The 134,383-nt window shown below is 38.1% G+C and overlaps 4 protein-coding genes, 1 non-coding gene and 3 pseudogenes across 5 annotated transcripts; 7 read left to right on the forward strand and 1 right to left on the reverse strand.

The window, feature by feature from the left end:
• The first annotated feature begins 4,507 nt into the window (after nucleotides 1–4,507).
• On the forward strand, nucleotides 4,508–6,750 carry LOC148726683 (ephrin type-B receptor 3-like; annotated as a pseudogene).
• A 13,628-nt stretch (nucleotides 6,751–20,378) lies between these two features.
• LOC148726684 (uncharacterized) lies at nucleotides 20,379–45,086 on the forward strand. The gene is made up of 16 exons (XM_088726355.1): nucleotides 20,379–20,454; nucleotides 23,621–23,694; nucleotides 33,100–33,754; nucleotides 34,412–34,555; nucleotides 35,594–35,697; nucleotides 35,940–35,962; nucleotides 37,967–38,006; nucleotides 40,675–40,969; nucleotides 42,129–42,239; nucleotides 42,339–42,529; nucleotides 42,651–42,773; nucleotides 42,979–43,049; nucleotides 43,353–43,393; nucleotides 43,591–43,687; nucleotides 44,102–44,201; nucleotides 44,785–45,086. Exons 1-16 carry the CDS (start codon nucleotides 20,379–20,381, stop codon nucleotides 44,857–44,859), a joined length of 2,220 nt encoding a protein of 739 aa, XP_088582481.1. The 3' UTR covers nucleotides 44,860–45,086.
• Nucleotides 29,294–30,216, forward strand: LOC148726685 (uncharacterized; annotated as a pseudogene).
• A 2,046-nt stretch (nucleotides 45,087–47,132) lies between the features above and the next one.
• On the forward strand, nucleotides 47,133–47,205 carry Trnan-auu (transfer RNA asparagine (anticodon AUU)). The gene has a single exon. It is a non-coding gene; the product is annotated as a tRNA-Asn (tRNA).
• A 6,056-nt stretch (nucleotides 47,206–53,261) lies between these two features.
• On the forward strand, nucleotides 53,262–77,812 carry LOC111347354 (ephrin type-B receptor 3-like). Its single transcript, XM_088726356.1, has 16 exons — nucleotides 53,262–53,331; nucleotides 54,259–54,332; nucleotides 63,801–64,455; nucleotides 65,112–65,255; nucleotides 68,076–68,195; nucleotides 70,162–70,174; nucleotides 70,556–70,673; nucleotides 73,335–73,629; nucleotides 74,793–74,903; nucleotides 75,003–75,193; nucleotides 75,315–75,437; nucleotides 75,644–75,714; nucleotides 76,022–76,062; nucleotides 76,259–76,355; nucleotides 76,750–76,849; nucleotides 77,422–77,812. Exons 1-16 carry the CDS (start codon nucleotides 53,262–53,264, stop codon nucleotides 77,485–77,487), a joined length of 2,289 nt encoding a protein of 762 aa, XP_088582482.1. The 3' UTR covers nucleotides 77,488–77,812.
• Nucleotides 59,986–60,917, forward strand: LOC148726687 (uncharacterized; annotated as a pseudogene).
• Nucleotides 77,813–80,572: 2,760 nt separating the features above from the next.
• LOC111347355 (uncharacterized) lies at nucleotides 80,573–96,461 on the forward strand. The gene is made up of 19 exons (XM_088726357.1): nucleotides 80,573–80,732; nucleotides 83,342–83,415; nucleotides 84,560–85,223; nucleotides 85,847–85,909; nucleotides 86,534–86,634; nucleotides 88,843–88,907; nucleotides 89,003–89,199; nucleotides 90,256–90,402; nucleotides 91,104–91,116; nucleotides 91,512–91,551; nucleotides 92,332–92,629; nucleotides 93,478–93,588; nucleotides 93,702–93,892; nucleotides 94,013–94,135; nucleotides 94,338–94,408; nucleotides 94,735–94,775; nucleotides 94,976–95,072; nucleotides 95,403–95,502; nucleotides 96,034–96,461. Exons 1-19 carry the CDS (start codon nucleotides 80,657–80,659, stop codon nucleotides 96,097–96,099), a joined length of 2,538 nt encoding a protein of 845 aa, XP_088582483.1. The 5' UTR covers nucleotides 80,573–80,656; the 3' UTR covers nucleotides 96,100–96,461.
• Nucleotides 96,462–104,136: 7,675 nt separating this feature from the next.
• On the reverse strand, nucleotides 104,137–127,329 carry LOC111322341 (ephrin type-B receptor 3-like). Its single transcript, XM_088728032.1, has 19 exons — nucleotides 127,208–127,329; nucleotides 120,973–121,043; nucleotides 117,191–117,908; nucleotides 116,409–116,552; nucleotides 115,687–115,790; nucleotides 115,263–115,327; nucleotides 114,971–115,167; nucleotides 112,287–112,412; nucleotides 110,831–110,843; nucleotides 110,380–110,419; nucleotides 108,617–108,911; nucleotides 107,748–107,858; nucleotides 107,458–107,648; nucleotides 107,217–107,339; nucleotides 106,942–107,012; nucleotides 106,603–106,643; nucleotides 106,329–106,425; nucleotides 105,729–105,828; nucleotides 104,137–105,159 (listed from the first exon to the last, which is right to left on the reverse strand). Exons 1-19 carry the CDS (start codon nucleotides 127,275–127,277, stop codon nucleotides 105,094–105,096), a joined length of 2,643 nt encoding a protein of 880 aa, XP_088584158.1. The 5' UTR covers nucleotides 127,278–127,329; the 3' UTR covers nucleotides 104,137–105,093.
• Nucleotides 127,330–134,383: the final 7,054 nt, after the last annotated feature.

Raw genomic sequence — 134,383 nt, forward strand, 5'->3', positions numbered from 1 at the left:
TCATAAATTGAGGAAGTACAGTTTCAAGACTAAGCCTGTATGTTATAGATGTAGACGCCGTGGCCATATCAAGTATTACTGCTTCTAAACCCAATCTAATGATTTCCACAGGGAGAGACAGGTTCTACATCGTACTAACCAATCAACTTACTGTCAACCAGAAGGAACTTCCAGAAACAGAGAAGAAAATCAATAGGAGACTTCATTGCAATTTGAAAGTCAGAAACACCCCACCAACAGCCTAAATCTATCACAGCAGATGTATTCGACACGAACAAGTGTCCAGGATAACGTGACATCGAGCAAACCTAACCAGAAGCCAAGAAAGTTACGAATGTCAAATCAGTGAATACGTGTCCAGTTATCTCTCGTAAATAAAGCAGACAAGTGCCCCAGCAACCTGACTACTACGGGTAAAATAGCAGGAAAATCCATTCATCTGATGGTGGACACTGGTGAACGCTTTTCAGCTATAAAAGAAGAAGTTCTAAAGGAAGTATACGGTGAAGTTCCTTATCCCGCAGTTCAAACTAGGAATTACGACGCACAGATAAGAAGAATTAACCTTAAGAAGAATCTATCTGCTATACGAATGCAACGTTCATTTGCCATTGTGATCCCTCCAGTCTCTCGTAGTTTTTCTCGACCCGGAGGTCTCTATTGAAGTTGCGAGGAATGTTACGGGAGAATTTAGTGACTTTTCCCTGTGGATGTTTAAACATATTTATTCGTTGGAAAAGATTGGTTCTCATGGTAGTTGGCAGCTGAGTTTATACTCGTAATTTAATTTCCATTTATACAATTGTTTCCACACCAACCTTGCATAGATAAGCAGAAACTTTCAAGTACTTTCCCATTCTTATTTCCTAAGTTGCGCTACTGCAATTAAGATAAGTACATTTTCCATACCAGAGCTGTGAATTCTCACATAAGTTTCCTATTTTTAATGGCCTCGAGTTTATTGCATCCGTCCTTTCAAACTAAAACTATTTTCGTTGTAGAAGCAGATGGGGATATTTAAGTCGTTTTCGTTTAACTTCAAAGAGATCTTCACCACTTCTTTTGTTTTCCTGTTTAAATATGGCTGATTTGGATAACAATAGCACTTTACACTATTTAGGCTACAAGCAGCCACCTTGTACAGTTTTAATGATTACATCCTCGATTACAAGCTTGTATACGCTAGAGGTCATGTCGCTTGTTGGCCTCACCTAGAATAAAGGTCACTGTGGAACCAAAAACTGTCTCATCCCTGACATCCGTATAAGCTCGCTCGAAGTAGATCTCCGTGAGCCAGAAAATCGTGACGAGTTTTTGTTCTCGCAAGCCGAGTGGTCTCTACCGAGTTCATTTCCTCCAGTTATTGTTGTGTCGTCCGCCAAGGTTCAGGTTCCCTAGTTTGGGCCGCGAAAACCTATCGTCACATCTCTCCTCATTCCGCTTGTAACGGCAGGCGAACATCAAGGTCGAATGTATTGCCGTGAAAATCGCGACCGGAGAAAAATGCCAGAACGGGTGGAACTTTACAGAGACCGAAGCGACATTCATATCACATTTATTAATTGATCTCGTAAACTGAAATAAACAATGAAGGACTAGCGTAAGGCAGTTGCACAAACAAACGTTACAAGGCACTAGCGATCGACAAATGAAAACCCTCAGGGGCAACAAAATAGAACTAAACAGGCTAAATGCAAACACCCAGAAACGAGCGAAACTATAGAACTAATATAAAGAAATCGACTCAGATATCCACGCGGCCACGAGGTCGCGGTACGTAAAATCACAATGATCACACATAAAATGAATAATATATTAATTGAACTGCGAACTGGGCTAACCACAAGCAATAAGGATAAATTACGATGAAACGAACTTACATATCTGTCCCGCGACACCGTAGGCCTTTATAATCTCTTTTTGTAGACCACAGCAAAAAATGTCTACTCCACACACACGCTCCGCACGTACTAAATCAATCACATCCAAAAATAGCTAAAGAACCTAACTGTAACGTAAAGCACTGTCACGCAAGTGACGCGTGTAACTGTAACTCAAAGCGCCGTCACGCAAATGACGCGCATCAACACCGCTCGCTCCATTTTCTTGACCAAATCTTGCATAGACTCTAAAAGAAAGGTCAACTCTAACTGGCTAGCCTCACCGATCATCTACTTTTAGACCGCAGATGATGATGCATCAACCCGAATAAAGAACAGTCGAACAGGTCAAACACAGTGTGTGTCGGGTATCGCAATAATTCATTAAGACAATCCATTCAGGAAGTTCAATACATGCATCAAGATCACAGCTAAGTAAATGCATGTCTGCGACGATTCTGAATTAAGTCTTTGAAAAAAATCGAGCCGTACATTCCGTGGTGCATGGTTGTGAGGCGAAGAAATCGTTGTTTACGATCAAACGTATGTAGACCGGAAATGCGATTAGCACAGCTGCTAACCGGGTGTACTTTTAAAATGCGATTTTCGCGCTTTTTGTTTGTTTATTTTTGTAACTTCAGATAAAGCGACATTGTCGCAGGGCATAGGGTAAGACGAGGACTGGACGGGACTATTTTTGGACGATTTTTTGGACTATTTTTTGGACGATTACACGACGATTTTTTGGACATTTTTTTGGACCATTTTATAAGGGAGGAGGCACATCTTTAGTACTCAGGGAGGGGTGGGTGCAGTCGAAAAGTACTGACGGAGGGGTGGGAGAAGAGTGTGTTTACTCAGGGAGGGGTGGTAGGTGGTTGTAATCGTAAACACTACTGGTTAATGGAGCTTTTTCTCGATCGTAATAATGATTTTAATCGGTTTTTCGACTGACTTCTCCTAAATCAACATTTTACATTGGGCCGCGGCGTTTCTGTATTTTTTTAGCCTTGCGAAAGCGAACCTGCTACGCAAACACTGGAATTTAATTCTTATTGAGAATATCGCGTTAACGATCCTCCACTGTCGAGTTACCAGTCTGGCGTAGGTTATGCGTGTGCCTTTTGAGTCTTCCCCACTTATAAAATGGTCAAAAAAAATCGTCCAAACAATCGTCCAAAAAGTAGTCCAAAAATTCGTCTAAAAAATCGTTCAAAAAATCGTCCAGAAAATAGTCCAGTCCAGTCCATATTTCACCCTTTGCCTTGTTGCAGTGGTATCGTCTGTACTTAAGATATTCTTGGTACAATATATCATTGATAGAGGGATGAATTGATGACTATTGATCCGATATTATTGCTCATTTGTGATGGTGAATAAAGTGGACAAAAGAAAAGCACTTCACTTATCGTTTTACGCAACCTGATAGTTGTCCACATAAGCCACCCATGTTTCCTGGGCTTGTCTGTTTATTTCATTCACTGCTTATTGGATATTAATGATGGCCTGTTTGTAAGATCCATCGCTGATCTGAGACATTAGCGTGCACATTAGAAGTTACGAAATGGAATTTCTGACCCACCTCTCCTCCAGAAATAGATAAGGTCTTCTCCAGGCCGATTAATTTTTACATTCTGTACCTAATACCTGCCCAAATTTGCCTTTCTTTCTGTTTTATTTATTCATTTATTTATCTAGTTGTTTGTTGGTTGTTGTTGTTGTCTGTCTGTTTGTTGCTGTTTTTTTATTGGTGGGTGAATGGGTGGCCGGAGGTAAATTTTAGGTAGGTTTTTATATCAATTTTGTATTTCATCAAATTCGTTGGTCAAACTTTTATTAACTAAATGTAGGTAACAGAAAAGATGATAAAAAAATGCTTTTGAAGCAGATTTTGTCTCTCTAAATCCGGAAAAATTACCAATTTTGCATTTTTTTGCAAATTTTCCCAGGTGTCTTCAGCACCCATAGCCAGAATATAATTTTCCCCAAATTGATTTTAGGATATTTGGTAACGTCAATATCTGTGTAATCTCTGCTGCTAATCTGGTTTATGCGGAAAGAGCACTCTCGCAGAAATTACGAATATGGTTGTGCTTGTTTTTCCTGCTTGTCTAAATGGTTGACAGGGAACATAGTAAGACGAGCATTTTCTTCTTGTTCATTGAACCCAAAATATTTTAACGGAAAATTTTATAAACTGGGAGAGTAACTCTACCGTCTGTATGAATTTTATTTGAGTTGGTTCACATACATCCGAGGACCAGACTCGTTTACTTTTACTTTTTAAGAATGGACTTTTTGCTCAAAACGCGGTCCTGAGGCCGACATCATCTTGCGCGGTTACCATGACAATGATACATCTGCCGATACCAAATATGGTCGTTTTTCTTTATTCCACCAGGTAACCTTCCTCCACAAAAAAATTGAAGGAGGGTTAAAAATTTTTATATTATACCTTCTCTTCACTTTTTCAGAGAATTGCTTTAAACAATGTCAGTATTCTTCTTCCCATACTCCAACAAACGAGAACTTCCAAAGATTTTACTTGGAAGCTTTGATCACGGATAGCCAATTCTGCTTCAGTGACAATCCAAGGTATTCATTATTTTAAAGAGGTCAGAGCGTACATGTATGAAACACTCATGTTTTTGGTAAATGCTCTATGAATAAGCCCGCATGCTGTGAAGTTGTGTCATCTGAATTTGGTTTTATTTGTGGGATAGTTAGATTTGGTAATTGTGAACACCCATTGAAAGTATCAGCCTATCTAATAATGCTTTATATTCGGTTAGTATAATGTGTAGAAAGTTTCGGTAAAGTGTACCTGCATGTGTATTGTGCACGCACCCATCACTTTTGGAGTGAGTATTTTTTAGCTCAATAATTTTATTCTTTTGTCTCTTGCAGTGGAATCATCCTTCCACTCAGTTACGATTCTACACAGTCTGATATTGCAAACAAAAATGAGGAATCAAAGAACTGGTTAAGAACAAAATATATTAATATCAAAGATGCTACACGACTCGATATTGAAGTCACCTACGTCTTTCGTAACTGCCCTTCGGCTAACGTGGGGCCATTCTGCAGAACAGACTTCACCCTTTGTTCTTATCATGCGGATTACAAATTACATCCTGATCCAGATCCAACAAACTTAAAGTTCCACAAAGGCACTGTTATAACTCCAAAAACTCTTCCAAGTAAACGCCTGTTACGTGCGCGAAGGACCAACAAATGTCCGCTAACAAAGCATATATGAAAATAGACTCCCGAGTACGATATATGGCACGCAACAAAAATGTAATAACAAGCAGTTACCCATTTTAACTATTATTTAATTAGTTTTACATTGTCTAATTGACTTAGGTTAAAGATTAAGTTAAGCAGTTCATAAAGCAAGCTTACAATCCTTTATGCTGTAGAAGTGTTCATCGTCTTGATCAACCTCCAATTCCAACTTCCGCCGACTGAAGACCACAGCGCTTGGCTTTCTTGATTCATGACTTTCTTTCTGTGTACACAAATTCTTCCGGAGGACTTCATAGTGAACTCTGTATTCTTTATCTTCTTCCCTTCTCAGCTATCTTCTTTTTCTTCTCTATCTTCTCTCCGGATATCGCAAAGTCAAAAGGTCATAGCCTCGTCATATCATAGCTTCCAAAAGTTCACTCAGCAAGCCACGAGGGTAAGCCCTCGGGAAAATCTCTTTTGTACTTTTCACAAGTCAGCTTTTATACATTTACTTTAGTTATCTAGAATGTTCTATTACTATTTATAGCGTATTACAAGTTATACTATTTTTGGAAACTGCTGAGTCACATGAAAGAAGTTTCTGGAATATTACAGACTATAGATAATTCTAGAAAAGTCTGGGATTGCGTGACAGCTTCAGTGAAAATAATTCGATCCTCGTAACAACGCCCAATAGTCACTTTTTATGGGTCAGTAGTAACAAAAACAAGGAGAATTTATTTGGCATTATTAGACCAAGGAGCCTGCTTGAAAATACAAAAGTTTGTTGTAAGGTATCGTTTCTGTTCTGAAACGGTCGCTCCTCTCGTTAGATTTCCAAGAACAGCTGCCCCAGCAAATGATATCAACTCAACCAAACATGAGGGAGAATGTACAGATCTTAACTCACTTAAAAAAAAAACGATCAAAAGATATACGGCGTGTGCCTTAGTAACGGGGAGTGGAACATAACAGATAACTCAGCCTGTCTTTGCAATTATGGGTATGAACTAGTCAATGGATCTTCAGACTCTTTTGTATGCAAAGGTCAGTGCTGCACTTAAAAGTTGGATTTGCCTCTGAAGATTAGGATCCAGGATGAATATTTAATCATTTAAATGGTTAAACATTGAAATGACCACCCTACTTGTTCATCGTTTGATAGAAAGGTTATAAAAGGTTTGATCTCTAATTGACATGGGTGTGTACTTCTGAGTTATACTTTAAATGTTCACATAGATTCTAACGGTGAATGAAGATAAATGGCCTGGGATGTAAGACCCGAGAACACACAGTACAAAGTTCAGTTTCGTTTCGCTTCTCCTCAGTTTTTTTTTGTTTTTTTGTTTTTTTGTTTGCTTGTTTGTTTGTTTGTTGCAGACAGATGCATTTACAACATCTATGTTTTTTTTTTTCGGGTCTGTTTTCATGCATTAGTTGTTTGGTCTGGGAACCCCAGCTTAAGTTAATGTACATATGTTGTTCAATGACCTAGGTGATTGTCATTATCAGAGTCATTAGGAGTGAAGACAAAAAGAGTTGTCTTGGTAACAACCAAATAGTAAACAGCTAAATAATAACCTTGACCGTTCGGTCGTCAAGGAAAAATCTCAAACCATGGCCTAGCCGTTTTGACTTCGCTATCAGGGAGTTTAAGCAAATCACTACGGCTGGCGCTGCTACGGCTACCGGAAGTAAAATTGTCCAGAAACGAGTCATTGCGCATGTCAGTGGTTCCCATCCAGCCGTAGCGGGAAATCCTTCTACGCGAGTGGGAAGGTTTCGGCGTAGTCTGTGGTACGTGAACTTATCTCGCTTCTTTCTTCGCTTTATACATTCTCCTGAGCAATTTTAACTATTGAAATACACTTCACATCTTTAAAAATAGCTTATCGGGAATATTTATCAAGCTTGCTGTCCCTTACCCAGTGAATCTGCCTTTATTTTTGCCGCCAGGTTTGTCGAAGGATCGAAGCAGTGTGCACATGGAGAACGCAGCGAACCCAAGGTGAAATGCGTAGGTAGAAAGTCTAACTTTTCCTTTTCAAACCTCAAAGACTACTTGAAATTCAAATAGCTGAAGCCGAGGAATGACGAGGGTTATGAGGGACCGTGTAGAAACTTTGCTCTGGTGTTTATAAGCTCCAAACTGGCAATTTTACAACACGTAAGCTTAAATATTTAAATTCACTCATTCACTGTGCACAGGATCGCTTACAATTTTTTTTCCAAACGTTGGAATCCCTCGTCCCTTTCAACGAAGTCATTTTGAGTTTTTAGACGTGCAAAAACTACCGCGAAGATGCTTAATTTATTGGTTTTAAACTTCTCAGCCGTACTAGGTTTGTAGTTCGCGTTGCTTAAAGTTGAATTTTAGCGGGCTAGGGCGACGTACTCTCCCCAAGCCTCGTCGACCACGATAGCCGTAGCAGCGTCAGCCGTAGTGATTTGCTTAAACTCCCTATCGCCTGGTCAATACGGCAAGGCCTCTGTAATTCTAAAATTGTATTGAAACATCTTAAAAAGAAAGTAAGGGTACAGCACTGGTGGAATACAAGTAATTCATTCCTCACACTTAGTTGGACTCTTCAAGCATCACTTGAATTCCAAAAATGTTAAGCCAACTGGTTTCATTATTTGTGGTGACGCGAAATTTACTTCGATCCAACCGCTTTTGATATGCTTTATCGAAATTCCGCACACCGCCTCTTTGTTCCTTTGTTTTAAAATTATACGAGCTCTACAGCAAACCTCAGAGAGAATATCATCCACGTCTGTACGGGGAGGGAATCTATGAAAAGTGGAAATCTCGTCGTTACCAGAGATTTCTCCGTGGCCAAATTTGTATTAATCCCAGGTAAACCAAGTGGGCGAGGAACTTGACATTTTCGCTTACAAACAATCCAACACTGATAAAGAAGGATCCAAAACGTAAATACAACCGAAATACGTGCCATTAAGGTAGCGTGTGTGCACAGGATATATCAATGTGAAAAAAATCTATTAAATCGAGCTCAAACTTACTTTGAAATGGACTGCCGAAGTTCCGAAAATTTTCAGAAACAAATTAGAGAAATGGGTGATGACGGAAAATTCAAGAAAAAACAATTAAATTCAACTTCGAAAAATAAAAACAAGGGTAAGCGAAAGTTTCCACATCAATTTTCAAGGTCAACGTTTGAGTCTAAAGAAGATATTGGTGGATATTGCGAAATAATCATAATAATAATCATCATAATAACCATAATTATAATAATAATAATAATAATAATAATAATTATATGAAGAAGAAGAAGAAGAAGAAGAAGAAGAAGGAGGAGGAGAAGAAGAAGAAGAAGAAGAAGAAGAAGAAGAAGAAGAAGAAGAAGAAGAAGAAAATGGATAATAAGAATATGCTAACAAATGGAAATCTAACTATGCACATTCCACTAGGTGGCTTATCTTGTCCATTGTTTGCAGATCGATTGGGAATTTGGAATGTTGGATTTTGAGGCAGGGAGGAAAACTGGACGACCCGGAGTAAAACCCTTCAGAGCAAGGACGAGAACCAGGAACAAACTCAAAAGAGGCATTTCTGCGTATAGAACCTTAGGAATTTCTCATATATTCTCTTTTAGCAAATTAACATCAATTACTGGGGTATTTATTTAAAAAAAAGTTTGAAGTTGTTTCTAGAATTAGGTTTTGAAGCTCTGAGCGTTACAAACATCGCTGGCACTTTTTGAGTGTCGCGAAACACGAAAGGGCAGAGTGATACATCACGCCTCTGAGCTGTTACCTTCCCCTTCCTTGGCACTTCATGATCAGCCCACCCCAGTCAATGTGAGCACCCTGGTTGCGTTGCTTTATGATTACGTTCTTCCCAATTTGGTGGTGAAAGTACCAGAAATCGGCAGATTTGTACCAAACATCTCTTCAAAAATAGGCCATTTATTTTACCTTTCACCACAAGCTATCACAACGAGACTTACATCGAATGTGTGGAAGAAATTTTTGTACCTATTTGTTATTAGACGTTTTATTGTGTAGTATCGCTGGGTATTTTTTTACGAGTTGTGCCGTATTTTAACGAGCCCGTAGGACGAGTCAAAGTACAAATAACGAGTAAAAATGCTCAGCCATACTACACAACAAAACGTCTTATGCGTTATTTATTATCCAGCACGCCAAAATGTTATTTTAGTGCGTGAATTTCGCGGATATTTATTTACTGGGAGTGCGTGACAGAAGTAGGGGAAGCGGGACGAAATCTGCGCGTTGTTGTGTTGCTGTTTCTATTTTTTTCAATAAATGAAGAAATTTCCTGGTCGTCTAGCTGTTTTTCTTCGTTCGCTTCATCTTATAAACTTGGATCTAAACTTGCCAGCCATTCTGACTTTTCGTCATCGGGAATATGAATCAAATTGTCTGCCTTTTATTCCCGTAACTACAATCTAATTCTTCGCTTGCGCGATGCGAGAAAACCTGTTTACCCGGTACTCTAGAGTACAAATACCGCGTGATATTTGCACTCGCCTATGGCTTTATTTATACTCTACAAAGTGTACTTGGATAATAAAACAAAGTATTGTCTTTTCTTGTATTGCAAGAGCCTTAAATGAATTAACTGTCTTCTAAAATTGATTTTCTTTATCCAGAAACTGTCTGAGTTATGGAACAAAGAACTTTTTCAAGGTGTACATGGAGGTGATAATGGTGGTAGCAAAGAACACAATGAGTATGATGATTGATCTCCCAAATTAGAAATGTCAGGGAAACATTATCTGAAGTATTTCGAGACAAACCTGTTTGTCAATTCCCAGTCAACACTAAGTCGTGAGGAGTACCCAAAGGCTTGCAGTTAGCCTGTGTACAGCTGTGCCCATCCAGTCATATAAAATGATCATGGAAGGGACATTCCCAAACTTGAACAACAACAGTACCACACAGATGTCCTTTTCCCAATCTATTACATAGGGGAGGAGCAGTTGTATGCAGGCCAGTTGTAGTCAATAAGCAATTCTCAGCTAGTTTCAGCAAAATGCATGTATAGAAAAACCCATTCAAAGAGTCATATCTAACAAAAAAAAATGAGAAGTGTTATGGATATTTTCCAACTTAAAACCAACGCATTTAAGCACTTGGCGACCTAAAGTTGATGACCACTGACCATTGTGACATCACCCAAATGTGTTTCTGTGGCATCATTCTTCATGCACGTGATCAATTCCTCGTCGTAAGAATGAAGTGATGTATCTCATCAAACAGCCGGAGTTAGTCTAATCAATTTTCTCCTAAACATTTTTGACAAACATGTTTGACTTGAAATACTTCAGATAACTCCCCCTCGTGACCTTTTTAATTTGGGAGGTTAATCATCATAATCATCATATTCTTTGCTACCACCATCATCCATGACCTCCATGAACACCCAACAAGAGTTTTTGTTTGATAACTCAGATAGCCTATGGATATAAGAAATGAAGTTTAGAAGACAGTTGATTCATTAAAGGCTGTTGCAATACAATAAAAGGCAATACAATGCTTCATTCATATAATCAATTCATTTTATAATGATTATTTTAGTTTACAGTACTTTTATTTGTTAAAAATTTGTTTTCTTCTAGTACCAAGATGGTAATGTTGCATTGTGAATCAGGGAACTAAATAAACCAGAGGTATTCTGTTAGCTCAGGACATTTTCAGTTGCAGGTAGCAGTAGGTTACTAAAGAAAGGAAATAAAAAGTAAAAGGAAGGAACTAAAATGAAATAATTAGAGAGGGAAAAGTACCACCAACGAGAAGACATGCTACAAACTATCTATAATTGTGCTGAGAAACAAATGCTTGTTGGGAAAGTAAATATAATTACTGCTCAGAAACACAACGACAAAAGTGGAGAGTGAAAACTTTATTTATTATCAATGGACATTTTGTACTTAAAAGAAACGTGGGTTTATTCTTCCTCTTTTTGAGGCCAATTCTTGTACTTTGGGGGCTTAAATCCTACGCATGTCACAGCACTGTGTCTCAGGTTTATAGATAGAACTGTTTTGGCCAACTTGATACAACATTCGGTAATAACGACTGGAGATGGATGGCCGTGCTACTTAGACGAGTACCCGTGTTTATTCTTCCTTTCGACGGATCTGATCAAAATGCTGATTTATATGGTTCAAGCCACTACTTCACAAACTTTGCAATGCAACGTCCTCGGATCACCACCTCAGTCATTCAAAAACCGTCTAATTTTTAGCCATAGTGTGTAAGCTCTTTTATAAACAAACCTTGGTTGTTACGGAGCCGCCAGCGAAAACAACAATTTCATATCGTGTGCAACTTCATTTCGGCTTTAGCACAATATATCATTTAGCACAAGAACTATCCAAAAGGTGAGCCGAATTTCAAAACCAAGTTTACAATATTCCTTCTGAGCTTTGCCTTTTTATGCTGTCGACTAAACTCACGGCAAAAACATTCTAAAATTTATCAGCATTTTACGGTTTTATTAAGGTGTCCTCTGACCAAAAAAATTCTGTATTAGGCCCTAAAAAACGTATTTCCGCGGTGAACTGAACCTTGAACTTGAACTCTATTTATTTCACACTATTAACAGAAGTTAATATACATTGAAAAGTAAGAGAAATAGGGAAGAATAATAGTAATATTTTGCTATAAAGATAAGTTTGATACGTGCACGGTGTCCAAAGTAGCAAAGGCTTTCTAGTTGGACACCGTAATGGTCATATAAATAGATAAATAGATAAATAGATAGCAGCCCATAATAAAAGTATATCAGCAGTAAAGTAAATAAATTGATTAGGTTTTGTTGAACAAAAATTGGAGTTTTTTTAAGTTTACATTTTTCCTTAAGAGTAGATCAGCAGCGAAGTAAAAGGATCAGGTTTGGTTGGGTAAAAGTTGATGTTTCCATTCTATTTTAAAATTATTGTAAGGCATATCTTTAAGATAAGTGGGTACAGTTTCCCATATCTTTGAAGCAGAGAATATAAAATATGATATTCCCATGTTGGTGGATACTCTTGGTCGATACTCTTAGATACTCAAAAGGCAGTCGATCGTTAAAAGTTGTTGGTAGGCCTGTGTGGCTCCTGCCATCCGCTAGATATCCCAAATAGGATATCTCTTAAGGACTCTCTTTTCCAATGTGGTAATAACGACTAATTTTAAGATGTCATCTTGCCATCTGTAGGCTCTTAAGGGCATGATGATTGGCAAAGCCAGATGAGATTACAAAAGACAATACAGTGGAATCCCTCAAAATCCGAACACCCTCGGGACCGGAGGAAATGTTCGGTTTAGAGGGGTATCCGCTGTACTAACCCATCAGGCAATTTTATGCAGCATAATGTATTACCTGACTGTAAGTACCAGTATACGGTTCTCGAGTACTAATAAAGCACATCAGTAAAGGAGCTAACAACATGAATAATAAGAAAGCTTTTCAACCTCATTTTATCTAATCTAAAGTCGGTAATGTCAAGTTCATTTGCAAATACGATGACTTTTTCTTGGATAATTGGACCTGAAATCGGTATGTTCTTGGCCTATGCGCGGCAAAACCACTGCCACACAAGTTCATTCAGTTTATAAAATTTGCGAGAATTTTTTAAAAGGCTTCGTGTTGGGGTTGCTATTTTTCCGTACTCGGCCATGTAGACTTCTGTTTCTTCTTTAAAATAACACGTATAGTTCATTTACCGATCCCAAAATTTACCGCTTAGAGCCTTCAATGTTTGTTTAGGCACTGATTCTCTACATTTGATGAACTAAATTCTCTTCTCTAACGATAACTTCATTCTTTGGCGCTTCGCTGGTCTCTCAGACATAGTGATGTTTGCTACTTCGTTTGTTTTCCCAAGTGATTTTGCCTGCAACACGACAGTCTCTTAACCTGACCCCTATTATTGGCATTCATTCAACACAACAAGAGCGGCACGATTGTCGACTTTTTTGCTTCAGTACCGACAGAACAATGAGTAATTAGGCAATGCGCGTTTCTCACTACAAGGTCAAAAATAGAGAAAATGTATTACAGCGATTTTGGGGCCGAACGAAAGGTCCGGTAAAGAGAGGATTCCGACCGTTCAAAGACTATATTTCATAAAACAACCTAAAACTACGGTTCAGTAGGGGTGGCTCCCAGGTACGGTAGACCTTCGCGGATGTCTTTCGCGGAAAAATTTTTCAACACGCATAATCGCCAGAAATGGAAAGGTTATGAAATGCATTATTCTTATCGCAAACCAAATGGAGTGCGACAATCCGAAATGGACAATGTTTCTTTGAGCGAATAATCACCATAAATAATCACCATAAATGGAAAGGTTCTGAAATGCATTACTCTTATCGCAAACCGGATGGGGTGCGAGAATCCGAAATGGACAATTGAGTAAATTTTATATTAATCGCATAACAACCCTGACCGCAGAAATAAAACTTCTGCACAACTTCCATCCTGAGGGGTTGGGCTTTAAAACAGTGAAGGAACTTTTTCATAGTCTTATTGATTGCTTTGCAATCTATCGGTCAAGTTCGCTGATCAAAATTGTACATCAAAGTACATTGGAACCACTCTAAACCGGACCCTCATTAAAACCGGAATCTTCTCTTTACCTGACCTTTGTTTCGGCCTAAAATCTCTCTCTTACATTTTCTCTATTTTTAACCTCAATAAACCCCTCAATTCTGAAAACTGGACAGTTTTTCAGTCCGTAATCACATCCTGACAAAGAAATTGACCTCGTTCAACCGAACGCGAACGTTTTAAGCTTGCCGCCAAAATCAATTTACGCGATTTTAAACGTAATTAAAATTAAAATTGTCATCATGCAGCTTTGAAATCCCAATTAGAAGTGAGAAACGTGCATTGGCTAATTACTCATTGTTCTATCGGTACTGAAGCAAAAACGTCGACTGTCGTGCCGCTGTTGTTGAGTTGAATGAATGACAACAATAGTGGTCAGGTTAAGGTTGCCGTGCACCTTCAGGGGTGTCTCGCGTGCAAGCGATGTAGCGCGTCCGGTTTAAACTGTAGATATCTAAACCCCTATATCAAATTAAAGCTTATAGGATTGACTATCAAATCATACCAAAAATTTTAAAAGAAAAATGAATTGTCCAGTTTTTCACTACTTCTAAATGCGAGCGGCCGAATCACCTTTTGAACGTTGCATGTCAAAGTGAATTTTGTTTTTCGCTTATTTAATGTGTTCCTCCGTTTCTGGGGCCAAAGCGCTGAGAAAAATTGTCTGCGAATTGCCATATTCAAATTCAGTGAAAAGTTACAGAACATTTTTGAGATAGGATTAAAAAATGGGGAGTGATCGTACAAAGTCGCTCTTGAAAAAAAAGTACTTAGAAAAAAAAAATTTCGGAGACATGTTTTTGTTGTTTATATGTAAAACTAGCTACTTTCAAAATTTGAGAGCAATAAGGTTTAATTTGATATCGGGGTTTGAATATCTACAGTTTAAACCGGACGCGCTACATCGCTTGCACGCGAGACACCTCTGAAGGTGCACGGTAACCTAAAAAGACTGTCGTGTTGCGGGTGAAATCACTTGCGCAAAGAAACAAAGTAGCAAACATCACTTTGTCTGAGAGACCAGCGAAACGTCAAAGCATAAAGTTATCGTTAGAGAAGAGAATTGAGTTGATCAAATGCGGGGAATCAATGCCTAAAGCAACACTGAAAGCTCTAAGCGGTAAATTTGGGATCGGTAAATCAACTATAGGTGTTATTTTAAAGAAGAAACAGAAGTTTACATGGCCGAGTACGGAAAAAAATAGCAACCCCAACAAGAAGCGTTCCGACAATTCTCGCAATTTTATAAACTAAATAAACTTGTGTGGCAGTGGTTTTGCCGTACACAGGCCAAGAACATACCGATTTCAGGTCTAATTATCCATGAAAAAGCCATCGTATTTGCAAAAGAACTTGACATTACCGACTTTAAATAGATAAAACGACGTTGAAAAGCTTCCTTATGATTCATGTTGTTAGTTCCTTTACTGATGTGCTTTATTAGTACTCGTGTACCGTGTGCTGGTACTTGCAGTCAGGCAAACATTATGCTGCATAAAATTGCGTTATGGGTAAAACCTTAGTACACTGGATATCCCTCTAAATCGGACATTTTCCTCCGGGTACAGAGGGTGTCCGGTTTTGAGGGGTTCCACTGTATTACGTCGGAGGCCATTGCAGGAAATCTGGCTATTCATTTTTAAAAACGGAATTCTCTCACACGTTTTTCAGGTTGGTATCTTGGGAGTCTTCGGACCAAATCTCAAGACAATCCGTTAAGTTTACATACACCATTAAATCGTTCTAAGAAGGCACATTTGCATAAAAGCGAAGTAGGTTTTATTTTTGCTTCCAAAATTTTCCCAACAATTCACGCCTTTATGTAACCACATGTCGAATTGTGTCATCACTCTGAAAAACTCGAAATGCCGACCGCTAATACGAACACAGAAGCGTCCTGCAGTATCTCAGCAATAACATATTTTGCAGATAACTATTTGTCGCTTATCCGTGACAGACCTTTAGTTCAATTCTTCTGAACGGCAATTTTGATGAAACTTATTTTTTTTTTTTGTTTCTTTCTTCTTCAACTCAGAACGGCTTAAGCCCGCCGCGGCAAAGTTCAATGGTTACTAATAAGTGCGATTAGCGAAGATAGCTTAGACCGCGATCGCAAGCCTTACTTAGCTAAGTTGGAAAATATGGAATGCTGGAATTCGGAACCGGAACCGGAATATTTGCCTGGAATATCCGAAATTCCCGAAAACTAATAAATTTAAAGGAAATAAAAGTAAATTAATAAATGAATAAGACTATTGATGATTAAAAAGTAATAGTAAACGAGGGTCCCAAAAGAAAAAAAAAACAAACAAACAAACAAACAACAACAAAAACAAAAACAAAACAAAAAACACTCACTGGCACTGTTCATGGAGATTCCCGTATTACAATTTAATAAAGTCTGCGTCAGGCCAGTAGCCCATACAGTCTAAGCGACTAAACATTTCTACTCTTCCTTCCTCCTGGATGGGATGCTAGTCCATTACATGATTACTCCCCATTTTAAGTCGCCTCCACCCATTTACCTGCGGGATGTCAGGGCGCCATGACCATTAAGCCGCCACGCTTTTTCAACCGGAACCATTGCAGAAGATTAAAAAAATGCAATATATCCAATAAATCAATAGTCGAATTGTAAAAAAGCTCCGAACTACTACAAATTAGGACCCTACCTTAAATAATTATTAACTCCACATTAGGCGCTATGAAAGCAGCTACCATTGCATTAAGACCAGCCGTGTACAGTTGAAATTGGGAGTTCGTCAGTTACTTGACGCCTTTTCGCGTTTATTATATATACCTTGAATATATATATTTGAATATAAACCTTGTTTACAAGAATCCATCCATTTCGATTCCAGTTCCGAATTCCGGTATTCCATATTTTCCAAACTACCCCTTTAAAAGACGAAATCCCGGAATTCGGAAGCTGGGTTTAATAATATTAGTTTGATTTATCGTCTACGGGTTTATATCGAATTAATTTGATGGCCTGCTCCCAGTTGGCTTGTTAGCTCAATTGGTAGAGCGCTGCACTAGTATCGCAGAGGTCAGTGGTTCGAATCCCGTACAGGCCTGAAATTTTTTTCAGGTCTGATTTTCACTATTGCTCAAATAGTGCTTTACTGCGAAGGATCGTGCTCATATACGTAAATATTAGTTTTGGTGAGATTCTTTCGCCATTCCGCGTCGAGTTTCTTGACAGAGTATTCGTGTCACTGCCCAGGCGAAAAGAAAGGCTTGTAAAGAAGCGCTACGCCTTCTATAAATAGAAGGCGTTCTATAAATGGAAGGCGTAGACCACGTGAAACTAAATAGGAAGCGCTACGCCTTGTATACTTACGGATTATAGTCTTTGAAATGTCGTAAATCGACCTTGTTGAAATTTTACAGAATGGTTTGGTGAGGGTCTACGTTTTCATCATTAAAATGATTAAATTTGACCTAAACTTGTACGGTGGAAAGAATCGGACCGGAGATAATTTGACAGATTACACATATATTGGTCGCAATTTGATTTTATATTTGATGGATTTGATTTTAGGAAGTCTTAGCTTTCGTAATCTCAAAAACTACGACGGTTGTTAGGTCTTAAATCTTGGCTTTCGAGGGTCTGTTTTTGTAACACCCATGCATTGAAAGATACCCTCTTTAAAGAAAAGCTTTGAACAATGTGAGACTAAAAGGGTCTATCGAATACGACCAGTAAAAATGCGGGTCAGAAAAAGACTAGTCATGAAAGGTAACGCAACGCCATAAAATTAGACGGGTAGAACTTCGCATAGGTGTATATGTAAGATACCAGATGAATGGAGATGAACGCGATCAAGTCACGCACAGAGCCTATTCTTTTCGAGGACAGTATGTTTATGATTATGATACAAGCCATAAAAGAAAAATCCGTGAGTGGGTTGGTATCCAGAACACGACAACTATCTACCAACAGACGCCTTTCTGAACTCTGCCGAAAAAGTGAAAACATTCACAAGGCGATGCGACGCATGAAGGCTTTTGCAAAGTGATAAGAAACAGCGATTTCAATAACAAAACTCTGTTCGAAAATGATAACCCGTTTACATAATATGCGTATGAAGTCACATACACAGTTATGAAACAGACGGGTCGGCTCGAGCGGTGATTGAAATGCAGTTTGTAGTCGTATAATATTTTAGTGCTGTCAGCTGAATAGTCTATGCTTTAGAGTAATTACTTGTCAACAATAGAAGAACACTAAGCTCGCCAATACATACTTATGAGACAGAAGCGTATGCTTATGGACCTTATGTGCGACCTATATCCACATCACAGTTTCTTGTTTAACGTACATGTGAGCGGAATATTTTATTATGGTTTGACGTTTATTTCGTGACGGAAATCCAGTGCTTCGTTTGTTTTGAAGCTAAAGAGGTAACAGGCTATACATATGTGGTTGTTAGAAAACGTTTACAACCATTGTTAGGATTTCGCCTGTTTTGTTATATTTTGCATGATTAGCGGCTCATTAAATGAGCTATTGTTTCCTTAATGCAGACCGGTAGAATGTAACAGGAAATGTTGTGACAGAAAATGCTTAAAACGATCGACAAACAGTGATGTAATTAATTAAATAGATAATTGCTAATAAACCCGCGTGTTAAGATTAACGCTAAGATTTGTTTCACAGGCCCATGCAAGAGGAATTAGCGGGATCAACAAAGTAGGAACTTAATAAACAACTTAAGAGCTATCTGACCAAACCGGGTGTGGATATCTGTATCCGATAAAAGTGGCATTTGTAATCTTAAGTTAGTTAGATCGTTGAGTGGAAAGTGATTGTTGTGAGCTGAAGAATAAAGCCAACTCAAAAGAAAGCATACAGTCCTCGTTTGTTTAACCAGTGTGTGCGGAGTGCAAATTCCACGAAAGTGGTCTATGTCCAGACATCTGATTCATAAGAATAAGAAAAAAGTAATGCTGGCTTAAAATAGGTCGATTACTTTGATTCCTCGACTCTATTGACCACAAAATTATCACGATAAAGCATTTTCGGGATTTTATGCCAGGAAAGGTTGAAGTATCAACCGAAACGCTCTTCCTAAAAGAGTTTTTTGCATCCTCAAGAGTACGCGAGTTAAAACCCCAGACTCAAGCGAGCTATTTAAAAAAAAAGCATCGGTTCACGTGCATGTTAATTAGAAATACTTCATGCCAAGTTTTAATCGCCGTAGAACTCAACATCGGCTTTCCTGTCAAACTCCCAATAGGATAAGGATCCATAATCCCTAACAGCTCAATACAAAATTTTTCACGGCTAGATGGACTAAACGGTACACTTACATGAACTATTTTCTCTCGGAAGGAAAAGATAGCAGTTACTCTACTTGCAAAGTAAGACCGCCATTGAAATAGAAAACTGTCAGCTTCTTACAATATTAAACGAATACAAATTGATGTGGAGGAAGTTCTCCGTCTCTTGGTTGTGGGTGTACACGTCAAAGGTCGATTTTAGAAAATAATAAGTATGATGCACGATCCTCCCAGTAGATAGCGGTATCAACTTAACGGCCTGCTCCCAGTTGGCTTGTTAGCTCAATTGGTAGAGCGCAGCAATAGTATCGCAGAAGTGAGTGGTTCGAATCCCGTACAGGCCTGATTTTTTTCAGGTCTGATTTTCGCTATTGCATAAATAGCGCTCTCTACTGCGAGGATCGTGCATCATACGTATCTAATGCCGCCGTTCAAAATATATGAACTTCATATATTCTTTGTATCTGATTTATCACCTTCACGGGTTTATTACGAATCAACTTAACGGTCTGCTCCCAGTTGGCTTGTTAGCTCAATTGGTAGAGCGCTGCAGTAGTATCGCAGAGGTCCGTGGTTCGAATCCCGTACAGGCCTGATTTTTTTCAGGTCTGATTCTCGCTATTGCATAAATAGCACTATCTACTGCGAGGATCGTGCATCATACGTATCTAATACAGCAGTTCAAAATATATGAACTTCATATATTCATTGTATCTGATTAGAAAATAATCTTGCGTGTAGGAATGTTTTTTTTTGTTTCTTGTTTCTTTGTTTTCGCTTTTGTTCGTGAGCGTGCGTGCCTGTGTGTTTTTTTTTTTTGTTTTGTTTTGTTTTGTTTTTTTTTTTTCTGACCCTGACATTCCTACAGCGTTCGGCTGCTAGTGTGACTTTCTGAATCTTGTTAGTTGCCTCTTAAGAATTCGAACTAATTCGCTGAGGGAGGAAAGGTCGTCAGTACTATTTTTAGCTTTCGAAGAAACGATAGTAGACAGTAAATCTCCATGTATTCACGCTATTCTCACCGCCACAAAACATATTCACTCAACTGCGACAGGATGTAAAGGACTTAATTTTATTTTACGGCCCTGTTGCAACGCCTTCAGAGGGCACACGCCACTTGACCCCATCCAGTTTCAGATCATCCTCATGCAGGGGAAAAAACAACCGGCAATCGAAGGAAAATTAAATTAGACCTTTTTTTTCCTTCCGCTTATGTGTGCCAATGATTTTACCTTTTTCGTTTGTGGGGCTTAGAAGTTTAGCATATTGGTCTTCCGGCCTTGCGCAGTTGTTATCTTTTGACATTATATAAGAAGCTGAAGAACAAGAGGGAACTGATGTGGATAGCAATATATATGTCTCATGAAGCTAGTTATCGGTTAAATCCTTTGATAATGAAACTGTTTCAAACAGCTCTAATTCTTTGTCTAGCCCAAGTCGCTATTTTACGCGGAGTTTCAGGAGAAGCAGGTAAGAGTTGACATTAGATGACTGGAAGCACAGCGTCTAAACTAAACTTTTGACACATTAACTATACTTTCACTTATGAAAGTTCAGTTAAAAGATATTTAAATATTTAAAATTTTAACCAGACCAGTCGCGCTACACGACTCTGGTACGTAAGCGATTTCAATTGCAACGTCGTGCCTCTGCCGAACCAAACAAACTATCTCAAGTATGATTTTGTATATTCCAGAATTGTGCTCCCGCGGGAAATTGTGAGAATAAATTGTTGCTTGAATTGGCCTCGATGCAACTCCAGTCTGACGTCGGAATCATAGTCTTGCTCCTGCAGTACTACATTTTATGAGCGTTAACTAAGCTCTAACTGTGTTAAATTGAAGAAGTGGAAATTTCTTTGATGGTGGTTAAATTTCTTCTCTCAGTTTATGAGCAAAAGACGAGGGTGGAAACCTTTCGTGGACCGATGCGATAAATTTTTTTTTTAATACCTCACTCGAGTCTGGGGTATTAAGATACGTTCTATTGAGAATGTTGCGAAAGACCTACGCTTCCACATAAACCTTTTTAGGAGAAGCGTTTCGCTTAATACTTCACGCTTTCTCTGTATAAAATCCAGAACATTTTTAATCGTAATAATTTTGAGCTTAATTAGGTCGAGGAACCAAGGTGAACGACCTATTTTAAGCCAGCATTATTTTTTTCTTATTCTTATAAATCATATGTCTCGATACAGACCACATATTTATAACCTGTTACGTCTTTAGCTTCAAAACAAATGCAGCACAGGATTTCCGGTCACATATAGCTTAAACAAAAAGCTGGGACGTATCAAGAAAAGCTGATCAAATTCAAAGACAATATCCTTTGTTTAGTGTCTCAAATATGGCCATGAAAGGATATTTTGAAAAAATAGCTTTAAAGCCAAACAATGACTTATTAATTCACGAGGGAAATTCAAACTCGCTACCGCTACAATAGCGAAATTCACAAGGTAAACTCGAACATAGCCGATTACTGCAGAAGCGCGAAATTTGAATATTTGGCGAAAGCGCGTTTATGTCAAATCTTACCCTGGGAAGGAGATGTTTAATGGGTTGAACTTCGCAGGATTTGTCACCCGTGTAGCCATATTGACGAAGTTTTTCATCCTTTGGGAAAAAGAACAAACAAACAAAAAACCAAAGGTCTTCTGGCCCTCAGACATTTTTTTCATCAACGTACTGTTAAGGAACCTAAATCTGAGACCCTACTTCGCTTAGCTGAACTAGTGCTCACACTTAATTGTTTTCATTCGGGGACAACTTTTTCAAACAAACCAACGGCATAGCCAAGGGTACCAAATTCGAGCCAGCTATGCCAATCTTTTTGTAGGTTTTGTTGAACAACAATTTTGTAGCGAATAAATTGGCCCCAAACCTGAACTCTAAGGTTGCTACATCGACGACTGTATCGGCGCCACCTCCTCTACGAGAGAGGAGCTGACTCAATTCATAGCCGCAGTCAGTTATTTTCACCCGTCTCTAAAATATACCTGGGAAATTTCCGACAATTCTTTATCCTTTTTAGATTTCAAAGTTTCAATTGAAGGCAACGGTTCCATTCACTCTCATGTTTCACCCTCACAGCTACACAGTTATATCCATTATTCTTAAAAACTTTACATTACTTAAAAACGATGCAGAGACCGTCACTATCTCTTCACAACCTCCACTTATTTCATTCAAACGCGACAAAAACATAGGCAATTTTTTGGTCAGCAGTTCATTCCAGACTAATGACCAACCCGGCACTTTTAAATGCGCTCGCGCACAACGCAAAACTTGTCCCTTCATTCACAACACTGAGAAAATATCGGGACCCAAGCTATCCATTAAGATCACCGATCACTTCACGTGCACCTCCGCCAACATAATCTATTGGATAACTTGCACTTATTGCAAAAAGTTATACATCGGCGAAACAGGAAGGCGACTAGGTGACCGATTCCGAGAACACTTTCGCGACGTAGAAAAGAATGACGAGGACGCATCGAAACCAGTCGCTAGACACTTGAATTTACCAATCATTCTAAACAACATATGGCAATCTGCGGTCATTCCTTACATTTAGGCAACACAGAAAGTCGCAAAACTCTTGAACAAAAGTTAATCTTTCAAATCGGCACTCTTAATTCCACAGGTATCAACGAACGCTTTTCATTCCAATAACTTATTCGTGTTTTTCTTGTTGCCATGTTCCCACCAATGGCGTACCTCCGCTTCTATATTTAAACCCACATACAATCCTCAATTCCTCCATCTGCTCTGACGAAGGGCTAACGCTCGAAACGTCAGCCTTTTTATTCGTTACGGTGGCCGATTTACAATTTCAACTGAGTTGATATATAATGGTAATTGAACTGAGTGGAGTGCAATTTGGGCTGAAATCATATGCGTTATTTCAAAATCGAATGAGCGCACAGCGCGAATTCGATTTGAAATCACAAGTATGATTTCACTCCAAAATTGCACGACACGAGGTTCGATTAACACTTTATTACATCCGTTTTGAAATCACCCAAATACAGGACTTGTCAATTCAAATATTTTACTGATGCAGTACTGAGCCGGTTTTTCAATAATAAGTGGAACCGGAAACGCTGTTATATCTTATTTTGCTGTTTCTTTTACCCCTCACTATAGGTAAATGTTATTTAATATATTCTGAATATGTAGAGGTATTTTCTTTGCGCTTTTGTCACGGATTCTGTTTGTTCTCTTTTATTAGTATGTCATTTCACTGACCTACTTTCAGGGGTAAAATTTGTTGTACATCTTAGTTTAAAGCCTTTCAAAGATCTGTATAACCACTTTGATCATTATTAAAGAGCCCTTAGCAAATGAGTGGCATCAAGTTTCAGTTACAAGCTTTAATCGCACAGAAAGGCGTCCTTCACGAACCACCAGCCTGTATTTACAACTGTTTTATATTTTGGTGAAACTGAGTTGTCTGTAAGCCTCACAAGCCGAGGGTTAATTCAAATTGTACCTACTCCCTTCTGGGAGGAGTACAAATACTCATTTTTGGCCCTTGAAAGAGAACCAATCATAACCAAAGTCTAGAAGCAGATTTAGCATTTACTTGTTTCAATAATTCATTTTGTAAGATTTCTAACGTTATCATTCCTCTGCAGAGACTCTTATGGAGGAACCTGGTTCAAGCCTTTGGTACTGGAAAACTTTTAGAGAAAGTAAAGGAGGAGCAGGGGTGAGTTGCCGGACTTTCGTAGCCCATGTTGTAAAAGCCTTTTTTTGCGTTTAATATCGAGCAAAAACTTTATCGGTATTAGCTATAGGTACACGTATACATATTTTGTAAGAGTTAACCTCACAGAAATCAAGATGAAAGTCAAAAGATGATTTGGAAAATGATGCAAATAATGGGTTGTTTAAAATCCAAGTAAATGTGGGAAGACATATTTGTGGGAGAAAAATATGAGCCCAGAAAAACAAGCACATGCACTGTTGATGTAAAGTAAGTAATCAGACATTAAATAAATTCTTTTTTCTTGTCACTGACTAAAAAACCTCATGTGAGGACGTTTCGGTTAAAATAATATAGAATCGCATAGCTTAAATTAAACACGCGCTCTGATTGGTCAAGACGTCAACCGGAAGAGAGGGTATTTAGCGTGGAATCGCACTAATGCATAAAGCGATATCGCTGACGTGAGTCGCGAGCAAAAATTATTGTTAAGAACGTAAAAACGTAAATACAGCTAGTGCTACGAAAATAAGAACAAATATGAACAAATTCATAGAAAACGAATGTCTTCCAAATTTTGAGTTGAAATTGAAATTTTTAGAAAATTGGAGGAAACCACTCACGCTCAAAAGTACGAGAAAACGCAAAGAAAAAAATCAAAATGCCAGAGACGAGGGAAGAAAGCCAAACGACAGTTCTCGCCGAGGAAAACCAAACAAGCGTTACGAAAGAAAACGAAAACAGGTGTCAATGATGAAAAAGGTCAAGCATCTTTTTCCGAAATCCAAACCATTGTAGCCTATACAGACGACGAACTGTCCTCTTTTAGATACAACATGGTTTCAAAAAATACTAGACGGCAAATTCACAAATTCGAGTAGTCGCAAGACAGTCATCCGAGCGCTCCGTGATGATTTCGACCCAGTGGAGATATCAGAGCTCACTGGCCACTCCTATCCGGAATCCATATCCAGCTACAGCCATAATCCTCTGGAAAAACAGCGGTGAATGTCGAATAAGCTCGCCGGTTTCAACCCACGCCAAGCACGACAACTACCAACGGCTATTCAAGTCATGCTTTACGGGAGATTGTTCTCAATAGCTCTGCCACGCCAAACAACACAGCAGCTACTAGTGACCTTGACAGCAATGCCAGTCGTTCTAGTTACCTGATGGCAGGAGCAGTTGGCGGAATGTTTACTGGAGTAACTTTTAATAGTTCTCCAGTAAATATTTCCATAAACTTTCAGTCCAGCATTGACACCAACGAGCGACTCCCCGCGATGAAAGAAAAACAGTTAAAATTGTGACTTTTAACTGAACTGTTTTTCGCCAGAGTTTACCGAGAAATTCCAGTCTTAATAATTATATTTTGAATACACTATTTTTTACAACTGTAAAGCACTTACCGGTTGTTTGTAGATATTGCTTTGATACTGGAACGCTTGAAATTTTCATTTCGCTTGAGGATTTGACCATTCAGTTGTTGATTTTCGGCGCCACATTTTGCCAAGTTGAGTGGTAGCAGGCAAATCTCTGTCTTAAATAACTCCGTATTGTGTACTTTTAGTTTTTTTGCTGAAGATTGTAAAATGTGAGGCATCGCTTTCTCCACGAGTTTGAAATAAAAGTGGTTTTCATTCTAAAAATATCTTGTTCCCTCTATTCGCTAGATATTGACACCTGACTTTGAAAGGGTTTCCATTGTTTGCGCACTGGCGTGGCGCACAAAAATACAAAGCATCTGGTTTCGCCCAGTGATTTGGTGGCTTTAGCTATGTGATTCAAGAAAAATTCACAAGGTACAATTAAAATTTTCGACGGTTCAAACGTGAGCGACTTACCTTGCTTTCCATACCCTTAACAATTAATGACAGTTCTGACAGTTGACTTTAAAATGGCTCTCTTAAGGGCGCGCGTACGGAATAAAAACAAACAATAACATTGCCGTTTTAATTTCTTGTTTTCTTATTTTTATTCAGTTATGCGATTCAAGAAAAATTCACTACCTGACTCGTGAATTCGACGTTAAATTTCACTTGAAAAATCGATATCGCACTCATCGCTTCGCGATTCGTGCGATATCAGTTTTTCGCGTGAAATTTAACGTGGAATTCACTCGTCAGGCAGTGAATATTTCTATAAAATAATATAACCGTAGCAATAAAATGGCTACGAAAGCAAATGAGTGCTTTAAAAAGAGCCGAAGAAACGTCAATTGGGATTGCCAAGGGCCTTGTAAATGTCCGGAATGTAAATGTGTTCGTTAATGGCATTCGGTTCACAAGTTGAATGCCACACTTCTAAAAATAATCTGACATCCCTGACATTTACAAGGCCCTTGGCAATCCCAAGTTACGTTTCTGCGCCTCTTTTTAAAGCAATCATTTGCTTTCATAGCCATTTTATCGCTGAAGAAGGCTATAGTATATTAACCGAAATGTCCTCACACAAAGTGTTTTAGTAAATGACAACAAAAAAAATTGAATTATCACGCCTGACTACAACTATTAACAAAGATTTAGTAATACATAGACAGGTAAAAACCAACGCTATAATATTCCGACGTTTCGGCGACTTCATGACGCCATTATCAAGGGTACAAATGAAAATAAAATTAACAAATGCGAGTTGAAGAGTTACGACTAATTTGCATAGGGGAGGTAGCTACACAAATACTTTAGCACGGATAGAACTGCACGTTCAAACTCGGTGTTAATTGTTTGATGTAAATCATATCGTTGACTAGACAATCGAATTTGTTCATGCACTTCTTGAGAACTTTGAAACAGCTAAGAAGGTCCTCATGGACAGCACCTGCGTGGTCGTTGTCGACCAAACGGGTTATATCCGTGCAAACGGATTATATCCGTGCTAAAGTATTTGTGTAGCTACCTCCCCTATGCAAATTAGTTGTAACTCTTGAACTCCCATTTGTTAAATTTATTTATTTGTACCCTTGATAATGGCGTCATGAAGTCGCCGAAACGTCTGGATATTATATCGTTGGTTTTTACCTGTCTATGACTACAATTATAGTATTTTTAATCAGGCATTCTTGTGTTCTAAACTCTCTACGAAACTTGAAGCAATCATTTCTCATGGATTCGGTCCAGATTTATTCTGTATTATTAGTTATGATAGCGCACATCTTATTTGCAAAGGAAGTGACGTGAAGGAAAACAAATTTTATAAACAACATGTTTCTTTATTTATCATGTTATCAAAGAGAAATGTTTTAGAAAAGAAATAGACAACTATTTACGCGTTTACATACTCTCATTTAAACACTCGATTTCCATTTTCAGATCTTTCGGGTTAGTAGTTTTCAGCAAACTATCACTTAAACTATTCTCACTAATTCTTTCTGATGAATCTGATTTCACTTAAATTTTAAACTGAGAATAATTACGTAAATTAGGTAACGAGTGTTTTTCCTCCTACGTCTTTAAGAGCAATTCTCCGAGAAAGTGAAGCAAAGTTGGAAATGAAATTTTTAACCCCCTTCCTTTTTTGTGTGGAGGTAGGTTACCTGAGGGGAGAATAACAAAATCAGCCATATTTGGATTGGTAGATGTGTCTTTGCCATGGTAACCGCACTTGATCGCGTTTGCCTAAGGTCCTTTTTTTTCACCACAAAATTCACTCTCAAAAAGTAAAAATATACGATTCTGATTCTGCATGTGAATCAATTGAAATGAAATTCATACAAATGGTAGAAGTACTCTCACAGTTTATAAAGTATTTTGGGCTTTATGATAAAGAAGACAATTCTCGCCCTTTTATACTACCTGTCAGCCATTTTGACAGGCAGGAAAAACAAGCACAACCATGTTCGGAATTTCCCCGAAAGTACTATTTCACACACACACATACACACACACACACACACACACACACACACGCACAAAAAAAGAAAACAAAAGACAAAAACAAAAAAACAAAACAAAACAAAACTAAAACACACACACACAAAAAAAAAATAGTAGCGGAGCTTACATAGATATTGAATTTTCTAAATATCATAGAATCTATTTGGGCAAAACCGTATATTGGCAGTGGTTGTTGAAGACATCCGAGGCAAGGTGCAAAAAATTGCAAAAAACTTTTAAGGGCTCCAGTATTAGACTTAAACAGGTTTTAAATATAGAATATCAGCTTCAAGAGTATTTTCTATCGTATTAACTGCTATCTACATTTGATTGATTAGGTCTTGGCCAACGGATTTGATGAAATATAAATTGAAACAAAGCCTACCTTGCAACTTGGGGAAATTTCTTGGGGATGCTTTTGTCGTATAGTATGGGTCTCTCCTCATTTCGCTCGCTCCATTTTCTTGACCAAATTTTGCAGACTCTAGCGGAAAGGTGAATTATGACTCGCCAGCTTCATCGAACATCTACTTTTAGACCCCAGACGATGATGTATAAACCCTAATAAAGAACAGTCAAACAGGTCAAACACAGTCGTGTGTCGAGTATCGAAAAAAATTATCAATACAATCCCTTCAGGAAGTTTAATAGATGCATCAACATCACAGCTAAGCAAATGCAGGTCTGTGACGATTCTGAATTAAATCTGGGACAAACTGGAGCCGTATATTCCTTGGCACATGGTTGAGAAGCGAAGAAATCGTTGTTTACCACCAAACATATGTAGACCGGAAATGCTATAAGCACAACTGCTGACCGGATGTACTTTTAAAATGCGATTTTCCTGGTTTTTGTTTGTTTTTTTTTTGTAGCTTCAGATAAAGCGATATTGTCGCAAGGGCATTGTCTCTTCTTAAGATATTCTTGTTAAGATATATCATTCATAGAGGGTTAAAAGGACGACTTTTGACTTAGTATTAGGACTGTTTTACAGTACGTGGCGAATAAAGTGGACAAAAGAAAAGCGTTTCACTGATCGTTGTACGCAATCTGATATTTGTCCATATAAGCCACCCATGTTTTCTGGGTTTGTTTGTCTGCTTGTTTTTTTTATTAATTGCTTATTGCATATTAATGATGGACTGCATGTAAGATACGTCACTAATCTAAGACATTAGCGTGCACATTAGAAGTTACAAAGTTGAAACTTTTGATCCACCTCTCCTCCAGGCCAAACATTTTTACATTCTGTACCTAATACTTTCCGAAAGTTTGCCATTCTTTCTGCTTGTTTATTAATTAAATGTTGTTGTTGCTGTTGTTGTTTGTTTGTCTGTTGCTTTTATTTATTGGTGGGGGAAGGGGTGACCGGAAGTAAATTTGTGCCTTCAGTCAAAAACACTGTAAGGAAAATTTGCATATCGTCGTGCGAAAGAAAACAGGGACCTTAAGCATCGACTACGAAATGGCACGACGACGACGGGCGAAAGTAAAATTTTCCCGCGCGTGCGTTCTGCACATGTGCGATGTTGTGAAAACGTCGTCCAGCCTTCGCCGACGACTGAATCTGAGCAGCGTTGACGTTCTGGTGAAAACGTAAGTAAAGAACTAAACTTTTACATGCTGATAATTATCTATTTCCCCCTTTTGATGTAATGATTGTTTGGTGCATTATTTGCGGACCAGCAGAAATCAAATGTTCAACAGCTTAGCGATTTATAACAACTAAAATGACTTTTCTTTCAGAAGCATCCAAAAGCACAGCTGGCCACATTGCTACAGCTGAGCAAGAACCAGTTCAAAAGAAATGTAGAATTTTCTTTATCTCTTAAGGATAATTTTGTATTTGAAATCATGTTCTTGTTATTTTAGACCTGCATATATTTGTGCTAATTTTATGTTGCTCTTCAAGTTATAAATCTTCAGTTTTGGTACTAAAAAAATATACTTTCGTGTTCTCTCGACAGCAAGTAAATCCAGGTATTTTGTTTGGACGGAAGACCATGAATTCGCGAAACTGTAACGAGCGAACCTTACAATTTTAAACTGAAAAGTAGCGAGAGAGGGAAAGTATAAGAAAGAATCGCAGCCTATTTGAATTCTCTGAAGAGTCCAGAGTTGAGGGTTACAGCGAGGAAGGAGAGAACGCATCTGGTGTCCCCGAGCCCATAGAACTCGAAACCTGATTGGAGAAGACTCGAGAACGAGAGAAGAGCGCAGAAGATAAGAGTGACCCCCTGAGAAACGGGAAGAAGGCAAAAGATGAAAAAGGAAAAGCTACAGCAAATGAGATCAGACAGGCGGCTCTTCAGACAATTGCAAAAAAAAGAGTGATGATAGTGGCGAGAAACCAAAGAAAGTTAAACGGAGGAGGAGCGCCTCTGATGCAATCGAATTTTTTGCCGAGAAGTCAGAGAAGGAGAGAGAATTGAAGGAAGAAGAATTAGCCATCAAAAAGAGAGAGCTTGATCTGGCAGAAGCCAGACAACAAGAGGCTGCTCAGCAGCAAGACACCATGTTCTTAGCGTTGATGAAACATATGCAGCAAAAGCAGCGGCTCCAACAGAAAATCCTTCAAATTTTGCTTAGCCAGAAACACAAGATATTTATGGCATTGCTGGACAATACCAAAAAGAATTATGCTCGATCCTAGGGAATGTGGAAGATCCCTGAACTTGTTCAGATGACTTTTGTTGTGACTTGAGTTATCTACCTATTTTCCTGTCACTTACCTGATTTAATAAAGGTCACCTTAGGAGTAGGTCATTAGTGACAGTGAATATGTCCATAGGAAATATTAATGCTTTGCTTGAGTGAGCACTGGGAAACTGGTGAGTTACTATTTCCCTGTTAATTTGTTGAATTAGGTTTATCTACAAACAACAAGTTAAGCTACGATAGCTTCTTGATATTGTTGATGGATGTAATTATATTTCTTTTGTGTAGACTTTTGTGATTTTTAAGAAGAATTTAAAAAAAATTGTTCTTGCTAATAGACAGTTATTTGTCTCTACAAAGGGACTGAATTGCCCAAATGTTCCCCTAATATAGAGTGATGGTTGTACAAAAAATTAGGGTGCAGTCACTAAATGCACAAAATAACTCTTAGAAATGGTGTTTATAGCTCGGTCTATTCTTTTCTATTTGGTTACTAGTGCTTTCATGTAACTCGTTCATAGTCTTTCCTACATTTAGTGATTGCACTCTAGAAATTGAGCCCATTTTGAGCATCATCAAGACAAAATCTCTACAGGAACATGGGTATCTCAACTCAGTCATTTTAGACAGGGGTAGCTTTCATCCAGGGTTAACTCTGAAAAAAAAATGCCATCAAATCACCAAGTAATTGTCCCTGGGTTAATGTCAGCCTAATCTCAAACAAACAGGTCCTCGGGCTCTTATATTTATAACTTGTGAATTGTAATATTAATTCCAAAAAAACGGCCTGACTCTGCAATGTCGTGCCTAAATTTATAATCATTAATTTTCTCTTTCTAAAAGTACAATGGTGTGGGAAATAGTATTTAACCTATCAGCATACAATTATCCACCATTGTTAACTGCATTTGTAATGTTTTGATACATACTTTATCAAAGTCAAAGTAAACCGGGAATTAGTGTGGTTTCCCAGCCAAAGTATGTGTCAAAAGTGGGTGGCCTATCGTCGAAAAAGTCTGAGGTCATGTTTCCATACAAGCATGTTATCACATTACGCAGTAAGACAGAAACAATATAGATCTTTCCAAGACTGCTGAGGAAAAGCCTCAGATCTTTTTTAAAGTCAATAAACTTAAACGAATTTATTACATCTCCGAATAGTCATTCAACGGAACTTTTAAGAGCACTCACCCTTGCATTGTCTGCTCCATATGTGGTGTCAATTCACCATATCTAAAGGGACCTTGTATCTGCAATCTAAGTGGATAGGCAGAGTCACCATAAACACAGACAGGCTGGCCAGCTGCTTTGTAGGCAAACCGATGAAGGTCATGTAGTAACTGTGAATCAACAAGCATTTCTCAGTGCATCATGTTTTTTCCTTCTAAAAATTGGTAGGTGATGTTATTAGGTGGCAGTGTAAGAGTAAATGCTGCTGATAATTGGGTTACATAAGTTGTTCATTATATGAGTAATTCAGAATTGTTTTTCTATTTTCATTATGAGTTGATTATAATTTTATTTCAAAAGAGTGAGGGGGAGGGGGGGGGAGGGACAGTCCTCTCTTCCCTCTGGCTATGCTTCTAATAAATTGCTGAATGGATCTCACCTTCGCAATCATCTGAGGGCCACTGGCTTATCAGCGCAGGCTGTTATGTGTATACCCTCTTTAAATAAAGTCGATTATTACTATTACTATTATTATTATTACTATTATTATCATTACTATTATAATTATTATTGTTATGAACAAGAAAATCAAATTTAGCGAAATTAGGTGGAGCAAGGGCCCGCGGGATACATCCTTAGAACATTTTTTTCGAATTTTCACCATATTAATATGTTCACATACACATTTAAGGAGAAATCGTGGCCGAGTGGCCAGTGCGTCGGACTCGTAATCCGCTGCTCCCGGGTTCAAGTCCCGCTCTGGCCACAACCTGGATTTGTTTCACGGTAGCTCCCGAATTCAAATCCTCGGCCACGCTTGTAAAAAGTCAACTGGTTTGCCTCCGGCCAGTTAGGATTCTTCACAATTTATGTTCAATTTGAATAATTTGTTTCTGTTGATTATTGTGGGCCTCCTGGAAAGTAGCTTGAAGCTAAGTGTTGTGCCACATTAAATAAGACTACTTGCTTTACTTTACTTTGCTCTACATGCACACCCTCTAGCTACAACTCAAACAAGGACATGGCTGTCCTATAGCCATACAAACCTGAAGATCAAACCTGAAGTTAACAAAAAATAACAGCATTATAACACTTTTCTAGCATTTTAGTTCACACCTTTAATTTCGTGTTTGTTGTCACGCTGTAATTAGTACCCGCTTTTGTATTACATCCTACTGTAAATATTTTATTCATCTACTTGCCTGTAATACAATTACTCACATTCAGTTACTCATTGATTGAAGATGGCATAATCATGCCGAAACATATCTCTAAAAGAGTTGTATACAATAATTTTAGTATTCCAATTCCCATCCTCCAACAAACGAGAAGTTTTAATGATTTTCCTTGGAAGTTTTGATAATGGGTAACCAATTCTGAGTCAGTAACAATCCTAGGTATTTATTATTTTAAAGAGGTCAGAGCGTAAATGTGTGAAACACTCATGCTTTTGGTAAATATTTTATGAATAAGCCCACACGCTGTAAAGTTGTGTCATCTGACTTTGGTTTTAATAATGTGATAGTTAGATTTGGTAATTTTGAACAACCATTGAAAGTATCAGCCTTTCTTGTAATGCTTCATCTTCGTTTAGTATATGTGCAGAAAGTTTCGGTAAAGTGTACCTGCATTTATATTGTGCACAGAGCCATCACTTTTGGAGTGAAGATTTATTAGCTAAATAATTTGATTCTCTTGTCTCTTGCAGTGGAATCATCCTTCGACTCAATCGCCAGTTTACTCAGTCTGTGATATTTCCAGCAAGAATGAGGAACCAAAGAATTGGTTAAGAACAAACTATGTTAACATCAAGGATGCTACACGACTCGATATTGAAGTCACCGTCTTTTGCAACTGCCCCTCAGCCAAAGTGGCGCCATTCTGCAGAACAAACTTCACCCTTTATTCCTATCATGCGGATTACAAATTACATCCTGATCCAGATCCAACAAACTTAAAGTTCCACAAAGAAACTGTTATAACTCCAAAAACTCTTCCAAGTGAACACCCAGTAGTCACATTTTATGGGTCAGTAGTAACAAAGGCAAGGGGAATTTATTTGGCATTATTAGACCAAGGAGCCTGCTTGGAAATACAAAAGTTTGTTGTAAGGTATCGTTTCTGCTATGAAACGTTCGCTCCTCTCGTTAGATTTCCAAGAACAGCTGCCCCAGCAAATGATATCAATTCAACCAAACATGAGGGAGAATGCACAGATCATAACTCACTTAAAAAAAGACACCAAAAGATATACGGCGTGTGCCTTAGTAATGGGGAGTGGAAGATAACAGATAACTCAGCCTGCCTGTGCAGTTATGGTTATGAGCTAATCAATGGATCTTCAGACTCTTTTGTATGCAAAGGTCAGTGCTGCACTTGAAAGTTGGATTTTCCTCTGAAGATTAGGATCCAGGATGAATATTTAATCTTTTAAATAGTTAAACATTTAAATGACCGCCCCATTTGTTCATCGCTTGATAGAGAGGTTATGAAAGGCTTGATATCTATTTGACATGGGCGTGTTCTTTTGATTTATACTTTAAATGTTCACATAGATTCTATCGGTGAACGAAGATAAAAGACCCAAGAACATAGAGTCCCTTTTTGCAAAGTACCTTTGTAAAGTTCAGTTTCGTTTCGCTTCTCCTTTTGTTTTTTTCCGCAGATAGATGCATTTATAACATTTAGGTTTTTTTTTTTTAATCGGGTCTGTTTTCTGTCTTAGTTTTTTGGTCTGGGAACCCCAGCTTAAGTTAATGTACGTATGTTGTTCAATGACCTAGGTGATTGTCATTATGAGAGTCATTAGGAAGGAAGACAAAAAGAGTTCTCCTGGTAACAAAGCCTCTGACAATAACTAATGCCAGTGTTACCTAATATGTCTAAGTTTCTGTTACAGACACTGGTCATTTGCATGGCAGGAATTTCTTTTTGTCTTGAAAAGCACATCTTAGGGTCATTGCATTAATGTGTTCTGAGGAAAAGGCATGTCGATGATATTGCACATTGTTTCTATTTAGGGTGTCAGAAAGGCTTTTACAAGGATTCTGTTGGTAATGAAAAATGTGTACCTTGTCCTTCAAATTCAGCATCTAATACTGACAGAACTGGTTGCATTTGTAATGAAGGTTACTTCCAATCATCTAATGTGGCAGATTGTGAAGGTATGTTAATTATAGATAATGGTGTCTAGCCAATCATTACCGAGTGATAAACGATCTAGCTAATGCCTTGAAGAGAATCATTTTGAGGTTTTCCTATAGAATTTCAAACTTTAAAAAAAAAGCTAACTCCTTCATGCTTAAGATGTCGATCACGATGAGCTATTAGGACAAAGCAACCTAAATGTATCATACATGTGAGTAGGAAAAAGAGACTAGACTCGTGTGTGCTGAAATCCGCAAACCAAATAGATTCGCACTTGTACTAGCGATTCGGTAAAGGCAAATGTACATAAGCGAGCTAAATATACAGAACAGCAAAGGAAAACGAAATAAAAATAAAACAGGCAAAATGACGGACAAAAATAACGAGACTTATAAGATTATGTGGCGACTACGACGACTAAAACATAATGACAACGGCGACAAGAAAATTACGGCAGAAGAAGCTATACAAAACAATAGAAACAATGCATAAAAAATAAACTCGAATATATGAAATGTGACGTAACCAAAAATGACTGGCGAACCTAATAAAATAACAAATATATATGGACAACTGAAAACGAAAAACAATGTACAAAAGGCGTGAAGGCAAACGAAGGTGAGACGCCGTGACTACGTGGTGTAGCTAAGTTAATGACCAACCCACCAGATTTGTAGCTTACTACTCGTAAAAATCTCATGAAGTACCCCTCTTGTTAGAAGATTTTTCCTAGATGAATCATGTAGAACGTCATATAGAGCTAGAAGAGTATGCTTCTCCTAAGGACTTGTAAAATCAAAGCCTATTTCATGCGATTCTCAAAATATTGAGATTATGATCAACTGAAATTGAATTTTCTTGGAAACTTTGTCAGATGTTTTAACCACCAAGTGAAAATGGTGGCCCACTGGTCCCTTTTGAAATGTCTTATGATGGTATTTCTGCTGTCATGCGGGAAATGAAAAGTAAAGCTTCATATGCTAAGAATCCATCAAAAAATCAAACAAGACTACCTTCATTTGTGTCTAATTTTGGTGTCTTACTTTAATGCACAGTCTTGGCCAGAAATATAATTAACATAACCATGGTCATCACCAGTAAAAGTTGTACTGATGGAAAATACGACCAATCCTCATTACTGACGAGGCTCCAAGAAGTGGTAATCACTTTAATTAGAAATTAATGAAGTCTGATAGTTTCAAAATAAACCGTTTGGGGCTGCGTCGGTGGGAGTAACGAAATAATTTGAATATATCAACAGAATTAAAATGGTAAATTGGCCACCGTTACGATTATAAAAGCTGACGTTTCGAGCGTTAGCCCTTCGTCGAAGGGCTAACGCTCGAATTTACCATTTCACGCTCCAATTTACCATTTCAACTTTGTTAATATATTTGGGAGGGAATTGAGGGTGGTGATAAGAGGTAAGCAAATTTATTAAACGGGGAACAAATAAGGAAACAGTGTGGGAACATAAGACACTTTTGGAAGGGAACAAGGGAACAAGGACCCACCCTGGGAGACCCTCAGAGCGTGTTTACGAGAAAACCGGTTAGGGAGTGATAATGCTCAAAGGACCTATTTGGCTCAATCTTGGCACGAATACAAAGTATATTGAGTAAACAAATGCGTTTAAATAGTATGTCAAAAGATTTAATTCCCTCCGGAAAAACCACACGTTTTCTGCATTTGTTTTTGTTTCGCTTTGTTTTGTCTTATTTTGTTTTGTTTTAGATTTTTTGCACGTTCAATTTTCTAACGTTGCATTGTTAACGTGAAAAACATGAAACCCATCAGCAAAGTCAATCAACTGTGTTATGTTCTGTATTCATCAGTGTTTCCTGGTTTTGACTAAGTCCAAAAATTAGGATATTTCATGACCGAATATCTCGGATGACCAATCAATTCCGATGAAAATTCCTACAGCGAAAAGCATCACTTGAATTCCAAAAAACTAATAAAAATGTTAAGCCAACTGGTTTCATTATCTGTGCTGACGCGAAATTTACTTCGATCCAACCGCTTTTGGTCTGCTTTATCGAAATTCCGTACACCACATCTTTGTTCCTTTAATTGCTTTAAATATACACGAGATCTACAGCAAACCTCAGAGAGAATATCATATAGGTCTATACGGGGAGAGAATCTTTGAAAAGTGAAAATCTCGTCGTTCCCAGGGAATTTCTCTATGGCCATCTTTGTATGGCCATATTAATCCCAGGTAAACCAAGTAGGCGAGGAACTTTAAATTCTCGTTTACAAAAAATCCAACACTGATAAAGAAGGATCCAAAACGTAAATACAATCAAAATACATGTCATTGAGGTAGCGTGTGTGCACACGATGTATCAATGTGAAAAAAAAGTCATGTTTAAATCAAATCGATCTCAAACTTTATTTGAAATAGACTGCCGAAGCTCCGAGAATTTTCAGAAACAAATTAGAGAATTGGGCGATGAAAGAAAATTCAAGAAAAAACAATTCAATTCAACTTCGAAAAACAAATACAAGGGTGAGCAAAAGTTTCCACGTCAATTTTCAAGGTCAACGTTTAAGTCTAAAGAAGAGATTGGCGGATACTGCGAGATCCCGTGAACCGCGTGTGGTTACCAAAGGATGTCGTTTAGGAAAATTTCAATAACAGTCATGTGGTACGCAAACCCGAGTCTCCAAGCTTCTGAGTCTAGCTGAGACTAGGTAATCACGGCAAATGTTTCCGTTTCGTTTATGAAATACCCTCAAATCGAAAAATTCACAACAGTGATTATCTGCTCTCACTTGATCGTGTCTCTATTATCTTATGATTTGAATTATTGCGCTAGCTTTGTTGCTCACCGCTTTCTACTTGAACTGTCCATGCATAAAATGAGATAACTTGAATCGTCCATTGCCTTTGAATTCCTGCCTTCTCGTGACAAGTTTTTCGTATTTTTTTTGTTTACATTTTGGAAACAGGAAGAAGAGAAAGGTAAGATTTTAAGAACTATAAATCATCGTCCAATATCATTTCTTGTTTATGTTACCAATTGCAAACTGTATGCAGCTGTGAATTTGTCTGTTAGTTTGTAATATGCATTATGATAGTTGCCGTTGGAGCAAGAGTTACACCGAAAGTCAATTTCCTCGTCCTTAACGTGATGATTTTCTTAAAAATTGAGTTATCCAGATAAAATTATATTTTTTTAGGGCTAGTCCGCTTAATGCTAGACACAGAGTGCTTAACCATAATATTTATGAAACCTGCCTCTATTTGAGCCAATATAGCAGCGCAAAAATGTGGCAGGCTTCCACTAATATTTTAATAACTTTGCTCATGGAGTGCTACGAGGTGTGCTTTTCTATTTTAATAAATTGTCCACCTGTTTCTTCCAAATGAATTCGAATTTGACCGGAAATATAATGTTCTTTTTTTTTTTTTTTACTTTTAGGACAAACGGAGAAACAAATGAAGAAATAGGACTTGTCGAAGTAAGTCGCTTTACGATTTTTTAACCTTTTTGTTGTACAATACAGTATATCCTCTTTTCCCCCAGGGGGGCATGGAAACAAATTCTAAAATCTCATTTGTTCTTGGTGCAGTCTAGATTTTTCTTTCTCTGCTCAAGAGTACAAAAACACTTTGTGAGTCGCAGAGTACATCCCCAGCTTCGTTGTAATTTTTCGTAAATATAAGTTGTTTTACTAGCAAGGCAGCGTTTCAACAAAGACTTCTGTAATAATTTCTAGCCGTAAATTAATAACTATCCGCTCCCTCTCTCTCAAATCAATTTCGTTGCCTACAAAAAGTTGGTCTTAAAATTAATATTTTGATAGCAAGTGTGTAATTGAATTAACACGCGCGTAAAACTAATGGTTTGAAACTTTCTACCTTGAGTTGTACAGCAGACACCGAAGGCACTTATTGCGTAGGCGCCACATAAAATTTATGGCGTGTCCACAATAAAACCTGACAGACCCTGGCAGGGAACTTGGCACAAATGCTCTGTATCACGAGTGAACAAATGTACGAAAATAATAGGTCAAAATATCTAATTCCCTGTGAGGTATAGTGTCCCTCCGGGAAAAACCCATTTCCTTTTTTCTTTTTTTTGCATAAATGATTAGCCACCATTGCCTCTGCAAATTTAAACAACTGTGTTGTGTTCTATATGTATCAGATCTCAAGAACATTGAGTTTTTTTGGAAATTTTCGTTGCATTTCTTTTCTTCCCTCCCTAATTTAAGACGACTTTTTCTGCTTCAGTCAAAGCCCAAAAGTGAGGGTATTTTAAGGCCAAATGCCTCCGATGACCAACCACTTCTGATCATTATTCCTACATGGGTTGTGAAAACCGTCCCTGGGCGTTTGAAATCATCAATAAAATTTTGGGGTAACTAGTTGTAGGATCTGTGCTGACGTGAAATTTACATCTATCTCCTGCTTTTTGGTCTATATCATCAAAATTCCGTTCACCACATCTTTGTTTTATTAACTTAATAACTCAAAAATTTACAAGATATTTACAAGAAATATGTACGAGGAGAGTGTTTTTGAATAACGCAAGGTGAGCCCTTTTTAAGAGCTTTTTTGCAGCCATATTTGAATTATTCTCGAGGAAACGCTGCAGTTGACGACAAAGATCAAGCGAGCATGTAGTCGAACTTTCTGACAAAAGAAATCCAGGAAGAAACGTGCTAGTACATACATGTCTCTGTGGTGCCTCAGTTGCACATTTTGGCTTGGTATCATTAGCTAGATAAGTAGCCATTATGTCTACAATGTGCCAGACTCGAAGTGCTTCGTTGCCTTGTTGAAACATTAGATGCGGCGAGAGCTCTCGAAAAGATTGTTCTACTGCGTGATACTTATCGACTTACATGATATGTGCTGGTGGTAAAAAGAGAGTTTGATGCCCTGAAAGCTGATGTAAATCAAAAGGACAATTCGCCTGCGATTTTGTTCAGAGGTCAACTCTGACATTCATTTGGTGTGGTGTGTTTCTAGTCTGCAAAGTTTAAAATGCAACAAAATTTACGGCTAATAAAATATCTGACTTGATATTTGTTAGGCTTAAGATAGTTGCTGATTCGCCGTAAAACAAATAAACGCCGGATATATATTGGTCACCTCTCAGCACAAGAAAAAGGAAAATGGTTAAAAAAACGGACGCGTACACAGAAAGCACTTGCATATTTTATCTGAGGCTTTCTGCTTACATTTGATATGTAATCTCTCGCTGTCTATTGTCATATCTGGTCTTGAAGTACATAATATATTCCGGCAGCCTGTTTGCCCCCCCCCCCCCCCCCACCATATTGTAAATGGTTATATGACATACACGCTTGATCACTGAATAATATTGCTCGCTCGGTAAACGACGGCGCGGAGCGTTGATCATGTAGAGAGAGAAACATGATGAACTAGTTTACGACAGGATTCAGTGATCCTTTAGCAACCTTCCAACATTGTATGTGTTTGGAAATCAGCAATATTTATTTTGAATCGAGGAGAATGATGCATCAATGTAACAAATGATTATGGGATCAGTTTGAAAGAAGACAAGTGTCAGACTTTAATGCTACAATGCTAGTCACACTACCATCGACTTTCTGTGATCGAAGATATAACTTATCCAAGACTTAAGGTTACTTCCCACCTTCGGGGTGGCCTTTGAAAAAAACTCGTACGCGCGCTACTTTCATTAAACCAAAGCAAACTGTACATCAGAAAAAATCCCAATAAATGCAAATTGCGATATAAATATACAATTAAAGTTAGTTTTCCTTTTAGGAAGTGTCAGAAGTCTGTAAGAGAAACATGTATAGACTTTGATTTATCACATTTCAGTAACAAGTACTGCCTCAAAGTGAAAAGGTTGCACCAAGAAGCAGCTAAACAACTTGAAAGTTTAATACGAACTAGCACATTATCTTTATTAACTCAACTCACTTTTCAGTAAAAAAAAATATCCCTAAAAACAGTAAAATGTAGTGTCATAAGTGGTTATGAATTTGTGCAACATGCAAAAGACACTGTAAATATTATGACGATGTAGACACATTCACATAAACATTGTATATGTGAAACACACAAGGATGAAAATGGAAGATTTGAAAGACTTTCCACTGTAGTCTTAGTAAATGATTCCGTTTACAGACTTGGCTTGAAATGGCGGAACCTTCTCAAAGCCAGCAAAGCATGGCATTGGATGAGCGAAATCGGTCACCTTCCATGACAGATGGAGAGCCGTCAAAATGTCCACAACCTTCCGAGGCGGTCGGTGATTACGCCTCTCTATATTCATCATCACGCTGTTGGGAGATTCCTGCAGAGCTCGTGACTATAAATAAGGTCGTTGGTAGAGGAGGTTTTGGTCAGGTTGCCAAGGCAAAAGTCAGAGGCCTGCAAGGGAGACCAACGACGACACTTGCGGCTGTTAAGATGTTGAAAGGTATCAAATACATAAAGAATGTGACATTCTGAATATAACCCCCTCTCCCTGGAAAAGCGTAACCTCCAGCTTGTAGCTTCGAAAGTTCTACTATCTTCTTAATCCAGAAAGAAGCAGGGCGAGCCCAATCCAGTCTCCCCTCATCCTCCCTCCCCTTTAAATGGGGAGAGGAAGGTTCAAACAGGGTAAGTTTCTAAAGAAACTGTGGTGCTGCGTCGGTGGGGGTAACAAGGTAATTTGGTAATATCAACTAAGTTGAAAATGTAAATTGGCCACCCTAAAGATTAAAGCTGACGTTTCGAGCGTTAACCCTTTGTCAGCCCTTTTGCTCTGACGAAGGGCTGACTCTCAAAGCGTTAGCTTTTTAACTCTTTACCGACGATGGCCAATTTACAATTTAAACTTAGTTGATATTACCAAATTACAGAGTAAGGCAGGATCCTTTCAGTAGTATACTTATTCTTCAATCGGTAGTCAACTAAACGTGACCTCAGTACGTTGATAATAAGATGCTTTGAGTCCAGGTATCAATGAAACTATGAATAATTTGACTAGACCTGCGTGATTGAGACATTACAAGCATCTCACGTGGCCTGAGCTCAAATCTGGAATGTTCTTCCCCCTTTGATAACGGAAGCCGTAAAATTTTCTTCCAAATTAACAGTAACTCTCCTACCTCCCACTTACATAAAAGTAGCAAACCCCAAAGATTGCTATTTCTGAATTCGAAATAACAAAATAATAACCCATTTAAACATCTAGCCTCAGTTGGATTAGAGAAAATGTCTCCGCCAAGCATATACCAGTCAGCAATTGTTTTGCGGAAATCTTATGGTAATTGGATTCAAAATCATTAAAGTATGGTCACACTGGTATATAGCAGTGGTATGAATAGTTTTATTATTGTATTTGTCGACAGAGAATTATGCTATGACGGCTACATCAGCATTCTCTGCCCAATTCAGTCGTTCTTCATTACGATAAACTCGAGTAGAACATTTCATAACCTCATTATAATTTCCTGACCACATGATTTTCAATAGGATGGTCCATCACTGACCAAAATAGAGCTGAGTCAGATAGGATATGTGCTTCTTATTTCGGTTGGGTTACTGCCATTGCTTACAAAGGTAACAGCTGTCGGGTGATCATCTTTCAGATAACGCTTCTGAATCGGACAGGAAGGATTTGTTGTCTGAACTTCAGTTGATGAAGGAACTCGATGCCCATCCTCATGTCATTAAACTTCTGGGATGTGTCACGAAATCTGGTAAATATGGAAAAGTATACTTTAACATACCAAACATGTATTTTCGAGAAAATCTCTTGCTCAATAGAGAGATATTTTCACGTATCTCATGCTTTTCAGGACCATTGATGGTGTTAATTGAATATGTTCCCTATGGAGATTTACTTGGATACATGAGAAAGAGCCGGGGATTAAATGACACTTACTTCCAAGACCCAGATATCAAACCAAAAACAAATCTGACCTCCGAGCAGCTGATGAAGTTTGCGTGGCAAGTTGCCGATGGAATGTCGTATTTGTCATCGATACCAGTAAGCAAGAACGCCATATTTAGTTAGTGAACTGTTACACTGATCATAGCTTTTTATTATTCTCGATCTATTCTTCAGGACTCCCTAAAGTGGTTTCGTAATTTGTGTTGATTTATCTTAGATTATCCATCGAGACCTCGCAGCTCGTAACGTGTTGGTCGGAGAAGAGGAAATGTGCAAAGTAACCGACTTTGGTATGGCCAGAGATGGTCAAGAGGACAAAATTTATCAAATGAGGTCAAAGGTACCAAACGTTGATGTCGAAATATGGAAAGTTGTATAATGGTCTGTATCAGGCTTTATTGGTTGCTCTTCAATGATATCATATCACCGCTAGAATTAGTCAACCAAGGTATAAATCTGTCACAGTCTACTACAAGAAAAGTTACGAGTTTTATTCTTACCTTTTCTTAACTTTTGCCAATCTATTCAATGTGTTTTTCATTTAGGGACGTATCCCTTTGAAATGGACTGCTCTTGAGGCATTGCTGTACGGAAAATATTCTACTAAAAGTGACGTGTGAGTACAAAGAACACACAATCATAATTGTTTATTGAAAATGGCATCCAATGAAATGTTGTCAGGTCTGGGAAAAGTTGTTGTATTTACTCTGTAATGTGGTCATTATGCTTTATTGATGTGACATCATCTCATTCAGAAGGAGTGCTAATACACTTTCTGGCTTTTAATTATAAGTACTGGCCCAGGATCTGCTTATGTGACTAGTATAGTGACCTTCTTTAAAGGGTTTACTGAAGATAATAATTTTCTTTCAAAGACAAGAGCGATTATTTCCCTCAATTTTTCCCATTTCTTTTACAGGTGGAGCTATGGAATTCTCCTCTATGAGATTTCTACGATCGGTAAGTCGCATAGCTGATAATGAGACCATTAATCTAAGCCTCAGATCTATTGTTAACACGCCTAGTAGTCGGCACGCTCAGCAGAGAAAAAATGAGCGATAGTGCAGGAATTATAGTATAAAATTACATTTTCAAAATTTCTAAATATAGAGTCAGATAGTTGTTAGAGAGTATCAAGAGTAGCTTTCCTATTTCAGGTGGCTCACCATATCCAAAGGTGAATGAAAGACAGATTTTAACGTTGCTTGAAGAGGGATACAGAATGCCTAAACCACAACACGTGGATGATAAGTTGTATGAAACAATTGTGTTGTTGTTTTTTTCTTTTTTTTTTGATTATGCTATTCTACGACCCCTTTTGTGTTGTAGCATTAGTGTGTGTGTGTGTGTGTGTGTGTGTGTGTGTGTGTGTGTGTGTGTGCGTGTGTGCGTGTGTGTGTGTGTGTGTGTGTGTGTGTGTGTGTGTCAAGATTCTAAGAATTTTTTGGTCCAGTAAAAATTAAACTCGCTTTACATCTTAGGCAGCCTACCTTCGGGAAACATTGACATAAGTCAATAAACTCGAGTTTGTCGCTTAGGATTAGAAAGGAAGAAACCAAGCATTGCTGCCAAACATTTAACAATAATCGCAGCATTTCAAACTAAATGACGCCATAACTTATGCCACCAATAATTTACTGAGATATTCCTGACGTCTTTTTGTTTTAGGTATGACATAATGACAAACTGTTGGAAAGATGATCCTGACTTGAGACCATCTTTTGAAAACTTGAAGGACGAACTGAAAGAAATGGAAGACCAGCACAAGGTAGAATTGTAAACTTTACAAAGAGATTATTTTTGAGCTTTGGCCGTTCTAAGTTTTATCTCGTGCAAACAAAGGTATACACGTGGAATATCGTAAATCTCAAGTTACCGTTGTTTTAAAGCTATTTTGAATAAATTCTAAGGAAAAAAATTACCGATCGGAATTCCACCCACTAATTATGAACAAGCTTGAAAGCCAGTTCTGAAGTTACGGAAAGAGGATTTACTTGCATTTCATGGAATTCTCTGAAACCATTAGCGAGAATCCGAAGTAAATACGATGTCGTAGTCAGGTAATAGTAGTTAACTCTAGTGGACGTTCAGGTTTAGTGTGTTAATAGGTACACTGTTACTGTCCTTATCTCTTTCTATGGAAATTGAATTTTTCAATTTACCCCTATAAAATGCACTTGATAATGGCGTCAACATGAAGGCACATATCTCTTTGATTTTACATCACTTAATTTCAAAATGTATTATCTCACTACGTGGTATTTAAGTCATTTAGAAAAAAGGGTCTATTGCAAGCTTAGAAGAGCATACAATACTTCATATAAACGATTGATTTTTGACCTTATTTTCAGGGCCTGATGAACTTGGACAATTACGAGGATCGACTCTACGTTAATGTTGACGATCTTGACGCATTAGTAATTTAATTCGGCTCACGGAGCAAAGGATGGAGTGATAAATCTTCAAGCCCTATGAGATAGTAAACTATTTTAGATTTGACGTTAAACCTTTCATTCTGTTTTAATTAAGCAAGTAAACAAAAAATGTCTAGCAGCGAAGAGAGGCAAATTATAACTTTCAAATAGTTTTAGGATTTTTTTCGAATTTTTTTGTTTTGAAAAGAAAAACGATTTCCTAAAGAAACATTTAAAGTAGCAACCCATAATTAGACTTGATATCGATTTTCGTGTAAAATGTGTTCAAAATTATTGCTGTTCCAATAAATAACCTGGATGGCGTTATAAATGTTGCAGCCATCCTACTGAACTTCGAATTTATTCTTCCCCATGTGAACTTGGTAAAGTTCTTCACCTATAAAAAGTTCATTGGTTGGAGAGAGAGACCGCTTTTAAAGATTCTCGCTTTTAAAGATTCCCTATTTTAAAGATGCCCCACTCCCCAATTCCCATTCCTCTTTTTCCCGTACCCTATTTTAAAGATAGTCACGGAATAATGTTCGTCCTATCTCAACAATGTCAGCCTTAACACAAATATTTGAAAAACTGGTTTACAAACAACTTATTTCCTATTTTGAGAAACTTGAGATTCTTTTTGAATGTCAATTCGGATTTTGTAAGGGTAGGGCCACCGCTCAAGCCATAACTGAAGTTATGGATACTTTAAGAAAACTAATGGGCAATGAATTTGTATACATACGGCATTTTCTTAGCTTTCTCGAAAGCTTTCCTCAAGGTCAATCATAGTATTCTCCCTAAAAAATTAGAATCATATGGAATAAGATGGTTACCGCTGGCCTCGTTTGAAAGTTATCTTACAAACAGGAAACAAGACGTTGCCTTGGCTGATACTGAGTCGTCCTATCAAACTATGGCCTGTGGTGTCCCTCAGGATAGTTCGTTAGGCCCTTTCCTATTCTTGATATAGATTCAAGACTCCCTAATTGCTCGGAGTTCCTTTCATTTAAGATTTTTGTGGACGATACTAGCTTGCTTGCTTCTGCAAAAGATGTACAATCATTAGAAATGCAAGAAAATTTAGAACTAAAAAAGGTCAAGGAATGGTGCGATATAAAGAAACTATCGATAGATTTAAAGAAAACCAGTTACATGATTGTAAAATTCCCAGGGAAAAGGAACATGAATGTTAATATAAAGATAACTAACCGAGATGGATCATGCCACTCCTGAGAACGGAAGGACCACATCAAATATTTTGGAGTAATGATCGATAGTGCTTTAACTTGGAAATATCACATCTTATATGTATGCGCTAAGCTTTCACGGAATGCCGGAGTAATCTCTAAGTTGAGGCATTATCTACCTCTCTAACAACTTACGCAAAACTATTATAATCTTATCTATCATTCCATTTCGTCCGCTATTGTGTTGCCTGATAGGCCTGTTGTTGTGTTCGGTGTATTGCGTTACATAGCGTTACCATTTTAAGGACATTTCGAATTACCTTAGTTATGTTGTAAATCTACTTCCTTAACTAAAAGTAAAATGGTTAATCACAAGTATTGCACGGTAAATATACTATCTTGAGCACTGAATGAAGGATGGTTGAGACAGATCAAAGAAAGGGGTCAATTTATCTATGAATACTTTGCATCGTGCAAGGCGACACGGGATGTGCGGCCGGAAAGCAAAAGGCAGTGTTGTTAAGCTCTCGCGAGTGGTGTTTTGAAGTGACATCTTCGCAGGTGTAGTTCTCAAGGTTAGGCAAAGCGTGATGAACTCGCTCTTAAGAGATGCAGCACTTCTCATGTAACGAATCCTTTAGTTACGCCTGCTAGATGAAGCGGATTGTTACGATCACTTTATTCAATTGTAATTTCGCCCGCAAAACAAGTCAGTTTTAAGTGTAAAGCAAATAAAGGAGTTGTTGTTACTTTGTTTTAGGTTTTTTATTCTTACCAGATTTAAAATTTGGGATTGTGAGTTCAAAGATGTTTTCGTTACTGACAGCCACTTTTATAATTTGTCAATCAACGCGAGCCTCAACCGTAGTCAGTACAAACATTTTGTTTTATTTGTGTTTTATTTTTCCTGATTGACCTTGAGAATTAGAAAAACTTCACCCGTCATCATATGAATGAAAATCATGCGCTTTGCGGACGTCTTATGAAAAGGAACAAATCATTACTTGTGATACGGGCACCAAATTACGTATGATGCACGATCCTCGCAGTAGAGAGCGCTATTTGTGCAATAGCGAAAATCAGACCTGAAAAAAAGTTGGCTTGTTAGCTCAATTGGTAGAGCGCTGCACTATTATTGCAGAGGTCAGTGGTTCGAATCCCGTACAGGCCGGATTTTACTGTATACATGTACACGTAATAGAGAAAAATAATTTATGATAATGGTCTGAAGTTTGATTAAGAATGCTATGAAAGATCCCATAGGTTATATTGATTAAATGAATATTTGAAAATTGAATCTCTTCATTGGTGCTGCTGCCAGTATCAAATTGTAAATCCGTAAAAAGGCACATTACTCCTATATACTCTTTGCCTCTTTCTATTCTACTTTCCTCTGTCAAAAGAACTTCATAATGGCGTTCTATTTAATTTCGCTTATTTCTGAATGTAATTCCATCACCAAAATTCTCTTTACGTAAGATTCCAAGTCATTTTAAAAGAGACTGTATTGCAAGCTCCACATAGTTGACACTTTTACCTGATTTATGCCCTTGTATTTTCAGGAAAAAAAATACTACGATCTACTCTATGTTAATGTTGACGATCTTGGCCAGTAAGCCAGTGAAGGATGGAATAACGAATATTGTAACACTATTAGATCCCTCCATATAATATTTTCTCAGTCTACTTGACGCTCGCCCCTCGTTCTGTGTTAATGAGCAAGTATGCAAAAGAAGCTGTTTAACAGCGAAGCGAGGCAAAGGAATATATTTTTGTTTTAGTAAAGTATATTTTTGTTTTAGCAAAGTTTTAGTATTGAAGAGACAAACGATTTTGTATAAAATAACATAAAGTAGTGTGAATGTCATTATATCAGCTTTAGAAACTAATTTTTATATCATTTTAGAGTAAAGATCTAATTCTGTTTTAAATGTGTCAGAAACATGATAACTTTTCCAATAGAACCTACAATACGTGAACCAAACATCGACCAAAATCCATGAAAAAGTTATCTTAACCTTATTAGAAAATATATCGGCATTATCCCTTTAGTTTCGGTAAATCTCGCCTGATTCCGTTTGTTTCATTTCGTTTCGCAAAAGAGTATGGGCCTTTTGACTTTGATATTCATAACCATTGGCTGCGAGAGTGACTTCCTGAATCTCGTCGGCAGTGTGTTAATGATAAATTCGTCACGGAGGAATGGCAGGAATCGCACAGGCTCGTCAACACTTTGTTTTAACTCTAGAAGAAACGGAAATAGAGAGTAAATCTATACTTACGTATAGCTTAGCGGCTACGATCATGCCAGGATGCAGGTGAGCCACATTCCTTTTACGACCGTAACAAAACCTTCAGAGAACGCACGCCGCATGGCAAATCCGTTCTTAAGGGGCGTGAGGCTTCACCTCTTGCAAATCCCGCCGTATGAACGCTTTGTGGAAAAAAAAACAAAAACAAAAAAAGGAATAGAAGGTATTTGTCTCTTTATTATGCGTTTGTATTACAAGGGTCAATTTCCTGTTAAATAACTCGCGCCCAGGAATGTGCACGGGGTTTCTGACTTTGATATTATTCATTCCGCCATCGGCGGTGTATTACCTGTTGCCTTATCTGTCGAGATTCTCAAGCAAGACTGCAGTCTCGAGTCTCTCCAAATCTCGTCAATTAGCTCCTAAGAAAGAATTTGTCACAAAAAATGACAGAAGTCGCGCAGGCCCGTCAAAACATTTTAATTCTCGAAGGAATGGCAACAGACTGAGAGCTCCCATTACATTCCACGGTCATCTATCTGCACAAGTGAAACTTCTGTGCAATTTCAATCATAAGGGATTGGTCTCTAAAACCGAGTGGGGCTTTCTCGATATTGATTGCTTTGCAATCTTTCTCTGTCAAGTTTGGTAGCCAAAATTTTACCGATACGCGTTAGGCTAGAGATCTTTGCTGGAGATCAATTTCGAAAAACGGAGAGGCCCGCACAGTTTTTTAGATTGGTATCTTGGGAATCCTCGGACCAAATTTTTAACTCAATCTGTAAAGGTTTCATACGCCATTGATTCGTCCAAAGAGGACACACTCGCTTACAAACGAAGTGGGGCTTTATCGCATCCAAATTTTTTCCAACTTTTCACGTCTTTAGGTGACCACATGTCAAGTTATGTCAACACTCTGAAAAACTCGAAATACCGACCGCCAATAAAAACACAGGCGCGGAGTCCAAGAAGACTCCCTACAAAAGCATGCTTCGCTTGAAACTATCCTGCAGTAGTGCGTGACAAAGCTTCGGAAAGGCGGCGAAGAGAGGAAATTCCAGGCATAGAAAAGTTTCAACTCTCACCACAGGCAGCCCAAGCTCCAGCTGTGAGATGATCATTCGTGTGCAATGACAGTCATGTCGGAATTATAAGAGTTTGTATGGGAGTATTTATGACCGTTCTAATGAATAAAAAATACGTAAAATTCTCAATAAAAATACCTCACTTTAGTTCCACAGGGTATCGCATGTTATCTGACCGCTTACTTTGATGAAACGAACCCATTTTAGCGAGTTGTCCATTTCGAGGATTTCGGCGGATCGGCCGTGCGGAAATGGTGTGTTCAGCCTTGGGCTTTTCTTACAGTTGAAACCCTCGAAAAGGACAACTCGTAAAAGTGAATTCTTTTCATCACAGTAAGCGGTCACTTGAACAAGCGATACACTGTGGAAGTAAGCTGCGGTACTTGTATTACGAATTTGACGTGTCTTTTCTATTCCCTAGAGCAGTCGCAAATATTCGTATACAAATTCTTCTAATTTCGCCATGACTGTTGTTGCACAAGATGATCATCTCACAGCTGGAGCTTGAGCCACTTGTGTTCTTACTGGCCACAAGGAAGCTGGGAGTCCGAGATGGGAGCCCTTGTCAGTCTCGGTGAGAGTTTTCTCGCCTTTCTTTATCGAGTTCCTTCAAGGTATGGCTCCTACGTCTAAGCTTCTTTCTAGCTTTAATTCAAAGGCTCTTTTCCTTTTTAACTCTATTCATTATTCCACGAACTGGTACAATAAACACGCGTAGCTGACATACGAAGATACTATGCGACTACTCCTGCCCGGGATTTTCTAAAGCGAAAAAACGAGTCTATCTTTTTGTCGAGGGTAGAGGGTCGAGGGCGACGGTAAAAATATCGAGGGTCGAGGGTACCTTTTATTAATTAATAAACAAAACATGAACCCAATTTAACTAAAATAATTTCAGATAAGTAAAGAAAAACTAGTTTTTTTTTAAAGATACGGATTGCACCTGGACATAGCGCTGAAAATATAGCAAGTAAGGGAGGGGTAAGGTAGTGAATAGCGAGTGGACATCCCAGCTCGTTTTTAAAAGCCTGATTAGTTTTCGAAGAATCAAATTAACAACCCACAGAAAGCTCATATTCGATCATAAATCTCGTTACATTTACTGTTTTACTGCAACATCACAAAGCGAAGAAATGTGACCAAAACAGCGAAGAAAGAGCGTTATGTCTTTATAAATGGTTTCACAACATCATGAGTGTAATCCAGCTGTCAAGGGAACTCTCCTGATAAGTCCAAGCTCCAGGCAATAAAATATCCCCCGGCAGAATCGGTCACATTTACTGACCTCTAAGTCTTACCGACTTAACGGTAAGCAAAAGTAGCCACCATAGTTCCACTTTGCAAGTTTCGTCGGTTTTTACGCAATAAGTGATTGGCAGCGGCCCGGGAAAATTGAGAAACAAACCAAGAGGAATCGCGAGAAACACTTTATAGCGATTTTCGGTATATAGACAGTAAATCTTAATTACATTCCACGCATTCAGGCTATCTCGCCGCTAAAAAAACATATTAGCTCAACTGCGATCATGCGACGGGATGCAAGTGACCCACTTTCCTTTTACGACCATAATAAAACACCTTTAGAGAGCGCACGCCGCGTGGCCTCTCTCAGTTCTATGTTTTACCGTTTCGGATCATCCGGCTGTGGAAAAAACAAAAACAAAAAGAAGCTGTAATTTATCAAAAATGCTATTTATTTAATTAATTCCTTTGTTTGCGAAACAGCTAAAAATGATGTTTCCGCTTTCCCATACTGCATGTACTGTAGTGTGTTTTTTTAACTTTGATATTCATGAAGCCATCGGCTGCGACTGTACGTGACTTCCTGAATCTCGTCAATTGCCTCTTAATGATAAATTCACCACGGAGGTATGACAGGAGTCGCACTAGCTCGTCAGCACTATTATTTTTCACTTAAAAAAGAAAAAAAAAAAAAAAACGGACATAGACAGTAAATCTTAATTACATTCCACGCATTCAGGCTATCTCGCCGCTAAAAAAACATATTAGCTCAACTGCGATCATGCGACAGGATGCAAGTGACCCACTTTCCTTTTACGACCATAATAAAACACCTTTAGAGAGCGCACGCCGCGTGGCCTCTCTCAGTTCTATGTTTTACCGTTACGGATCATCTGGCTGTGGAAAAAACAAAAACAAAAAGAAGCTGTAATTTATCAAAAATGCTATTTATAACTTGTTACCCTCCGTTGCGCCCGTGTGTGCCAACTTTATGAAGTATCCTCCCTAAAATTATCCAACTTCCCTGAGTTATTGTGTACCCAAACAACAGTGGAATATTCGCGAAAATAAATTCATGAATCTTTTTTAGAAATTTGTAGTATTGGATTTGTTTCAATGCCCTACATGACTGAAATATCTTGTTTATTCCAAGTAACTGAGTGCGGTCGCAATGATTTCAGTGACCTTCACTATGTGTGGTGCTTAGACTGGAGCATATTGGTTCCCACGGCCTTGGCCACGGCCTCGGCGCAATTGTCATCTTTTGACGTTCTGTGAGAAGCTGAGGAACAGTAGGGAAGCGTCTCATAAAGCAATTTATTGTTTAAACCCTTAGATAATAAAGATATTTCATACGACTTTAGTTCTTTGGCCAATCGCTATTTTACGCGGAGTTTCAGGCGTTGCAATTAAGAGTTCGCATTCAGAGCACTGGAAAATGGGAGTTCTCACATAGGGATAACCTCTTAATTTCCTTTTCTAGAATCATCTTTTTCCCTTTCATTTTTAGAGTATATATAGTCTGCTTCTAAAATAAATAAATAAAGTAAAGTATGAAATGTCCATTTCAGATGAAGCTCGGCTTCTGCCATGTCGAGTTTACGAAGGCTACCTTTAAAACAGGAAATGGAGAATGGGTAATGAGAAATGGAAAATGAGGAATGGGAGGAATGAGGGAATGGGGAATAGGGTAAGAGGGACTGGGAAATACTTAAAATGAGGAATCTCTAAAAGCGGGAATCTTTAAAATTTATCGTAACCTTATTGAGAAATATATGGACATTATCCTTTTAGTCTCGTTATTAAATATCGCGTGGTTTCGTTTCGTTTCGTTTCGTTTCGCAAAAGAGTATAGGCCTTCCGGCTTTGGTATTCATAAAGCCACCCGCTGCGAGTTTGACTTTCTACGGAACTTCCTCAGTTGTGCCTTAATAATAAATTCGTCACGGAGGAATGGCAGGAGTCGCACAGACTCGTAAAAACTATTGTTTAACTTTAGAAGAAACGGAAATAGACAGTAAATCTTAATTATATTCCACTTATTCACGCTCGTAGCCAAAAGACATAGTAGCTTAACGGCTGCGATCATGCAACAGGATGAATGTGACCCACATTCCTTTTACGACCGTATACGGATAAAACACCTTCAGAGAGCGCACGCCGCCTGGCCCCATCAAGTTCTATTATTATAACAGTTTCAGATCATCCGGCTGCAGGAAAGACAAAAACAAAAGAAGCTGCAATTGATAGAAAATGTTATTTATACTTTTTTTTACACTTTTTCCCCTCCGTCGCGCCCGTGTGTGCCAACTTTATGAAGTATCAACCATGAAATTATGCAACTTCTCTGAGTTATCTTGTACCCAAACAACAGCGAAATATTTGCGAAAATGATTTCGTAAATCTTTTTTGATAAATTTGTAGTATCGGAGTTGTTTTAATGCCCTACGTGACAGAATGCCTTGTTCATTCGAAGAAACTGAGTGTGGTCGTAATGATCTGACCTTTACCCTGTGTGGTGCTTAGATTGGGGTATACATTGGTTCCCACGGCCTCGACACAACTGTCATTTTTTGACGTTCTGTAAGAAGCTGAGGAACAAGAGGGAAGCGTCTCATAAATCAATTTATCGGTTATATCCTTAGATAATGAAGTTATTTCATACAACTTTAGTTGTTTGGTTGGTCGCAATTTTACCCAGAGTTTCAGGCGAGGCAGGTGAGAGTTCGTATTAGACTACTGGTGGATATTTCAGCCCATTTCAAATGAAAATCGACCTCTTGTATGTCAAATTCACAAAGCTCGAGAAAAGAATAGCAGAAGTACAGTATCTGAATTAAACCTTTGAATATTTAACGTGCTAAAAAATGTTTTAAAAGATATTAAATTTCACGTTCATCGTACTGTGAAGCCTTCAAAGATTTGGATGGCCACTTTCATCATTCTCCGAAAATTCTAACTAAACGATCTCCAACCCTCTCCAATGGCACTCGTGTTTTATGATTTTATTAGAACTCGGGCGCTGTGTGCCCACCGATTGTTCTGAGTTGTGGTAGCGTTGTTTTCAATACAGCGACGAGAGCTGCAGAAATCGGCAGACTTTGACTAAACTTTCCGAAAAAGTTAGGCTGTTTCTTTTACCCCTTACTATGGGTACATATTATTTAATATATTCTGAATATGTAGAGGTATTTTCTTTGCGCTTTTGTTACGGATTCTGTTTGTTCTCTTTTATTAGTATGTCATTTGACCGACCTACTTTCAGGAGTCAAATTTGTTGTACTTCTTAGTTTGAAGCCTTTCAAAGATCTGTATAACCACTTTGATCATTATTTAAGAGCCCTTAGCAAATGAGTGGCATCGACTTTCAGTTACAAGCTTTAATCGCACAGAAAGGCGTCCTTCACGAACCACTAGCCTGTTTTTACAACTGTTTTATATTTTGGTGGAACTGAATTGTCTGTAAGCCTCACAAGCCGGGGGTTAATTCAAAATGTACCTACTCCCTTCTGGGAGGAGTACAAATACTCATTTTTGGCTCTTGAAAGAGAACCAATCGTAACCAAAGTCTAGAAGCAGATTTAGCATTTACTTGTTTCAATAATTCATTTTGTAAGAGTTTCTAACGTTATCATTCCTCTGCAGAAACTCTTATGGAGGAACCTGGTTCGAGCCTATGGTACTGGAAAACTTTTAGAGAAAGTAAAGGAGGAGCAGGGGTGAGTTACCTGACTTTCGTAGCCCATGTTGAAAAAGCCTTTTTTTTTTGCGTTTACTATCGAGCAAAAACTTTATCGGTATTAGCTATAGGTACACGTATACATATTTTGTAAGAGTTAACCTCACAGAAATCAAGGTGAAAGTCAAAAGATGATTTGGAAAATGATGCAAATAATGGGTGGTTTAAAATCCAAGTAAATGTGGGAAGACATATTTGTGGGAGAAAAATATGAGCCCAGAAAAACAAGCACATGCACTGTTGATGTTAAGTAAGTAATCAGACATTAAATAAATTCTTTTTTTCTTGTCACTGACTAAAAAGCCTCACGTGAGGACGTTTCGGTTAAAATAATATAGAATCGCATAGCTTAAAGTAAACACGCGCTCTGATTGGTCAATACGTCAACCGGAAGAGAGGGTATTTAGCGTGGAATCGCACTAATGCATAAAGCGATATCGCTGACGTGAGTCGCGAGCAAAAATTATTGTTACGAACGTAAAAACGTAAATACAACTAGTGCTACGAAAATATGAACAAATATGAACAAATTCATAGAAAATGAATGTCTTCCAAATTTTGAGTTGAAATTGAAAGTTTTAGAAAATTGGAAGAAACCACTCACGCTCAAAAGTACGAGAAAACGCATAGAAAAAAAATCAAAATGCCAGAGACGAGGGAAGAAAGCCAAACGACAGTTCTCGCCGAGGAAAACCAAACAAGCGTTACGAAAGAAAACGAAAACAGGTGTCAATGACGAAAAAGGTCAAGCATCTTTTTCCGAAATCCAAACCATTGTAGCCTATACAAACGACAAACTGTCCTCTTTTAGATACAACATGGTTTCAAAAAAATTTAGACGGCAAATTCACAAATTCGAGTGGTCGCAAAACAGTCATCCGAGCGTTCCGTGATGATTTCGACCCAGTGGAGATATCAGAGCTCACTGGCCACTCCAATCCGGAATCCATATCCAGCTACAGCCATAATCCTCTGGAAAAACAGCGGCGAATGTCGAATAAGCTCGCCGGTTTCAACCCACGCCAAGCACGACAACTACCAACGGATATTCAAGTCATGCTTTACGGGAGATTGTTCTCAATAGCTCAGCCAAGCCAAACAACACAGCAGCTACTAGTGACCTTGACAGCAATGCCAGTCGTTCTAGTTACTTGATGGCAGGAGCAGTTGGCGCAATGTTTACTGGAGTAACTTTTAATAATTCTCCAGTAAATATTTCCATAAACTTTCAGTCCAGCATTGACACCGACGAGCGACTCCCCGCGATGAAAGAAAAACACTTAAAATTGTGACTTTTAACTGAACTGTTTTTCGCCAGAGTTTACCGAGAAATTCCAGTCTTAATAATTATATTTTGAATACACTTTTTTTTACAACTGTAAAGCACTTACCCGTTTTTTGTAGATATTGCTTTGATACTGGAACGCTTGAAATTTTCATTTCGCTTGAGGATTTGACCATTTAGTTGTTAATTTTCGGCGCCACATTTTGCCAAGTTGAGTGGTAGCAGGCAAATCTCTGTCTTCAATAACTCGGTATTGTGTACTTTTAGTTTTTTTGCTGAAGATTGTAAAATGTGAGGCACCGCTTTCTCCACGAGTTTGAAATAAAAGTGGTTTTCATTCTAAAAATATCTTGTTCCCTCTATTCGCTAGATATTGACACCTGACTTTGAAAGGGTTTCCATCGTTTGCGCTCTGGCGTGGCGCACAAAAATACAAAGCATCTGGTTTCGCCCAGTGATTTGGTGGCTTTAGCTATGTCATTCAAGAAAAATTCACGAGGTACAGTTAAAATTTTCGACGGTTCAAACGTGAGCGACTTACCTTGCTTTCCATTCCCTTAACAATGACAGTTCTGACAGTTGACTTTAAAATGGCTCTCTTAAGGGCGCGCGTACGGAATAAAAACAAACAATAACATTGCCGTTTTAATTTCTTGTTTTCTTATTTTTATTCAGTTGTGCGATTCAAGAAAAATTCACTACCTGACTCGTGAATTCCACGTTAAATTTCACTTGAAAAATCGATATCGCACTCATCGCTTCGCGATTCGTGCGATATCGGTTTTTCAAGTGAAATTTAACGTGGAATTCACGAGTCAGGCAGTGAATTTTTCTATAAAATAATATAACCGTAGCAATAAAATGGCTACGAAAGCAAATGAGTGCTTTAAAAAGAGCCGAAGAAACGTCAATTGGGATTGCCAAGGGCCTTGTAAATGTCCGGTATGTAAATGTGTTCGTTAATGGCATTCGGTTCACAAGTTGAATGCCACACTTCTAAAAATAATCTGACAACCCTGACATTTACAAGGCCCTTGGCAATCCCAAGTTACGTTTCTGCGCCTCTTTTTAAAGCAATCATTTGCTTTCATAGCCATTTTATCGCTGAAGAAGGCTATAGTATATTAACCGACACGTCCTCACACAAAGTTTTTTAGTAAGTGACAACAAAAAAATTTGATTTATTATCACGCCTGACTACAACTATTAACAAAGATTTAGTAATACATAGACAGGTAAAAACCAACGCTATAATATTCCGACGTTTCGGCGACTTCATGACGCCATTATCAAGGGTACAAATGAAAAAAATATTAACAATTGCGAGTCCAAGAGTTACGACTAATTTGCATTGGGGAGGTAGCTACACAAATACTTTAGCACGGATAGAATCCATTTGCACGTTCAAACTCGGTGTTAATTGTTTGATGTAAATCATCTCGTTGACAAGACAATCGAATTTGTTCATACACTTCTTGAGAACTTTGAAACAGCTAAGAAGGTCCTCATGGACAGCACCTGCGTGGTCGTTGTCGACCAAACGGGTTATATCCGTGCAAACGGATTATATCCGTGCTAAAGTATTTGTGTAGCTACCTCCCCTATGCAAATTAGTTGTAACTCTTGAACTCCCATTTGTTAAATTTATTTATTTGTACCCTTGATAATGGCGTCATGAAGTCGCCGAAACGTCGGGTTATTATATCGTTGATTTTTACCTTTCTATGACTACAATTATACTATTTTTAATCAGGCATTCTTGTGTTCTAAACTCTCTACGAAACTTGAAGCAATCATTTCTCATGGATTCGGTCCAGATTTATTCTGTATTATGATAGCGCACATCTTATTTGCAAAGAAAGTGACGTGAAGGAAAACAAATTTTATAAACAACATGTTCCTTTATTTATCATGTTATCAAAGAGAAATGTTTTAGAAAAGAAATAGACAACTATTTACGCGTTTACATACTCTCATTTAAACACTCGATTTCCATTTTCAGATCTTTCGTGTCAGTAGTTTTCAGCAACCTATCACTTAAACTGTTCTCACTAATTCTTTCTGATGAATCTGTTTTCACTCAAATTTTAAACTGAGAATAATTACGTAAATTAGGTAACGAGTGTTTTTCCTCTACGTCTTTAAGAGCAATTCTCCGAGAAAGTGAAGCAAAGTTGGAAATGAAATTTTTAACCCCCCTTCCTTTTTTGTGGGGAGGTAGGTTACCTGAGGGAGGAATAACAAAATCAGCCATATTTGGATTGGCAGATGTGTCTTTGCCATGGTAACCGCACTTGATCGCGTTTACCTAAGGTCCTTTTTTTTCACCACAAAATTCACTCTCAAAAAGTAAAAATATACGATTCTGACTCTGCATGTGAATCAATTGAAATGAAATTCATACAAATGGTAGAAGTACTCTCAGTTTAATAAATTCGCCGATAAAGTATTTTGGGCTTTATGATAAAGAAGACAATTCTCGCCCTTTTATACTCCCTGTCAGCCATTTTGACAGGCAGGTAAAACAAGCACAACCATGTTCGGAATTTCCCCGAAAGTACTATTTCACACACTCACACACACACACACACACACACACACACACACACACACACACACACACACACACACACGCACAAAAAAGAAAACAAAAGACAAAATACAAAAAAACAAAACAAAAAACAAAACAAAACAAAACTAAAACACACACAAAAAAAAAAAAAAAAAAGTAGCGGAACTTACATAGATATTGAATTTTCTAAATATCATAGAATCTATTTGGGCAAAACCGTATATTGGCAGTGGTTGTTGAGGACATCCGAGGCAAGTTGCAAAAAATTGCAAAAAACTTTTGAGGGCTCCAGTATTAGACTTAAACAGGTTTTAAATACAGAATATCAGCTTCAAGAGTATTTTCTATCATCTTAACTGCTATCTACATTTGATTGATTAGGTTTTGGCCAACGGATTTGATGAAATATAAATTGACACAAAGCCTACCTTGCAACTTGGGGAAATTTCTTGGGGATGCTTTTGTCGTATAGTATGGGTCTCTCCTCATTTCGCTCGCTCCAATTTCTTGACCAAATTTTGCACAGACTCTAGCGGAAAGGTGAATTATGACTCGCCAGCTTCATCGAACATCTACTTTTAGACCCCAGACGATGATGTATAAACCCTAATAAAGAACAGTCAACAGGTCAAACACAGTCTTGTGTCGAGTATCGAAAAAAGTTATCAATATAATCCCTTCAGGAAGTTTAATAGATGCATCAAGATCACAGCTAAGCAAATGCAGGTCTGTGACGATTTTGAATTAAATCTGTGACAAACTGGAGCCGTATATTCCTTGGCACATGGTTGAGAAGCGAAGAAATTGTTGTTTACCACCAAACATATGTAGACCGGAAATGCTATGAGCATAACTGCTGACCGGATGTACTTTTAAAATGCGATTTTCGTGGTTTTTGTTTGTTTTTTTTTTTGTAGCTTCAGATAAAGCGATATTGTCGCAAGGGCATTGTCTCTTCTTAAGATATTCTTGTTAAAATATATCTTTCATAGAGGGTTAAAAGGACGACTTTTGATCTAGTATTAAGACTGTTTTACAGTACGTGGTGAATAAAGTGGACAAAAGAAAAGCGTTTCACTGATCGTTGTACGCAATCTGATATTTGTCCATATAAGCCACCCATGTTTTCTGGGTTTGTTTGTCTGCTTGTTTCTTTTTATTAATTGCTTATTGCATATTAATGATGGACTGCATGGAAGATACGTCACTAATCCAAGACATTAGCGTGCACATTAGAAGTTACAAAGTTGAAACTTTTGATCCACCTCTCCTCCAAGCCAAACATTTTTACATTCCGTACCTAATACTTGCCCAAAGTTTGCCATTCTTTCTGTTTGTTTATTAATTAAATGTTGTTGTTGCTGTTGTTGTTTGTTTGTCTGTTGCTTTTATTTATTGGTGGGAGAAGGGGTAACCGGAAGTAAATTTGTGCCTTCAGTCAAAAACACTGTAAGGGATATTTGCATATCGTCGTGCGAAAGAAAACAGGGACCTTAAGCATCGACTACGAAATGGCACGACGACAACGGGCGAAAGTAAAATTTTCCCGCGCGTGCGTTCTGCACATGTGCGATATTGTAAAAACGTCGTCCAGCCTTCGTCGACGACTGAATCTGAGCAGCGTTTACGTTCTGGTGAAAACGTAAGTAAAGAACTAAACTTTTACGTGCTGATAATTATCTATTTCCCCCTTTTGATGTAATGATTGTTTGGTGCATTATTTGCGGACCAGCAGAATTCAAATGTTCAACAGTTTAGCGATTTATAACAACTAAAATGACTTTTCTTTCAGAAGCATCCAAAAGCACAGCTGGCCACATTGCTACAGCTGAGCTAGAACCAGTTCAAAAGAAATGTAGAATTTTCTTTATCTCTTAAGGATAATTTTGTGATATTTGAAATCATGTTCTTGTTATTTTAGACCTGCATATATTTGTCCTAATTTTATGTTGCTCTTCAAGTTATAAATCTTCAGTTTTGGTACTAAAAAAATATACTTTCGTGTTCTCTCGACAGCAAGTAAATCCAGGTATTTTGTTTGGACGGAAGACCATGATTTCGCGAAACTGTAACGAGCGAACCTTACAATTTTAAACTGAAAAGTAGCGAGAGAGGGAAAGTATAAGAAAGAATCGCCGCCTATTTGAATTCTCTGAAGAGTCCAGAGTTGAGGGTTACAGCGAGGAAGGAGAGAAAGCATCTGGGATCGGTGTCCCCGAGCCCACAGAACTCGAAACCTTATTGGAGAAGACACGAGAACGAGAGAAGAGCGCAGAAGATAAGAGTGACCCCCTGAGAAACGAGAAGAAGGCAAAAGATGAAAAAGGAAAAGCTACAGCAAATGAGATCAGACAGGCGGCTCTTCAGACAATTGCAAAAAAAAGAGTGATGATAGTGGCGAGAAACCAAAGAAAGCTAAACTGAGGAGGAGCGCCTCTGATGCAATCGAATTTTTTGCCGAGAAGTCAGAGAAGGAGAGAGAATTGAAGAAAGAAGAATTAGCCATCAAAAAGAGAAAGCTTGATCTGGCAGAAGACAGACAACAAGAGGCTGCTCAGCAGCAAGACACCATGTTCTTAGCGTTGATGAAACAAATGCAGCAAAAGCAGCAGCTCCAACAGCAAATCCTTCAAATTTTGCTTAGCCAGAAACACAAGATATTTATGGCATTGCTGGACAATACCAAAAAGAATTATGCTCGATCCTAGGGAATGTGGAAGATCCCTGAACTTGTTCAGATGACTTTTGTTGTGACTTGAGTTATCTACCTATTTTCCTATCACTTACCTGATTTAATAAAGGTCACCTTAGGAGTAGGTCATTAGTGACAGTGAATATGTCCATAGGAAATATTAATGCTTTGCTTGAGTGAGCACTGGGAAACTGGTGAGTTACTATTTCCCTGTTAATTTGTTGAATTAGGTTTATCTACAAACAACAAGTTAAGCTACGATAGCTTCTTGATATTGTTGATGGATGTAATTATATTTCTTTTGTGTAGACTTTTGTGATTTTTAAGAAGAATTTAAAAAAATTGTTCTTGCTAATAGACAGTTATTTGTCTCTACAAAGGGACTGAATTGCCCAAATGTTCCCCTAATATAGAGTGATGGTTGTACAAAAAATTAGGGTGCAGTCACTAAATGCACAAAATAACTCTTAGAAATGGTGTTTATAGCTAGGTCTATTCTTTTCTATTTGGTTACTAGTGCTTTCATGTAACTCGTTCATAGTCTTTCCTACATTTAGTGATTGCACTCTAGAAATTGAGCCCATTTTGAGCATCATCAAGACAAAATCTCTACAGGAACATGGGTATCTCAACTCAGTCATTTTAGACAGGGGTAGCTTTCATCCAGGGTTAACTCTGAAAAAAAAATGCCATCAAATCACCACGTAATTGTCCCTGGGTTAATGTCAACCTAATCTCAAACAAACAGGTCCTCAGGCTCTTATATTTATAACTTGTGAATTGTAAAATTAATTCCAAAAAAACGGCCTGACTCTGCAATGTCGTGCCTAAATTTATAATCATTAATTTTCTCTTTCTAAAAGTACAGTGGTGTGGGAAATAGTATTTAACCTATCAGCATACAATTATCTACCATTGTTAACTACATTTGTAATGTTTTGATACATACTTTATCAAAGTCAAAGTAAACCGGGAATTAGTGTGGTTTCCCAGCCAAAGTATGTGTCAAAAGTGGGTGGCATATCGTCGAAAAAGTCTGAGGTCATGTTTCCATACAAGCATGTTATCACATTACGCAGTAAGACAAAAACAATATAGATCTTTCCAACACTGCTGAGGAAAAGCCTCAGATCTTTTTTAAAGTCGATAAACTTAAACGAATTTATTACATCTCCGAATAGTCATTCAACGGAACTTTTAAGAGCACTCATCCTTGCATTGTCTGCTCCATATGTGGTGTCAATTTACCATATCTAAAGGGACCTTGTATCTGCAATCTAAGTGGATAGGCAGAGTCACCATAAACACAGACAGGCTGGCCAGCTGGTTTGTAGGCAAACCGATGAAGGTCATGTAGTAACTGTGAATCAACAAGCATTTCTCAGTGCATCATGTTTTTTCCTTCTAAAAATTGGTAGGTGATGTTATTAGGTGGCAGTGTAAGAGTAAATGCTGCTGATAATTGGGTTACATAAGTTGTTCATTATATGAGTAATTCAGAATTGTTTTTCTATTTTCATTATGAGTTGATTATAATTTTATTTCAAAAGAGTGAGGGGGAGGGGGGGGGGAGGGACAGTCCTCTCTTCCCTCTGGCTATGCTTCTAATAAATTGCTGAATGGATCTCACCTTCGCAATCATCTGAGGGCCACTGGCTTATCAGCGCAGGCTGTTATGTGTATACCCTCTTTAAATAAAGTCGATTATTACTATTACTATTATTATTATTACTATTATTATCATTACTATTATAATTATTATTGTTATGAACAAGAAAATCAAATTTAGCGAAATTAGGTGGAGCAAGGGCCCGCGGGATACATCCTTAGAACATTTTTTTCGAATTTTCACCATATTAATATGTTCACATACACATTTAAGGAGAAAGCGTGGCCGAGTGGTCAGTGCGTCGGACTCGTAATCCGCTGCTCCTGGGTTCAAGTCCCGCTCTGGCCACAACCTGGATTTGTTTCACGGTAGCTCCCGAATTCAAATCCTCGGCCACGCTTGTAAAAAGTCAACTGGTTTGCCTCCGGCCAGTTAGGATTCTTCACAATTTATGTTCAATTTGAATAATTTGTTTCTGTTGATTATTGTGGGCCTCCTGGAAAGTAGCTTGAAGCTAAGTGTTGTGCCACATTAAATAAGACTACTTACTTTACTTTACGTTGCTCTACATGCACACCCTCTAGCTACACCTCAAACAAGGACATGGCTGTCCTATAGCCATACAAACCTGAAGATCAAACTTGAAGTTAACAAAAAATAACAGCATTATAACACTTTTCTAGCATTTTAGTTCACACCTTTAATTTCGTGTTTGTTGTCACGCTGTAATTAGTACCCGCTTTTGTATTACATCCTACTGTAAATATTTTATTCATCTACTTGCCTGTAATACAATTATTCACATTCAGTTACTCATTGATTGAAGATGGCATAATCATGCCGATACATATCTCTAAAAGAGTTGTATACAATAATTTTAGTATTCCAATTCCTATCCTCCAACAAACGAGAAGTTTTAATGATTTTCCTTGGAAGTTTTGATAATGGGTAACCAATTCTGAGTCAGTAACAATCCTAGGTATTTATTATTTTAAAGAGGTCAGAGCGTAAATGTGTGAAACACTCATGCTTTTGGTAAATATTTTATGAATAAGCCCACACGCTGTAAAGTTGTGTCATCTGAATTTGGTTTTAATAATGTGATAGTTAGATTTGGTAATTTTGAACAACCATTGAAAGTATCAGCCTTTCTTGTAATGCTTCATCTTCGTTTAGTATATGTGCAGAAAGTTTCGGTAAAGTGTACCTGCATTTATATTGTGCACAGAGCCATCACTTTTGGAGTGAAGATTTATTAGCTAAATAATTTGATTCTCTTGTCTCTTGCAGTGGAATCATCCTTCGACTCCATCGCCAGTTTACTCAGTCTGTGATATTTCCAGCAAGAATGAGGAACCAAAGAATTGGTTAAGAACAAACTATGTTAACATCAAGGATGCTACACGACTCGATATTGAAGTCACCGTCTTTCGCAACTGCCCCTCAGCTAAAGGGGCGCCATTCTGCAGAACAAACTTCACCCTTTATTCCTATCATGCGGATTACAAATTACATCCTGATCCAGATCCAACAAACTTAAAGTTCCACAAAGAAACTGTTATACCTCCAAAAACTCTTCCAAGTAAACACCCAGTAGTCACATTTTATTGGTCAGTAGTAACAAAGGCAAGGGGAATTTATTTGGCATTATTAGACCAAGGAGCCTGCTTGAAAATACAAAAGTTTGTTGTAAGGTATCGTTTCTGCTATGAAACGTTCGCTCCTCTCGTTAGATTTCCAAGAACAGCTGCCCCAGCAAATGATATCAATTCAACCAAACATGAGGGAGAATGCACAGATCATAACTCACTTAAAAAAAGACACCAAAAGATATACGGCGTGTGCCTTAGTAATGGGGAGTGGAAGATAACAGATAACTCAGCCTGCCTGTGCAGTTATGGTTATGAGCTAATCAATGGATCTTCAGACTCTTTTGTATGCAAAGGTCAGTGCTGCACTTGAAAGTTGGATTTTCCTCTGAAGATTAGGATCCAGGATGAATATTTAATCTTTTAAATAGTTAAACATTTAAATGACCGCCCCATTTGTTCATCGCTTGATAGAGAGGTTATGAAAGGCTTGATATCTATTTGACATGGGCGTGTTCTTTTGATTTATACTTTAAATGTTCACATAGATTCTATCGGTGAACGAAGATAAAAGACCCAAGAACATAGAGTCCCTTTTTGCAAAGTACCTTTGTAAAGTTCAGTTTCGTTTCGCTTCTCCTTTTGTTTTTTTCCGCAGATAGATGCATTTATAACATTTAGGTTTTTTTTTTTAATCGGGTCTGTTTTCTGTCTTAGTTTTTTGGTCTGGGAACCCCAGCTTAAGTTAATGTACGTATGTTGTTCAATGACCTAGGTGATTGTCATTATGAGAGTCATTAGGAAGGAAGACAAAAAGAGTTCTCCTGGTAACAAAGCCTCTGATAATAACTAATGCCAGTGTTACCTAATATGTCTAAGTTTCTGTTACAGACACTGGTCATTTGCATGGCAGGAATTTCTTTTTGTCTTGAAAAGCACATCTTAGGGTCATTGCATTAATGTGTTCTGAGGAAAAGGCATGTCGATGATATTGCACATTGTTTCTATTTAGGGTGTCAGAAAGGCTTTTACAAGGATTCTGTTGGTAATGAAAAATGTGTACCTTGTCCTTCAAATTCAGCATCTAATACTGACAGAACTGGTTGCATTTGTAATGAAGGTTACTTCCAATCATCTAATGTGGCAGATTGTGAAGGTATGTTAATTATAGATAATGGTGTCTAGCCAATCATTACCGAGTGATAAACGATCTAGCTAATGCCTTGAAGAGAATCATTTTGAGGTTTTCCTATAGAATTTCAAACTTTAAAAAAAAAAGCTAACTCCTTCATGCTTAAGATGTCGATCACGATGAGCTATTAGGACAAAGCAACCTAAATGTATCATACATGTGAGTAGGAAAAAGAGACTAGACTCGTGTGTGCTGAAATCCACAAACCAAATAGATTCGCACTTTTACTAGCGATTCGGTAAAGGCAAATGCACATAAGCGAGCTAAATATACAGAACAGGAAAGGAAAACGAAATAAAAATAAAACAGGCAAAATGACGGACAAAAATAACGAGACTTATAAGATTATGTGGCGACTACGACGACTAAAACATAATGACAACGGCGACAAGAAAACTACGGCAGAAGAAGCTATACAAAACAATAGAAACAATGCATAAAAAATAAACTCGAATATATGAAATGTGACGTAACCAAAAATGACTGGCGAACCTAATAAAATAACAAATATATATGGACAACTGAAAACGAAAAACAATGTACAAAAGGCGTGAAGGCAAACGAAGGTGAGACGCCGTGACTACGTGGTGTAGCTAAGTTAATGGCCAACCCACCAGATTTGTAGCTTACTACTCGTAAAAATCTCATGAAGTACCCCTCTTGTTAGAAGATTTTTCCTAGATGAATCATGTAGAACGTCATATAGAGCTAGAAGAGTATGCTTCTCCTAAGGACTTGTAAAATCAAAGCCTATTTCATGCGATTCTCAAAATATTGAGATTATGGTCAACTGAAATTGAATTTTCTTGGAAACTTTGTCAGATGTTTTAACCACCAAGTGAAAATGGTGGCCCACTGGTCCCTTTTGAAATGTCTTATGATGGTATTTCTGCTGTCATGCGGGAAATGAAAAGTAAAGCTTCATATGCTAAGAATCCATCAAAAAATCAAACAAGACTACCTTCATTTGTGTCTAATTTTGGTGTCTTACTTTAATGCACAGTCTTGGCCAGAAATATAATTAACATAACCATGGTCATCACCAGTAAAAGTTGTACTGATGGAAAATACAACCAATCCTCATTACTGACGAGGCTCCAAGAAGTGGTAACCACTTTAATTAGAAATTAATGAAGTCTGATAGTTTCAAAATAAACCGTTTGGGGCTGCGTCGGTGGGAGTAACGAAATAATTTGAATATATCAACAGAGTTAAAATGGTAAATTGGCCACCGTTACGATTATAAAAGCTGACGTTTCGAGCGTTAGCCCTTCGTCGAAGGGCTAACGCTCGAATTTACCATTTCACGCTCCAATTTCCCATTTCATGGGAAGCTTGGAGACCTCACTGTGAGTGCTATAAAGAGAAAAAAAATTCGAGCTGATATCGAAACTGGAACTATTGAAGCAGGCACAGTAACCCAGCCACCAGGAAGTAAGTTTGAAATATTTTGATAAATAAGATAAAGTTGGCTTGTTTCAAGATTTCACAGAGATCTTAATCTATGATATGCTCTTCTGTGAAGTAGTCAGTAAGGATGGGGCTTCAACGCCGTCAAGGGAAACACAAACACGTTTTCAGAATCTATTTGGAACATTCTTCTTGTCTATGGTATCCATGAACAAACAGTAACCTGCAAGGCCCTTTTTTCTTAAATTGGTTTTGGCAATATAATAGACTAAAGCAGTTTTCCTTGTGCAAGGAAAGGGCGCGAGATCTGATAAAAAAAAAATCGACCAGTGTACCCTTCGTCGCTACTATTACAGATCTTTATTAAATGGCTTAGACTTGCGGCCGATGTAACGCGCGCTCTGATTGGCTAAGAGCAAGCTCAGAGCAGGGCATTATACAGAGGTAATACTCGCTGGCCGACAATGTATTATGCGAACTAAAAGAGCACACAATTCATCGCGGTGATTCTTTTCACTTTTTGAAACCTCCAGCGTTGGAAAACGACGAAGGCTGATTGACACCCAGAGAAAGGAGACTCTCTCTGTTATAAATTTTGTTTGGAAGCCTTTTGAAACGCTAATAGAAATGTTTTGGTGAAGTCTCCCACTCTAATTAGTTTCTTTGACTATCAGTTCTTCAAGTTTTAGAAAAAATAAAAATCTTAATCACCAGCCTAGTTCGGTCCTTATTGCGAAAAACTGTGCCCTATGCCTTGAGTACCATTCTCGGCCTACAGGCTCAGGTGGTGTCCAAGACTTCGGGCACAGCTTTTACCCATACGGACCACCCGACGGGTGAATAGCATATGTTTCTGGACTTAATATGAGATAAAATGTGTAGTTCATTGATTGCGTACTTTTACTGTAGGTTTGAGTGGATGAATGAACAGGCAAAAGCACTCGTCGCCAGAAGTAAATTGACGACCGCTTGTAAAGTTCAATTTTTCGTTTCTTTAGTTTTGTAAACAACTAAATAGCAACCTTGACCGTTCGGTCGTTAAGGAGAAATCTCAAACCTTGGCCTAGCCGTTTTGACCTCTATCGCCTGGTCAATATGGCAAGGCCTCTGTTATTTCAAAATTGTATTGAAATATTTTAAAAAGAAGGTAAGGGTACAGCACTAGTAAAAAACCTGTAATTCATTTGTAACACTGAGTTGGACTCTTTTTGTAGGTGTCGGCATAGCATTTTATTGGGCTTTTAATTAACATGTCGATATTTCAACTAAAAAGTTGTAGGTGTAGAAAAGACATCATGATTGAGCGTAAGTTTGCCAACCGATCTAGTATGTTGAGGCATGTATTTCTCGTGTTATTCTTCTCTTGTTTTCAAGGTGCCACAGGGATTTTTACTGGTGCAGTGATTGGATCAACTGCCATACTGGTTGCTGCTGTTGGAATATTTGTCTTATTCGTATGGAAGTTAAGGAAGCGTAACAGCAAGAGCTCATATGGTAGGAGTTGTTTAAATGCCAACTTTGGCCCCGAAAAAAAGTCGAGTAATATTCAGAGCGGAGGGCCTCCCAGGGGTTTTGGGGAACAAGGGAACATTGGCAAAATATTGAAGGGAACAAGGAAACATAAGCCTATTTTTAGGGAACAGGGGAACAAAACTGTACAAATTAGAGGAGAAAATATTTTGATATAAGAAATAAAGGCTGCTAGGAAGAGGGAAAATTTGGACGTGTCTATGTACTATGATGATTGACCAGGAAAATTAAGATTAGTTCTATCCCACTCTCATGGGTTGTGAATTTCACTCAGTTTCAACTGTTCGAGATGATGTCAAACAAATTTAACGTCTCATAAAATGTGTTTTATTCTTTTATAAGCTTTATTTTTAGTGTCTTTCTTTTTTTCGGGAGGGAATTGAGGGCGGTGATAAGAGGTAAGCAAATTTATTAAACGGGGAACAAATAAGGAAACAGTGTGGGAACATAAGACACTTTTGGAAGGGAACAAGGGAACAAGGACCCTCCCTGGGAGACCCTCAGAGCGTGTTTACGAGAAAACCGGTTAGAGAGTGATAATGCTTAAATGACCTATTTGGCTCAATCTTGGCACGAATACAAAGTGTATTGTGTAAACAAATGCGTTCAAATAGTATGTCAAAAGATTTAATTCCCTCCGGGAAAACCACGCGTTTTCTGCATTTGTTTTTGTTTCGCTTTGTTTTGTTTTATTTTGTTTTGTTTTAGATTTTTTGCACGTTCAATTTTCTAACGTTGCATTGCTAACGTGAAAAACATGAAACCCATCAGCAAAGTCAATCAACTGTGTTATGTTCTGTATTCATCAGTGTTTCCTGGTTTTGACAAAGTCCAAAAATTAGGATATTTCATGACCGAATATCTCGGATGACCAATCAATTCCGATGAAAATTCCTACAGCGAAAAGCATCACTTGAATTCCAAAAAACTAATAAAAATGTTAAGCCAACTGGTTTCATTATCTGTGCTGACGCGAAATTTACTTCGATCCAACCGCTTTTGGTCTGCTTTATCGAAATTCCGTACACCACATCTTTGTTCCTTTAATTGCTTTAAATATACACGAGATCTACAGCAAACCTCAGAGAGAATATCATCTAGGTCTATACGGGGAGAGAATCTTTGAAAAGTGAAAATCTCGTCGTTCCCAGGGAATTTCTCTATGGCCACATTTGTATGGCCATATTAATCCCAGGTAAACCAAGTGGGCGAGGAACTTTAAATTCTCGTTTACAAAAAATCCAACACTGATAAAGAAGGATCCAAAACGTAAATACAATCAAAATACATGTCATTGAGGTAGCGTGTGTGCACACGATGTATCAATGTGAAAAAAAAAGTCATGTTTAAATCAAATCGATCTCAAACTTTATTTGAAATAGACTGCCGAAGCTGCGAGAATTTTCAGAAACAAATTAGAGAATTGGGCGATGAAAGAAAATTCAAGAAAAAACAATTCAATTCAACTTCGAAAAACAAATACAAGGGTGAGCAAAAGTTTCCACGTCAATTTTCAAGGTCAACGTTTAAGTCTAAAGAAGAGATTGGCGGATACTGCGAGATCCCGTGAACCGCATGTGGTTACCAAAGGATGTCGTCTAGGAAAATTTCAATAACAGTCATGTGGTACGCAAACCCGAGTCTCCAAGCTTCTGAGTCTAGCTGAGACTAGGTAATCACGGCAAATGTTTCTGTTTCGTTTATGAAATACCCTCAAATCGAAAAATTCACAACAGTGATTATCTGCTCTCAGTTGATCGTGTCTCTATTATCTTATGATTTGAATTATTGCGCTAGCTTTGTTGCTCACCGCTTTCTACTTGAACTGTCCATGCATAAAATGAGATAACTTGAATCGTCCATTGCCTTTGAATTCCTGCCTTCTCGTGACAAGTTTTTCGTATTTTTTTTGTTTACATTTTGGAAACAGGAAGAAGAGAAAGGTAAGATTTTAAGAACTATAAATCATCGTCCAATATCATTTCTTGTTTATGTTATCAATTGCAAACTGTATGCAGCTGTGAATTTGTCTGTTAGTTTGTAATATGCATTATGATAGTTGCCGTTGGAGCAAGAGTTTCACCGAAAGTCAATTTCCTCGTCCTTAACGTGATGATTTTCTTAAAAATTGGGTTATCCAGATAAAATTATATTTTTTTAGGGCTAGTCCGCTTAATGCTAGACACAGAGTGCTTAACAATAATATTTATGAAACCTGCCTCTATTTGAGCCAATATAGCAGCGCAAAAATGTGGCATGCTTTCACTAATATTTTAATAACTTTGCTCATGGAGTGCTACGAGGTGTGCTTTTCTATTTTAATAAATTGTCCACCTGTTTCTTCCAAATGAATTCGAATTTGACCGGAAATATAATGTTCTTTTTTTTTTTTTTACTTTTAGGACAAACGGAGAAACAAATGAAGAAATAGGACTTGTCGAAGTAAGTCGCTTTACGGTTTTTTAACCTTTTTGTTGTACAATACAGTATATCCTCTTTTCCCCCAGGGGGGCATGGAAACAAATTCTAAAATCTCATTTGTTCTTGGTGCAGTCTAGATTTTTCTTTCTCTGCTCAAGAGTACAAAAACACTTTGTGAGTCGCAGAGTACATCCCCAGCTTCGTTGTAATTTTTCGTAAATATAAGTTGTTTTACTAGCAAAGCAGCGTTTCAACAAAGACTTCCGTAATAATCTCTAGCCGTAAATTAATAACTATCCGCTCCCTCTCTCTCAAATCAATTTCGTTGCCTACAAAAAGTTGGTCTTAAAATTAATTTTTTGATAGCAAGTGTGTAATTGAATTAACACGCGCGTAAAACTAATGGTTTGAAACTTTCTACCTTGAGTTGTACAGCAGACACCGAAGGCACTTATTGCGTAGGCGCCACATAAAATTTATGGCGTGTCCACAAGAAAACCTGACAGACCCTGGCAGGGAACTTGGCACAAATGCTCTGTATCACGAGTGAACAAATGTACGAAAATAATAGGTCAAAATATCTAATTCCCTGTGAGGTATAGTGTCCCTCCGGGAAAAACCCATTTCCTTTTTTTTTTTTTTTTTTTGCATAAATGATTAGCCACCATTGCCTCTGCAAATTTAATCAACTGTGTTGTGTTCTATATGTATCAGATCTCAAGAACATTGAGTTTTTTTGGAAATTTTCGTTGCATTTCTTTTCTTACCTCCCTAATTTAAGACGACTTTTTCTGCTTCAGTCAAAGCCCAAAAGTGAGGGTATTTTAAGGCCAAATGCCTCCGATGACCAACCACTTCTGATCATTATTCCTACATGGGTTGTGAAAACCGTCCCTGAGCGTTTAAAATCATCATTAAAATTTTGGGGCAACTAATTGTAGAATCTGTGCTGACGTGAAATTTACATCTATCTCCCGCTTTTTGGTCTGTATCATCCAAATTCCATTCACCTCATCTTTGTTTTATTAACTTAATAACTCAAAAATTTACAAGAAATTTACAAAAAATATGCACGAGGTGAGAGTTTTTGAATAACGCAAGGTGAGCACTTTTTAAGAGCTTTTTTTGCAGCCATATTTGAATTATTCTCGAGGAAACGCAGCAGTTGATGACACAGATCAAGCGAGCATGTAGTCGAACTTTCTGACAAAAGAAATCCAGGAAGAAACGTGCTAGTACATACATGTCTCTGTGGTGCCTCAGTTGCACATTTTGGCTTGGTTTCATTTGCTAGATAAGTAGCCATTATGTCTACAATGTGCCAGACTCGAAGTGCTTCGTTGCCTTGTTGAAATATTAGATGCGGTGAGAGCTCTCGGAAAGATTGATCTACTGCGTGATACTTATCGACTTACATGATATGTGCTGGTGGTAAAAAGAGAGTTTGATGCCCTGAAAGCTGATGTAAATCAAAAGGACAATTCGCCTGCGATCTTGTTCAGAGGTCAACTCTGACATTCATTTGGTGTGTTGTGTTTCTAGTCTGCAAAGTTTAAAATGCAACAAAATTAACGGCTAATAAAATATCTGACTTGGTATTTGTTAGGCTTGAGATAGTTGCTGATTCGCCGTAAAACAAGTAAACGCCGGATACATATTGGTCTCCTCTCAGGAAAAGAAAAAGGAAAATGGTTAAAAAAACGGACGCGTACACAGAAAGCACTTGCATATTTTATCTGAGGCTTTCTGCTTACATTTGATATGTAATCTCTCGCTGTCTAATGTCATATCTGGTCTTGAAGTACATAATATATTCCGGCAGCCTGTTTGCCCCCCACCACATTGTAACTGGTTATATGACATACACGCTTGATCACTGAATAATATTGCTCGCTCGGTAAACGACGGCGCGGAGCGTTAATCATGTAAACAGAGAAACAAGGTGAACTAGTTTACGACGGGATTCAGTGATCCTTTAGCAACCTTCCAACATTGTATGTGTTTGGAAATCAGCAATATTTATTTTTAGTTGAGGAGAATGATGCATCAATGTAACAAATGATTATAGGATCAGTTTGAAAGAAGACAAGTGTCAGACTTTAATGCTACAATGCTAGTCACACTACCATCGACTTTCTGAGGCCGAAGACATAATTTATCTAAGACTTAAGGTTACTTCCTACCTTCGGGGTGGCCTTTGAAAAAAATTGGTGCGCGCGCTACTTTCATTAAATCCAAGCAAACTATACATCAGAAAAAATCCCAATAAATTCGAATTGCGATAAAAATACAATTAAAGTTAGTTTTCCTTTTAGGAAGTGTCAGAAGTCCGTAAGAGTAACATGTATAGACTTTGACTTATCACATTTCAGTAACAAGTACTGCCTCAAAGTGAAAAGGTTGCACCAAGAAGCAGCTAAACAACTTGAAAGTTTAATACGGACTAGCAAATTTTCTTTATTAACTCAACTCACTTTTCAGTAAAAAAAAAAAATCCCTAAAAAGAGTAAAATGTAGTGTCATAGGTGGTTATGAATTTGTGCAAAATGCAAAAGACACTGTAATTATTATGACGATGTAGACACATTCACATAAACATTGTATATGTGAAACACACAAGGATGAAAATGAAAGATTTGAAAGACTTTCCACTGTAGTCTTAGTAAATGATTACGTTCACAGACTTGGCTTGAAATGGAGGAACCTTCTCAAAACCAGCAAAGCATGGCATTGGATGAGCGAAATCGGTCACCTTCCATGACAGACGGAGAGCCGTCAAAATGTCCACAACCTTCCGAGGCGGTCGGTGATCACGCCTCTCTATATTCATCACCACGCTGTTGGGAGATTCCTGCAGAGCTCGTGACTATAAATAAGGTCGTTGGTAAAGGAGCTTTTGGTCAGGTTGCCAAGGCAAAAGTCAGAGGCCTGCGAGGGAGACCAACGACGACACTTGCGGCTGTTAAGATGCTGAAAGGTATCAAATACATAAATAATGCAACATTCTGAATATACCCCCCCCCCCTCCCCTGGAAAAGCGTAACCTCCAGCTTGTAGCTTCGAAAGTTCTACTATCTTCTTAATCGAGAAAGACGCAGGGCGAGCCCAATCCAATCTCCCCTCTTCCTCCCTCCCCTTTAAATGGGGAGAGGAAGGTTCAAAGGGGGTAAGTTTCTAAAGAAACTGTGGCGCTGCGTCGGTGGGGGTAACAAGGTAATTTGGTAATATCAACTAAGTTGAAAATGTAAATTGGCCACCCTAGAGATTAAAGCTGACGTTTCGAGCGTTAACCCTTTGTCAGCCCTTTTGCTCTTACGAAGGACTGACGCTCGAAGCGTTGGCTTTTTAACTCTTTTCCGACGATGGCCAGTTTACAATTTAAACTTAGTTGATATTACCAAATTGCAGAGTAAGGCGGGATCCTTTCAGTAGTATACTTATTCTTGAATCAGTGGTCAAATAAACGTGACCTCAGTAAGTTGATAATAAGATGCTTTGAGTCCAGGTATCACTGAAACCATGAGTAATTTAACTAGACCTGCGTAATTGAGACATTACAAGCATCTCACGTGGCCTGAGCTCAAATCTGGAATGTTCTTGCCCCTTTGATAACGGAAGCCGTAAAATTTTCTTCCAAATTAACATTATCTCTCCTACCTCCCACGTATATAAAAGTAGCAAACCCCAAAGATTGCTATTTCTGAATTCGAAATAACAAAATAATAACCCATTTAAACATTTAGCCTCAGTTGGATTAGAAAAAATGTCTCCGCCAAGCATATACCAGTCAGCAATTGTTTTGCGGAAATCTTATGGTAATTGGATTCAAAGTCATTAAAGTATGGTCACACTGGTATATAGCAGTGGTATGAACAGTTTTATTATTTTATTTGTCGACTGAGAATAATGCTATGACGGCTACATCAGGATTCTCTGCCCAATTCAGTCGTTCTTCATTACGATAAACTCGAGTAGAATATTTCATAACCTCATTATAATTTCCTGACCACATGATTTTGAATAGGATGGTCCATCACTGAGCAAAATAGAGCTGAGTCAGATAGGATATGTGCTTCTTATTTCGGTTGCGTTACTGCCATTGCTTACAAAGGTAATAGCTGTTGGGTGATCATCTTTCAGAGAACGCTTCTGAATCGGACAGGAAGGACTTGTTGTCTGAACTTCAGTTGATGAAGGAACTCGATGCTCATCCTCACGTCGTTAAACTTCTCGGATGTGTCACGAAATCTGGTAATTATGGAAAAGTATACTTTAACATACCAAACAATTATTTTCGAGCAAATCTCTTGCTCAATAGAGAGATATTTTCACGTATCTCATGCTTTTCAGAACCATTGATGGTGTTAATTGAATATGTTCCCTATGGAGATTTACTTGGATACCTGAGAAAGAGCCGGGGATTAAATGACACTTACTTCCAAGACCCAGATATCAAACCAAAAACAAATCTGACCTCCGAGCAGCTGATGAAGTTTGCGTGGCAAGTTGCCGATGGAATGTCGTATTTGTCATCGATACCAGTAAGCAAGAACGCCATATTTAGTTAGTGAACTGTTACACTGATCATAGCTTTTTATTATTTTCGATCTATTCTTCAGGACTCCCTAAAGTGGTTTCGTGATTTGTCTTGATTTATCGTAGATTATCCATCGAGACCTTGCAGCTCGTAACGTGTTGGTCGGAGAAGAGGAAATGTGCAAAGTATCCGACTTTGGTATGGCCAGAGATGGTCAACAGGACAAAATTTATCAAATGAGGTCAAAGGTACCAAACGTTGGTGTCGAAATTAGGAAAGTTGTATAATGGTCTGTATCAAGCTTTATTGTTTGCTCTTCAATGATATCATATCACCGCTAGAATTAGTCAACCAAGGTATAAATCTGTCATCAGTCTACTACAAGAAAAGTTACGAGTTTTATTCTTACCTTTTCTTAACTTTTGCCAATATATTCAATGTATTTTTCATTTAGGGACGTATCCCTTTGAAATGGACTGCTTTTGAGGCATTGCTGTACGGAAAATATTCTTCTAAAAGTGACGTGTGAGTACAAAGAACACACAATCATAATTGTTTATTGAAAATGGCATCCAATAAAATGTTGTCAGGTCTGGGAAAAGTTGTTGTATTTACTCTGTAATGTGGTCATTATGCTTTATTGATGTGACATCATCTCATTCAGAAGGAGTGCTAATACACTTTCTGGCTTTTCATTATAAGTACTGGCCCAGGATCTGCCTGCTTAAGTGACGAGTATAGTGACCTACTTTAAAGGGTTTACTGAAGATAATAATTTTCTTTCAAAGACAAGAGCGATTATTTCCCTCAATTTTTCCAATTTGTTTTACAGGTGGAGCTACGGAGTTCTCCTCTATGAGATTTCTACGATCGGTAAGTCGCAAAGCTGATAATGAGGCCGTTAATCTAAGCCTCAGATCTAGTGTTAACACGCCTAGTAGTCGGCACGCTCAGCAGGAAAAAATGAGCGATAGTGCAGGAATTAAAGTATAAAATTACATTTTCAAATTTTCTAAATATAGAGTCAGATAGTTGTTAGAGAGTATCAAGAGTAGCTTTCCTATTCCAGGTGGCTCACCATATCCAAAGATGAGTGGAAAACAGATTTTAACGTTGCTTGAAGAGGGATACAGAATGCCTAAACCACAACACGTGGATGATAAGTTGTATGAAACAATTGTGTTGTTATTTTTTTTTTTTATTATGCTCTCCTACGACGCTTTTTGTGTTGTAGCATTAGCATTTGTGTGTGTGTGTGTGTGTGTGTGTGTGTGTGTGTGTGTGTGTGTGTGTGTGTGTGTGTGTGTGTGTGTGTGTCAAGAGTTTAAGAATTTTTTGGTTGAGTGAAAATTAAACTCGCTTTACATTTTGAGGCAGCCTACCTTCGGGAAACATTGACATAAGTCAATAAACTCGAGTTTGTCGCTTAGGATTAGAAAGGAAAGAACCAAACACTGCTGCCAAACATTTAACAATAATCGCAGCATTTCAAACTAAATGACGCCATAACTGATGCCATCAATAATGTACTGAGATATTCCTGACGTCTTTTTGTTTTAGGTATGACATAATGACAAACTGTTGGAAAGATGATCCTGACTTGAGACCATCTTTTGAAAACTTGAAGGACGAACTGAAAGAAATGGAAGACCAGCACAAGGTAGAATTGTAAACTTTACAAAGAGACTTTTTAAGCTTTGGCCGTTCTAAGTTTTATCTCGTGCACACAAAGGTATACTTGTGGAATATCGTAAATCTCAAGTTACCGTTGTTTTGAAGCTATTTTGACTAAATTCTAAGGAAAAACTTACCGATCGGAATTCCACTCACTAATTATGAACAAGCTTGAAAGCCAGTTCTGAAGTTACGGAAAGAGGATTTACTTGCATTTCATGGTATTCTCTGAATCCATTAGCGAGAATCCGAAGTAAATACGATGTCGTAGTCAGGTAATAGTAGTTAACTCTTGTGGACGTTTAGGTTTAGTGTGTTAATAGGTACACTCTTACTATCCTTATCTCTTTCTATTGAAATCGAATTTTTCAATTTACCCCTATAAAATGCACTTGATAATGGCGTCAGCATGAAGGCACATAATTCTTTTATTTTACATCGCTTAATTTCAAAATATATTATCTCACTACGTGGTATTAAAAGTCATTTAGAAAAAGGGTATATTAGAAGATCACGCAATACTTCACATAAGCGATTGATTTTTTACCTTATTTTCAGGGCCTGATAAACTTGGACAATTACGAGGATCGACTCTACGTTAATGCTGACGATCTTGACGCATAAGTAATTTAATTCGGCTCACGGAGCAAAGGATGGAGTGATAAATCTTCAAGCCCTATGAGATCGTAAACTTTTTTAGATTTGATGTTAAACCTTTCATTCTGTTTTAATTAAGCAAGTAAACAAAAAATGTCTAGCAGTGAAGAGAGGCAAATTATAGCTTTTAAATAGTTTTAGGATTTTTTTTGAACTTTTTTTTGTTTTGAAAAGACAAACGATTTTCTAAAGAAACATTTAAAGTAGCAACCCATAATTAGACTTGATATCGACTTTCGTGTAAAATGCGTTAAAAGTTATCGCTGTTCCAATAAATAACCTGGAAGGCGTTATAAATGTTGCAGCCATCCTACTGAACTTCGAATTTATTCTTCCCCATGTGAACTTGGTAAAGTTCATCACCTAAAAAAAACTCATTGGTTGGAGAGAGAGACCGCTTCTAAAGATTCCCGCTTTTAAAGATTCCCCATTTTAAAGATGCCCCACTCTCCAATCCCCATTCCTCTTTTTCCCGTTTCCTATTTTAAAGATAGTCACGGAAGAACGTTCGTCCTATCTCAACACTGTCAGCCTTTACACAAATATTTGAAAAAACTGGTTTACAAACAACTTATTTCCTATTTTGAGAAACTTGACATTCTTTTTGAATGTCAATTCGGATTTTGTAAGGGTAGGTCCACCGCTCAAGCCATAACTGAAGTTATGGATACTTTAAGAAAAGTAATTGGCAATGAATTTGTATACATACGGCATTTTATTAGCTCTCTCGAAAGCTTTCTACACGGTCAATCATAGTATTCTCCCCAAAAAAATTAGAGTCATATGGAATAAGATGGTTACCGCTGGCCTGGTTTGAAAGTTGCCTTACAAACAGGAAACAATACGTTGCCTTTGGTGATACTGAGTCGTCCTATCAAACTATAGTCTATGGTGTCTCTCAAGATAGTTCGTTAGGCCCTTTCCTATTCTTGATATAGATTCACGACTCCCTAATTGCTCTGAGTTCCTTTCATTTAAGATTTTTGCGGACGATACTAGCTTGTTTACTTCTGCAAAAGATGTACAATCATTAGAATCACGCCATCTCGCTGCCACCAAAGGCATTCATTCGACCGCGACAGGATGCAAATGTCTCACGCTTCATTTTAAAACCATGATGCTATGAAAACACACAACCTGTTCGAGGCCGATTACGGCCGCTTAAAGGGAAAGTACGGTCTAGAAAAATTTACTTACATCAAAAGGTCATTGCTTGCATTGTCCTAACTGGCTATTCATTTGAGCTAAAAGCATTTCGGATGCGAAAAACTACGTTCCAAAAACCGGAATCTTTCGTAGCAATAGCTAAGCAAGCTAATTTCTATCCCTGCTGAAATGGATGTAAACAAGGAAAACAGTGACGAGTAGAGCGTTACTGATTAAATTCTCGACATGGATTTTAATCTAGCCGAGAGGGTGTAATGCATCCATTTATGTTTCAAACGAAACGTGGCTCGTCTTCAGGGAAAGAAGATACCTCTGGGGGGAGAAAGGAAGAGGAAGTTAAGAAAATGAGTTTCAGAGAGAAACGTCCACCCGCTCAGTCTCTCACGTCTTTGATATCGCGAGTGATTCTCTTGCGGTAACTGTCAAGAGATCCCTATCGAAGACGAGTATGTATGCTCCCGAGAATTAAATATACTAGGACAGTGACTCGCTTTGAAAGGCAAAGGTTTTTTCCCTAAAAAAAATCCAAGCTCTGGAGCGATGGGTATTTTTACTAATGGAGGAAGACCGCACTGCCCGCGACGGATTAATTTCACATTCCTACCTCAGAATGAAACGAGTTGTTTTTGCAATCTCAGGGACCCAGCTTCGGTGTCAAACTGGATACGAGTTATTTGGAACTAAGAACAGCCCCAGTTGACATGAAAATCATTCTTTTTACGCGTAGACACCGACAAAATTGATTAGAAACACTTAGTTGCCGAAATTAACGCAGACCAAAGGCAGAAGTAAATTGTTACGAATTAATTTTGCTTTTCTCAGCATTCACCCTTAATTCACAATAGTAATAATAATAATTATAATAATGATAATAATAATCAACTTTATTTAACGAGGGTAAAACGGGACACTACTTCAACTGAATAACTAGTGCCCCTCAAACTCAATTTATAGAACAAAGCGCAATGTTTTTCATTCTGAATTAAAGTGTTTGAAATGTCGCGACATGTTAGCAGTAGAGCTTTGGTACTTACGGCGCGCGTCAGAAAGTCGCCTTTGTCATACAGGTTTTTACATTAAAAATCAATTTAAATAAAGCTAGAAAGAAACTTTCGATTTCTTTGGAAAGCACAAGCACTGCATTATTATGTCAAGTAGTTGGCTGAAAGGCATTAAATATTGTCAAATTATTGCTATCGCATCCAATCCATATGGAATACGTCGTAAATCATGTAATATCCAAGAAAGCTTGTTTCTCACTACAACAGTCGTAAAAATGTGCAACTTCAAAGAAGTCTCGTCGTTAATCCAAAGCAAAATGGACAAAATGGCTGTAATTTTTTTTTAACTCCTGATAAAAAAAAATTTTCTAACTGAGATAAACTTTCTCTAGACCGCACTTTTCCTTTAAAGGCCTGTTTTTATGGATAGGGCGTTGCGTTACATAAATGATGCAACGCCTTCAGAGGGGGCACGCCGCCTGGCCCACCTAGTTCTATGGTTACACTTTCAGATCATCCAGATGCAATGAGATAAATTACGTTCAGCTGATCGAAAATGAAATTTACACTTTTTTCCCCTCCTTCAAATCCGTGTGTAACAACTTTACGAGAGATCTTCCCTAAAATCATGCCTCTTCTCTGGGACTTATCTTTTACCCGAACAACAGCAGAATATTTACGAAAAGAACTGCGCAAATATTTTTCAGAAAATTCTAGTATTGGACCTGTTTCAGTGCCCTACGTGATTAAAATACCTTGTTTATTCCAAATAACTCGGCGTGGTCGCAAAGGTCTGACCTCTTTTGTGTGTGCTGCTTAGATTTGAGCATATTGACCATGTTGGTCTTCCGGCCTTGCGCAGTTGTCATCTTTTGACATTATATAAAAAGCTGAAGAAGAAGAGGGAAGTGCTGTGGATAGCAATATCTATACCTCATGGAGTTAGCACTTGGTTAAGTCCTTAGATAATGAGTTTATTTCATACCACTTTAGTTCTTTGGCTAGCTCTAGTCCTTATTTCACACGAAGTTTCAGGAGAAATAGGTAAGAGTTCGCATTTCACGACTGGGAAGACGTTTCAGGCCCATTTCGGACGTAGTGCTTCTGCCATATCGAATTCACGAAAATATCGAATTCCAGAAAAGCGTAGTAGAAGCGCAGCGTCTGAATTAACCTTTTTGATATTTTACATACTTAAAAAATGTTTTTAACAAATATTTCAATATTTTAAATTTCAACCAACTCTGCCGCGCTACACGATTCTGGCACGAAAGCGATTTCAACGTTGTGCCTCTGCCGGGGTAAAAAAAAAATTACATCCAAAACAAGATATATTTTTACAGAACTGTTTTCTCGCGGGGAATTAGGAGAATAAATTGTCACTTGACTTCGGTGCAACTCTAGCCCGACGTCTGAATCAGTCTTGTCTGCGGTACCATACTTTTCGAGCCTCAACTAAGCTGTCCGTGTTAAATCGAATAGATAGAAATGTTACTGAAGGCTATTTCATTTCTTTCCCTTTTTGACCGGAAGCTATAGCGAGGGTAGAAACCTTCTCGTGAACCGATGCTATAGCTTTTTGTAAATACCTCGCTCGAGTCAGAGGTTTTAACATACGTACTTTATGGGGTGTTAGGAAAGACTTGGGCTTTTTCTGAAAAATTTTTAAGGAGAGCGTTTCGGTTGATACTTCAACCTATCTCAGCTTAAGATGCGGGAAATTGAAAATGATGAAAATCTCGAGGATAATAAGCTCGAAAGATCAACGTGAACGGCTAACTTTTTCTACATCTTATGACTGATATGTCAGACCACACATTTATAGGTTGTTACATGCTTAGCTTCAAAGCAATCGCAGCATAGGAATTCTGCTAACTGACTAATGTCAAACCAAAATACAATTCCCAGTCACATATACGGTCACATATACAAAAAGGTGGGATGCGCATATAAATCGCACATAAGCATACACATGTCTGTCTCATTAGCATGTATTACCTAGCTTATTGTTCTCCTTTTGTTGACGAACTGCTCTTAGGCATAGACTATATATACGACTACAAACTGCTCGAGCTGACTTCCCGATATACTGTTACATAATTATGCATGCGACTTCGTACTAGGAATATATTAAAGGGTTATTACTTTCGGATGGAATTCTGCTGACGAAATCAGTTTCTCATCACTTTGCAAAAGACTGCATGAGTCGCATCGCTTTGCGAATCATATTTCCTCTCTTTCGGTAGAATATAGAAAGTACCCTAGAGATCCTAGGATTCAGAAGTTTTAAATTATCCATGGTTTGATTCTTTTAACAAATTGTTGCAAGAACTTGTGTTAAAATTTTCTTGCACGGATTTCCACGGAAAATCACCTTCATAAATCAAACTGAGGTCCGCTTCATGCACGTCATCATAGTTATCTCATATGTCAATACAACCACTTATGGTCTCCACCCCTTCGGATACAGCTCTGCAAACATGTGAAACAAACTAACAGAGGACCTGAGGTCCCTGACGTCGTTGAATGAGTTCAGATATAATATATGTCAATTTTCTTTCGAACATGAAATTTCCTTCGAACATAAATGTAACTGTTACTTATGCAAATAGTAGTTTAATGTACTGCATATAATATAGGACACTATTTGTTTTTATTTATTTTATTTACTTATTTATTAATGTACTTAATTTTTTCCCTTTCTCGGAGAAATTAGCTATATACCTACTCTTTTAAAATAAGAGGTGAAATAAAGGTGATGTATGTATGTAGGTATGTATGTATGCCAGCATGCATGCATGTATGTATGTATGTATGTATGTATGTATGTATGTATGTATGTATGTGTGTATGTAGGTAGGTAGGTATGTATGTATGTATGTATGTATGTATGTATGTATGTATGTAGGTAGGTAGGTATTTGTGTATGTAAACACGTGCAACAGCTCGATCCGTTTGCTGGGTTCCAGTAGCTCTTGCCAAAAACGTTTTGTTTCAAATAAAGTCTATTCTCATAAGGTCGTAGTAGTAGCAAGTAGGATAAATATTGTAGGAAATATTCAACTTTTTTTAGAGACATGTTTCGGCATGCTTATGCCATCTTCAATCAATGAGTAACTGAACGTGAGTAATTATACAACAGACAAGTGGATGAATAAAATATTTACAGTATGATGTAATACAAAAGCGGGTACTAATTAGAGCGTGACAACAAACATGAAATTAAAGGTGTGAACTAAAATGCTATAAAAGCGTTATAATGCTGTAATTGTTTGTTAAGTTCAGGTCTGATATTATTTATATAACAAGCTTCTTTCAGTTTTAAATCAATTGAGTTGTTGGCAGAATCCAGAATACTAAAGCAAGAAGGGGAGTATTTGTTCTTACAAGAAGGAAATGTGTTAAAATGCTTAAAAATCTGCGAGTTTTTATCGCTTTCCGTGTGCTCCTTTATCCTAGTAGAGAAGTGGCGACTAGTTTCGCCAATATAACGGGAATTACATCCCGCACAAGAAAATTGATAAACTACCATGGATTTTAGAGGATCAGGAGTACGATTTTTAACACTGAACATGTTTATAATGAACATGTTTCTTTCAAAATTATTCTTTCAAAATTTTTTAAGAGTTTATAACGTTAACACTCCTTTGCAGAAACTCTCATTGAGGAACCTGGATCAGACCTTTGGTACTGGACTGTCTTTATAGAGAAAAATGGAGGAGCTGGGGTGAGTTACTTGATTTTCATAACCCATATTGTAAAAACTTTTCTTAAGTGTACTATTAAACATTACCTTTATCGGTATTAGGTACTCGTATACATAGTTTGTAACATTAAGGCCCACTTATCCCAGAGATCAAGGTAAAGGTTAAAAACATGATTCATAAAATGATTTAAGTGATAGGTAGTTTGCAATACAAGTAAATTTGAGCAGGAAGATTTTGTGGAAGAAGAATATAAGCCCATTAAAAAACCAGCACAAGTAAGTTGATGTACAATAAGTGATCTGAAATTCTTGTTATCCCAAACCTCCACAAAACTCCAACCGATTATTTCCCATGGATTTGGTCCACACTTATTCTGTATTATTAGCTATGACAATGTACATCTTATATGCAAAGAAAATGAAAGAGATTTTATTTATCTTGGGACCTTTAATCATATCAATCAAGAAGTGAGTTAACAGCATTTTCGTTTATTTGTCACATTTTTCGAGAGATATTTTTAACAAAGCAACAGAGAACTTTTAACGTGTTTACAAACTTTCATCTAAACAACTGATTTCTTTCTCAGATATTTTTTGTCAACATTTTCGGAAAATTAGACTTTGACCATCCTTATTTTTATGATGAGCCTGATTAAACGAACTATTTACACAGTAATTACATAAACCAGGTAACTGATGTTTTTTTTCCTCCACATCTGTAATAATTTCAGTATTCTTCTTCCTATCCCACAATAAAGTCGAACTTCCAATGATTTTGAGATTTAGCAGTTCAGATAACGGGGAGACAATTATAAGTCAGTGACAATCAGAGGTATTTATTATTCGAAAGAGGTCAAAGCTTCCATGCATGAACTACTCAGGTTTTTGGTACATATTGCATGAAAAAGCACATGCGCTATAAAACTGTGTCAATTGGGGTTTTGTTTCAATAATGTGATAATTAGACTTGGTTATTTTTAAGAGATCTCTATTCATGTTGAACACCCCCTGAATGTATCAGCTCATCTTATAGTAGTCAATATTCACTTAGTACATGTGCACAAAGTCTCGTTGAAGTGCACCTGCAGGTGTGTTGTGCAGACACCCATCACTTTTGGGGTGAGTGTTTATTAATTCAGTAATATGATTCTTTGGTCTCTTGCAGTGGAGTCATCCTTCGTCTCAAAGTACCGTGTACGCAGTCTGTGATATTGCTAGCAAAAATGAGGAACCAAAGAACTGGTTACTAACAGAATACATTTACATCAAAGGTGCTACACGACTCAATATTGAAGTCACCTATTCCCTTCTTAACTGCCCCTTAGCTAGCGTGGGGCCATTCTGCAGAACTAACTTCACCCTTTATTCTTATCATACGGATTACAAATTAGATTATGTTCCAGACCCAACAAATTTAAAGTTCCAAAAAGAAACTGTCATTGCCCCAGACACTCTTCCTGCGCCAGATCGACGCACAATAGACACATTTCGTGGGTCAATAGTAACAAAAGCAAAGATAATTTATTTGGCTTTATTAGATCAAGGAGCATGCTTGACAATAAGTAAGTTTGTTGTAAGATATCGTTTCTGCTCTGAAACGGCCGCTGCTCTCGTTAAATTTCCAAGAACAGTTGCCCCACCAAATAATATTAATTCAACTAATCATGAAGGAGAATGTACAGATCCTCACTCACTTAAAAGAAACAACCAAAAGATATTTGGCGTGTGCCTCAGTAATGGGGAGTGGAACATCACAAGTAGCTCAGCCTGCCTTTGCAATTATGGTTATGAACTAACCAATGGATCTTCAGACTCTTTTGTATGCAAAGGTTAGTGCTGGAATTAAAACTTGGATTTGCCTCTGAAGATTAGGATCCAAAATAAATATCAAATCATTTAAATGGTTAAACATTTAAATGACCACCCTGTTTAATTTGTTCATCATTTTTTACTTCTTAGTCATGCTCATTATGATGACATAGACTCCTTCGGTGAACGTAGATAAATGGCTTAGGAAAGAAAACCCTAGAACAAATACGCTTTTTCTGCAAAGTATCTTTTAGCAAAGTAATGTTTCGTTTTTCTTCTTCTAAGCGTTTTTTTTTTTCGCAGATAGATGCATTTATCGTATTAGGTTCTTCGCTTTTGGGTCTTGGTTTTCAAGTCTTAGTTGCAAGTTTAAAATATTTATGTATACATGTTGTTCAATGACCTAAGTGATAGTCATTGTGAAAGTCATCAGCATTGAAGACAAAATAAGTTGTCTTGGTAACAAAGCCTCTAATTATATAATAATGGCTGGTGCCAGGGTTATCAAATATTTTTTTGAAAATATTTTTTTGAATATATTTTTTTTGAATATATTTTTTTGAAAAGCACATCACAGGGTCATTGCACTGATTTGTTCTAAGAAAAACGCATGTCGATGATAATACACATTGTTTCGTTTTAGAGTGTCAAAGGGGCTTCTATAATCTATATTACTACAGATCATCCATTGTCGCAGATTGTGAGGGTATGTTAATTATTAATGATCATCTTGTCCTCATCATTCCAGGGTGATAAAAATTGTAATGTTCAGAGAGGTTGTCTCATAGCATTTATCGAAGGTTGTCTCATATAATTTATCGAAAGGACTAACTCGTTCACGCTTAAAATATCGATCAAGATGTGCAACTGTGATAAAGCAACCTACAGGTATCATGCCTGCAAATATCACAAAGAAACTGGACTAGTGCCATGAAGTTAATGACTTGTCTGGGGACTTGCTACTCGTAAAAATCGTATAAAGTACCCCCTCTTGTTAGAAAATTATTCCTAGATGAATCTTGTAGAAGCCCACTAAGAGCTGGAAGAGGCTCGCCCTGAAGACTTGCCGGAGAAACCAGTCTTCTTTGATGCTATTTGCAATATAATGAAATCATAACCCATTAATAATTTTCTTGGATAACCTGTAAAATGTTTGAACCACATAGCAAAGATTACGGTACCTTGGTTCCTATTTAGATTTTTGCTAATGATATTTGTTTTCATACGGAAAATGAAATTTAAGTCATGATATGCTAAGACTTCTTCAAAATATCATCAAATCTACTTTCATTCGTGTCTTATTGTAGTTTCTTTTACTCTACATATACAGTCTTTGTAAAGGTAATTAACATAACCATGGTCATTACCAGTGAAAGTTGCACTGATGGAAAATACGACGAATCCTCATTACTGGCGAGAATCGAAGAAGTGGTAACTATTTTGTTTAGAGTAGTATTTCCTTAGCCATTTATTTATATTGTTATTACTACTACTTCTGCTGTTGCGCTATACACCTTTGCCATAATGGCGGAAAATGCGATGGAGGTCTGAGACTGGTTTTGAATAATTTCACGAAAGCGAGGCCACCCGGGCAACACATGGCGACGCGAATACAAACTTTCACAATTCCTGGAGCTTTTTAACCGAAAATGACATTCCTGGAGCTTCCTTATGAGATAGAAATCTCTCACAATTCAATACTGAGGACTTGAGACTATGGTTGAAGGGCAGAGGTGACCCAGCGAAAGGTTTAAAGACAAAAGCAGACCTTGTGAAAAGGTTAGTTTCGAGCACGAGATGAGTACTTCGAGGTGTTTTTATTGCTTGAGAGAATTGTCAATTGTGATTACTTACACTTAAATTGACCTAATTTCTTATAATTTAGGGTCCTTTAATACATCAAGAGCGGAAAGGATAAAAACATCATTGATCCTGATCCCAATAATCTTTATTCTAAACGAAAACAACTACGCTCGGCAAACAACACAAGCTCACACTCCACCGCTAAACGACATGTTCCCGTCAAGTTCCCTGAATCTAGTATGTGGAGCTACTCACTTCAGAAGATGCCTCTGTTTACCAGAGCGGAATTAAACAATCACATAACACGTTCTGGGGTCTAGATAATTGTATATTTCCATTAAAACACCGTTGTTAGGAAACGAAGTGTAGCAAGACACAGCAGAAGTGTCGGCGCGAAATCTTTCAATAGAAAAAAGTCTACTCTTTAAATATTCATTCTTCTTTGAAATGCTTTCTATTTCTCTTTAGAGCTCTTCTATTCTCATTTCATACTGTTTCACAAGCGCGACAACTCTCTTATCCCTCTGAATGCATGCATCCTTCGACTCGACCAAATCGGTCTGAGTTTCGGCATCTTTTCTCTTTGCCTCCTTTTCGACATTCTTTTCATTAGATTCTACAGTTGCAATCTGACTCTGTAGCTGTTCATTCGATTTATCATTTACGCTGCTTTCCGAGTGTACACGCCATGAATAAAGCCCTGGATGATTGATGAGTAGTTGCTTTACTAGTGAATCTTTGAGGTGGAGGCTTCCTTTTGCACGGCGAAGTACGCCGCTGAAATACCAAAGGTACAGCATTGGTTTGAAGGCATATTTCTCCCTCAATACTTTTCTTCAAGTCTTCCACTTTAAAATGGTGCGAGCAGACCATGGTTGAGTCCAAGACTTTGAAGCTTTTTCCTTCCTCTCGACGGATTGCATGAAGCCATTGCTTTCTCGCGAGTTTTTCTTTGGGAAACTTGAAGTAGGATATTTATTAACCGTTTACGTCGCGATATCTCCTAGTAGTCCGTGAAGGAACACAACAGTGGCATGGCATTGTATATATTAACTTGAGCCTTAACTACATTGGTAGTCGATTCTTTGAGAAATAAAGCTTTTTGGATTAATAAATTGTGCCAGAAACTTTTTGACAAGCGCTCACAAGTGCACAAATCCTTGCCCGGGTGGCCTCGTCCCCATGCCCTAGTTTTAGTCTTTACTCGGTCGCCGCCATTATGGCAAAGGTGTATATTACATGCAAATCCATGCAATTACAGTCGTAGTAGTTTCGGATGTTTTGTAAATAGCTGGCTAACAAATGAAATAAAGACTGCTCTTACTGTGAATGTGGCATGGCTTTCATGTATGTAGCTCAGTTCAACTGCGGGATTTTATATATTTCATATTCCATTATGTAATTAAGATAACCCTGGTCATCACCGGTGAAAGTTGTAATGATGGAAAATGCGGCCAGTCCTCATTATCGACGAGAATGCAAGAAGTGGTAACCATATGTGTATTACTAATCTTCCTGCTGCTCTATTACATGAAAATCATAAAATCTGGCGATGACTATTTTAGTTTTGGTTTTGGTTTAATAATAGTTGGCTACCAAAAGAAATAGAACCTTTGTTAATGAACACAAACATTCCAAGAGAGCCTGTTCAACGCTCCGATGTGCATACTACGAAGTGCTTTGTGAAAGAGGTTGATAGTGACAAAATTGACAATATAGTTTCATTCTTTTTTTTTCAGTAAACATTCATGTCTTTCTGATTACCTACTTACCTTTGAGGTGTTTGACGATCTCTTCGATTTCGTGTTCAATTTTACTTTACTGTTCCCTGTACAGATGGAAGAAGCTTTTGCTGGGAGATTTTCAGGTTTCAAGAGTGTGCATTTGAAAAGTAGCATTAGGTTTGTAAACCTCCTGAATCACCAAATGAATTATAATTTTCTGGTTTCTAAAGCACTTCACTTCATTTTGATCCTCATATTTTGTCTTAATCAAGGTGCGGAAGTATAACTTTCGACCTAGCACTTATATTTAATTACAAAGCAAAAGAGCAAGATGTCATCACAGTGCTTCGTAATGCCTCCAAAGATGGGAAGCTTGGAGACTTCACTGTGAGTACCATAAAAGAGACAAGATCACAGGTTGATTTCGAAACTGGAAACACTGAGACAGGCACAATAACACCTCCAGGCAGTAAGTTCTAATTTTTTGATACTTAAATTGTTGTTGACAGGTGACAAGATTTCAAAAACATCTTTATTCATGATATGCTCTTTAGAGTAGCTGATTAGAGTGGGATTTAATCACACTCAAGGGAAGCACCTCATGCCCTCTGTATAAGTATATTGTCATTCTGTACAACACCACAAAAGCTAAGCGCTACAGGATGGGTGGGGAGTTGTCCTTGTGGTGGAGGAAAAGCATTGCGAGGCTCCGCCCTGACAGGTTAATGAACTAGAGCAGGATTCTCAGTGGAGGAAAGAGTGCAAGATCTCGTTCAACAAAAATCAACTTCTGCACTCTTCACCGCTACTATTACAGATCTGTATTTTTTTCGCCATCGCAAGTAAATGTCCCGAAAACAATAGGCATTCTGCCCGATGGGGTAGCACCTTTTTTCGGTTTGACTCAGTTTTTTATTACATGAACTTTCTCAAGTTATAAATTAATTAGGAGTTGCTCTAATTTCGGCAGAAAGTAAGAAATTATTCAAAACAGTGATGAGTAACTAGATAAGAAAGAAATTGTGTGACCTCAGTATCCAACTTATATTACACTACTTTTAATTCACAACAGATACAGTACTGATATGATAGAAAAAATGATTGTGAAACCGCCTGTACGCTCACATATGTGCTGCGTCCAAACGCTTGAAAAATAGAGACGTAACCTCGAAAAGTAAAGAAATCAGCTTTTATCAAGTAGTTAGCAAGTGTACTGCAATGTATATCTGAGGGCTTTTGTGTCTTTGCTATCCCGTAATTTTCAAAGTTTTTAAAGCGTTGTTAAGAGTAAGTAGGGGTAGAGTCCTAGTGAATCTCCTCCTATTTATGTCTCATACCTTGCATCACGTCTCAACAGTTGGTATTAAGATCACATTTTCTTAGTTTTCTTAGTAATTTGTAGTGAATTACTTTAAAAGTTGTGTGTGTAGAAAAAAGGGGTCATGAAAAGGTTAAGCGGGTGATTGCCAAATATATAGTGTTTGGAGACGTATATTCCCTCTGTTGTTCTTCTCCTGTTTTCAAGGTGTCACAGGGATTATCACTGGTGCAGTGGTTGGTTTTGTCGTCGCAATTGCTGTTGCTGTTGGAATATTTGTTTTTTTCCTATGGAAGCAAAGAAGGCGTAAGAGCAAGAAACCAAATAATAGGGGTTTTATCAAAGCAAGCTTTGGCCCATAAGAAATGTAGTATTTAAAACATAATGACAGTTGTATCAGATACCTTTTTCCCATAGAGCAAAGAGGGTAGACTACAAACTTAACTCAAAATTAAGACTTCGAGACTTCTTTAAATTTCCGAAAAAAGATGATAAATGTGCGAGTCCTGGTGCGTATCCTTTCATATGATTATAAGTCTCTATTCGCGAGAAAATTAAACTTATTTTCATACCAATGTTTGAACATCAGCCACATTTTGAAAAAGAGGCCAAAGGTAATTCGAAAATGGCCGATTTAACTGCACGATGCAAGAAAACGAGTGCACGAAATTGGCTACGTCAATTTTCAATGTCAAGGCTTAAGTACGCAGACCGTTATTGGCTTACAGAGTGAAACACCCCGCACTACCCGAGAATACCTTGAGAAGGACCAAAGGAGCGAGGAGAAATATACGCAAGTCAAAAAATTCACAACTCTCATTTCATCGCTCTGATCGCTCATTTAATGATCGCTCTGGAAGTTTTGTTAGACTTTCCATTTGTAAAGTGAGATGAATGTTAAGAGAAACTGTTATGCATTGCCTTTAAAGTAATTTCTTTTTAAAAGGGTCTATATACTTTGTGTTGCATACCTTTCGAGCTGGTTTTTCTTTCTTTCTAGCTCTGTCATTTTACGTTTTTCAATTTTTTTTTCTTTCATACTGTTTTGGGAACAGAAAAAAGAGAAAGGTGAGATATTTATAACGATGATTTATTTTCCAATTCAAATTATTGTTTTTGTTGACGGTGGCACTGCAATTATTTTTGTTAGTAATATACATGGATCAGGGTTACTATTAAGTTAATGTTCCTAGAGCGTCCTTTGCGTGTTGACTTTTAAACTACTGACGAGACCTTTTGAGTGAGGGTTATCCAGATATATTTAAATTTGTTTATAATTTGCCACTCAATGCTAGGCGCAGAAATCTTAGCATTTCTACTCATAAAAACCGGCTTAGCACAAATTATTTCATAAATAATAATCATGGAGGGCCCAGACAAGTGCGTTTCCGTCTATTAAATAAATATGTTTCATCCGATTGGATTCGGATTAGAGAGGAAAGGATATTCTTTTTTATCATTAGGAAAAAAGAACAAAGAAATGAAGAAATAGGAATTGTTGATGTAAGTCACTTCCATAATTTTACTCTACTGTGTTACAATCCGCCTGGAGTATATATACCTGGAGTATATAACCGCCGCCTGGTTAGCTCAATTCGGAGAGCGCCGGACTGCTGTGCGGGAGGTCGAGAGTTCAATACCGGCCGGACCAACACTCAGGGTCTTAAAATTAACTGAGAAGAATATGCTTCCTTTCTTTAACATCAAAGAATGGTTAGATATTCTAGTTTTCTCGGATAGGGACGAATAAATGGAGGTCCCGTCTCCTGCAGGGTTGGGGTAGGAGACGTTAATTTCCCACGCACGAGATTACTGTGTGATGGATGTCCTCCCTGGGGTGGGTTGGGTGGGTAGGTGAAATCGCTACGGACTAAACACGGCTGCCAGAGGCGCCTGTCTGATTTCAACCTTAAAATTGTAAATAAACACTATGTTGTTTGGATAAATAGAAACCTTTAGACCTTTACATTTACAATACAGTACATCATTTTGTTCCAAAAGGGGACGATAACGAATCCTGAAATCTGATTGGTTCCTTGCGCAGTCCGAATTTCCCATTCTCTGCCCACGGGCACAGTAACGCTCTCGTAAGTTGCAGAGTACATCCCCAGTCGTAAGATTATAATAAATGTCATTATGATAATGGCATAAGTGCCATAAATGCCAAAAATTATCGCATGAAAGTTGTACAGGTCATGAAGCACGGAATTCTAAAAATGAAAGTTTTGAAAGACTTTCCACTGTAGTCATAATTGATGATTACGTTTATTATTTCAAATTTAGAGGGCTGGGCTTGAAATGGCGAAACCTTCTCAGAGCCAGCAGTACATGGCACTGGATGTGTGGAATCTGTCACCGGCCATAACAGATGCAGAGCGGGCGAACTGTCCACAACCTGCCGAGTCAGTCGATGAATACACCTCTCTGTATTCATCACCACGCTGTTGGGAGATTCCTACAGAGCTCGTGTCAGTTGAAAAGGTCGTTGGTAAAGGTGCTTTTGGTCAGGTTGCCAAGGCAACAGTCATAGGCCTCCAGGGGAGGCCAACAAAGACACTTGTGGCTGTTAAGATGTTGAAAGGTATCAAAAACTTCAAATAACTACAAACGTTTCTCTGAAATCCCGAAGGTAAAACTCCCTTGGAAAGAAGGAATATTCAGCAGGTAGTATAAAAGTATCCTGCCTTCTTATCAATCCTGTCAGTAGCATAGGAAGCTCAATCTCCACACCCCCCTCCCACCCCTCTTACATGGGGAGAGTAAGGTTCATACTAGTAGTATATCTATTCTCCAATCAGTACTCAACTAAATGAGACCTCAGAAAGTTCATCAGGATATTAAGTCATTATGAAACTAGGTATCAAATAAAGCATGAATGACTTGACCAGACCTGCGTAATAGAGACATCCTAGCGCCTCACGTGGCCTCAGTATGATACTGGAACGTTCCTCGTCAACTGGTGCGGCGCCCTTTGGTATCAAAAGGCGTAAGCTACCCTTTTTTCTACAAGAGCATTACATTTATCAAATCTTATGCTAATTAGATCTAATATCATTTAAAAGCATGGTCATACTAATATAGCGGTAAAATGTAGGGTTTAGTCATTGTATTTCTCTACTGAGAATAATACTTGATATTTATATTTACTTATAGAGAGTAATATAAGTATAATGACTGCACCAGGATTGTCTGCCCAATTCAGTCGGTCTTTTTTGAGCTGTTCTTGGCTTTACACACGAGCACCCTATAAGATAAACTTGCACACGATAATCGTAACCTTACGAATATTTCATGTCTTCGGATTTTAAAAGGATGTTAAATCACTGAGCAAACCGGAGCTCAAAGTCTGGTAGGAATTGTGCCACTTATTTTAGTTCAGTCACTACTATTGCTCGCAAAGGTAACCGCTGTGGGTTGAATATCTTTCAGATCACGCTCGTGAATCGGACAGGAAGGACTTGCTGTCTGAACTTCGATTGATGAAGGAACTCGATGCCCATCCTCACGTCATTAAACTTCTGGGATGTGTCACCAGATCTGGTAAACATGGAAAAGTACACTTTAAAAGCCTAGACAGTTATTTTTGGGCAGGTCTCTTGCTCACCAGAAATTTAAGAAAAGTTGTATAATTTCACGTTACCCATGCTTTACAGGACCATTGATGGTTTTAATTGAATATGTTCCCTATGGAGATCTACTGGGATACCTGAGAAAGAGCCGTGGATTAAATGACACCTACTTCCAAGACCCGGATATCAAACCAAAAACAAATCTGACTTCAAAGCAGCTGATGAAGTTTGCGTGGCAAGTTGCCGATGGAATGTCATATTTGTCATCGATACCAGTAAGCAGGAACGCCATATTTAGTTAGTGAACTGTTGTGTTGATGATGACTTCTATTATTTTCGCTATATTCCTCTAGACTCCCTAAATTGGTTTCGTTATTTGTGTTGATTTGCCGTAGATTATTCATCGAGACCTTGCAGCTCGTAATGTGTTGGTTGGAGAAGGGAAAACGTGCAAAGTAACAGACTTTGGTATGGCCAGAGATGTTCAAGAGGATAACATTTATCAAATGAAGTCAAAGGTACCAAAAGTTGGAATGGAAATACGCTAACTTGTGTGATGGTCTGTATTGACTCTGTTGGTTGCTCTTCAACATATCATATCACTGCTAGAATTATTTAACCAAGGTAAAAATTCGTAATCAGTTAAGTAAAAGAAAATGTATGACTCATTCTTACCTTTTCATAACTTTTGCCGATCAATTCAAATTGTTTTTCATTTAGGGACGTCTCCCAGTAAAATGGACTGCTTCTGAGGCGCTGCTGTACGGAAGATATTCTACAAAAAGTGACGTGTGAGTACAAAGAACACATAAACATAAATTTTTAGGTTTAATGAAAATAGCCTCCAATGAAATGTTTTCAGGTCTAGGAAAAGTTATTGCATTTAATCTGTAATGTGGTCATTATGTTTTATTGATGTAGCATCATCTCATTCAGAAGAAGTGGTAATTCACTTTCTGGCTTTGAGTCATAAGTACCGGCCCAGGATCAGTCTATGTGGCGAATATAGTGACCTTCTTTAAAGGGTTTACTGAAGATGTTGGTTTTTTTGTTTTCTTTGTTTTTTGTTTTTTTTTTTTTCACAGACAAGAACGATTAATTCCCGTTTGTTTTACAGGTGGAGCTACGGAGTTCTCCTCTATGAGATTTTTACGATTGGTAAGTTGCAAGGCTGATGGACAGGCCATTAATTTTAGCTTCAAGACTTCTGTTAACAAGTCAAGAAGTCGGCAGGCTCAGCTGGGAAACAAAGGGCAATAGGGCAGGAATTATAGTGAAAATCATATTTTCAAACTTTGTAAGTATAGAGTCATAAAGTTGTTGGAGTGTCTCAAGAGTAGCTTCTAAGTTCATTTCAGGTGGCTCACCATATCCAAAGATGGATGTAAGACAGATTTTAACGTCGCTAGAAGAGGGATACAGAATGCCTAAACCTGAGCACGTGGATGATAAGTTGTATGAAACAATTGCGTTGTTCTTGTTGTTGTTGTTGTTGTCTATTTTTCTTAAGACCCCTTTTCTCTTGTAGTAATTTTGTTTTGTATTGAGGGTTTTAAGATTTTCTTTTTCGAGCCAAATTAAACTCGCCTTACATGTTGAGTCAGCCTACCTTCGGGAAATATTGGAATGAGTCAATAAACTCGAGTTGGTCTCTTGTAATTAGTGAGACAAGAACCAAACCCTGCTACCATACATTTAGAAAAATCGCAACATTTTGAGCTTAATGACGCCCTACGTGATGTCTCTATAATAATGTGCTGAGATATTGACGTATTTGCGTTTTAGGTATGACATAATGACAAACTGTTGGAAAGATGACCCTTCCCTGCGACCATCTTTTGGGAATTTGAAGAAGAAACTGAAAGAAATGGAAAACCAGCACAAGGTAGAATTGTGGAGATTACAATAAGGCTTTTTTAATCTTTGATTTTTCAAAGTTTGATCTCGCACGCACAAAGATGAACATGCATGTGGAACATCAATGATCTCAAGTTACCGGAGCTTCGAAGCTATTTTTACTAAATTCTAAGGTAAAAATGACACATCGGAATTCCCCCCCATTGACTTTGCGAAATCCGAAGTAAATTCGAACACGTATTCGGGTAGTAATAGTGAGCTCCTCTGAACGTTCAGTTGAGTTCGTCAACAGGCACACTTTAATATTCCTTACCTCTTTCAATTAAAACTGAATTTTTCAATATACCGCTTTAAAATGCACTTGACAATGGCGTCAGTATGCAGGCCTCAAACATTTTATTTTTCTCTTTATTTTGATAAGTTTCAAATATAATTCCACCATCAACATGCTTTTTACGTGGATTAAAAGCAATTTAAAAAAGATGCTCTATTGCAAGCTTAACAGAGCATCTGTACAGTAGTTTAAATTCATTACTGCTTTTTTTCCTTTCTTTATCAGGTGCTCATAAACTTGGACAATTACGATGATCGACTCTACGTTAATGTTGACGATCTTACCGTGTAATCAGTTGAATCTTCATGGGGCAAAGGATGGAGTGATAAATCTTGTAGCCTCAAGAGATCGTATACTATTTTGAATTTGACGTCAACCTTTTATTCTGTTTTAACTAACCAAGTTTACAAAATATGTTTAACTACGAATTAAGGCAAAGTACAGCTTTCACGTATTTTTGTAGTAATTTTTTTAAGGGTTTTAGTCGTGACTGGAGAAAGGATTTTCATACAAGTATATTAAGTTAGCAAATGAAAATCTTGTTATTAACGATATAGATTCAAACTGTTTCAGACTAAATATCTGTTTTCGTTTCAAATTTTCATAAATAATTGTTGCCGAATAACCTCAATAAATACATGCTCAATAGATTACTTGAAAGGCGTGAAGAGTATGGCAGCTGCTCTATGGAAACACGAATTTATTTTCCCCATGTAACTTCTCTCGGGTATGTCCAGTACCACGGCTTAAATCAGATTGTCTAATATCATTATTCACAAGTTGTACGACCCGTATAGGTTGTCACGAGTCGTACCAATCGCCTGATACAATCCAGACGGATCGTACAATGTATTCATGAGTCTTACGACTCGTAAGGATCGTCTAATGTATTCACGAGTCCTACATCCGTAACTGTGACTTGGAGTCTCTCTGGCCATGACTTAGGCCCTGTTTACAAGCAAGGAGGGTAACCCTTGTCCTGGGGTTACCCTAGCAGGCGGGTCAAAGATAGCCCGGGTTTACAAGCAAAATTTCACAGGTAGGGTTACCCTACCACCCGGGACAACTTACCTTTGCTTGGTAACCGCACGCATTGTTATCAATGTTCAAAGAGTCTGGAAACAGGTAAAAAGTTGTCCCGGGTAGGCGAGTTATCCCCAGGAGAGCGTTTACAAGGCAGGTGGGGTTACCCTGGCGCTAGGGTTACCCTAGCGCTCAGCTAAAGTCACCCTAGTGCTAGGGTAACCCTAGCTGCCTTGTAAACACGTCGATGAAAAAAAGAAGAAATGTGGGAGCGTCAGGGTAACCCTCCCGCCAGGGTAATCCTAGCAGTAGGGTTACCCTACCTGCTTGTAAACAGGGCTTAAGTCTGTCGACTCGTGTGATTCGAATGGATACACACAAAGTGCACAAATAACAAAAAGTATTCCTCGTGGTTAAAGTACCGTGAAAAGGACACAAACAACAAGAGGATTCCTTGTTCTAAAAACACCACGCGAAGTGCGTAAACATGAAGAACCCCGTACGACTAAAATAGCGCCACGCAAAAAGCAAAAACAACAAGTGTTTTCCTCGTTCTTAAGAAAATGCAGAAAATGCATATATAACCAAAAAACCAGCAACAAGATTTTTGTTTGTCCTACTAAAAAAGGACCACTCGAAGTGCACAAACAGCAAGTTTATTTCTCGTTCTACTAAAACACACTGCGAGAAGTACACAAATGGCAAGTGCATTTTCATTCACTCTAAGCTTATTTGTAGTTCTAAAAGCTTTACGTGAAGTGCACAAACAACAAGAGTGTTCCTCTTTCCAAAAGCTCTTCGTGAAGTGCAAAGATGACAAGAGTAATCTTGATTGTTCTAAAAGTGCCGTAAGAAGGACACAAATGACAAGAGTGATATTTGCTGTACTGAAAGGTAAAACGCGAAGTGCAAAACAACAAAAGTATTCCTCGTTTTTGAAGCACTGCGTGAAGTGTACAAAGAACAAATGTAATACCTTTTTTCATAAAATAGTCCTGCGCGCAGTGCATAACAACAACTTATTTCTCCGTTCTGGCAAAAAGCACTTCGCGAAGGAAACCAAACGTTTTCACTAGGTATGTTGCTTTCGAACCCCTTTGGGCTGGAGGGTCGGCGAGGAAATAAATTATCCTTTTTTCACCTTCATTGGCGGTAATCATAAAGAATTTCATTATAAAAAAACGCCTATTATTTGTTATCATTTGCAACTTCTACGCACAATCATAGAGTACTGATAAATTAATTAGATGAAATGTCGATTGAAAATGCAGTTTTGTGAAAGGAAAAGGACAGAAAGTTTTACTTTTATCAGATAACAACCAAAAGTATTGCGAACTCTGTTTCAATTAAATACACGTTTAAAAATCGAACAAAATCGAAGCAAGGTCGGAACACCGATTGTACGCAACGTAAAAGAAGTTTGGGATCAAAGATATGGTAATGGTAGTGGTAATGGTTTATTAGATATGAATTCGGCAGTAGAATGAAATACTTCATATTTACAAGAAATTACAAAAAAATATTTACAAATTAAATGAGACTATATATGGACTATATAAATAAAAATTTTGCCGAGGGACTGGGTTACCGGCTCACAAGATTCTATTAACAAATTATTACAAATGTGATATAAGTATAAAGCGATAATTCATTAAGCTTTGACGTCATTGCGGGAAAAAACGTATTTGAAATCGTTTTGTCCAACATTTAAAAAGAGTCAAGTTATCGCTGGAGCGCAGCTGGCAGACGCGTGCGTCTAGTCTTTTCTGTGGAATTAATGATGACAACTGTGAGTTTTTAATTTTCTTGAACTGTTCGAGGCAAAGACGTTCCCTATTCTCTTCCAGTGTGGGTTAGTTCAAAACAATACATGCAGTTCTGTAAGAAATTAGTGGTTCGATTATCCTGAAAGCTCTTCTTTGTATCTGTTCTAAATTGTCCACAAGGTAAGATGGAAGGCTAGAATGCCATACCGGGCATGCGTACTCCAAAACAGAACGTATTAGAGCAGTATAGACACTAAGTAAATCCTTGGGTAGAAGGCCATTGCTGCGCTGGAAACGAATGATATAAAGTCGCTGAGCAGCTTTCTTTGTAATGCTAAGAATGTGACTACGCCATTTTAGATCATCCTGAATGAGCACTCCTAGGAGCTTGTGACTTTCTACTACTTCGATTGAGGTGTTATTAATAGTCAACTGTGATAGAGTGGGTGGGTTACGTAGGAAGCATATTCTGAGTTCTTTGCACTTTTTTGGGTTCAATTTCATGTAACTTGAAGAACACCAGGTGTATATATCATCCAGGGTAGTTTGGATAGTTGATGAACCTTCTCGAGGTAGAACTTCAGCAATGGTTAGGTCATCAACGTATTTCCAGAATGAACTGGTTGGAGTAAGCTCATTCACCATAACTAAAAATAGTATCGGACCCAATTTAGTCCCTTGTGGGACCCCAGCGTTTACATACGACTAGTCAGAGAAGGAATCAATAATCTTGACTCGTTGTCTTCTATTGGATACAAAACTAAAAATCTAAGGTAATAAAGACCTACGTGCCCCTAAGTTAATAAGTTCGAACATTAGGATGTTGAGATTTATCCTATCGAAGGCTTTACTGAAGTCCAGCATACAAATACGCAAAGTGTTACCAGGGGTATCGAGGCTAGATAGCCATTCATGGAGCATATCTATGAGACACAGGGTTGTAGATGTGCCTTTCAAGCAACCAAACTGGCGTGGATCAATTTTACTCTAGATATCTTCGAGGACCCAGCATGCGACAAATTTCTCTAATACTTTAGAGAGGCATGGCGTGAGTGAGATAGGCCGGAAGTCACTGAGGGATCTCGGTACAGACTCTTTGGGAGCAAGTGTTATGTTCGCAGCCTTCCAGATGTCTGGAACAATACCCGAAGCTAAACTTGAGTTCAACAGGTTTGCAACTGGGTCAGCAAACTCAAAAGCGAATTCGCTAAGGATACGTGCAGGCATGTTATCTGGCCCTGTAGCTTTAGATGGATTTAGCTTGAGCAGTTTTTGACACACTTGTGGTGGACTGATGAACGGTGCTCTCTCAGAGCATGGTAAGTAGGCTTAGAGTTGGCATGGATCTAAAGCAGGAATGTCCTCATTTACAGAAAGGAAGAACTTATTTACGTCATTAACCAGCTCATTAGGAGATTTAGTCACTCCATCGATAACAAAACTGTTACTAGAGGTAGCTGATGAACAGGATCTACCAGAGACTTGGTCAACGTAGTTCCACCATTTTCGAGAGTCTGTTGTTTTCAGGTTTTGGATTTTCTCCCACTAAAATTTTTTTCTTTCTTTGTGTAATAGATGTTCGCACCTTGTCACGGTAAATACGCCATAAATGGTGATCACCACTATGATAGGCAGCTTGACGCTCTAATATTAGGTGTTTAAGAGAAGCCGTAATCCACGGCTTGTCTGTGTGATGAAGTTTGACAGTTCACTCCGGGAAGAAACAGTCAGTAGCTTGAGAAATATTTGATGCGAATGTAGATGCTGTTATGACGTTAGAAGAATCAGTAAGCCAAACCTGGGAGGTTAAACATCTTCCAAAGGTGTCAAGTCCTGAGCATGGGAAGCCACGTAGTCAAAGTGTTGCTTTGGGTGGATGATTAGTAGGATGGTGGTGGTTAGGATGCCAAACAAGGGCATTGTGATCAGAGGTGCCAATAGGAGCCACAACTGTCGGTTTACTATAGTAAGAATGCATCTTTGTGATTATCAAGTCCAAAATTACAGAACCCCTTGTTGGTTGGTCAACTAATTGAGTTAAGTTGTGGTTGTTGAGTAGATCTGAAATATCCTGGTTATTAAAATCACCAAACAATGCTATCCCACAGTCAGGATTTTCACTACGAACAGAGTCCAATGTTTCGATTAAATAGTTTATGGCGTTACGTTGATCTTGGGCTTTTCTGTCCGGAGGAATGTAAAATACGCCCATGATAATGCCAGTAATTGATCTGGGAGGTGGATGTGGTCTAAGCCACAGCCAAAGACATTCAATATGTGGATTTTCCAAATCAGACCGGCGCTCGCAGGGGATGCCAGACAATGCAAAGGCGCAGACGCCACCACCACGACCACAGGATTGATTATGGCAGTATAAAGTATAACCAGGGATAGAGATCAGGGTACTTTGTATATTTCCATGAAGCCAAGATTCAATTATTGCAGCGATCGAGATGTTTCGTTGAGTCAACAGTAAGGCAAGTTCATCGGTTTATGCTGGCAGAGACCTTACATTTGCTTGCAAAAAGCTTGGTAGTTGAGATTTGGTGGTAAGTTCTGTCGTATTTGTAGGCTTAAAAAGATGAAGAGCTGGCTTTGAGAGACTATTTCTGGCTTGATTATGGAAGATATTACGTTGCGTAATTCTTGTAGGAATAGGCTTTTGTTTAGCAGTTAATGAAGCATGATGATTGTTGCTTTCACTACTGTTCGAGTTGCCGCATCGGCAGGGCTGATTTTTTATGCAGTTACTTGAATTGCGCATTTTTGGAAGATTTTTCTTTCTTGAGTAATTTGGCTTTCGTCTTATTTGAGTTATACGTGTTGGAATAAGTTGGATAGTTCGACCACGAACATAATGACGATTGGATGAACACAATATTTCGTTTTGACCAAGGCTTTCTGGCAAGGAGCTGGACAGGGAAATCCAACTTGGGGTCGAAGACAAACCTATTTGTTTCAGTTGTGTTGGAGAGTATAAAGTTCTTATGCTCCTTGATATACTTTGTTGAGATGTATTAAACAAAGAAGGGCCCGGTTGAGGGTGGATGTCGCCACAGGATAGAAGAAGTGTGCAAAGACAGTCGTTATGTAGCGGTAAGGCCAATACAGTTGCGCCATCTTTCGAAATTTTCACAATCGGAAATATCAGCTTTTCAAGATGGTGACGTCGGCTGGAACTTTTAGGGGACTTGAAGGGAGTGATAAAGTTATCATCTTTATGTCTTTTCCCATTAAAAGAGCCACGAAACAGCAGCAAAAGTTGAAAAACGAGGACACCACGATAAACGTGGCCGTCCGCCATTAGGTCCCAGTCCCAGCAGCTACAATTTTCGCCAAGAGAGTACTGAGCTCTCACCCGCCAGAATTACGCCTACCCCACGAGCTAAAACGAAAGCAGCCGACCCTCAATCACAGATGTGACGACAGGGACACCAAATTTTATATCTTTATGAAGTACTTTGAAACCAGGATGATTTTGTACTTCCTTTCCTGTTTATTTTCTGTTGGGAATCTCTGATTAATGTACGTCTGATGATTGAAAATTATGAAGCTGTAGTGCGTGGTAGTCCTACTCATATTTTGTATCCAGTTTCCAGTGTTCTTTTCAGGCTATAGGTAAGAATCTTTACTTTCTTTGGTGAAAATTTTTATCTTTCATACTGTGAACAGTTTGCATAGAGTCAAGATGACTAAGCGCTTACAATTCACCGATTAATATGGGAAACTAGATCATTGTCTATATCAGTGGGTTACCCTGTAGTTTTATAACCTAGTTTAATATGTGGATGCGCAGCTAAAGAACTCGAGAAGCGGTCACCAAAAAACTCTGGAGTGAGGTGCAGTGGCATGATTGTGTGCATCATGTAGTCACAGTGGTTGTTAAGTATTGCAGTCAAAATGTGACAAACAATAAATTAAAACCCTTGTATGGTGGTGATGAGCATGTCTTCATTACATCTTAGATGATTGCTTAATACAAAATGATTTCAATCGGAAATTATGGGTCAAATAGGTGTTAAAAAAAGACTGTTATGCATTGACACCCTCACCCTCCCCCCCCCCCCGGGAAATCTCCTGGCTTTGAACTTTATATTGTCGTGTTCAAATTCCCCCCTCCCACCCCTCCCAGGCTAAGATTTCGTCTAAACGCCCCACCCAATATTGAATTATTTGTACGATCAAGAAATGTTGAATAGAACGTATGTTACGTTTTTTGGTACTGCTGTAACGTTTTTATTTTATTTTAAGCAACATCCTATGGTGCGGAAGCTGTCTGATTGAGATGTGGTAAGATTTCAGTAAAGATATTCTTTTTGAAAGAAAAGTACGCTGAGTGAGGTTGATGCTGTTTATTTTTGCTCGAAGGAAACTGTTTTGCTGCTTGAGAAGGGTAATCTCTGCTTGGACTTGATTTGAAGAAAGAGTGGGCGAAGATGATTTTTCAGATATAGAGACATTGGAGTGCTTTTTTTTGTAAAATTCTGTAGTAGTGCTGCTATGAAGTTGATAAATTAGTACTGTATTGTTTTCTTGAATGGTGAAGAGAATATGGCATTTGAAAAGTAATTTTTTTGCTTCAGTCTAAGGGTTGTAGTGTTAAGTACATTTCTTTTTCACGCTAGGACGGCGCTGAAATTAAACATTTTTTCGGATGACAAAAATCAGCTCACATGTTTTGTATTGTAGTCTCAACTTCTAGAACACTTGAAATAATATATTTTTAGGACTCCTGTCTTTTATTTCAGCTCATGTGTAATCTTTTTACAGTCCCAGGAGTGATGAACATGAGATTTCTCATCGCAATATCAGTACGTACATTGTCCACTAAACAGGCGAGGCGAATAACAAAAATGACTACCTAAGGGGCTACCTGTTTTATTACTGTGACACCAAATTCTTGGAATTTACACTTAAAGAAATAAGTCATTGAGGAGAATTCGCATTTACGATCATAACTAAAGTGTGAGTGAGTTAATATGATTGCAGGCAGATTGTATCGGCGTAATTGTTCTTTAATGGAAGCAATTTGGATCTCTTTCTCTTATTTTTCACCCCAAGTCCCTTAACGCCAAATAACGAATGCTACGAGACGTACCTTTAATATATTTGTTTACAACTAAAAAGTTGCCAATTTTCTTAGCGCAAACAACAAACCGGGGCTTCAATGCTTTATTGCAATCTTTGCCTATTAGGGAGTTCAACTCTCTGTTGAATATGAAAGCATAGACCCTTTTGGGACATTTCAAAACTACCCTAGCTTTTCCCCTCTGGGGCATTTCTAAACTATTGGAATTTAATGTCCTAGCAGAGCCGGCGTGGAAATTTCCGGTATTGAAATTTGCAATATGTATTGAAATTCTGAAGGTAAACGGCTGATCACTCTATTGTGACGGCGACTACTTGTTTAAGATCATAAAACCTAAATGCCGAGTAAAATAGTTATGGAGTGAAACTTCAAAGATATGTACCTTTCATTAAATGGTATCATCTCTTAATTTATGCCTTTAACTTCTATTACCAATATATGAGACAGTGACTAATATCTGATTAACTTTATTCTCATTGCACTAGAAAAGTATTCGCTTCCAGCTAAAAGTAAATCTAGCTCAGCATTACTTGAGAGGATTATTTTCCATGAAAGGCAATACAGTACCTGAACTGATAGACGGAATTTATCGAACCGACAAAAACACTAGAAATGCAATATTCGTCGCCCAGATTATTATGTTTAACTATATTCATATATCACGGAAGAAGAGGTGAATAGCTGATTGGTGAAGGACTCTATAATGCCATGCAGTGCGACGTTTACAGGAAACGACGGTTGACTAATTTGAAACGAACGTTTGTGTCTGAGGGGGGTATTTCAATATTTCAAAGCCATTTCACTAAACAATCCGAAGTTTGTGTAACATCTTACAATTGAATTGTTGTTGTGTCAGGAAGCCGTGAGGATGATTGATGAAAAATTAATCTTCAAAGGTGAGCTACAATTAAAGCAACAAAAACAAAGACTGAGACATAAAACTCATGTTCCCCCCTCTCCCTCTGCAGCCAATTAGCTTTGTTTCAGGTGATACGTTTTACCAAGTTCATCAGGAAAAAATGAATTCGGGGCTTAGTAGGACGGTCACAACATTTATCAAGCCTTTCAGGCTATTTACTGGGACAACGATTATTTTTTAAACATTTTACATCAAAATAATTATTTAGTCTGAAACATGAGAAATTTATAACGTTAATAAAGAATTATCGGTTACGACTTTAAAATATTTGTATACAAAATCGTTTGTCTTTTAAAGACTAAAAATTAAAAAAAGGGATATAAAAGTACTTGAAAGTTATACTTTGCCTCGCTTCGCTCTTAGACATTTTTTTGTAGACTTGCTTAATTAAAACAATGAAAGGTTAACGTCAAATCCAGAATAGTATATGAGCTTATAAGGCTGCAAGATTTATCACTCCTTCCTTTGCTCCATGAGAATTCATTTACTTATACAGCAACATCGTCAACATTAACGTAGAGTCGATCATCGTAATTTTCTAAGTCTATCAACCCCTGAAATGGAGAGGGAAAAAATCAGTCGTGTACATACAATATTGCATGCTCTTTAAGCTTGCAATACAGTCTCTTTGTCAAATGACTTTTCATTCCACATAGCGGAATTATAATTGAAATAAGCGAAATAAGATCAGAATGAAATGCTCGAGGCCTTCATACTGACACCAATATCAAGTTCATTTTACCGTTGTATATTGATAAATTTAATTTCAACAGAGAGGTAAGCAATGTAACAGTGTGTCTGTTCACAAACGCATCCGAACGTTCAAAGCAGCTTACTACCACTATCTGAATACAATGTATTTACTTTGGGTTTTTCCCAATGAATTGAGAGAATTCCATGCCATACATGATGAATTCTCTTTCTGTGTCTGCAGAACAGGCTTTGAAACTTATGCAAACTCAGTGAGTGAAATTCTGATGGGTCATTTTATTCCTCAGAATTCAGTCAAAATAGCTTTGAGACTCCTCTAATTTGAGGTTAACATATGCATCTTTGTGTGCGCGAGATCAACCTTAGAACGATAAAAGGTTAAAAAGTCTCTTTGTAAACTCCACAATTATACCTTCTGCTGATCTTCCATTTCTTTCAGCTTGTTCTTCAAGTTCTGAAAAGATGGTCTCGAGTCAGGATCGTCTTTCCAACAGCTTGTCATTATTTCGTACCTAAAACACAAAGATGTCAAGAATATATCAGTACGTTATTAATGGCATCAGTTAAGGCCTCATTAAGCTTAAAATGTTGCGACTTCTCTAAATGTGTGTGTAGAGTTGCGAGGACGATAACATCTTAGAGCCACGGGTTAAAGCTACAAAAAACCCTTTAAATGTCCAGTTCAGGTTTGTGGTTTTTTATGACGACCCGCGTGCCATGAGGTACGACGGTTCACGTGACTTGCTGATCGCATGACTCTAGTCACGCATGTCACGCCACAGCATGGTAACAACGTTTGCTTCTTTCCTTACTAATCTCAAGAGACAAATTCATGTTTATTGACTTATTCCAATATTTTTTGCAGGTAGGCTGGCTTAACAAGTTAGACAAGTTTAATTTTGACTCCAACCAAAAAAATCTTAAAACCCCGAAAGGAATTATTGTAAGAGAAAAGATGTCGTAAGAAAATATTAAAAGAAACAACAACAACAACAACACAATTATGTCATACAATTTATCATCCACGTGTTGTGGTTTAGGTATTCTGTATCCCGCTTCTAGCAATGTTATGATCTGTCTTCCATTCATTTCTGGATATGGTGAACCACCTGAAAGAGAGTTGCTACTCATGATACAAGCTAACAACTATGTCTAACTCTATAATTTTACACTATAATTCCTGCATCATTGCTAGTTTTTTCCCAGGTGAGCCTTCCGCTTCTTGATGTGTTAACACAAGTTCTGAAGCCAAAATTAATGGCCTTTGCATCAGCTTTGAAACCTACCAATCGTGAAAATCTCATAGAGGAGAACTCCGAAGCTCCACCTGTAAATCAAACGAGATCAATTTAGGGAAAATAATCGTTCTTTTCTAAAAGAAAAAATTAATATCCCAGTAAACCCCAAAAAGAAGGTCACTATATTCACCACATAAGCTGGTCCTGGGCCAGTACCCAAAACCAGAACATGTATTGCCACCTCTATTGGAATGAGATGATGCCACAGCAATAATCTATAATGACTACAATACAGATTAAGTCCAATAGCTTTTCCCTGAAAATTTTTCATTCGAAGACACTTCCATTACACCAACAAAACTATGTTTATGTGTTCTTTGCACTCACACATCACTTTTTGTGGAATATTTTCCGTACAGTAGCGCCTCAAGAGCAGTCCATTTTACAGGGAGACGTCCCTAAATGAAAGATACATTGAGTTAATTGGCAAAAGTTAAGAAAGGGAAAGAATACAAGTCATAACTTTTCTTGTGCTAGACTGATTACGAATTTCTTCCTTAGTTAACTAACTCTGGCGGTGGTCTGAGATGTTGAGGGGCAACCAACAGAGTCGATACAGATCATCAGACAACTTAGCTAATTTCCACACCAACTCTTGATACCTTTGACCTCATTTGATAAATGTTGTCCTCTTGGGCATCCCTGGCCATACCAAAGTCTGAAACTTTGCACGTTTCCTCTTCTCCAACCAACACATTACGAGCTGCAAGATCTCGATGGATAATCTACGACAAATCAGCACAAATCACTGATGTTGAAATGAATTTAGGGAGTCCAGAAGAATCGAACGAAGAGAATAACCAATGTAACAGTTCACTAACTAAATATGGCGTTCCTGCTTACTGGTATCGATGACAAATAGGACATTCCATCAGCAACTTGCCACGCAAACTTCATTAGCTGCTCTGAAGTCAGATTTGTTTGTGATTTAATATCCGAGTCTTCGAAGTAAGTATCATTTAATCCACGGCTCTTCCTCAGGTGTCCCAGTAGATCTCCATAGGGAACATATTCAATTAACACCATCAATGGTTCTGTGAAGCATGGGAAGCGTGAAAATATATCTCTAATGAGCGAGAGATGTGATCGAGAATAGTTTTTTGGGCTACTAAAGTTTATTTTTCAATATTTACCTGATTTCGTGACACACCCCAGAAGTTTAATGACATGAGGATGGGCTTCTAGTTCCTTCATCAACTGAAGTTCAGACAACAAGTCCTTCCTGTCCGACTCAGAAGCGTGATCTGAAAGATGATCACCCAACCCCTGTTACCTTTCCAAGCAATAGCAGTAACTAAAACAAAATAACTGGCACAACTCCCATCTGACTCTGAGCTCTGTGTTACTCAGTGAAGGACCATCCTATTCAAAATCATGTTGTCATAAAACAATAATAAGGTTATGTAGGATGGAGGGTTTATTTTAAATATCTAAAAGGATTATTATTTTGTTATTTCGAATTTAGAAAAAGCAGTCTTTGAGGTTTGCTACTTTTAAGTAAGTGGGAGGAAAGAAAGTTAGGAAGAATTTACTTTAGATTTCTACTTATATAATTTTCTGTCAGTAAGTTGTTTTCGAAAAAAAGGTTGCTTTTCTAATTAATTCCGACAACAAAAAATTGACGGCGCTCGTTATGAAAGGGGGGGGGGGCGCACCAGTTTTATGTTGAGGCCTCTTGAGATGCTCGATTTTGAGATGCTCGGCATTTCTCGATTACGCAGGTCTGGTCAAATTATTCATGGTCTAAGTAATATCTGGTTTCAGAGGGTCTTATAATCAACTTACTGAGGTCACGTTTAGTTGACTACCGATTTAAGAATAGATATATTACTAAAAAGAACCTTACTCTTCCCATGCATTTGAGAGAAAGGGGGAGGAGCAGATAGGGTATACCTTGTTTCTTTCAGGTTTTGAAGCGACTAGCTGGAGATTACGTCTTTCCTGGGGAGTGTTAACTCCGGAATTCAACAGGGGCACATCTACTTATTTACGTATTTGATACCTTTCAACATCTTTACAGCCACAAGTGTCGTCGTAGGTCTACCTTGGAGGCCAATGACTGTTGCCTTGGCAACCTGACCAAAAGCTCCTCTACCAACGACCTTTTTTACGGTCACGTGCTCTGTAGGAATCTCCCAACACCGTGGGGATGAATATAGAGAGGTGTATTCACTGACTGGCTTGGAAGGCTGTGAACATTTTGACAGCCCTCCATTTGCCATGGAAGGTGATCGATTCAGCTCATCCAATGCCATGTACTGCTCTCTTTGAGAAGGTTCCGCCATTTCAAGCCCAGTCTATAAACAAAATCATTTACTAAGACTACAATGGAAAGTCTGTCAAATCTTCCATTTTCATCCTTCTGCGTTTCACATATAAAATTTTCATGCGAATACATCTACATAACTCATTATTATGATTATATTTTCCTCAGTGCATGTTGCGCAAATTTATAACTACTTTTACTCTTTTTGGGCGTTTAATACTGAAAAGTGAGCTGAGTTAAAAAGAAAACAAAGAAAATGTGCTACTTCATATGAAACTTTCAATTTGTTCAGCTGTATCCTAGTGCAACCTTTTCACTTTGAGGCAGTACTTGTAACGCAAATATAATAAGTCAGAGCATAAACATGTTATTCACCAGCCTGGGTCGTTCGTTTTGGGAAAAAAAACAAAAAACAAGATAGAGGGTACAGCTTTCTCCCAAGGCTGACTAATGACATTTTTGCTTTTTTTTAAACCAATAGGTACCTCAAAAAAGAACCCGAGTAATTATAGGCTACAATTATGGCAAGTTCCTCCATAAACCGAACAATTTCTTAGCGAGCAGAAAGTAGGGAAAGCTGAGGCTATTTACTTAAATTAAGAATAGAGGCTTCAACAAAACATCTCTATTCGCGTATATGATAACAGTGACTTAAGACTTTCATGGAAACTCTGAAACATTTTTATAAGCGAGTATCAAGATCTGACACCTGTCAATGAGAGACGGCTCAGCAAAAAAAGTTCATGTCAACTTCTGGAAAAAACTGATATGGTTTGGTAAACAACCTTAAGTCAAATGGCTATCTCGAAATTTCTTCAGAAACAGGCAGTGATCTTACAGAGTATTCTTCATTTCCGATCACGATTAATCTACGAAGATTTTCCTTTCCTCAATGGCAAATGGCGAGGAAACTAATCGTAAATAGATTCAATTGAATGTTCAGAGATTCTGAAAGTCTGTTCTTTTGTTCGATGCAATGGTATACATAACTCTTGTCTTTGTTCCACCGAAAAAGTAAAGTCAAACGAGACTCTTTAGAAACACTACAGGATTTCATGCGGCGTTTACGCAATGAACGCCTTCGGTTTCTGCTGCACAATTCGAGGTAAAAAAGTCCAAATTATTAGTTTTAGGCAGCGTGTCAACCAATTCAATGACACACTTGCTTTGACAAGATTCATGTTGAACCCACCTTTTGCTGGAAACGAAACAGGAGTAGAGAGTTATTACGGCTGGAGATTGTGACGAAGTTCTTTGTTTTAAAATGCTGCTTAGCCAGTAAAACAACTTATATCTATGAAAACTGGCAACGGAGCAGGGATTGTACTCTGCGAATCCCAAAAGCGTTTCTGTGCTAATGGGCAGAGATAGAAAAATCCGGAATGCACCAAGAACCAATCAGATTTCAGGATTTGTTGCCGTGTCCTCTTGGGGGAAAAAGGGGATGTACTGTACCGTACCACGAAAAGTTTAACTGTTAAAATCTCCAAGCGACTTACATCGACACTTTCTATTTCTTTATTTGTTTCGACATTTCTCCTGAAAGTAAAAAAAAAAAGGTATTACATTTCCTGTCATATTCGAATTCAGTTAGAAGCAACATGTAAACAATTTGATCAGAAGGAAAAACGCACCTCTTAGCACTCCATGAGAAAAGTCATTAAAACGATTAGTGACAGCATGCCACATTTCGGTACTGCTATATTTGCTCAGAAAAGGGCAGGTTCCATAAATATTATGGCTAAGCGCTCTGTGCCTAGCATTAAGCGCACTAGCTAGCCCTAAAAATATAAATATATCTGGTTAGCCCGCACCTTAAAAGTCTCTTGGTAATTTTTAAAAACGTTAGCAGGTTCACGATGAGGGAATTGAACATAGATGTAGCTCTTGAATAGACCGCAACCAGCATAATCCATGTTTAAAACTAACTTCTCGTTCTTATAATCTCACCTTTCTCTTGTTCCTGTTTCCAGAACATAAAGGAAAAAAAATTGGGAAAAACGTAGCATGAGAAAGCAAGAATGCAAAGGTAATGCAAAATAATGTCCTCGTATAGTTATCTCATTTTATGCATGAATTATTTAAATAGAAAGCGGAAAGCAAAAAGTCTAATGCAATTATTGAAATCATAAAATAATAGAGGAACGATTAAATGAGAGCAGACAATCACGGTTGTGAATTTTTTTCATTTGAGGGTACTTCATTAACGTAACAGATCATAGAGGACATTTGCCGTGTTCACATAGCCTCAACTAAACATCCAGAAGCTCGAAGACTCGGGTTTGCGTCCCATGTAACTGTTGTTGAAATTTCACAATATCCGCCAATTTCTTTTTTAGACTTAAACCTTGAAATTTGACTTGGACACTTTTGCGTAATCTTATTTTTGTTTTTCGAAGTTGAATTGAGTTGTTTTTCTTGAATTTTCTGCATCGCCCATTTGTCAAATAAGTTTCTGAAAATTTTCGGAGCTTTAAATTCAGTTTGAAATCGATTTAATTCAAACCTCCCTTGACTTAAAGTGAGGGGTAAAAAAAGCATTGATATTGATATATCCTTGTGCCTACATGCCACCTCAGGGACATGCATTTAGGTTGTGTTTACGTTTTGGTTTCTTCTTCCTCAAAGCGTTGGACTGTTTGTGCGTGAAAAAATGCAAGTTCCTCTTCCCCTTGGTTTACCTGAGATTGATACAAATATGGCCATAGGGAAAGTCTCTGGGAATGGTGAGGTTTCCACTTTTCACAAAATCTCTCCCCGTACAGGCTTAGATGATATTCTCTCCGAAGTTTGCTGTAGATTTTGTACAATTTTAAAGCAAAGGAACAAGATGCGATGTACGGAATTTCGATAAAGCAGACCAAAAGCGGTTGGATCGAAGTAAATTTCGCAGGAGCATGGATTCAAGTGATGGTTTTCACTGCACATGTGGGAATAATGATCAGAAGTTATTGGTCATTGGAGATATTGGGCCCTAAAATATCCTAGTTTTTGGACTTTGTCAAAACCAGAAATCGTTTGTCTTTACTAAAGGGAGAGAGCACTTCAGTTTTCTTGAAGTCTGAATACAGAACATAACACATGTTGTTTGACTTTGCTGATGGCTTCACTGTTTTTCACGGCAGCAATGCGAAGTTAGCTAATCAATTATGCAAAAGAAAAGCAGAAAAAGCGGGAGCGGGGGGGGGGGGGAAGAGGTTACCAGAAGGACTCCTCTTCTCTCAGGGAACCAAATATTTTGGCATATCATTTTAACACATTTGTTACCTCAAGTTACTTAGTATTCATGCCAAGTTTGAGCCAAATAGGTCATTTGAGCATTATCACCGCCTACCCGGTTTTCTCCTGGACACGCTCTGAGTACTACGCAACATTTTTTCGGGGCCAAAGTTGGCTTCTATGCAACTCTTAGCATTTGAGTTCTTGATGTTACGCTTTCTCAACCTCCATACGAATAAGACAAATATTCCAGTACCAACAATCAGTGTGGCAGCTGAGCCAATCACTGCACCAGTAAAAATCCCTGTGGTACCTTGAAAATGAGAGAAAAAACATCACATGAAATACATGCCTCCAGATACTCTGTTGGCAATCCTCCGCTCAGTCATAATGTCTTTTCTACTCATACAACTCTCATTTAAATTCCCGACATATTGCTTGATTAAAGGCACAATAAAATGCAATGTTGATACCTACAGGAAGAAACCCACTAGGAAGGAGAAATGAATTACAGGTATTCCACCAGTACCCTATCCTTACCTACTCTTTAAAATGTTTTACACAATGTAAGGATTACTGAAGCCTTGTCGTATTGACCAGGCGATAGCGAGGTCAATGCGGCTAGGCAATGGCTTGACATTTCCCCTAAATGACCGAACAGTAAAGATTACTATTTAGTTGTTTATTATATGGCTTACAAACTGAAAAAACAAAAATTGAACTATTCCAGCGGAAGACATCAATTTACTTCCGGCGATGGGTGCTTTTACTTGTCCATTCATCCACAGTAAAACTACGCAATCAGTGAACTACACCACTTTACCTCATATTCCGTCAATAAATATATGCTGTTCACCAGACGGGACGTCTGTATTGGGAAAAACTGTGCCCAAGGTCTTGGATGCCGCCCGAGGCCGTAGGCCGATGGCGGTACTCAAGACAAAGGGCGTAGTTTTTCCTAGTACGGACCGACCTAGGATGGTGAATAACATTTTAATTTTTTTTTTCTTCAACTTAAAAAAATTCTTTTAAAAAGATATCGAATAACTTCGGGCTGTAGCCCACTTAGGGCTGTAACTCACATCCTCCATAAACGGAAAAAAATTTGAGTAAATGATAGAGTAAACAGAGGTAACGCAAATTAAAAAGAGAGACTTCAATGGAACACTTTTATCTGCGTACTGATATCGGTGAATCGAAGAGTTGAAAGAAAACATTGAAACACTTTCTATCATGATCTGACACCTATCAATTGGAAAGCGCGTAAGGAAAAAAGTAACAACCACAGCGCTAGTTTGGGCAAATAACCTCGAGGTCAATGACTTTCACCTTGACTTTTTCATCGTCACTCATCTTACGGAATAAATTGTTATATTCCAACGACGATTAGTCTACGAAGAATTTCCTCTGCTAAGTTTCACATGTCAAGGAAAGTTAAATTGTGAAAGTGTAGTGAGATCGTCCCGGTGAGTGTAGTCAAATTGAATTCAAATGACATACTCTTTCTAGCTAGACACAAGGGGATGAAGTACGACTTGAGGTCATCGAATTTCCTCCGTTTCTGTTGTGAAATATGCGGTAGAAATATCCAAATTGCTGGAACTTGCAAAGGACTAACGAAAGTTTATCTATAGTAGAACTAAAAACTTTCCTTAACGTCTTACAAAGAACAAGTTTTGGAGAATTCAGTCTGATATTGAATGAAAGAAAGTTGCATCGATAAATGTAATGGTTAACCGCAAATACCTTTCTTTTTAACTTTCTTAGTTACTTTTTGAAAAGGATTATTGAATTTCAAACGGTTGTGTAGGTCGTATGTCAAGCTATTTAAAAAAACAGATTTGGTCCCAAGTAAACTCTTTTGTGTGTGTGTGTGTGTGTGTTTAAGAGAGAGAAAGAGGAGACAATAAGTTATATGTCGGCTAAAGTTCGTGACTGAAATCTCTGCTTACAAATGCTGACCAGCTGGTAAAACAAAATATATTTATGAAACTTTGCAATGAAGCTAAGGATGTACTAGGCGACTCAACACGCAAAAGATAGGGATACCGCCTACTGTGAGTGGGCCGGATGGGAGAATACTGCTTGCTCTCGCCGGGAACCAATCAATTCGCAGGATTTGTAAAACACTGCCCACTCACGAGCTGAGAAATAATAAACATATATCATTCACCAGTTGGGTGATCTGTATGGGGAAAAACTGAGCCTGAAGTCTTGGATATCACTTGAGGCTGTAGACCAAGGGCGGTACTCAAGGGAGAGGGCATAGTTTTCCCAACACGGACCGACCAAGGCTGATGAGTTACATTTTGTTTTATTTTTCCTCAAACTTTACGAACTTCTCTTAAAAAAAAATCCGTGTGATTTAGGACTTTGGTAACCACAAGAATCGCCATAAATTGAGAAAATATTTTTTAGCGACCTGATATTGCAGAAAAGAGAGGTAATACAAATTAAACAGGGAGACCTCACCGAAACATTTCTATTAGCGTTTCAAAAGGCTTCCAAACAAATTTGTAACAGGGAGAGTTCAGAAAAGAATTTTGACAGAATTTTGTAACAGAAAGAGTTCTCTCTGGCTGTTAATTAACCTTCGTCGTTTTCGTGCGCTCGAATTTTCAAAGGCGAAAAGAACCACCGGGGTGCATTTTGTGCTCTTTCTAACTTGCATAATCCATAAACGGCCCATGATTACTACCGCTGTATAATGCCCTGCTCTGATCTTTCCCTTTGCCACTCAGAGCGCAGGTTTCATGGGCACCAAGCCCAAGCTATCTAACAAGGACTGAAGAGCATATAATAAACTAAGATTTCTGTAAAATCTTGCCATCAGTCAACTACTATGTACCTATCAAAAGACTTCAAACTTACTGCCGGGGGGCGTTGCTGTTTCTGCTTCAGTAGTTCTAGTTTCAAAATTAACTCGCATTCTTGTTCTGTTTATTGCACTCACAGTGAAGTTTCCAAGCTTTCCATCGTTGGAAGCGTTACGAAGCACTGTAATAACATCTTGCTCTTTTGTTTTGGAATGGAATATAAGTGCTAGGTCAGCAATTATACTTCCACATCTTGATCAAAACAAAATATTAGGGTCAGAATAAAAAGGAGTGTATTAGAAACCAGAAAATTATAATTCATTTGCTGATTCAGGCAGTTTACAAACCTAATGCTATTTTTCAACAGCGCACCTCTTAAACCTGCAAATCTCTCAGCAAAAGCCTCCTCCAACTGTAGAAGGAACAAAAAAGTGAGAATGAAGAGTTCATCAAGCATCTTTTAAGACCAACAAACGATCAGATAAACATATGACCAGTGTTTTGATAATTTGTCATGAATAACTTCTTTTGAAAACCACTTCATAGCATGCGCTGCACAAGCTCACTCGAGATGTTGGAGTTCATACAAATTATTTTCTACATATACTTTCTTTAGAAGTCAAAAATCATTCATTGAAAAATAACCAAAAAAATGCATGAAACATGCTGCAACAGCAGAAACAGAATTAACTAGTACATGCACAAGTGATTATAATTTCTTGATGTGAATATATAGATAATAAAATTATCTACTCTGATTGAAATGGTTACCACTTTTTGGAGTCTCGTCAATAACGAGGATTGATCGTAGTTTCCATAGGTACAGCGTTCATTGGCGATAACCATGGTTATGTTGATTGCATTTCTTGTAAAGGCTGTGCATGTAAAGTAAAAGACATTAAAATAAGAGATGAATAAACGTAGATTTGTTTATTTTTTGACAAGTTCTTCGCATATCATGTTTACTTTTCATTTCCCGTGTGAAAGCAGAAACCATTAAAAAAATGTAAATGAGGAACGAGGGGCCACCACTTTCACTGAGTGGTTCTAACTTCTTACTGGTTATCTAAGACAAAAATTTTAATGAAAAATAATCTCTATTTGTTGGAAATAGCAGCAAAGAGACCTAGATTTTTACAAGCCTTAAGGGGGAGCATGCCCTTTCAGCTCTTAATTAGCCTCTACAATATTTATTTAGGAATAATATTCTAACAAGATGGGTACTCGATTTTCTCGCATAGTAAGTTATAAAGCTGGTGGAATTTAACTTATCTACACTAGTCTAGTTTCTTTCTGCTACTTGCATGCATGATGCATTTGGGTTGCTTTATCATGATGACATATCGTGATCGATATTCTAAGCATAAATGAGTTAGTTTTTTTAGAGAAACTTGAAATTCTATAGGAAAACCTCGAAATGATCCTCTTCAGGCATTAGATCTTTTATCTCTCGGTAATGATTGAGAGGAGACCATTGTGAATAATTAACATACCTTCACAATCTACCACATTAGACGGTTGGTAGTAACCTTCATTACACATGCAACCAGTCCTGTCAGTATTAGATACTGAATTTGCAGGACAAGGTCTACATTTTTCATTACCAACAGAATCCTTGTAGAAGCCTTTCTGACACTCTAAAGTGAAACAATTTCATTGGTACGCCTTTTCTTCGAAGACATCAATGCAATGACCTTGTAACGTGCTTTTAAAGACAAAAAAAGTTCCTGCCATGCAAATGATTAGTGTCTGTGAAATAAAATGCTAGACATATTTTGATAACCCTGGCACTAGTCGTTACCATAGGCTTGGTTACCGAGACAACTATTTTTTTCTTTACTCCTAATGGCTCTCATAATGACTCTCATTCAGGTTTTTTGAGTAACATGTATACATAAATTTGACAAAACACCCAAACTGAGATTTTAACACCTAAGACCCGAAAACGAAGACCCTAAATAGCTAAAGATAAATTCATCTGTCTGCGAAAAAAAACTAATACGAAGCGAAACGAAACGAAACGATACTTTCAAAACTGGTACTTTGTAAAAAGAGGGTTCTTTGCTCTCAGGTCTTCGTTTTAGGTCCTAGACCATTTACCTACGCCCACCAGTGGAATTCTCGTGAACATGTGAAATACGGCCGAGCATTACATGTTTGTTTCAATTATACATTGAACCTTTCATAAGCTTTCTATCTATGTTTTAAACGATTAAATATCTATTTTGGCTCCTACAATTCAGAGGTTAATCCAAGTTTTAAGGGCAGCACTAACCTCTGCATACAAAAGAGTCTGAAGATCCATTGGTAAGTTCATAAGCATAATCACAAAGGCAGAGTGAGTTAACAGTGATGTTCCATTCCTCAGCACCAAAGCAGATTGAGTTAGCTGTGATGTTCCATTCCCCATTACTAAAGCACACGCCAAATAACTTTGTGTTGTATATATTATGCGAGTTAGGATCTGCACATTCTCCTTCTTGTTTGGTTAAATTGATATCATTTACTGGGGCAATTGTTCTTGGAAATCTAACGAAGGAAGCGACGACCGTCTCAGAGCAAAAATTATATCTTACAACAAACTTGCTTATTGTCAAGCAAGCTCCTTGGTCTAATAATGCCAAATAAATTCCCTTTGCTTTTGTTACTATTGACCCATAAAATGTGTCTGTTGTACTTTCAAGAGGTGCAGGAAGAGTTTTTGGAGTAATAACAGTTTCTTTGTGGAAGTTTAGTCGTGTTGGGTCTGGACTAGAATCTAATATGTGATCCGTATGATAAGAATAAAGGGTAAAGTCTTTTCTGCAGAATGGCCACACGTTAGCTGAGGGGCAGTTACGAAGGGTGTAGGTCACAACAATATCGAGTCGTGTAGCATCCTTGGTATTGATAAAGTCCGTTAGTAACCAGTTCTTTGGTTTCTGTTTTCTGTTAGTAGTATCACAGATTCTGTAAGTTGGTGATTGAGTCCAATGATCCCAGAGACGAATCCACTGCAAGAGAAGAAAGAATCAAATCATTGAGTTAATTAGTAAAAATTCACTTCAAGAGCGATGGGTCTGTGCACAATGCATTGTATACATGCAGATACACTTAACCGAAACTTTCTGCGCATATATTAGACGAGTATTGAGCATTATCAGAGGGGCCAAAACTTTCAGTGGGTGTTCAACGTGAATAAAGATTTCTAAAAATAAAAGCAAATCTAACTATTACTTCGCTGGAACCAAACTTCAAATGGCACAGTTTTACAGCATGTGTGCTTGTTCATGCAATATTTGCCAAATACCTAAGTGTTTTATACATTCAAGCTTTGATCTCTTTAGAATAATGAATACGTCTGATCCGTTTCTCGAACTTCCTGTTAAAATCATCGGAAATTCCAGTTTATTGGAGGATGGGAAAAAGAATACTAAGATTATTAAAGATGTTCAGGGAAAAACATTACTTATACCTAATTTATGTAGTTACTGATTGAAAAATAAGTTTTATCAGGTTCGTGAGAAAGAGTTAGTTAGAACGGTCTAAGTGATAGTTGGCTGAAGGAATTGGCAGAACTGATCAGAATAGGCAATCGAGTGTCTACCTACTCTTATTGAGTCAATGAGGGTATGTAAACAAGGTTAAAGTTCTCTAATGCTCTTGTAAAATATTTCTCCCCAATAGTATGACAAATTAAGGTTGTTTATTTGCCTCTTGAATGGTATGATTAAAGTCTCAAGATAAGTAAAATCTCTTTTATTCTAGGTGACCTTTTCTTTTCAGTTTAATTTCCTTGTATCTAAGATGTGCCGTTTACATGGAAAATTATCCTTGGTTAGAGTTTCGCCGATACTTGATGTAGTTTCAACTGTTCAAAAGGCTTGTAAAGCTCAGTTCATTCATGAATCTCGAGCTCCCAGAACGTAAAGGTATTTTCCCAAGATTGACGGCCAAGAATTAAACATTCTGCGCAGTGCAATTTCATTTACATTTTTATTCACTGAAGGACGGACGTGTTTGAAGTATTTTGAAAAGCTTTTCTGTTTTTTTTTTTCTTTTTCACTCCAGTTTCCTCGAATATCTGACAAAATTTCATTCTTTAAGGTGTGTGACTGCACAACAGTAAAGTACTTAAAGGCTCTGAGAATCATTTTTTCCCGTAATTAAATGTGTTTGTTGATGCATACGGAATACGTGATACAGTGCTAATTCACTGACTGCTTGGTTTTAGCGTGGGTTTGAGTCGATGAATGAAAAAGAAAACGCGTGCATTGCCCAATGCAAATTGATGACTTCCGCCCTAATAAATTTTTCGTTTCTTCATTTCGTAGGCCATATGATAAACAGCTTTATAACCTCGACCATTCGGCTCTTATGAGAAAATGTGAAACCTTAGCCTTTGCCTCACTATCGTTCGGTAAATACAGTAATGCCTCAGTCTGAGGTTTTCCCGTAACGACTTCACTTGCGGTTATTTATTACTTAAAACTATTGCTGGCGAGCCCTAGCGAGGCAGCAGTCTATTCTTTAAAATAGCGAGAAAAAGCCAAAATGTGTCGGATGTAAGATCGGAGTCATGCGCAGTCGATTGCGTTTTTTATTTCCGGAACGTTTGTGATGACATCACGTAAAATGCAAATAGAAATATTGATAGATTTCGAGCAATAGCTGTGTACAGCCGTCCTGCTCTGCTAGAAACCAAGAACACGATAAACGAGGTGAGTTTTTAATAAAGATGTCTAATTGCTTGTGGAAGTATTTATCAAGTTCATGAACGGTTTAGTGATCACTCTCGAGGAAGACAAGATAATTCATGTGTTTGGCTGCTTATTATGTGAGAAACTTTTGCCCATTCGAGTAAGGAAGCGCCAAGATGTCGATCAAGTTCTACTTCATGGAGATAGTTTTTTTCTCAGTGCATTCAGCAGCAGTAAAGTGTTTGGCAAAAATGCTTCCATTCCGAGTAAACTGCCGAATGCAGCTTGCTGGTGTCGGGAGAAAAGAGAGGAAGGGGTAAAGCCAGCCTGCTTTATATCGAAAGCGACTTCAGTACCACAGGGAAATCATTCACAGGAATTACGGTCTTTTCGTTCAAAGGTCTTTTCGTCCAACAGTCTTTTAGTCAAACAGTCTTTTCGTCCAAGTCTTTTCATCGAAAAGTTTTTTCATCTAAATCTGTTGGACTAAGTCTTTTCTCGAAGCGAATAGATAACTTTTAGAAGGCTCGATAAGGCTATATAAAGAGCTTACTTGTGCGAGCTGTCGCCATTTTGGTTCCCATGTTCTTGATTATGTTGGACAGTTAGTTGTCCATTTACGCCTAATAGACGCTAAACAGGAAGCCTATTATTCCCATTTCTCTCGCGCGAAATAATTAAACAGCGAGTCTTTGTTCTTGTCACTATTTGATAAAATATATCACGTACGACTTCATTTAAAACAATGTTATAACTTTGACGAAAAGACTTGATATTGGACGAATGGACCAAAGACTTTATACGAAAAGACCTGGACGAAAAGACTCTTGGACGAAAAGACCACAACATTAAGTTGTCGTTTGCTCAATGACGTTAAACATTGCTCAAAATGTGTTGGTCTTGCCGAAGGGCGGTTCGTGAGTTTTGACGGACAAGAGGTTGATTGCGATATTTAGAGTATAAAATATGGAGAGCGCCGACAAAGGTTGATCAATGCAAAGAACTCCCTTTATCCTTGCCTTTCCTTTTGTTTAGAACTGATGAATACTTTCATAACTTACAAGCAGGCAATTGTCAGTTTGAGAAATGTCACTGACTATTCAGTTAAGAAAATCAAATACTTTTGACCCTCATGCTAGAAACGGTGATGGTTTGCCAAATTCTAATGGTGCAACAACTGTATTAAAATTTGGAGATTTGGGTGAAATTGGAATATTCTTTGTTCTTTAACAAATGAACTGACATGTGAGTGTTTTGAAATTATCCCTTGACGCCAGCACCCACTTTCACATTGAAAGTACTAGTTTATACATGTACCTAATATACTAATAAAGTTAATGTTTAATACATTTAAGAATGGTTTTTACAACATACTCACTCCTGCTCCTTCCCAACTGTCTTTAAAGATAGCCCAGTGCCAATCTGATCCAGGTTCCTCAAGAAGAGTTTCTGCAGAGGAATGTTACTCTTACAAGAGACTCTTACAAAATGAATTACTGAAACAGGTCAATGTAAAGTCTGCTTATGGATTTTGGTCATGATTGCTTCTCTTTTGAGGAACCAAAGACAAGTCTTTGTACTTCTTCCGAAAGGAAGCTTGGACCCCCTTACCTCCTCCCCCCCCCCTCCCCCCACATTTCCCACTTCCTCCTCCTCCAACACCTCCAAATATTAATTCATAGCAGGGTTCCGGTTATGAGAAGGGTTCTGCTTACAGATTTTGGAATAGTTTTTCCCTCGAAAACCATTGGAGACATTTAAAAACCGGTTTTTTTTTAAGCTGTTACCGCCTCCGAAAAAAAAGCTGCGAAATATCTTTCTAATTATGTGACACAGTTTTTATTTAAACCGAAACTTGTTGACGCAAATAACAGTGAAGGGAAGGCGCCATTATTCAATCTCTTAGATCGGCTGTCTACAGAGTAAGCTCAGCATCCTCGTCCTTGAGATGTTCATGGCACACTTTACTAAATGTTATTCAGCTCTAAGTCATTATTCAAATCTTCTATGTGCTACATAAACATATCTTATATGAGAACGATCCTTCGCAGTAAAGCACTATTTGAGCAATAGTGAAAATCAGACCTGAAAAAAATTTCAGGCCTGTACGGGATTCGAACCACTGACCTCTGCGATACTAGTGCATATGTTTCATATGTTTATTGTTGTTTGATTTATCATCTACGGGTTTATATCGAATTAATTTGATGGCCTGCTCCCAGTTGACTTGTTAGCTCAATTGGTAGAGCGCTGCACTAGTATCGCAGAGGTCAGTGGTTCGAATCCCGTACAGGCCTGAAATTTTTTTCAGGTCTGATTTTCACTATTGCTCAAATAGTGCTTTACTGCGAAGGATCGTTCTCATATACGTCTCATAACCGCAGTTCACACATATGTTTCATATGTTCATTGTTGTATAAACAAATCTGTTTTTGTAAAAGAAACTGAAAAACAACCATAACATTTAGAAATCGCAACGAAACTATTTTTCTGACAATTAATTCAGACTATTCTCGTCATTCACCAAACGGAAAGAAGGATTCATAAAAAGAGAAGCGCTACGCTTTCTATAAATGAGAGGCGTATACTACGTGACCAATTTATTACGTGTGAAGCTAAAATGGTCAGTCGAAGCACGGCCAACGAAAATGTGCATACGAGTCAGAATATTCGTGTCACTCACGGGTCTGAGTGTTCGTGTCACTCACCAGGCGGAAAGAGGGATTCGGAAAAGGAGAAGCGCTACGCTTTCTATAAAAAAAGGGAGGGGTAGATCACGTGATCAGTCTATGACGTGTGACATTCTAGTCTTCTCGAATGAGGACGCAAAAACCCTAGGTCCCGTCTCCTGCATCTATTAATTAATTAATTTTGTTAGCAGGGGACGTTAAAGAACCCACTCACGAGATTACTGTGATTTGGTCTGGCCTGTTTATTGGGAGTTTGAGGGGGAGGGGGGGGAAGGGTTACTTCTTGACGCGAGATCCACTGTAACTGGCTAAGGCTGTAGTGGTCTCCTTGCCTAAGATAATTAGGCGAAGCTAAATAAATACAAATTAGAAAAGTCTATCGAAACACGACCAATGGAAATGTGCATACGAGTCAGAAAAGGACGTATTCGTGAAAGTAACGCAACACCATAAACGGAGTACAACTTCGTATAAGCGTATATGTAAAATGCGAGATAAATAAAGCAGTTATTTGCGAGGACGGCATGTTTAGTGATGATACAGGCCATAAAAGAAATATCCGTACGTGGGTTCGTTACTAGAACGCGACAACTATCTGCGAACAGGAGCCTTGTTCAACCTTTCTGGACTCTGCCAAAAGAGGAAAACATTCGCAAGGCGATGCGACACATGTAGCCTTTTGCAAAGTGAAGAGAAACAGCGATATACAATAGCAGAATTCCGTTCGAAAATAAAAACCCGTTTCCATATCGCGCGTACGAAGTCGCATACATAATTATGCAACAGAGTATAGGGAAGGTCAGCTCGAGCGGTGATTGAAATGTAGTCTGTTGTCGTATGGTATTTTAGTACTGCCAGCTGAATAGTCTATGCTTTAAAGCAATTACTCGTCAACAACAGAAGAACAATAAGCTCGTTAATATATGCTTCTGAGACAGACGCGTACATGCTTATGTAGGATTTATATGCGCATCCATTTTTTTTTTCTAACGTGTATGTGACTGGAATTCTATTTTGGTTTGACATTAGCCAGTTAGCGGAAATCCTTTTCTGCGTTTCTTCTGGAGTTAAAAACGTACCAGTCTATAAATCTGTAGTGTGTATCCAGACATATAATTCACAAGAAGTTTAGAAAATTAATGCTGGCTTAAGAATAGATCGTTCAATAGATCTTTCGATATTCTTAAGCTCAAAATTTCACGATTTTCAATTTTCCACCGGGGAACCTTCAATCCCGTAGGAATATTTGTGATCTACTCCGAGCAGTTCTCGGAAGACTATTTCGAGAGATCTGTGTACTCCAAAGGATCTAGGCGAATGATTCTCCCGGGTTCAATGCCTACCGTTCACAAAATGAGGACAAGAAAAACCGTCCTCGGTGCGATCTCGACGACGGGGAAGTCTACGGACCTCTAAGGGTTTTGTCACCCTTACATATGAGCTGATCGATATATACCTTTAAAAATTATCTGGCCGAATACCTTACACAAAGGAAAGTACCAGGCGAGAATTGCAAAAAATAAATGATATAAAGGAAGAGTGCCAGGGTTTTTGGTATAAACGCGTGCTCTTGCAATTTTGGCCCAGAACTTGTGGGTCTTCCGGTCACGCGATCCTTCTTGGACACTTCGAGACAGCGGAGGGCAGTTCACGGCAGCAAATACGCAATCAATATTTGGTGCTGATGCATGGTATGTACAAATTTATTAACAATTCTCAAATCAAAGTGTAAATATGGCAAACAGATCATTTTTACGGTTTGTGTTAGCCTGCAGTGCCGGCGTATTTTGGGCGCACAAGTGCACATTTTCGTAATAGGCCACCATCTTAGATTTAGTAACTGTGGAGGATTGGGGCGAGGAAATATTTGTCGAGGGAGTAGATGTTAAGTGGAAAAATGGCCAACGGGGGAGAGGGAGGGGATGGAAAAAATACGCCTGCCCGCAAAGCCTGTGATTTCGCAAAACGCCCCTTAATTAGCAGCGCTTGACTGCCTTTCCGGAAATGTGCAAGCAGCCAATGAACATCGACTTTTGCTTTTACCGGATGGAAGCCAAACATTTACTTCCGACAAAAACATTGACATACGTGTATTCGTCAACTCGTGCGAAACAGAATCGATCGAGCGAGCGAGTATGTGAGATAATTTATGTCGGAAAGACGTCCTAACGACAGCTGTAGGATTTGCAAAGGCTCTTTTAAAGTGAAATTTGGAAATATTCCGGGAAAACAAGTGTACTCGTCCTCGGAAAACCTATCGCAGAGGAAGGACAGCCTTGAAGTTGTTTTAGCAGAGGTTTGTAGTCGGATTAGTGTTGTTGCACGATCCTGAAACATATTCTGATCACGTTTGCAACCCGTGTGGTCGAAAAATTCGCAGTCTTGGCCAGCTGTTGGACTTTGTCAAAGTGGGCACGACTCCAACGGTAAACTCCGTATCTAAAAGCACGAAACGCACACTGGCAACTCCGGAGAAAGCGAGCCCTTCATGGAGAAAATCAAGACTTGGTAGAGTTATTTCGCCAACAGCCAAGATGCTGTCGCCGCAGTCAGCAGGCAAATCAAGAAAATCTCTCGCATTTGGTGGAGGAAGTAGTCTTATACTGGTTTCTTCTACTCAAATGGAGGATGTAATGCTGATTAAGCTTAACGTGGTTGATTTGCCGCAAACAGGACTTCAGGTAAAAGTTGTGTATATGATTCCGACAGGAACTGTGACTGCGAGAGTTCCTCGTGACCAACAAACGAAAAACTTGGTCAAAAACATTGCATGCGAAAACTGGCGTGAAGCGTCTAATGCTATCCTTAAACACAAAGAACTTGCCCCAGAAATAAACACTGCAATCCGAAAGGCTGTTTCTAAAGAATTCAGCGATTACTTAGAATGTAGTAGTATGTTACTTGCGACAAATCCTGATGAACTAGCCGGGTTTTTGAACAAATTTTGTAAACTAGCACCAGCAAGGGATGTCGCCGTCAAATCCATTAAAGACGCTTCCGCCAGCTGATCTTGCACGATGCTTTTGAGCGGACAGACAACAATCACACGCAGCTTTCAACGATAATATTTGCTTCACGCGGATCAACAACTGGAAGATGAGGCTTTTACCAAAGCCCGTCGGAAGAACTGCTAGTAAATCCCTTCCATGAACAAGAGAAGAAATGGCTTCCTTTTGTTCCGGGCGTAATACAAGCGACATACCCAGCTCAGAGAGAAATAAAAGTGCTTCTGCGAGAGCGGCATCAAAGCTTAGCGTATCCGTCATTTTCTCTCCAAATCACTCCCGCTCTCATTCGCGGAACGACCGAAAGAAAACTACTTTAGATGACAGGCATCAATCCAGCTTTAACCTACCGCACCAATCAGAGGCCCCGTCCATCTGGTGTACGGGTTTTGCGAAATCACAGGCTTTGCGGGCAGGCGTATTTTTTCCTTCCCCTCCCTCTCCCCTGTTGCCCATTTTTCCTCACCTACTCCCTCAGCAAATATTTCCTCGCCCCAATCCTCCACAGTTACCAAATTTAAGATGGCGGCCTAATACGAAAATGTGCACTCGTGCGCCCAAAATACGCCGGCACTGCAAGCTAGGTTTGTGTCCGTCCTCGCCACTTCGAACTGGACGATGTTGCATTTTGGCTAGTTTTGTTTCAAGCATAACCGCTAAAATTCAAAATCTTTGGTAATATAACCTGAGCAGCAGAAACGACAAAATGTTAACTTCTTATGCAGATTGGTGACGATATTTTGCTCCCAAAGCGGCCTGTTGTCTTTTCCACGTACGCATTTTTTTTTTACTTCCAATTGCGTGACAAGTAATAGCGTGTTTTGACCTCTGAGTCACTTTTGTTTGGGGTCCTAAAATTTTGTAGTTTGAGTGGCCCAAAAGTTTTACTGGAGCTATTTGAAAAAGAAACCTTGTCCTTTCGCTGAATCAACTTGATACAATCCCATGCCATGTACCAAGGTGCGAATATACCCTCTCAATTTTGCCTTTTTTTTTGTCCGCCAAACTGAGTGAAATATTGGAAAAAAACAAAAACTCCTCAAAAATTTAGATTGCAACGGAATCGAACAAAGAACACTTCAGACTGTTTATGAATACGTGTTCTTTTCATTAGGAAAATATTTGGTCACATTTACGGTTTATTTTATTTTGAAGCGACGTTTAAATAATGGTTGTCTAAACCCCGTGAAGCTGACGGTGAGAGCCACAAAACCGACTTTGCCGCCGTTCGCGAAAGATAAAAATGGAATTGAACTCAAAGTATCTTTTTTTTTTTAAATAGTTCATCCAGACCTACATTCTGGCAAAGTCTTGGAATTTTCGATTTTTTCATATTGCACATCTTCGGGCGATATTTACGGACGGCCGCTCTTAAAACTCTAGACTCGAGTAAGGTAGTTGCAAAAAGTTATAGCATTCGTTCACGAAAAGGTTTCCACCCTCGCCTTTCGGTCAGAAACGGGGAGAAGAAATGTGGCCGCTTTCAATAACATTTCTCTTTAATTTAACACGATTAGCCTAGTTAACGCTCGAAAAGTGTGGTATAGCAGGAGCAAGACTGATTCAGGATTCAGACGTCTGGCTAGAGTTGCACCGAAGCCAAGTATTAATTTATTCGCTTAACTCCCCGCGAGAGTACAATTCTTGAAAAATACAATATCATGTTTAAGATATTTCTTTTGGCTCAGCAAAGGCACGACGTGGAAGTCACTTTCGTACTCCAGTCGTGTAGCGCGGCAGAGCTTGTTGAAATTTGAAATACTTAAATATTGTTTAAAAACATTTTTATGTACGTAAATATTCAAAAGTTCAAACGCTGTCCATCTACGATATTCATGAGCTTAAATCGAGAGTTCGTCATGGCAAAAGCACACATCTGAAATGGGCCTGAAACATCTTCCAGTCGTCTAACTCTTACCTGCTTCTCCTGAAACTCCGCGTAAAATAGCGACCAGCCTAAGAACTAAAATTGTAAGAAAGAGCTTCATTATCTAAGGTTTAACCGATAACTGGCCTATCGATATATATATATATATATATATATATATATATATATATATATATAGCTATCCACAGCACTTCCTTCTTGTTCTTCAGCTTCCTAGAAAACGTCAAAAGATGACAACTATGCAAGGCCGGAAGACTAATATACTCTAATCACCACACACGAAAAAGGTCAGACCTTTGCTACCGCGCCCAGTTATTTCAAATAAACAAGTTATTTCAGTCACGCAGGGCACTGAAACGAATCCAATACTAGAAAATTCTGAAAAATATGAACACAACCATTTTCGCAAATATTCTGCTGTTGTTCGGGTACGCGATAACTCAGGGAAGTTGCATCATGTTAGGGAGGATTTTCATAAAGTTGGCACACACGGGCACGACGGAGGGGAGAAAAGTATAAATTTCATTTTCGATCAGTTGCAGCTGTTTTCTTTTTTCCTGCTGCTTGACGATCTGAAACTGTAACCATAGAAGTGGGTGGAACCAGGCAGTGTGCACGTGCTCCCTCTGACGGTGTTTTATTATGGTCATAAAAAGAGTGTAAGTCTATTGTATCCTGTCGCAGTGGAATGAGTATGGCGTGAATACATGGAGATAGCGTGAATACATGAAATGTAATAAAGATTTACTGTCTGTTTCCGTTTCTTCTGTGGTTTAAAAATAGCATTGACGGGCAGGTTGGAAAGTATTTCCATACACTCGAACGGAGCCATCTGTCAACAGAGCTTTAAGCGAGAGCTTAAGCTCTTTAGCAATAAGCGCAGCTGCCTCCAAAACACTGAAAAACTTGGGAGGACAAATCAAAGTGTCATGAGAAGCCGACACTCCCATAGGTAAAACTCAAGCCTATGACATGAAAAGAAACCGCTCTAATGCAACCTACTCGCAGCCAAGGCGTAAACAAGTAGATGAAATGAAATCATGGGATTGGTATGCGAAAACGGAAGGAAAAGTTTCGCTTAAATGCACAAACTCTCGAGTGGACCTCTTATTCTATTGGCAGCCGATAAACAGCTTGCCTAGTTCACCAGATTCTTTACAAATAACCTAGATTTCAGTTATTTGTTTGTTAACCCAACGTTTATAGTTGGCGAGTTCAGCGTAACTCCGACCTCATACCGAAACATTTTCCTGAAAAGTATAAAGAGCAATAAATGTCCAGTGTTCGTTAGACCGATTTTCATCCACAGCAGCAAGACCAAAGGTGCTTGTGCGCAGTTGTTTTCGGAACTTGAAATGTCTTCCCCACAGCTTGAGCAGCTACTATTTTTTTGTTACCGGTATAGAAAGTGCACTATCTGATGCTCTATCTGAAAATTTTCCTGGTGCCACTCATCTCCGTTGCTTCCTCTGTCTTCCTAAAAATGCCGAGACTGAGCTTCTATCTTGAGGCGTGAAGGAGCACAAACAATATATCTACAAAATTTTTGGAAAGAAGGAGCTATTTACAAGATGGGTCTTCCAGATGTTCGATGCTGTTCTGGCTTCATTGCAGGAACCGTGGGCTAGAAGAGAACTAAAAGAGCGTGGGACATCGAGCTTCCATAATTGGATGCTTCATCGAGCCCAAACGAGGAAGGAGTGCATGTTTTCATCTGTGTGATTGAAACGAGAGAAAAAGAATTAGCCGATAGAGCTTTCACCAAGGTTTTTATAGAACAAATTGAAGATGAACGGGAAACTGTGCTTGTTCTAGCTATTTCTAATGGATCTGAACTTTACCAAATAAAAGAGCCTTTTAAGAAGTTTTAAACTTTGAGAGACGAATAGTTTGTTCTGAACGAGGAGCAATACAGCAATACAAAAATTAAGTAGAGAGTGTCTATACTACGGATATAGAAGACTTAAATAGCATTAATAACAACCCGGGCAGGGCTCACGCATGTTTTTTCCGATTTAGAAGACGCAGTGATCATCAAAAAAAAAATTCCACTCGCCGCAAATGTAATGAAAGGTGCACTTGATGCCTATATTTCAGAGCCTATATTGCTGCCTATATTGCATTCGCTCCGACAAAGGGCTAACGCTCGAAACGTCAGCTTTTGTAATCGTTACGGTGGCCAATTTACCATTTCAACTTTGTTGATATATCAAAATTATTTCGTTACGTCCACTTTTCCACTTAAATCCCACAGCGCTAGAGGTCTGTCAATAATCAAAGACGCTTCTGGTTTATTTACCTTCAGGCTGTGAGCTGCATGTAGTTCTACTACATGTATCTCCGTGAATAGTGCCATAGATGGTTATTTTTTGCTCTGGCACGTGGTCCCCTGCATTTTATCAAGAGAAAATTTTGCATTTTTTTTTGTTTTTTTTGTTTTTTTTTGTTTTTTGTGACGATAAGTTTTCGCGCTCAAAATGGGAAAACTGAACCTTCATGGACGGGGTGAGGAGGGGGGGGGGGGTTAGCTCTGTAGAGTGACTCGGCAGCGAGAACGGAAATTCGTCGCGATTTCCTGGCACACAGAGATCTACTTCAAGTGAGCTTATACGGACGTCAAGGATGAGACAGCATTTTGTTCCACAGTAAATTTTATTCTAAATCAGGCCAACAACTGACATGACCTTTAAGTGATTACTTAAGTACTGAATTGGTGTGAGGTCCTGTTGTCCTCCAAATTGACAATATGTAAATAAGAATTACAAAGGAACGGAAAGCTTACCTTTGAAGCAAAAAAATGATTTACATTGAAATATTCACATGTCAAAATTTAAAAAGCAGATTCAGCAATCTTTTTTCCTTAAGGGGCCAGCCATTTAACTTTTTACGGGGGGGAGGTGGGTGATTTCTGGTCATCAAGAATTTTTTTTTTCTAGCAATCTGCTGGGAAGGATATTGTTTTCCGTTCTAAATGCTCTGCAGAAAATTTTTTTCCCTCCTGAATTCTCTGCAGAATTTTTTTTTCTTCAAAAGAAGGGTCGTGTGTTTACATATACAAAATGTATTTACATTTAAATTGTGGTCATTGCAGCAATAGTTCTAATATAGCTATGTTTTCAGAAAGTCATTCTTTACAATCGTTTTATATTACGTCAAATAAAGTGATACACCAGAGGCAGAAGTGAAAACGTTTAGTTTCTTAATTAACAACAAAAAAAGCCAATTTAGCAGAAAGCAGTTTAGAAATGCTCACGGCATGGTAAATGCTGCCGGAATCATCAGTTGCAATATAAAAGTGGACTAAAATATCCAAAACAAATGTGAAAGCAAAATTAAAGTTAATTGAAGTTATTGCACGCATGAAGCAATAAGTCAGAAAATCAAAAGGAGCAATAGTTGCAGTTTTGCTGCGATTTTGTAAAGCCTTCCCCGGAATGATGAAACAAATTTGTAACATTTTTTTCCCTTTCTTACAGCAACGCAATAATTCTTTTTGTTTTTTGTTACATTTGGGCTGCATACAATTTTTTTCTTCGAACAAGCGCTTGCAGGAAACCGTTTTTCAAAAGTACCCACCCTTCCCCCCTCCTCAAGAGTTAAATGGTCGGCCCCTTAAAAACGGGAAACTTAGGTGAGAATTCACAGTTTTGATACTGAAAATATCCTCATGGAAATTACAATAGAGCAGCTTACAAAATAAAAGAAAAAACACAATTAAAAGTTTCCGCTTATCTAAGCAAGGTTGGTGTTAAGTTTGATCGCATGAAAGGAAATTGAAGTTACGATTATAAATTCAGCTGTCAACTACCATAAGAACTAATTTGTCAGAAAGACCATTAACACTTTTATTTACTAATAATTTCACTAGAGTTAAACAACAAAAGTACCGACATACAAGTATACAATGAAATCAAGTAACAAGTCAAAAATCTCTTATTTTACTACTCAAAACAACTGTTCCTTTTATGTACTTTTTTTTCTTTTTTGACTAACTAGAGGGAAAACCCGAATAAACCCGATTATTTTAAATGTGAAAGTGTAGGAATACATATGGAAAACTAGCAGATATACATGCCCTAAAACCCTAAATACAATACTTTATGATATGTCGACAACTCAATTTTTTTACTATAATTTACACAATGGTGACAATAATTTGAAGAGAGCAATTCGTTTATCATTCTTTAAAGCTCGATCGGTCGCGTCAAAGAACGAACATACCACAAGAAATAAATTGAAACTTGAAAAACAAAACCCCGATTGAAACAAAACATGAACCAACATTATGCACATAAATTTTTCCCCTAACATTGTACTTACAGTGAACTGACTTTCCCTTTTTCCTTTTTAGTTTTACCTATTTTTTATTTTTATTTTGATTTAATTACTCAACTATCTATTTATCAAAATATTATTTTTGAAGATTAATTAATACATTATTTTTTTTAAATCTATAATTTTTCGGTCATTCTGGGAATTCCGGGTATTCCTGGTTTTCCAGTGAGTTATATTCCTCCGTAACGAATTCTTTCGTAGGAAGCAATTGACAAGATTCAGAAAGGATCGAGACTGTAATCTTCCATAAGAATCTCAACGCAAATGGCAACATCTACCCTCACAGCCGACGGCGGAATGAATAATATCAGAGTCTGAAACTACACTCCCAGGGGCGAATTGTTTAACAGGGAATTGACCCTTGAAATGCAAACGCGTTTTAAAGAGACGGAGACCTGATCCTTTTTTTTTTTTTTTTTTTCACGGAACGTACATACGGAGGGATTCGCGAAAAGAAAGGCCTCAAGCCGCCTAAGAACGAATTTGAAATTAGAGCTAAACTTTTTAAACCTATCAACACCTTTAAACGGTCGACTGCCTTTTGCTTTCCGGCTCTCCAGCGTCTCGCGTCACGCAAGGTAGAGCTATTTGTTGATAAAGTGACACCTTTCATTCTCTAATTGAAGTGTCCTTTATTCCATGATCAAGATAATAGATTTACCATACAAGTATCGCGATTACTTAATTTCCCTTTACTTAGTAAAAAGTAGATTTACAACACGATTGAGTACATATAGGAAATGTCCTTACAAAAATAACGCTATGAAACGCAATACTCTAAACGCAATAGGCGTTTTCGCTGTCATAACCGGTCTCAAACACTATAACCTAAAATACGTTTGTTCAGAGCTACTGAAGCGACGACGTACAACTAATTTGACCCCTGGAAATAGGTCTCAAATGACACGCTAAAAAACAATGCTTTCGTTTGTTATTGGGAACGATAAAATCCGCCACAAATGCGGACAGAAAATACTTCTGCACATTCAAAATGTATTAAAGAACATTTACCTATAGCGAGGGTTAAAAGAAACGATCTAACTCTTACGGAATTGTCAATCAAAATATTCTTATTTCTGCCGCTCTCACCGCTATATTGAAAATAACGCTACCATAATACAAGGTAATCGTAATGCACATACCGCCCGAGCACTAATAAATGCATAAAACACGGATGCCCTTGGAGAGGGTTGCGGAAGGTTTAGTAAGAGGTTTTGGAGCACCACCAAAGTGTCCATCCAACTCTTTGAAAGGCTTCAAAGTATGATGAACATGAAATTTTACCTTCTCGAAAACCGATCTCAAATTCCATCCAAAACAACAGTGATAGCGTTTGTCGTTGAATACCAACTGAGTACGCGACAAATAAGTACAAATATACTTCTACGCGTCTGGCGTAAATCCAATTGTAATCAGTTGTGGTGAAAGAGAAAATAAATGGCCTACTTTCTAAGGAATGTTTGGTACAAATCTGCCGATTTCTTCCTCTCTCGCCGCCATAAACAGAAAGTACACAAAGGAACCCAATCAGGGTGCGCACAATAACGGGGAATGGGGGAGGGGGGGGGGGGGTGAAGTGCCAAGGAAGGGGAAGGTAACAGCTCATAGGTGTGTAGGTGTGATGTAGATGTATCACTTTACCCTTTCGTTATTTGCGACACTCCAAAAGTGTGAACGATGTCTGTACCGCTCAAAGCTTTATAGTAGAAACAATTTCAAACCTTCTGATAAATACCCCAATAATGGATGTTCACTTTCAAAAAGATAAGTGAGGACAGATTCCTGAATTTCTATAAGTAAAAATGGTTGTTCTGAGTTTGTTGTTGGTTCTACGTTCTCGTTCTTGCTTGTTGATATTGAGGAGAACTTTGAGGCAACTAATATTAATGAATAAAGGCTGAAAGTGTCTAAAAAAACTGTGGTGCTGCGTCGGTGGGGGTAACAAGGTAATTTGGTTCAGTATCAACTAAGTTGAAATTGTAACTGGCCACCGTAATGAGTTAAAGAACTGACGTTTCGAGCGTAAGCCTTTCGTCATTCGCTCTGACGAAAGGCTAACGCTCGAAACGTCAGCCTTTTAACTCGTTACGGTGGCCAACTTAGTTGATTTAAACCAAATTATATTATAGCATAGCTTTAAAAAAGTGAGCGCTCTGATTGGCTTATATGCTCGATCCATTTGCCCGTGGGTTGCACACTGAAGTCAGTTTGTTTTGGTTAATTTTTTTTTTTTTTTTTTTTTTTAACGGCAACTTTCCTCGTCGATGTTTTTTCTAAAGACTTGTACATTGTACAGGTGGAAGAACAATTGGACACGTAGTCTCCTACAATTTATTTATATGCTTAACTTAGGTTTACATGTAAAATATTTTCTACTGTATCTTGGTTCATCTATGGACATAAGACATTTTGCATCACAATAAAAAACTTTTATGATCATGGAATCCAAGAGACCTTTGAGGTTAGAAAGTTTCCTCTGTGAAATCACCTGGAATATATATCGATAAAAATTGAACGTGTCGTTCCCACCTTAATAAACTGTTTAAGAATATCGCTTCTATAATTGGAGTTATAAAGCGAGTTAGGCCATTTGTGCCTCAATCCACCCTACTCAGTATATACAACTCACTAGTTCAATGTCACTTCGATTACTGTAGCCTAGTCTGGGGTAATTGCGACAAAACATTATCTAACAAGCTAAAAAGATTAAAAAAACCTGCTGCACGAGTAATAACTTCATCAAAATATATGAAGTAGATATGGATTATTTGTTTCACAAACTCAGCTGGAAAGACTTGAAATCTCAACGTCAAATTCAGAACGCCTTAATGCCGTCAAGTCTTTAAACGGGCTTGTTCCCGAGTCTTTTAC

Source organism: Stylophora pistillata, chromosome 7 (assembly GCF_964205215.1).
Source record: "Stylophora pistillata chromosome 7, jaStyPist1.2, whole genome shotgun sequence".
Lineage (NCBI taxonomy): Eukaryota > Metazoa > Cnidaria > Anthozoa > Scleractinia > Pocilloporidae > Stylophora > Stylophora pistillata.

What these genes read in the sequence shown, in the direction of transcription:
- LOC148726684 (XM_088726355.1), top strand. Translation starts at nt 20,379, where the DNA reads ATGAAACTGTTTCAAACAGCTCTAATTCTTTGTCTAGCCCAAGTCGCT. An exon ending in ATTGAGGGTGGTGATAAGAG is followed by an intron (nt 35,963 to 37,966) that starts GTAAGCAAATTT and finishes TTTTACTTTTAG; the next exon opens with GACAAACGGAGAAACAAATG. An exon ending in CAACACGTGGATGATAAGTT is followed by an intron (nt 43,688 to 44,101) that starts GTATGAAACAAT and finishes TTTTTGTTTTAG; the next exon opens with GTATGACATAATGACAAACT.
- LOC111347354 (XM_088726356.1), top strand. Translation starts at nt 53,262, where the DNA reads ATGAAGTTATTTCATACAACTTTAGTTGTTTGGTTGGTCGCAATTTTA. An exon ending in CAGAGTTTCAGGCGAGGCAG is followed by an intron (nt 53,332 to 54,258) that starts GTGAGAGTTCGT and finishes ATTCCTCTGCAG; the next exon opens with AAACTCTTATGGAGGAACCT. An exon ending in GGCTGTTAAGATGCTGAAAG is followed by an intron (nt 73,630 to 74,792) that starts GTATCAAATACA and finishes ATCATCTTTCAG; the next exon opens with AGAACGCTTCTGAATCGGAC.
- LOC111347355 (XM_088726357.1), top strand. Translation starts at nt 80,657, where the DNA reads ATGAGTTTATTTCATACCACTTTAGTTCTTTGGCTAGCTCTAGTCCTT. An exon ending in TTTATCAAATGAAGTCAAAG is followed by an intron (nt 94,136 to 94,337) that starts GTACCAAAAGTT and finishes TTTTTCATTTAG; the next exon opens with GGACGTCTCCCAGTAAAATG. An exon ending in CTATGAGATTTTTACGATTG is followed by an intron (nt 94,776 to 94,975) that starts GTAAGTTGCAAG and finishes AGTTCATTTCAG; the next exon opens with GTGGCTCACCATATCCAAAG.
- LOC111322341 (XM_088728032.1), bottom strand. Translation starts at nt 127,277, where the DNA reads ATGAAGCTCTTTCTTACAATTTTAGTTCTTAGGCTGGTCGCTATTTTA. An exon ending in TAATGTGGTAGATTGTGAAG is followed by an intron (nt 115,791 to 116,408) that starts GTATGTTAATTA and finishes TTACATGCACAG; the next exon opens with CCTTTACAAGAAATGCAATC. An exon ending in TTTATCAAATGAGGTCAAAG is followed by an intron (nt 107,013 to 107,216) that starts GTATCAAGAGTT and finishes TCTTTCATTTAG; the next exon opens with GGACGTCTCCCTGTAAAATG.